Raw genomic sequence first — 144179 nt, 5'->3', positions numbered from 1 at the left:
CTGCATTGAAACTGATAGACATCATCCCCATTTTACAGATGAGCCTCAGAGAGGTTAAGTGACTTGTTCCGGTGGCACAGTTAAGTGTAGAGCAGGAGCTGTGATTCCTAACCCAGTGCTGCTCTCTGGGTTTGGAAATTTGAGCTGCCCCTTGCAACACACCACACGCAGCCCTTATAAGGCTCTGGGTGGTAGGTGTGATGATGACGGTGGTAATAGTGTGAACTTTGCCTTTATTTTGCCCTCTGGATCAGATTGGGGTGAGGCAGGAGCAGCCTCCTAAATATTAAAGATAAAACTGGATTGAAATGATCATGAATGCCCTCCCTGTCAGCTGGAGGAGAGCTTCAATACACAGCAAACTCTTGATGACTCACACAGTTGGGAGAGTCGTGTGTTGGCAAGACATGGTACCACTCTTCATTCCTTACTCGGCGAGTTCTTCCGGGGCACCTGCCATGTACCAGGGACTGGCATGAGCTCTGGGACGACAGTGAGTCACACAGATGGCCCCTGCCTGCACAGAACATACAGTTTCCTGGGAAGGCAGATATCAGTTAGATAGTCGCACACATAAATGTGACTACAAACTGTGTTAACTGCTGAGGAGAAAAAGGACAAAGTTTTATGAGCACTTCCAGCCCAGAGATCTGAGCAAAGGTTTCCCAGAGGAAGGGCCCTGGCAGGACGTAAGAGATAGCAGTACTGGCAGGTGTGGTGGACACGGAGATGTGCCCTCACTCATCAAGGGAGAACTTGCTTTCCACCAAGAGGGTGTGGTCAGCACACGGCCTCCTCCTGTCAGTGCCGCGGGGGTCTGCCTCACCTGCCCAGAGCTGCCTTGCTGCCACGCCCTGGGGGAGAAGCCCATCCCCAGTGACTGAGCCAGACTCGGGAGGCGCTGGGGCAGTGTTTGCTCCAGGGTTTCCCTAGGAGGTTGGCTGAGGCTTTGGCAGGCCTGCATCACAGTTTTTCTTTCTCTGCCTGATCTTCCCTCCTCCCACTTCTTCTTACAGGAGTGGATCCCTAATATCCGTCTTGCACCTCACTCTATCTCAGTGTCACTGGTGAGGGGGACAGCATGCCAGGCCAGGGACCACTGAAGGCCTACAGGTCTGAGGAACTCGAAGAAGGCTAGAGAGACTATAGGCACCTAGTGAAGGAGGGACAAGGCTCGAAGACAGGGGTCAGAGGTGAGCAATGTTAGGACGCGCAGGGCAGGTCCTAAATGGAAGAATTTTGGTTTTCATCCTAAGAACAATGAGAAGCCTCTGGAAGTCTTAAGGTAGGGGAGTGACATGATCATATTTATGTTTAAACTTCTGCTCCATGGAGGATGGATTGGAGGAGGGCAATGGAAGGTACAGGAGGATGAACTGGAGCACCAACAAGGTCCACTGTTGGCCTGGACCAGGGTGTGGGTGACAAGAAACGGGCGGGCTCTTCTGCATCCCCAGGACCTAGATATTACCTGTGACAAATAAAAATGGCAAGCAATAGGATATATTGGAGTATATGAGGAAGCCATTTGGTATAAACCTAATTCAACCTGACTTTGTTTTTTCCAAAAGGGCCTGACTGTGGCTGTTGAGCACGCATTGCATATCTGCTTAGACATTTCCTATGGCCAGAACAAAGGCCCTTGAGACAAAGGTGCAACTTCACTCCCCCTCCCACATTGGCATTTCCTTAGGGATAAGCATCTTTCCTTAGGCTAGGAACTGATTGCTGCACTCACCTTTGACCACCCAGCTCACCTGTGACCACTCAGCTGGAGACAACAGACTGCCACCCTGCCGTGTTCACTGAGACAGGAGACCTACCTGCTGTTTCCATCAATCGCTGTGCTGACAGAGCAGTCTCGCGACTATGGTAAAAGGGACATTTCAATCCTATGTGAAACACCCTGTTTGGGGGTATATAACCACTCTGTGCACCCCACTTCTTTGGTGCCCTTTCTTCCTTCGGGAAGAAAGGCCCCGGGTTATCATCCTCAGATTTAAGCTCAGAGTAAACTCACCCAAATTTTCATTTATAGATTGGTTATGGATTATTTTCGTCGACACCTGGCACAGAGATTTTCAGTAAATTTTTGTTGAATGAATGAGTGAGGAAGTAGATTATATAAGGTCCATGATCTCGAAGTGCTTGCAGTCCAGCCACAGATTACATAAGGTCCATGATCTCGAGGTGTTTGTAGTCCGGCCACAGATAGGCAGTGTGTGGTTACGTGTGGTAAGGGCAACCCCGAAGAGTGCAGAGCAGCCAGCCCTCAGAGTCAGGGAGAGCCACCCAACTGAGCAGGGATGATGAGAAATATTCGTAAATAACCACAGAGCAGAACAGAAAGTGAGAGGGTCTTCCGAGAAGAGCACATGGGCGCTGTGGGGCTGCAGGAAGAGACAGATGACCTCCCAGAACATCAAATTGTGGGGACCTGGAATTGGCCACCCCAAGATATGTCTCTTTGGCATCAGGATTATTTGAGGCTGATTGCTTTTGATAAACTGGGACAGGGAAGGAGGCTCTGAGGAATGGAATTTGCCCTTTGTTGGGACACCTTTGCATTTGTAGGGTAAATCTCTATCTGTAGGGGGTGCCTCCCTCTCTGTACCAGGAAGAAGAAGGGAGATGGCCTTCTCTCTGGAAGCTCTTAATCAATACCAAAGGCAAGGACTTAAATCTGCATTTTATTGTGCTCCTCTGGTAACCTCCTGTAACTAACTTCCCTCCCCCTCCCAACTTTGGCATTTCTTTAAGGATTAAGCATCTTTCCTTAGGCTAGGAACTGATTGCTGCACTCACCTGTGACCGCCCAGCTCCAGACAATCCACTTGCCTCCTGCTACGCCCTCCGAGATAGCAGTCCACTACCTGCTGTGTCCATCAAGCTCTGTGCCCGACAGGGCAATCTTGTGACTATTGTGGGAGGGACATTTCAGTCACATGTGAAACACCCTGTTTGGGGGTACATAACCACTCTGTGCACCCCACTTCTTGGGTGCCCTTTCTTCCTTCGGGAAGAAAGGCCCCGGGCCATGGTTCCTCATAAAACTTTGTTTAATTTTCTCTTGCTATTCTGTCTCATGTGAATTTAATTCATTCTCTGGCCAGACGAACCCACATTTGGGAAGAGGAAATGTCTTCCTCCCCTACAAAATTATGCTCAGGCTAGGTGCTTGGGTGACTCAAAGGTAACTCTTAGTGCCTCGCTCCTAAGGACGCTTGGGAGCTGGGTAGAAGTTAGTGCTCTTGGTAATCAAATGCCTTGGCTAATGGTCCAGGGCAGTGATTCTAAAGTGTTGACCAAGGAGCCTCTGAGTATTTGCTCAAAATGCAGATTCCAGAGCCTTGCTCTAGACTTTCTGGTCCTGAAACTCCAGGCGTGGGTTTGCCCAGGGATTTTCCTTTAGGCAGGATTCTGATGTGCCCTGAAGTCTGAGAACCACAGGTGCAGGGCAAGGCTGGGCGGCATCATGGTGGGAAAAGCCCGGATCAGGGAGTTCTGAATTCTGGTTCCAAATTTGTCACTAATTTGACGTGTGATCTTGAGCCAACGCTCTCACCCCTGCTTGGGCCTTAGCCTCCTCAGCCACAGAACTACCTGTATTTCCACCTGATTTCTGAGAACTGGCTTTTCTGAGAGCTTGAAGACATCCCAGCCTCCCCTTCCAACCCAACTGCCATGCCTAGTGACAGCTGCAGCCTCTGCTCACTGAGCCTCAGTTTCCTTACTTTTCAGGGAAGTAAGGGCAGTATCTGTGTCAGAGGGTTGCTGAGAGGATTAAAATGATATTTTAAAATTTATTTTTCTTATGGATATTTGGGTAGATTAGAAAGTCTGAAGGGATAAACACTCTATTGTTAGTGGTGGTTATCTTTAAGTGGTGGGATTATTGATGACTAATTTTTCTTTTTGACTAATGTTTTAAAACATAGTAATAAAAAACTTTAAAAAGTTAAAAACATATAAACACGGAATTACCATTTGATCCAGTAATCACATCTGGGTGTATACGCGAAGGATTTGAAGGCAGGTATTTGTACATCGACGCTCACAGCAGCATCACAGCAGCTGAAAGGTAGAAACAGCGCAAATGTCCAGCAACAGGTGGCTGGGTAACAAGGTACGATGAAATAGTATTCAGCCTTTACAGGGAAGGAAATTCTGATACATGCTACAACGTACAGGAAACTTAAAGACGTGCTAAGTGAAAAGGGCAAAGGCAAATTATGCAAGCACAAAAGCACAAATATTGTATGATCTCACTTATAAGAGGTATGTAGAGTAGGCAAATTTATAGAGACAGAAATTACAATAGATTACCGAGGCTGGGGGAGGGGAACCAGGGGTCATGGTTTAATAGGGACAGACCTTCAGTCTGGGATGATGAGAAAGTTCTAGAGGCGGATGGTGGTGATGGTTACACAACAATGTAAATGCACTTAATGCCACTGAACATACACCTAAAAATGCTCAAAATGCTAAATTTTATGTTCTGTATATTTTACCATAATAAAAAAATGAACAAGAATTTCCTGTGTAATGCAAGAAAATTTAAAAAGGGAAACACTGTAACTCTTAGGATGGCTATGGCCTTGTTTTAGACACCGCTACTGAGCTGTTTCTGGGCATCAGGACACATTTGCTCCAGCTTCTCTCTCCCTCTGTCTCTGCCACGTACCACTCAGCTCCCATCCTTGCCCCTCATGTTTTCCTTTCTAAAAATGGGCCTCATTTCTTTTAAAGTCGGGCTTGGGTTTTTAGGGGAAAGTTATGGGGCTTCATTAAGATCCCACCTGCTCTGAGACTCTGAAGCAAATTATTGCCTCTCTAAGAAGCACGTGTCAGTTGAGGTGAGCTAACAGCCAGGACACAGTATCAGTAAGCTTTCAAAACGACGTGCAAAGTGGGTTAAAGACCGACGTGATACAAAACCAAGCTCGACACAGGCGACTGGCACGTTCACCGTAAGCGTAATTTATGAGGATTTAGACTGAAAACGGCATTTCACAAAGGCAGGATTACAGTTCCGTATTACATTGATGACATTTCAAAGCAGAAGCAGGCACATTGTGGTCTTAGCAGCCGACTTGACAAAATCTGGCAGCGCTGGAGAATGAGGAGAGGAAAACGTCGAGGAGCGGCGGCGCAGGGGCCGCGTGGAAGCTGCGGGAGTGAACACAGGGTCTTTGATTCGGCGTGTGTGTTGCTCCTTGCAGGCCTAGGAGGAATCTTGGCCCTTACCCCTGCCGTGCGGGACATTTGGGAAAGACTTCAGAAACGTCCCAAGGGGCTCTTGTGAAGAGATCCTAGGCAGCAAACTCAATGACTTTAGCTATTCAGGCCCTAAACCCGACCAAATATTAAGCAATGGCTCAAATCAATATTCCTAGCTGGTTTTCCAAGTTTTCCCAGATATTTTCTTCATGAAGCCACAGAATCTTTCACCAGAGAACCTTGCAAAATAGTTTTGGGACCTAGGAACTTAGAAAAAATATTTATGAAATACCGTAATCCCTTAGGCTTTGGAGTTCTTATTTATTCTTTTAATTTTTAAATTCTAGTTCTTATTCATTCTTCAGGCCCCTCTGTGTTTTAAGAAAGCACATCTGTTTCTTATTTTATGCCTGGGGTAATGGGCACAAATATTTACCTAGAATATTATTTATGATTTGAGTTTAGCACCAGGGTGGCCTGGCACAGAGCTTTCTTTATTAATAACAGTATTATTAAGATTATAGCTACTATTTATTAAGCATTTTTAAAGTGTTGGGTACTGGGCTAAGCACTTTACTGCAGCATCTCTTACAAGCCTCAGAATGACCCTATGACATACTTACTACTACAATCCCCATTACATAAATAGGAAAACCAACGCTCAGAGAGATTGGGCCACTTATCACAATCACAGAGCTAATAAGGGGCTGAGCTGAGACTCGAACTTAGAACCTCAAAGGTTAAAGGCTCAGTCCCATGGGGCCAGTCCTGAGGCATAGTAGTTGGGTTCAGCGGAGTCCACTTCGGCAGCCTGGGTTGGCAGGTTCAGGGTCAGGGCATGGACCTACACCACACATCAGCCATGTTGTGGCGGGGACCCACACATAAAAAGTGGAGGAAGATTGACACAGATGTTAATTCAGGGCTAATCTTCCTCACCAAAAAAAAAAAAAAAAGAAGAAGAAGAAGGTTAAAGACTCTGTCCTACAAGACTGTCCTGACTTCTGACATCAGTCACTAGTGAAGTTCCCAAGCTACCCATGCTTCTGCCCAGATAACTACAAACTCAATGATTCCTATGACACCCCCACCCCAACCCCCTGCTCAAGTTCAATAATTCTCTAGAGTGACTCACAGAACTCAGGAAAGTCCTATATTTATGATTAAAATTTGATTATAAAGGACACAACTCAGGAGAAGCCAAATGAAAGGGATGCATAAGGCAAGGTATGAGGGGGCAGGGGCACAGAGCTTCCATGCCCTTCTCTGGGAATGCCATCCTCCCAGCATGTTCAGATATTCACCAACCCATAAGCTCCCCAAACCTTTGTTCAAGAGTTTGTATCAAGGTTTCATTATGTAGGCATGATTGATTGCATCACTGCCATTGATGATTGAACTCAATCTCTGGACTCATTCACCTCCCTGGAGTTGGGAGATGGGGCTGAAAGTTCCAATCCTCTAATCAGGTACATGGTCAGCCCCTCCCTTGAAACTATCTAAGGGCTCACCTTGTTAGCATAAACTCAAATATAGTTAAAAGAGGCTCATTATGAATAACAAAAGACACTCCTATCACTCAGGAAATTCCAAGGTTTTAGGAACTCTGTGCCAGGAACTGGGGAAAAAAACAAATGTATTTTTATTATACCACAACAGCATATAGTTGAATCCTGTTTTTTAAAAGCTATTCTGCCAGTCTATGTCTTTTGATTGGGGAGTTTAACCCATTTATATTTAATTACTGATAGGAAAGGACTTACTATTGCCGTTTTGTTTTCTGTATGTCATGATTTTTCTGTCCCTCATTTCCTCCATTACTGCCCTCTAACGTGTTTAGTTGATTTTTTAGTGACATGATTTGGTTCCCTTCTCATTTACTTTTGTGTGTGTTCTATAAATATTTTCTTTATGGTTTCCATGGGGATTGCATATAACAACCTGATATTATAGCGATCTATTTTAAACTGATACAAACTTAACTTTAACCACATACAAAAACTATTCCTTTATAGCTCCACCTTCCCACACTTTCTGTTATTAATGTCACAAATTACATATAGATTTATAATTATTTTTTATGCTTTTGTCTTTTAAATCCTGTAGAAGAACAAAAAGTGTAGTTACAAACCAAAATTATAGAATGTTGGTTTTAATATTTGTCCACTTCTTTATCTTTACTGGAGAACTTTATATTTTTGTATGGCTTCAAGTTATTGTCTGGCATGCTTTCATTTCAACTTGAAGGACTCCCGTTAGCATTTCTTGTGGGGCAGGTCTAGTGGTAATGAGCTCCCTCAGCTTTTGCTTACCTGGATATGTCTTAATTTCTCCCTTGGTTTTGAAGGACAGTTTTGCTAGATAAAGAATTCTCAAGGGCCAGCCCCATGGCCGAGTGGTTAAGTTCACACACTCCGCTGCGGCAGCCCAGGGTTTCACCAGTTCGAATCCTGGGTGGGGACATGGCACTGCTCCTCAGGCCATGCTGAGGCAGTGTCCCACATGCCACAACTAGAAGGACCCACAACTAAGAATATACAACTGTGTACCAGGGGGCTTTGGGGAGAAAAAGGAAAAGAAAATTAAAAATTAAAAAAAAAAATTCTCAGCTGACAGGTTTTTTATTTCAGCACTTTAAATACATCATCCTACTGCCTTCTGGTCTGCAAGGTTTCTGCTGACGAGTCCTCTGATAGTCTTATCACGAATATCTTGTAGTTGATGAGTTGCTTCTTTCTTGCTGCTTTAAAAATTCTCTCTTCGACTTTGTCTTTCAATAGTTTGATTATAATGTGTCTCAGTGTGGATATGATATCTTTGGCTTTATCCTAGTTGAGAGTTCATCGAGCTTCTTGAATTTGTATATTCTTGTCTTTCCTCAAATTTGAGAAGTTTTCAGCCATTATTTCTTCACATGAGCTCTCTGCTCCTTTCTCTCTCTCTCTCTCTCTCTCTCTCTCTCGTCTCCTTCTGAGACTCCCATAATGCTAGTCCACTTGATGGTGTCCCATAAGTCCCTTAAGCTCTGTTCACATCATTCTTTTTTTCTTTTTGCTACCCAGAATTGATAATTTCAAATGATCTGTCTTCAAATTCACTCTTTCTTTCTTCTGCCTGTTCAAGTCTGCTGTGAATTCCTCTAGTGAAATTTTCAGTTCACTTATGGTATTTTTCAGCCTCAGAATTTCTGTTTGGTTCTTTTTGTAATTTCTGTCTCTTTGTTGGTATTCTTATTTTGTTCATATGTAATTTTCCTGATTTCCTTTATCTCTTTGAGCATATTTAGGGCATTTGTTTTAAAGTCCTTGTCTAGGGTCCGGCCTGATGGTGCAGCAGTTAAGTGTGCACGTTCTGCTTCAGTGGCCCGGGGTTCACTGGTTCGGATCCTGGGTGCAGACATGGAACCATGTGGTAAGCCATGCTGTGGTAGGCCTCCCACATAGAAAGTAGAGGAAGATGGGCATGAATGTTAGCTCAGGGCCAGTCTTCCTCAGCAAAAAGAGGAGGATTGGCAGCCTTTAGCTCAGGGCTAATCTTCCTCAGGAAAAAAATAATAAATAAATAAAGCCCTTGTCTAGTAAGTCCAAAGTCTATGTTTCTTCAGGAATTGTTTCTGGAGATCTATTTTGTTCCTTTGGGTAGGCCATGTTTTCATGTTTTCTTTGTATGCCTTGTGACCTTTGGTTCAAAACTTGGCATTTGAAAAAACAAGCACCTCTCCCAGTCTTTGCAGACTGGCTCTGTACAGTGAAAGACCTTCACTAGTCAGCCCGGTGTGAAGGCTTAAGGTCTCCTAGGGACTTTTCTGGGCATTGGCCTTTCCTGCACCTGTCTATGTGCTTTTCCCCCAATTCTCCCATACACACGGCAGGTTTTAAGTGTCTTAATTTTCCTAAGAGTCTCACTCCTGTTTTTAAAAGGGTCTTAGCTCTTCCACTGTCTTCCTCAATCAGTATCTCTCGCCCCATGCATGTCTGGGTTTGTAGTCTCCTTTTGGCTGTCACGAGCCATTCCCACTGCTTCCCACAGCTTCCCCTAGCCTGAGATCTGAGCTGTGCCATGTGTGGCTATCTGAGCTCCAAGTTAGGTGACACAGGGACCAATCAGACAGCTCCCACACAGATTAAAATGTTGAAAATTAGGTCCACTCTACTCTCTCTGGTTCATGGAAGAAAACTGGGGACTGGGCTGCTACTTTGCCTAAACCACTCTGTGCCACACTAAGGAAGGGGTGGGCAGTGGCAAGTAAAAACACCATGAAACTTCCTTCCATTTTGAATGTGACTTTTTCTTAATTGGACGTTTGCTTGGTTGTTGTAGAGCTTTGACTGATTTCCAGAGCTCTTATTAAGTTATTTTAGCTAGTGTCTAGTTGTTTATTTAATGTTTCCTTGGGGGAGTTGAGGGCCTAGATCTTCCTAGTCTGCCATCTTGCCAATGTCACTCTAAGCATCTTTTTAATAATGCCTGACCATAGTCAATTCTCTGTGGTCTCCACCAGGTAGGTAACAAGTGAAATGGGATAAGCCAGGGCCTGGTAAAGACACCAGGGATGTTGGTGTCTTTAATTCCTCCATGCTGAAAGAAGACCAAAATGTCAGAGCCAAAAGGGCTCTTGTCATTATCCAGCGGCTTCCCTTCTCCCTGTGAAGATAGGGACCAGTGGGGGTTTTTACTGCTGCCCAGACCATCGGCCAATTGGGATCTGAAATGAAGTGTTTCTCTCTCCCTTCCCAGGAATAAAGTTAGCTGCCCGCATTGAAAACAGCTTTAAAATTTTCTGTGTGCTTTCTCTTTGGTCCTCTCATTCAGTTTTCCAACCACCCTGAAAGGTGAGTGCGATTAACCTGTTGTGCAGATGAGGAAACTGGGACTGAGAGATCTTGAGATTTCTTCTAGGTCACGTGGGTTATCTAGTGGCAGAGTCAGAGTTTCCAATTTGAAAGCTATGTCTGTGCCATGTGATCAACTCTAATTCTGCCCATGGCTGAAGTCACATATCCAGTGTGGAGTCACATTCTCTGCCTCCATGGACAAAGGGCGTGCTTCCTCCTCATAAAGGTGACAGGGTGAGAGATTGGGGAGGCCAGATTCCAGAACGTGAAAGGAGTTCGGACCCTTTAGGACCATTGCTGATGGAAGATCCAGCAGGGATGCAAGTTCCAGTTGGAGGAGGATAGGGGCTGCTGCTCACAGGCTCCTTCCTTATAAGTGCAAAGAAAGGTGTCAGCTCTTAAGCTAAGATCACCATTCACAAGGAGAAACTTGAAGTATTTCTATACCTGGATAACCAGAACGGTGGCCTTCCAGCTTCAAGGCCCTGGTTCTATGCCTTCAGACTCTCTTTCTTCCTCGGATTCAGGTGCTGTGCTTGCTGGATTAGATATTGAGAGACAATTTGGTCCCCTTTTTCACTGCCTTAGGATGCAGAGAACAGAGGCTCTTGGCTTTTGAAAAGTTTGGGGAAACAGAGCAGAGAAAAATAATATATATGAGCAAAAGGCAAATGTTACAAAGAGCTGATGATCTTGTACTAGTCTGGAGCACTCAAGTCCCTGCTGTGGTCGGGGCCTCGCAGAAGTCAAGAAAGGCTCCAGCCACTCCATTGCTCAGGGGTCACTTTAATTAAGGGCGGAAAAAGGCCAAAGCAGGGTACCACAATTGTGATATCTTTTTATTTATTGATATATTTAATAAATTTTTTTATATAAAATTTTTCAAACTCACAGCAAAGTCGGACACCCATATACCCACAAACTAGATTCAACAATTGTTACCGTTTTTGCCATATTTGCTTCATCTATATACAATACACTTCATCAAATCAAAGATGCCATTGATTGTAAGACACTTCATTTTATATAACGATAAGAAAGAGAAAACACTACCATTTAATTGTTAAGACACCACCAATTTCTAAGATGCATTCCATTTTCAGGGTAAAGAAAAAAACGTGTGTCTAAAGAGTATGTGTTACATAACTCCATTATATGAACTTCTGGATCAGGCAAAGCTAGTCTACGGTGAAAGATCATTAGAACAGTGGTTCTCTCAGCCGGAGGCAGGAGAGAGGATTGACTGGGAAGAGGCAGGAGAAAATTTTCTGGGGAAAATATTCTGTATTTTGATAAAATAATGACATTTGTCAAAACTCATTTAACTATAATACTTAAGATCTGAATATAATGCATAATACTGTATGTATTATACTTCAATTAAAAAATTAAAATAACAAAATATGACTTGGAATCAATTTTTTTTGCTAGAGCATTTTAAAGTAGATTATAGTAAATTCTTCAGCATGTGTGTCCAAAAAATAAGAATATTCTACTCCACAACTACAATATCATTATCTCATGCATAAATACAATACCGTTATATCATACCTAAAAATTGAACAATAATTCTCTAATATCACCCTTAGTCCATATTCAAATTTCTCTGAGTGTAATTGTCTATTTTATTTTATTTTTATTGTTTTTAAAATTTCTATTATAAAATGAAACACATATACAGAAAGCCACACCAAACATACGTATAGCTTGGTGAATTATTGTAAGGTGAACACTCATAACCACCACTCAGGACCAGAGATAGAACTTTGCAGCCACCCCAGAAGCCATCTACATGCCTCCTCTCAATCACAATGACCCCTTTTTCAAAGGGGCCACAATTCTGAACAAGATTCCCTGAGTTTTTGGATGTTGATAACAGGTTGTTGGTTTCTGTGACTTCTATGCTCAGTTCAATTGGATATAAAATCTTTGGCTCACATTTTCTTTGCTTGATATCTTAATTATATGACTATTTTCTTCTAGCACAAACCATTGCTGTTGAAAGTCTAATGAAAATCTAATTTTCTTTCTGTTATAATTCACTTGGCCTTTTTGTCTAGATGCAAAAACAGCCAATTTCACTCTTTAAATGTCTTGGTGTTGGCCACTGTGGGTCAGTATTTTGGGTATAAGGTATGCCTTTTCAATATCTAATTTCAGATCTTTATTTCAAGAAATTTTTCTTGAATTAAAACTTTTAGTATTTGTCAAGTTGTTCCCTTGATTTGGTTTTCTTTTGTAGTTACTCCTATTGTAATGTTTTGTCACTTTCTCTCCAATCTTTTTTCTTTCTTCTTTCTTTATTTTTAATTTTAAAACTTTTGTCTTTTTTTCACCTTCTGTTTTTCATAAGGCAATATCTGCAGTATGTAGTTACTCTTGTTTTCTTTCTGGTTTAGTTTTGAAATAACTTATTTATTCCTAATTTCTCCTGAGTTTTATCACTTAATTGCCATATTTTTCTAGTTCTTTTTTTTTTTTTTTTTGAGGAAGATCAGCCCTGAGCTAACATCTGCTGCCAATCCTCTGCTTTTTGCTGACGAAGACTGGCCCTGAGCTCACATTCATGCCCATCTTCCTCTACTTTATATGTGGGACGCCTACCACAGCATGGCGTGCCGAGTGGTGCCATGTCCACACCCAGGATCCAAACTGGCGAACCCCAGGCCGCCGAAGCGGAACGTACGAACTTAACCGCTGTACCACTGGGCCGGCCCCTGTACTTTTCCGGTTCTGATTTATGTTATTCTTTGACATCTTGTACCTTTTCAAGTGTCTTTTAGTTGGTTGTGAAATATTAGTTTATACTGTTGATCAGTTTTGCGGCAGGGAACTCAGTCGACTGGCTTTAAGAGTCCATGTTGCCTACACTGCTCCAGCCCCCTCAGAGCTGATCAGAGACCCCATGGACTCGGTCGATATTGGCCAAACCCCTGTCATTTCAACTGCCTTCCCATGAACACTTCTTTTGCTGGCCCATCAGATGCCCTGTTTCTTCCCTCTGCTGTCCCCTGTGTAAATATGGATGTCACGCAGGTCTTATAGTGCTGCTGGTGGTGGTCCTCACTCTCTTATATTTAGGAGTTTTGGGGGGACACCTTATTATCTGGCCTTGCTGTAGATGTTGGCCATAGTTTTTGGTTTTACTATCTAGGTGCTCTGTGTTTTTTGTTTCTTTGTTTCTTTTTTGATGGGGAGAAGATTCAGGGAGAATAAGAAACTATGACACCGCTATGTCTTTTCAGAATTCTCAGGGAGGGAAAGGGAGCCAGGTCAGCTCAGGAAGCAAACTGTTTTATTTGCTCCCATGGCCGGGCCAGGACCGGACCGTGTGCCATGTTCCTGAACCACGGTTAGGTGTGAATAGAAGATGGTTCCCAGAAAGCAAGCTGTATTTTTTAATCCTATACCAAAGAAGCAGAAACACAACAGATGTTCACTACAGTGTTTCGTATAAGGTTTCATTTGAGGGGTTCCAAGCATTAAAAAAAACAGTATGATAACATGCATCCAAAATAATCCAATTACATGGCTTATCCTTTAACTATCTATTTTAAAGTTAACTTTTAACTATATGAATAATTTACAAACACATTTCTTTGTAAGAGAGGAACACACTGGAAAAGGCTAAAGTCCTCTTTGGCCACTCCTCACTGACCCGGGTCCTCCGGCTATTTTTTGATGCCTGGCTAACTTCACCCCATCTTCACAAGACTTCTCATCCATGACTCTGGCCTGCTGAGGGGGCATTTAAAGTCGCTTTAACATTAACCAGAGGGAATGCAATTTTGCAAGTGAATCCATTAACAGCTATTTTGGGGGATTATCTATGTTGTTTTTGTCTTCCATTTGTGCAAAAATGTAAAACTTGAGAAGGGTTGACAATTTTAGAAACTTGACTGTTTCTCTGTTCTTCAGCTTGGTGAGGGCCCTCAGTCATGGTTTCGTCTTTGATCAGCAAGCTTACCATCATAGCATTGATAACTAATGGGCTTTCGGGTTGAGCTTTCACAAGGTTTATTGAGATTATTTTCGTTAGGATGCATTGTGATTCAAGTTGCAGAAAACCAGGCTCACATTGACTTTTAAAGAGGGATATATTGGCACTTCAGGAGTCGCTGAATTCAGGGCTCTCAAATCGGGTCATGGCCATATGCCCTGCCCAACTGCAGGGGGCCCATTATACTGTATGGCACAAGCCCTGCACTGTGTGCACTCTTGGCCGTGCCCCTGGAATCCTGTGCTGTGGGTCCCTCTCTTCGTTCTGCTTTCCTTGTTCGTTGACTCCTCCTCAGCAGCCTCCCTTCACAGCAGTACAAGAACAGTAGCAGCTTTTCTCCCACCTGCTCCCATCACCAAAACCAGGAGAGAATGGAAGACTTCTTTCTCCCCAGGAGCCCCAGGAAAAGTGCCCCATGGCTCCCTGGCTCTGATTAGGTCACAGGCCCAGCCCTGAGCCAATTATTGAGGTCGGGGGAATGCTGATGTGCCGATTGGCTCATGCCTGGTCAAGGTAGCCGCTTCTTCAGAGCTTCTTGAATGAAGTGGAAGGAGGAGGGAATCAGTCATGGTTAAGAGAGTGGCGCTGTGACAAGGGACAGCTCAGCCTGGCTTAGATGGCACCCCCCTCTTACAAGACAGCATATCACGGTGGTTGAGGGTGTGGACTGTGGAGCCAAATGGCCTTGGTTCTGATATTGGCTTTACCATTTAAGGGTTGTATTACCCTGGGCAGTTCCCAAACATCTTGGGGCCTCAGCTTCCTCATCTGAAAAGTGGGGGATGATAGCATACCCCCCATAAGATTGTTGTGACATAAAATTGACTAAATATGCGCAAAACACTTAGAGCGGTGATTGGTATGGGATGAGATCTAGATAAGTCTTTGCCATTATTGATAGAGATTAAATGATCCTGGGGAGAGTGTAGGGGAAACGCTCTGTACAGCAAGCACTGAATAAAGGGTAGGATTCCTTTGGCCTAAGACTGTGAGATCCAGTGACTGGACTACTCCCTTTCATCAGCTCATCCTTCTTGGCATGCAGTAAGCATTTGCATGCTGCGCTGCGGTTCGCATTGAGGAGCTCTGGGGACGAGGGCACAATTGTTGGAATGCCATTAAGGACAACCTATGGTGAGATTTAATTCACAAAAATTGTCCTAGAACTTTAGACTCTGATTCATGATTCCACTGACAGCTTCAGTTTGTGACCCAACACGCTGATTTATAAACCATTTCTAGCTCTCCTCTTCACTTCGTGCAGCCATCCCGCAGATGACTTCAGCTGCAAGTAGAGGGGAAGCTGGGGACTGCGATTGAACTTTGCAATGAAGCGTTAACTGTCCTTCTGAACAGTGCTTTCTTCATAAATCCCAGGTCTCAAACATGGCAATTAAGAGAAGCCTGAGAAACAAAAGAGGCTTGTGTTCCAGCCTTCTTGTCCAACTGCTCACTGTTGAATCCTCTGTGCCTGTGTCTTGGCATCTGATTTCCGTCAACAGTCTCCTCCCACCCCTTTCTTAGTAACAAGCTCAGATCCTGGCAGCAAATGGCACGTGAAGCTGGGCACATTTTATTCCACATAGACAAGGTTATATAAATCTTCCTGTTTTAAAGTAATTTCTTTTGCCCTTTATTTCCTTTCTGTACCTTTAGGAGTCTGCTTGGATTCCTAATAGGCCACATCCCTGGCTGGCTTTGTTCTCTGTTTCAAGTGAAACATGTTGATTCCCGTGATCTTTGTCCAGACATTCACATGTTTATCGAGGGCCTACTACGTGGCAGTCACCCTCCCAGGTGCTGAGGTCATCAGACAGCTTGTCCATATTCTTTTAAGCCAGTTTTTTGTCCAAAAAATTCTACTTTTGACATTGCCCCCTTTAATTTTCTTTCTATTTTTAAAGAAAGGCATTGGCTTAGCTGAAAGACCTAGTCCAGGGTACTTACCCCCGTTCCAAAGGGGTAATGCCATGAGACTGAGGCTAAGTGCCCCCAATATGCCAGGCTGGTCACATTTCCTGCTCTCCCACGAGCTTCGGAGGCGTCCTCCTTCCCTCTTGCTTGTGCCGTCTCGCTCCCCAAAGCGAGGCCAGCGTCATGACTCTTCAGGGAAACTCCCCTGATCCCTCTGGTTTGTAGATGCTCCTCCCCCAGGCTCCCTGAGCCCACCGTTCTTGGAGAAAGCATTGCAGTTGCAATGTGAGCATTGATTTACTTGTCTGTCTCCCTCACTAGGGTAGAAGCCGGGCAGGGACCATGTCTGATTGGACTTACTATCCCCACTGTCTAATAGAAAAGTATGAAAAGAATGAATGAACGAATATGTACTGAGTACCTACTATGTACCAGTCTCTGTACTAGGGTCTAGTGACACCAAAATCTTGTCTCCTTGAAGATTACAATCTAATAGAAAGATACACACCAGGTAAATAATCACATGTCACTACATAATCTTGAACTGATCAGTGCGTTGAAGGAAAAGAACAGGATGGTAGCAGGTTGAGTGGTGGGAGGACCCAGAGGTTGGATGAGCAGGACTCTTACCTGGGTAGGAATGGAGAGGGAGAGCTGGAGGTGCTTTGAGGCAGGAGACCCCGAGGGGTGCTGAATGAGTCAATGGATAAGTGAGTGAGTGGAAGAGGAAAGGAAACCAGCTGCCTGGTCGTCATGGGCATCTGCTGCCTTGGCTTGTCCTGTGTCCCTTCTTCAGGTGACAGTACCCTGATTTCTTTTCTTGGGAATCCAAGCCTCCCTCATTCTCATCCTGACCGATGCCTCTTTTTAGCAATGGACACTTGACATTACCAAATTGGGTATGTCATCTCCCAGGCCTCCTCCCACACAATTAGTCTGGGGATGAATTTGGACCCAAGGCCAAGTCTGGGACAGTCTTGACAGAACTATAAAGAAAGACATGCATTTCTTTCAGCACTTGGGAGTTTGTGCTCAAGAGAGAAGGGAAGAGATAGATGGAGACAAATAAATTCCTGATGATTGTTTTTGCAGCACCTGGATCCAGCCATGCCTGAAACTCATGTGGATATATTTGTGTCTAAATTCACATAAGTAAGGCTCTTAAAGCTGTTGATGAAACAATTCTCCCATCTTTTTATTTGGCTTAAGCTCATTTTCACAGGGCTTCAGTTGCTGGCAACTAAAAGTGTCTTTATTAATACAATTATTTTAACTAATGTCACTCACTTGCTAAATCCAAATGGGAGTGGGGGAGACCAGCTAAAGCAATTGTGGAGGTCCTTTGGCCAGGGGGAAGGACAGCCCAAACACACCAATATTTCCTGCACCAGGAGGCATTCTCCCTAAACCTCTATGTTCCACAACTCTTCCCAAGGCACGCAGACCCTGGGGTCTGAATCGGTGTTTGAGTATCTAGCAACAAATGCACTGAGGGAGGGCCTGTAGAGAGAGATACAAACTGGAACCTTCCCAGGTCTTGGCAGGGCAGGGAGGCCCAGGTACCCTAGGTGCTGGAAAACCACGCACTGCGACTGTGTTGGAGGAATGTGCAACAAACCTCATTTATGAGTGGAGAGCTGGCAGGTGAACTGGCTTTTGCAGAAGTGTGAATCCTGAACCTGCAGGGCCAGGCAAGCTGGGACTATCAAAGGCTTCTGTGAGCAACAGCTCTGGTGGGTCACAGCTGCCATCTAGTGCCAGATGTCACCTTTTGCAAGTTGTTTACTGGCTGTTTCCAGCTGGAAGGCCTTTTGAGGGCCAATTAGAGGCAGGAGGTCGTTACCTCTGCCTTCATTTCAGGAAAAACCTCAAAATCAGACTTTCAGTGTTATCTCTAATTTACCTTCTTATATGTACAGTCTCAGAGCCAAATTGACTGGATGGGGGAAAAGGGCAATCATGTCACAGTGTTAAACTTGTGTTTCACTCCAAAACTCTAGGGTACTATGAATTTCATAGATAAACAGATTAGATATCCAGGTAGGAATGGACGAATGGGTGGATGGATGGATAGATAGAGAGAGAGAGAGATAATTTTAAACAATAACCCTGTGATGGTTATATTTACAATTCAGGGTTCTGGCAGGAAACAGGCAGTACACTCCAAAGGGCTGACTCGGGAGAGTTTAATGAGGGCTACTCACAAAGGATCGGGAAGGGACTAAGAAACAGTCAAGATGGGAGAGGCACGCTAGAGTTAGAGACAGTAGGAAGCCACTACCGCCAGCAGGCCTGATGGAGAAAAAGACAGAGAGGCCCCAGCAGGAGCTACTCCGGAGGAGAGGACCACTTGACAGGTGCTGAGGCCTCAGCTGCTGGTTCTTGGTTGGGTTCCTGAGAAGCACACCCTAAGAGGAGGGTTTAAGTCTCAGTGATTTATTAAGGAAGCACTCCCAGCGCAGACGGGAAGTAGAGTGGGACAAACAGGGCAGAGAAGGTGAGAAAGCCAGGCGAGGCATGATTTCAGGCAAAGTCCTGGGGATGGTAGCTTCAGCCTGATCCTGGAAGGGAACTTCGGAGGGTCGATCCTGTCTCAGAAGGTCTGCCTGGAGGCAGAGGCTTAGCAGTGAGGCTCTCGACTTGCCCGTGACCGGTCAGGTGGGAGGGGAGGAGAGGAAGCCGGGCATTCACTCCAGGCGCTGGGCGGTCTACACGTCCAGTGAGGATGAAGTGCTAACTGTGGGGCACTGAGAGCACCAGCTGTGCACAGCCGAAGGCGCTGGGAGCTGGAAGAGCGCACTGAAGATCAGTCCAAGGGCGTCCAAAGGGAGGTGGTGGAGCAGGGATCTCTGTCTCAAGGGGGATGGGAGCCTGTGAGATGTGACGTGTCTGTTGACTCCTGAAGGAGGAAGATGCTGAGATGGACTTTTATCTCTGTCTCCAAAGATGGACTTTTTGGAGTACAAGAGCTTTGTTTAGGAGAGAGGGCAATGCCTGTGAATGATGAACAGGGAGCCTCAGAGCACAATCAGATTTAATGTTCTCAGCCAATCCCAGCCAATGCCTCTGGACTCCCTGGAGCAAAGACTGTCCATTAGAGGACTCATGTATTGGGCAGAATTGACAAGGCCCTAGTACCCCTACCATATGCAGTCATTGGCTGGTATTTGGCCAGGAAAGGCATGGATTCTGAAGGTGGTACAGCTGCAGGCTGTCAGTCAATGGTGCTCCTTGCAGCTGAATGGCAAGTTATTTTAGAAGGGAGATCCAAATGGGGCACCTCCACAGCTGCCACGCTACATGAAATGTAGTGTATCTGGTTGTCTCAACCATCCCCCCAACACCACGAAGGAACAGCCTGCCTGCAGGGAGTACAAAAACAAGGGGCAGAGGGCAACATCTTTTTTCTCATTACCTAGACAGTTCTTTGTACTTATTTTTGTTATTGTTATTGTTTATAGACTATTCCTTTGTGGAAATTTGTAAAGTTTATAACAAAATAAAAGAATAAACATGAAATGAGGGGCGTTGGTGGCTCACATGAGCACATGGATCCAGCTGTGCCTGAAGCCCATCACGTGCTTTTTTTTTTTTTTTGCTGTTGTTTTTTTTCTGCTTTATCTCCCCAAATTCCCTCCTGTACATAGTTGTATATCTTAGTTGCAGGTCCATGTGCTTTGTTTTTTGGTTATGTGAGCCAATAAACACCCTTTTTGCTTAAGCCATTTTGAATTGAGTTTTTAATTTTGGCAAAAGAAAGATTCCTGACTGATGTACTCCCTGACCCTTACTTTACTTAACAGTAAAATGGGGCTCATGATACCACTTTGCAGGGTTTGGGGAGGAAGAGGGAAAATGAATATAAAGCACAGGCACAGAGTAGATGCCCAGTACATAGTATTTAATCCTGTGAGAGGAAAAAGCAAAGGAGTGTCGACGAAAATAATCCATAACCAATCTATAAATGAAAATTTGGGCGAGTTTATTCTGAGCTTAAATCTTAGGGTTATAACCTGGGAGAGTCTTTCCACAAAGGAACAGAGCACTCCAAAGAAGTGGGGGTACACAGTGTGGTTATATATCCTCAAAGAGGGTGTTTCACATATGATTGAAATGTCCCTTTTACAATAGTCACGAGGCTGCTCTGTTGGCACAGCGATTGATGGAAACAGCAGGTAGGTCACTGTCTCGGTGAACACAGCAGGGTGGCAGGTCTGCTGCCTCGAGCTGGGTGGTCACAGGTGAGTGCTGCAATCAGTTCCTAGCCTAAGGGAAGATGCTTAATCTTTAAGGAGATGCCAACCTTGGGAGGGGGAGGGAAGTTGCACCTTTATCTCAAGGGCCTTTGTTCTTGCCATAGGGAATCTCTAAAGCAGATATACATGCATGCTCAACAGCCTCCCTCAGGCCCTTTTGGAAAGACAAGGTCAGGCCGAATTAGGTTTACACCAAATGGCTTCCTCATATATTCCAATATATCCTATTACTTGCCATTTTTATTTGTCAGGAGGCACAGCAAGGCGTGGGACACCTCTGTGCCCAGCGCAGGCCAGTTGCGCTGAGTTCACTGCTCAGCGAAGGCTGGTACCTGGCTTGGACTGTCCAGAGGTACCCAGCTGTAAAGGAAGGCTGGCCTCTCGAGTTGCTTTGAGCCTGTGGCTTTCTGCAGTGAGTGCTCTCTGACCGAGTGCGTTATTGGCCACGCAGGAGGAAAAGGAAAACTCTCTCAGGACAAAGATGAGGCTTCTCACCCTGTTTCTCCTTAAATGGTCAGTTCTTTGTATTTATTTTTGTTATGATTGTTTATAGAATATTCTTTTGGGGAAATATGTAAAGTTTACAACAAAATTAAAAGAATAGACGTGAAATGACCACATGCAGCATTGTGATGATCCCAAAGCTTTTTAGAAAAAAACACAAGAGAGAACAAAGACCTCTAACTTATAACTCAGGAGATATTTTTTGTTTTCTGAGGGAAATGGAAAATTTTCTATTTTAAAGATCTGCTGAGCTTCCCACTGCTCTTGTCCTCTCTCCTACCAAAAATGTAAAAGCTTTAAAAGGCTCCTTGGTAGAGACTTTGTGATTTGAATGCAAAAACAATGACAGGAGTGGAGGTGGGGGCTGCTGCATCTCATTTCTCCCAATCACCCTAAGGAAGTTCACATCCTAATTACAAAAGAGAAGAAAGAGTAGCTTCTAATGGCCACTGCGTTTCATCAAGTACTTAATACCTGTTATTAAAGAAACGCCGCCTGATCTAATTGGTATTGTGAGACCTGCAGCCACTTTAGAAAGATCCTGAGCAAAGGTAGAATTAGCATCAAAGGCAGTGAAAAGTGGACATTCCTGGCACCTGTCCTAGTTCTTTCTTTCTGTCTTCAAGTTGTAGGGACCTGGAAATGGCCACCCCAAGATATGTCTCTTTGGCATCAGGATTATTTGAGGCTGGTTGCTTTTGATAAACTGGGACAGGGAAGGAGGCTCTGAGGAATGGAACTTGCCCTTCCTTAGGACACATTTACATTTGTAAGGTAAATCTCTATCTGTAAAGGTGCCTCCCTCTCTGTACCAGGAAGAAGAAAGGTGATGACCTTCTCTCTAGAAACTCTTAACCAATACCAAAGGCAAGGACTTAAATCTGCATTTTATTGTGCTCCTCTGGTAACCTCCTGTAACTGACTTCCCTCCCCCTCCCAACTTTGGCATTTCTTTAAGGATTAAGCATCTTTCCTTAGGCTAGGAACTGATTGCTGTGCTCACCTGTGACCGCCCAGCTCCAGACAATCCACTTGCCTCCTGCTACGCCCACCGAGATAGCAGTCCACTACCTGCTGTGTCCATCAAGCTCTGTGCCGACAGGGCAATCTTGTGACTATTGTGGGAGGGACATTTCAACCATATGTGAAACACCCTGTTTTGGGGTATACAACCACTCTGTGCACCCCACTTCTTTGGTGCCCTTTCTTCCTTCGGGAAGAAAGGCCCCGGGCCATGGTTCCTCATAAAGCTTTGTTTAATTTTCTCTTGCTATTCTGTCTCATGTGAATTTAATTCGTTCTCCAGCCAGACGAACCCACATTTAGGTAGAGGAAAAGTCTTCCTCCCTACAAAGTCAAGGATAGACTAGATAACTTCTCTGGTACTTGTCATTTTTATCTAAGTCTGTGGGACCCCAAAAGCCTACCTCTCATGTCACTTCATTTTTGGAGCCCTCTCCAGCATGCCCTGGAAGAAGCAGTTATTGCTTCTGTAGGGGAGGAGGACATTTCCTCTCCCCAAATGGGGGTTCGTCTGGCCGGAGAACGAATTAAATTCACATGAGACAGAATAGCAAGAGAAAATTAAACAAAGCTTTATGAGGAACCATGGCCCGGGGCCTTTCTTCCCGAAGGAAGAAAGGGCACCAAAGAAGTGGGGTGCACAGAGCGGTTGTATACCCCAAAACAGGGTGTTTCACATATGGTTGAAATGTCCCTCTCACAATAGTCACAAGATTGCCCTGTTGGGCACAGTGCTTGATGGACACAGTAGGTAGTGGGTCTGCTATCTCGGTGGGCCTAGCAGGAGGCAAGTCTATTGTCTGGAGCTGGGCGGTCACAGGTGAGTGCAGCAATCAGTTCCTAGCCTAAGGAAAGATGCTTAATCCTTAAAGAAATGCCAAAGTTGGGAGGGGGAGGGAAGTCAGTTACAGGAGGTTACCAGAGGAGCACAATAAAATGCAGATTTAAGTCCTTGCCTTTGGTATTGATTAAGAGCTTCCAGAGAGAAGGCCATCTCCCTTCTTCTTCCTGGTACAGAGAGGGAGGCACCCCCTACAGATGGAGATTTACCCTACAAATGCAAAGGTGTCCCAACAAAGGGCAAATTCCATTCCTCAGAGCCTCCTTCCCTGTCCCAGTTTATCAAAAGCAATCAGCCTCAAATAATCCTGATGCCAAAGAGACATATCTTGGGGTGGCCAATTTCAGGTCCCCACACTTCTTTTGGGTCCCAGCATCCAGGACGTCCCCCAATGATCCCTGCTTCCTGGGACACATGCCCTTATTTAGTACCCTCTCACACTGAATAAGGCTGACCTGTGTAACCAACAGGATATTACAGAAATGACAAAGTGTAATTTCTGAAGTTAAGCCATAAAACACATTGTGAATTCTTCTCGTTCTCTCTTGGATCACTTGCTCTGTGGAAGTGATATCGACCCTGATATCAGTTTCCCCACACTAAACCCAGCATATATGGGGTTAAAACCAAAACACTCATTCCCTGCTTAGTCTCTGGTTTCCTGGCTCCAGAATCCACTATGCTCCATGGAGACAGACACCGTCAAGGACAAGCACCTGGACTATCTCCTCCCCACAAAGAGATACAGACTGGTGGGAAAGCTGCTGACCAGCAAGGTCATGAGCTCCCTCCTCTCTGCAAGTGTCTCCAGGCCAAAGACAGGCTGGTGGGAAAGCTCCGACCAGCAAGGCCATATGCTCCCCCTCCCCTTCCTAAAACCCCAAATAAAAACCCTTCCTTTTAGCTTTTTCGAGGAGTTTGGGATTTGAGCGTTAGCTGCCCTCTCTCCTTGCTCAGCGCTGTGCAAAAATAAAATTCCTACTTTCTTCCACCACACCCGGTGTCAGAGATTGGCTTGCTGCGCAACAGGTGAGCGAACTCACTTCAGGTTCGGTAACAATTTGGCGACCCAGATGGGACCATGTCCCAGGTGGACGTCTCGCCTGTGGCACACCAGCCTCTGGCTAAAGGCCTCTCTTGGAAGCTGTCCTGCAGCTGCCTGAGCCCCTTGTCTCAGGGACAGCCCCAAGTGACTGGCTGCTAGCCAGACATTGTTGGCCCACGGCGCTTTTGCTTTGGTGGTGGAAGAAACTAGGTTTAGGACTTAGGAAGACGTCTCTTGTAAGTAGCTGGTAGTTTTTGTCTTTGTCCTTGTGTTAACCTTTTCCAACAGGACTGGCCGGAAATAATGGGTACCTTGGCAGCCCTCTGGGCTCCGTTTGATTTGAAGTCACCGCGACGCCCCGGCCAGGTGTTGGTGAGTCCCCCGGGTGTGCACAACCGAGGCCCCTTGTCCTTGCCCATCTGGGAAGATCTGCATGGCGGGTCTTCATTTGTTGGGAGCCCCCGAGTGTAGGACACGGACTAAGCTGGGACTGGAAGCTCTTTGGTTTTTGGTTTTGGTCTTTGTTTTGGCTTCCATTTGTGGCCGAGGGTTTTTGGGAATGCGTGCTTGTTTGGTATTTGTTGTCTGTCTGTTTGTCTGTCCTTTTAAAAGTGTTAACATGGGAGATGCTGCATCTATTCCACCTAAGAGCCCCTTGGGAAAAACTGGCTGATGGTCGACCTATAGCTATAAGCCAATGTCTAAAGAGGGATGATTTTCTTTTGTAACACTACTTGGCCACAATATTCTTTAGACTCCAGAGAGAGAAAAGATGAATCCTCAAGTTGGGAAACTTTTTAGAGAGCTCTTATGATCAACAACTGTTTTATTGGTACCTACGAAAAGACCAAATTAAGAGGAAACTATAATGACTAGTCTTAAGAACTTAATCAAACTTGGGATCTCAGCTTCTTGTAGTCTTACAGATGCTAATAAAAATGTTAAGTTAACAAAGAGAAATTAGGAAGGGAAGAGTCACAGGACTCATCTCAATGGGATAAATGGAACAGATATGAATGAAGTTAAAACAAAGCTTTTAATAAAACACTGCCTAAGGTTGGATGGGCTAAAGGGACCCGCCTATTGGCTCCCCAACATTAAAGGACATCAGACAAACCTGTTCTATTTACCCCAGTTTGAAAAATGTAAAAGGTCAGGACGCAAAAATCAGAGTGAGAAACCTGACCAACAATTGTTTGGGGCAACAGTTAGGCTACTAAGATTAATAAGACTATAAAAATTAAAATGTTTAAGCTAATATTATATGAAGAGGTTATTCAACTTTGCCTGGATGTTTTCTTTGGGAATAAATGTTATGTCTAACTGGGAATGCTTCCCCTGAACGATATTGTAATACCAAAACTTGTTAGTAGAATTCTAACGTAAGTTATAATTAAAAATATAAGGGTTAGTAAAAGTAAGATAAAGTTTTGTAAAAATTGATATACTTAAACAGGCCAATTTCAGTTCACGCAAACTGATGTATGCAATTGGAAAAGCCAGGTGCAACAACGGGGAGTCTGCTTTAATCTTTTGAGGCTTCTAAATAAAATTAGAAATACTTTACTGCCTCTTTAAGAGAAAATAATTAAATAATTAAACATGCCAGCAGCCAGAACCCAAATCTGCTGCTTTTGTCTACTCTCTTGCTGAGCTTCTCAGCAAGCTGAGCCTCGCTTCAACTCCCCCAAAATTCCTGATCTAAAATTGAGTGAGTAAAAATAAGTAAACTTTTGAGATAATTTGGATTGTAATGACCATTATGCAAACCCCTTTCAGAAAAGGATTCAAAATCTCTCATAATGGAATGTAGTCTTTAATGAATATGCAAAAACTTCTAAGAGACAAAGTCATTTAACATGATATAAAATGATCTTTGATGAAGGAAAGCCTGTTTAAGCTTGCTGGTTTCATTTAAAATGAACGTGTCCTCAAAGTTATGAGCATTGGCTACAATGCAGACATACAGCCTGGGTTTACTGGTCAAATGAGCTCATGTCATCTCTGTTACAAAATTTATCAGCAAAACTCATAACTCAGTATAATAGCTAATTTTGTTTAATGTCTCACGGAGTTTTTGTAGACGATCTAAATATAATTGTTAAGAACAGGTAAACTAAATAAATATATATATATAATTATACGTATAATAATTATATTGTGATATATGTACTTAAAACAACTGAGGATAATACTTCACTGCTGTAATGTCACATGAAGTTTTTAAGAGTAATTGTTAAAACTGGGTAAGAGTTTTAAGTACAATAATTATGTTTTATAGTCTGAATACTTAAAAAACAGCTTCCAAAATCTTTTTGGAAACTTAATTTTATAGTTTTACTAAGTTAAATTAAATAATAACAGTTTATTGGGTATCTAGGTCATTGCCACATAAGATAAAATATTAAAGGTTAACTACTGAGCATATATTTGTCTGCCTTTGGTTTCTTATATCAAAGAGACTAAAAAGTGCTTTGGTTTATTAATAAACATGTTTTATGTATGCTGAGAAATTTTCTATGAGAAAACGTATATTTCCAAAAGGTCTGTATTCAAGGAAAGTAAAATATATGTTTTCAGTAAAAAGATATAAAGAATGGAAATATTTTTGTTTCTTGAGTTGAGAAAGATAAATTTGTCCTAAAGTGCTGGGACAAATTCTGAATGTAAAAAAGTAACCAAAGGTTTGTAAAAGTAAAGCCCTAAAGGGATTTATGTATGATCAATTTGTCCAGGATTAAAGTAAATCCAATTAAGTAAATACACTTATATGTCAAAAGTAAAGTGGTACAAAATTAAAACTTGGTTTCCTCTTTCTTAAAAGGTTAATTTTCCTAAATTTTTAATCTGCTCTTGATAAAAAGATTATAAAAAGGCTTTTTTTTTTGACTATTTTAACTCTGTTTCCCCTTGACTGTTTCTGTTGTCACTTTGAATGCCTGAACATAGTTTTGCAGTGAACTTTGTTTCCTATCTAAACAAATGTTTTAAAGCTTTTAATATTTTTGACAAGCTTCCCCCTGACACTAATATTCAAGTATCGAACAAAAGCTTTCTTTTGACCTGGAAGAAGAGGGAGAGTTTCTCTGGGGATTTTCAGAGGGCTCCTGGGACTTCTCAGAGAAATTTGCTCTCTTCCTATTGAAAAAAAAAAAAGCTAAACTAATAAGGCTTATTTTGTATGTTAAATTACATGAGAATCATTGTCAAATAAGTAATGATAAACTTTCTTAAATGGTATTATGTAAATGAGTGTTATTGATATAAATATTTTAAAAATTATCTGATCTGTTCTGATTGTCAGCTATAATCCTAGTTATTATCTCAACATGTTATATATCACAGATATGGTCAAATGCCTTTGTCAATTACCATTTTTGAATGTTTTGTTATTTATGAACAGTGGCTATTTTACTTTGATGTTTTTGCAAATATGTTTCATCTTCAGAGAAATTCATGGAAAGGACTCTGACACTCTAGAATACAGATTTCCAGTAAACGTTCAGATTGTAAAACCAAACTGAGTAAAAATTACAGAACTCCAACAGAGAAACTGATGACCTCACAAACTGCTGACAGATTAAGATCAAGAACCAATTACAGAGGACAGAATAAACTGATAGGGATGATTATAATTTTTATGACTTTTTGATTGAGATATTGCTGATTTTTTGATGTTTTGCTTTTTTCAGAGTTAAGAAAACCTTTTTCTCTCTTCTCTTAAAGAACTATGACTTACAACAATTTATAAACAAAATTGAAGCATTTGTTTTTTCCTCCCTATCTGAGCCCCCCAAAACACAAAAACTTCTGATAAGTAAGTATTCTTATTCTTATGGCAATATGGTTGTTTGCATAAGTACAATAAGAATCTGTTCTTCTTTTAACAGGACACAATTGGAAACACTGGTTATATTACCAAGACTTCGACTGGAATAACATATTTAAAAAAAACATACAGGCTTGGATATAACACAACAGCTTTTGAGGAATGAAGGTTGACATTCTGGAATAAAGCCACTTGGAAATATTGGCCTAGTACTGTGCTTATGGGTTCTGTAACCTGGTAAGGTTGAGCAAAGAATGTCGCTCCCTCTGGCAGGTACAAGGAACCTCAGTATTTTGGGGAACCTCACGAAGAGAGGGATTCGCCCAAATCTGCAGGTACTGCAGGCAGAATCTGATAACAGGTCCTTTGCTTGGCTTTCCTTGAGAGACCTTTAAAGTTCAACCTGAGATTCCTTATAAGGTTCCAGCAAAGCAGATTTAAAAGAGCCTATATGATCAATTACTATTCTTGCTGTACTTATGTAAATAATTATGCCAAACTTATTAAAACTAAACATTGTGCAAACCAGTTAGTCTTAATTTGGCTATATCTAGTGAAATTGAGGGTGATTTTAGGGAGGAAGATTATGTTTCAACAGAAACTATAATACATGTTTATAAATATTGGATTTTAGTTTTTTCAATTGTCTTTGAAATTTTGTTTCACTTCTGTTAACTGGACTGGATTTTGAATTCTTCTAGTCTTCTGAAATATCTGGCTAAAAACCTCCAAATTGACATTTTCAGGGTTTTTTTGTTCCCATTATTTTCATTTGGAGTCACTGAAAACTAAATCTGCCCTTTTTCCTAAAGCCTTACAAACGGAAGGTGGAAGACCCAATATAAACTTAAGAGAGATTCATGTCTACTGCTGTGTAAGCCACTCAAAAAGCCACCTGAGTGCCCGATGACACCATGAGAGACATTTCAAACTGCAAAAGATTCTTCGACCCTGACTTCTAGAAATCTTGATTGGCTGCCCCCGGGCTCAGAAACTGGTTTATAATTTGCTCCAATCATTAACCTTGTTCTTCTCTTTTTGTTTCTCTAGAAAAACTTCTTATTAAATACCTGGTTACTTACTTACATGATACAGGCCCACCTTCAGGAGCCCACCAGCATCACTGCCTTATTAAAAGACTGGTTCAATGAGATGAAACAACCTACACTCCATTTCAGCAGGAAGTAGCTAGATTGGTCACCACCCCAAATCCCTCAAGATTGAGGGACGGACATAAAATAGGGGGGAGTTGATATCGACCCTGATATCAGTGTCCCCACACTAAACCCAGCATATATGGGGTTAAAACCAAAACACTCATTCCCTGCTTACTCTCTGGCTTCCTGGCTCCAGAATCCACTATGCTCCATGGAGACAGACACCATCAAGGACAAGCACCTAGACTATCTCCTCCCCACAAAGAGATACAGACTGGTGGGAAAGCTGCTGACCAGCAAGGTCATGAGCTCCCTCCTCTCTGCAAGTGTCTCCAGGCCAAAGACAGGCTGGTGGGAAAGCTCCGTCCAGCAAGGCCATATGCTCCCCCTCCCCTACCTAAAACCCCAAATAAAAACCCTTCCTTTTAGCTTTTTTGAGGAGTTTGGGATTTAAGCATTAGCTGCCCTCTCTCCTTGCTCAGCGCTGTGCAAAATAAAATTCCTACTTTCTTCCACCACACCCGGTGTCAGAGATTGGCTTGCTGTGCAACGGGTGAGTGAACTCACTTCAGGTTCGGTAACAGAAGGCCAGCTGCCACGTCATGAGGACATTCAAGTAGTCCTATGGAGAGGCCCACATGGTAGGAACTGAGGCCTCCCACTGTCAGCTAGTGTGGTAGTTGTAAAAGATGTCCACAAACTCCTTGATACATGTCCCTTCAAGAGGTGGAGCTTAATTGCCTCCCCACCCTTAATTCCTTGAGTGTGGGCTGGACTCGTGGACTTACTTCTCACGAGCAGAATATAGCAGACATGATGGTTTGTGACTTCTGAGACCTGGTCATGAAAGGAATTGCAACTTTACCCTTGTTCTCTTTCTTAGATCACTTGATTTGGAGGGAATCCACTGAAATGTCGAGGACATTCACACATCCCTGTGGATAGGGCCATGAGGTGAGGAGCCGGGGCCTCCTGCCAACAGGCATGTGAGTGAGCCATCTTGGAAGCATATCCTCCAGCTCTAGGCAGCCTTCAATCTGCAGATGGCTGCAGCCCTGGCTGACAGCTTGATTGCAACCTCTTCATGAGAGATCCTGTGCCAGAACCCACCCAGTTAAGCTACTCCCAAATTTATAATCATTTCAGATTTTAATTAACTTCAAAAATATATGGTTTAATATTATTAGCTAAATTAAGGAAGGAAAATTTACTTTATTTTCACCGTAATATGCAAAACAAACCTTACTGTCTTTGTTTTGTGTTTTGTTTTTGTTTTGTTAGTGAGACCCGCAAGCTGTTCTAGCAAGTTATTGCTAATGGGGATGGTAGGAACCCCCGATTTACAGCTGGTTGGTCAGAAGTAGAGGTGGTGACCTAGGACTTAGGACTGGCATCTGAAACAGGGGTGGTCTTGTAGGACTTAGCCCTTAACCTGTGGGATCTCCAGGTAGTTAGTGTCAGAAATGAATTGAATTGTAGGACATCAAGTTAGCATCGAGGGAGTTGGAAAATTGGTTGGCATGGGGAAAAAAACCCCCACATACTTGGTGTCAGAAGTGGGAAATGCTATAGACTATATGATTCCATTTATTTGAAATGACCAGAATAGGTAAATCCGTAGAGACAGAAAGCAGCTTAGTGGTTGCCAAGAGATGGAGGAAAGAAATGGGGAGTGACTGCTAATAGGTATGGGGTTTCACTTGGAGTAAGGACAATTTCCTGGAACTAGATAGTGGTGATCTTGCACAATTCCGTGAATATACTAAAACCCACTAAATTGTATACTTTAAATGGCTTATGAATTACATCTCAGTAAACCTGTTACTTTAAAAAAGCCAACAATAGCAGACATTCAATATCTCCCATACAAATATTACTACCGTTCAGTCTTCTTATAAAGTAGTACATGAGGTTACTAAGACAAAAAAATCATAGGAGTACATGTCATTGGTGAAATACTGCATCAAAGATATTTGTCTGGAAATATTGGGTGAACCTCTTGCGAAGAGGAATAGAAAAATAAAGCCAGCAAAGTATTTTTCATTGCAACTTGATAAATACACAGAGATTGCTAAGATGTGCAATTTGAAAACAATGGTGATATAAAGGAAGAATTTTTTGCTGCTTCTCTGTTCACAAACAAAAAACTCTGAAGTGGGCACAACCATGAAAGATTATATTGTCAACAAATGCAGTTAGAGTTTAAGAATTCTGTAAAGTACGTTTTGATGGCACAGCTGCAACAGGAAAATACCCTGGAGTAGGGTACCAGATTAGCAAGGAAGGATCAGAGTATGAATTAAAACACTGATTCCTTCATTAAGAAAGTCAAGCTGTGGGGAGAAGATCCAAGATGGCGGTGTGAGTAGTCCTCTTTGTCTCTCCCCCTTCGAGTCTGCAACAAATTGGACATTCGTCGCTCAACAAGGGATATCCATACAGCATCTCGGGACACCTGAGAGACCCAGGCAGCTATACATCGGAAGGCAGCCGGACTTCCCTCCGGGAGGATGTGGAGATAGGGGGGAAATTGTCCGACCCGGACCGAGCAGCCTAGTACCTGCAAGCAGCTTTCTTTCAGCGGATGCCCCCAGAGCATCGGCACACACCTAGGGCAGGAGAGAGCGCACACCGGAGGAGCGACGGTGGAAACAGGTGACCAGAACCCCACCTAAGCCCCCCGCAATTCCACCTAAATGCAGAGGGAGGCTTCAGAGTTGCACACCTGAGTCCGCAGAGAGAGCTTCTGCCCGCCATTGGCGGGGAGGCCCCGCCAGGTGTCCACGGTGCCTGGAGGGTCCCGGAGAGAGTCCCAAGTGGCACGGCAGCCCACCGGCTGCCACTGCCCACCCCACTGTCTGCCGGACAGGGCACAGGATTGCCGGAGATCCCCTCGGAGAGGACTGGGGCTGGGTGGAGCTCCAGCGGCCAGCTCCACGGCCCTGGGGGGAAGCTCCAGAACTCAGGCCAGGCAGCGGACAAAAGCCTCTGCCTGCCATTAGCGGAGAGGTCCCGCCCAACATTCACAATGCCGGGAAGGCCCCGGAAAGAATCCCAAACAGCGCGGCGGACTGCCAGCTACCACTCCCTGCCCCACTGACTGCTGGGCAGGGCTCGGGACTGCCGGAGATATCCTGGGAGAGGACTGGGGCTGGGTGGTCCTCCAATGACCGGCTCCGTGGACTGGGGAGGAGACCTCAGAGTTCCACCCCGGCAGCAGGCAAAGCCCCTACATGCCATTAGCGGAGAGGCTCTTCCCAGCATCCACAACACTGGGAGGGTCCCAGAGAGAAAAATACCAGGCAGGGCAGCAGCTGGCCAGCTGCCACTGAAATCAAAGTCTCCAGCTGTCCCCGAGACAGGGCAAAGGGCTCCCCAAGATCCTGGGGGAGAGAACTGAGACTGGGTGGAGCTCCAGCAACCAGGCTCCGTAGCCTAGGGGGAAACCCTTCAGTCTCACAACAGCCTCAGCGAAAGCCTCTGCACACCACTAATAGAGAGCACCCATCCGGCAGCCACAAGGCTAGAAGACCTCGGGACAAAAGTAGCATAGCTAGGCGAGCTAACCACATACTGCAGAAGATGCCAATAGCTCTGCTGTGACCCATAATGGACAAGTGAGATTTTGTGGGTGCTGACAGTGACAGAGCTGCAAATATAAGTGATCCTACCCCTGGCTGCTGGAAAAGCCCATAACACCGTGGCAGACCCCAAGGAGGGAGCACGTCTAGGTGGTCTGCAACAGTAGGCACCAGCAGCCTGAAGCCTCCCCCCCCGCCGTGACAGCTCCCACAGCTGAAGAGGGAACCCACAGGACCACTGTGACTACGAGGAGGGGCCCAGGCCCAGTTAGCAACAGCTGATAGGCTTCCTGGATAGTGCAGTATAAACAGCTGCTCCCCCACCACACCAGTAGAAACAAGTGGAAGGAGTAACTAAACTCTATCTCTATGCAGAGGAACAAATCTACAACATCAAGCAATATGAAACAATATATTAAATCTCCAGAACAGAAGGAAAATAACAAATACACAGAAAACATTCCCAAAGAAAGTGAAATATGTAACCTAAATGATGACGACTTCAAAACAGCCATCATTAAAAAACTCAATGAGTTAAAAGAGAATTCAGATAGACAACTCAACGAGTTCAGGAGCTATGTCACAAAAGAGTTTGATACTATAAAGAAGAACCAAACAGAAATACTGGAAATGAAGAACACAATAGAGGAGATTAAGAAAAATCTAGACGCACTGAACAGTAGGGCCGATAATATGGAGGAAAGAATTACCGATTTGGAAGATAGGAATATAGATATGCTGCAGGCAGAGGAGGAGAGAGAAGTAAGACTAAAAAGAAATGAAGAAACTCTCCGAGAATTATCGGATGCATTTAGGAGATGCAACGTAAGGATTATAGGTATACCTGAGGGAGAAGTGAGGGAGGAGGGGGCAGAAAGCCTATTCAAAGGAATAATGGCTGAGAACTTCCCAAACCTAGTGAGAGAGACGGAACTTCATGTGTCAGAAGCCAATAGATCTCGAAACTTTATCAATGCAAGAAGACCAACCCCATGGCATATAGTAGTGAAGCTAGCAAAAGTCAGCAACAAGGAGAAAATACTAAGGGCAGCCAAGCAGAAGAAATTAACCTACAAAGGAACCCCCATCAGGCTGTCAGCAGATTTCTCAGCAGAAACTTTACAGGCTAGAAGAGAGTGGAATGATATATTCAAAAATTTGAAGGACAAAAACCTACAACCGAGAATTCTCTACCCCGCGAAAATATCCTTCAAATGCGATGGAGAAATAAAAACTTTCCCAGATAAACAAAAATTAAGGGAGTTCATTGCCACAAAACCTCCTCTTCAGGAAATGCTCAGGAAAACCCTCATTCCTGAAAAATCAAAAAAAGGGAAGGGCCTACAAAACCAAGAGCAAAGGAGATAAGTAGAAGGACAACAACAGAGAGTAGCAGCTCTCCATCAGAACAGATTAAACTATGGGACGAGAAACAAAGGAAATTGAAGTAAACTGGAAAACAAGACATAAAATGGCAGTGGTAGGCCCCCACATCTCAATAATCACTCTAAATGTAAATGGTCTGAACTCCCCAATCAAAAGACACAGAGTGGCAGGATGGATCAAAGAACAAGATCCAACAATATGCTGCCTCCAGGAAACACACCTCAGCCCCAAAGACAAACACAGACTCAGAGTGAAGGGATGGAGAACAATATTCCAAGCTAATAATGAACAAAAGAAAGCAAGTGTTGCTATACTAATATCAGACAAAGTAGACTTCAAAGCAAAACAGATAAAGAAAGACAAAGAGGGACAGTATATAATGATAAAAGGGACTCTCCACCAAGAAGACATAACACTTATAGATATATATGCACCCAACACAGGAGCACCAAAATATGTAAAGCAACTCTTAACAGAACTAAAAGAAGACCTTAACAAAAATACAATAATAGTAGGGGACCTCAACACACCATTAACACCAATGGACAGAACATCCAGACAGAAAATCAACAAGGAAATTATAGAATTAAATGAAAAATTAGACCAGATGGACTTAATAGATATATATAGAACACTTCATCCAAAAACAGCAGGTTACACATTCTTCTCAAGTGCGCATGGAACATTCTCAAGGATAAACCATATTTTGGGAAACAAAGCATGCATCAATAAATACAAGAGAGTTGAAATAATATCAAGCATCTTTTATGATCATAATGCTATGAAACTAGAAATCAACTACAAGAATAAAGCAGAGAAAGGTGCAAAAATGTGGAGACTAAACAACACGCTTCTGAACAAACAATGGATTATTGAAGAAATTAAAGAAGAAATCAAGGATTATCTGGAGACAAATGAAAATGAGAACACGACATACCAAATCATTTGGGATGCAGCAAAAGCAGTCCTAAGAGGGAAATTCATTGCAATACAGGCTCACCTCACTAGACAAGAAAAAGCTCACATAAGCAACCTCAAACGACACCTAACAGAATTAGAAAAAGAAGAACAAACAAAGCTCAGAGTCAGCAGAAGGAGGGAAATAATAAAAATAAGAGCAGAAATAAATGATATTGAAACAAAAAAGACAGTAGAAAGGATCAATGAAACAAAGAGTTGGTTCTTTGAAAAAATTAACAAAATCGACAAACCCTTAGCCAGACTCACCAAGAAAAGAAGAGAGAAATCTCAAATAAATAAAATTAGGAATGAGAGAGGTGAAATCACAACAGATACCAATGAAATACAAGGGATCATAAGAGAATACTATGAAAAACTATATGCCAACAAATTGAACAACCTAGAAGAAATGGACAAATTCCTAGACTCCTACAACCTCCCCAAACTGAATCAGGAAGAAATGGAGAATCTGAATAGGCCAATCACAAGCAAAGAAATAGAAACAGTAATCAAAAACCTCCCCAAAAACAAGAGTCCAGGACCAGATGGCTTCTCTGGAGAATTCTACCAAACATTCAAAGAAAATTTAATACCTGTCCTTCTCAAACTATTCCAGAAAATTGAGGAAGATGGAGTACTCCCTAACACATTCTATGAAGCCAACATCACTCTGATCCCCAAACCTGACAAGGACAACATAAAGAAGGAGAACTACAGACCGATATCACTGATGAACATAGATGCAAAAATCCTCAACAAAATTCTGGCAAACCGAATACAGCAATACACCAAAAAGATTATACACCATGATCAAGTGGGATTTATACCAGGGACACAGGGATGGTTCAACATCCGCAAGTCAATCAACGTGATACACTACATTAACAATATGAGAAACAAAAACCACATGATCATCTCAATAGATGCAGAGAAAGCATTCGACAAGATCCAACATCCGTTTATGATAAAAAACCCTCAATAAAATGGGTATAGAAGGAAAGTACCTCAACATAATAAAGGCCATATATGACAAACCCACAGCCAACATCATACTCAATGGACAAAAACTGAAAGCCATCCCTCTGAGGACAGGAACAAGACAAGGGTGCCCACTTTCACCACTCCTATTCAACATATACTGGAGGTGTTGGCCAGAGCAATTCGGCAGGAAAAAGAAATAAAAGGAATCCAAATAGGTAATGAAGAAGCAAAACTCTCGCTGTTTGCAGACGACATGATCTTATATACAGAAAACCCCAAAGAATCCACAGAAAAACTATTAGAAACAATCAACAACTACAGCAAAGTAGCAGGGTATAAAATCAACATACATAAATCAGTAGCATTTCTATACATTAACAATGAACTAACAGAAAAAGAACTCAAGAACTCAATCCCATTCACAATCGCAACGAAAAGAATAAAATACCTTGGGATAAATTTAACCAAGGAAGTGAAGGATCTATACAATGAAAACTACAAGACTTTCTTGAAAGAAATTGACGACGACATAAAGAGATGGAAAGACATTCCATGCACATGGATTGGAAGAATAAACATAGTTAAAATGTCCATACTACCTAAAGCAATCTACAGATTCAAAGCTATGCCAATCAGAATCCCAAGGGCATTCTTTTCAGAAATTGAACAAAGAATCCTAAAATTCATATGGGGTAAACAAAAGACCGCGAATTGCTAAAGCAATCCTGAGTAAGAAAAACAAGGCTGGAGGCATCACAATCCCTGATTTCAAAACATACTACAAAGCTACATTGATCAAAACAGCATGGTACTGGTACAAAATCAGGTCCACAGATCAATGGAACAGAATTGAAAGCCCAGAGATAAAACCACACATCTATGGACAGCTAATTTTCGACAAAGGAACGGAGGGCCTACATTGGAGAAAAGAAAATCTCTTCAACAAATGGTGCTGGGAAAACTGGACAGCCACATGCAAAAGATTGAAAATTGACCATTCTTTTTCACCATTCACCAAAATAAACTCAAAATGGATCAAAGACCTTAAGATTAGGCCTTAAACAATAAGTCTTCTAGAAGAAAATATAGGCAATACACTCTTTGACATCAGTTTCAAAAGAATCCTTTGGGACACTATAACTCCTCAGTTGAGGGAAACAATAGACGAAATAAACAAATGGGATTTCATTAGACTAAAGAGCTTCTTCAAGGCAAGGGAAAACAGGATTGAAACAAAAAAACAGCACACTAATTGGGAAAAAATATTTACAAGCCACTTATCTGACAAAGGCTTAATCTCCATAATATACAAAGAACTCACACAGCTTAACAACAAAAAAACAAACAACCTGATCAAAAAATGGGCAGAGGACATGAACAGACATTTCTCCAAAGAAGATATAAGTGTGGCCAATAGACACATGAAAAAATGTTCATCATCGCTAATCATAAGGGAAATGCAAATCAAAACTACACTAAGATATCACCTTACACCCGTTAGATTGGCAAAAACATCCAAAACCAAGAGTGACAAATGTTGGAGAGGTTGTGGAGGAAAAGGAACCCTCATACACTGTTGGTGGGAATGCAAACTGGTACAGCCACTATGGAAAACAGTATGGAGATATCTCAAAAAGTTAAAAATAGAAATACCTTATGACCCAGCCATCCCACTACTGGGTATCTATCCTAAGAACCTGAAATCAGAAATCCCAAGAGTCCTTTGCACCCCTATGTTCATCGCAGCATTATTTACAATAGCCAAGACGTGGAACCAACCTAAATGCCCAGAAACTGATGATTGGATAAAGAAGATATGGTATATATACACAATGGAATACTACTCAGCCATAAAAAAGGACAAAATTGGTCCATTCGCAGCAACATGGATGGACCTCGAGGGTATTATGCTAAGCGAAATAAGCCAGACAGAGAAAGATGAACTATATATGACCCCACTCATATGTGGAAGATAACATATAGACAAGGAGAACTGATCGGTGGTTACCAGGGAAAAGGGGGCGTGGGGGTAGGCCACAAAGGGGGAAGTGGTGTACCCACAACAAGACTAACAATAATGTACAACTGAAATCTCACAAGGCTGTAATCTATCATAATCTTAATTAAAAAAAAAAAAAGAAAGACAAAAAAAAAAAAGAAAATCAAGCTGTGAAAAAAATGTCAGCTGAAGTAAATAGTGCCTTTAGGGATGTAGAAAAAATTGTGAATTATGTAAAAATGAATACATTAAACTCAAGATTATTCCCTTTATTAGGTGATAATATGGAAGCTGATCACGAACAATTGATATTGTACATGATGATAGCTTGTAGCAAGTCTCCAGTGATGGTCCCGGAATGGACCAGGCCTCCTGGTATTTACAGTCAATCATCATTGTTTGTGGATTGCCTATTTACAAATTTGCCTACTCGCTAAAATTTATTTGTAACTGCAAAATCAATACTTGCAGTGCATTTGTGGTCATTCGCAGACATGCTCAGAGTGGCCAAAATTGGAGTTGGCTGGTGTGCACATTCCCACCTAAGGTGGAACAAGGTGACAGTTCCGTCTTCTTGTTTCAGCTCTCATAGTGTAAACAAGTGTCCCTTTTGTGGTCTGCTTAGTGATACATTGTTTGCATTTTGTGCTTTTTGTTGGTGATTTTGCTGTTTAGAAAAGTGCTGAAGAGCTGTCTACTGTTCCTAAGCCCAAGAAGGCTGTGATCACCTTATGGAGAAAACACATACATGTTAGATAAGCTTTGTTCAGGCATGAGTTATAGAGCTGTTGGCCATGAGTTCAGTGTTAATGAATCAACAATATATAGTAAATATATAGTAAATAAGGTGTCTTTAAACAAAAACACACATATAAAAAGGTTATGGATTAATCAGTTGACAAAAGTGTGACCAGAGACTTAAGGAACCTAACCCTGTATTTCTCCTGGGAGCAATGGTTCACTATTCACTAATTCAGAGTTCATGGTGACTTTTTAGAACCTAACTACTGCAAATAATGAGAATCAATTGTGTAGTTCTTTTTCACAGTGAATGTGGCCTGGCCCTGTGTTACCAAGAGAATCCAGTGGAAGTGATCCCACATGACGTTCCGAACCCATAAAAGCCTCACAGCCCCCACCTTGGACTCTGAGAATACTTATCCTGGGGCCCTGAGCCACCATGTAGGAGGTATGACTGTCTTACTGGAGAGACCGTGTGGGGAAGCCGTCAGTCTGTGAGGGGAGGGAGAGGAGCCCAGCTGAGTCCAACCTTCCAGCAGTCCCTACCAAAGCACTGGGCATTTGAATGAAGTAGCTTGGACATTCTAGCCCAGTCCAGCCTCCAGACAAATACTGCTGAGTGACCCTAGTTGACCTATCTCAGCCCTTCCTGGCCCACAAAATGGTAAGATATAACAAAATGCTGTTTAAAGCCACTACGTTTTGTTTGTACAGAGCAATAGGTAACTGGAACATAGGCTGAAGTAAGATGACCTATAGAGGGGAAATGTTCTGTCAAAATGTTTGAGGTATGGAATACACTCTTGGTATTCTGTGAGATAAAAAATCAATTTGGGGAGGCTGGCCCAGTGGTGTAGTGGTTAAGTTTGCACGCTCTGCTTTGGCAGCCTGGAGTTCATGGGTTCAGATCCTGGGCACGGACCTAAACACCACTTGTCAAGCCATGCTGTGGCAGCATCCCACATACAAAATAGAGGAAGATTGGCACAGATGTTAGCTCAGAGCCAATCTTCCTCACACACACAAAATCAATTTGAGGAATTCCACTTCTGAGATGGCAGCATGAAGAGCTTAATAGACTCAATACTCAGAGAAACAAGAATGACTGGTGGAAACCATAGAGAACAAAAAAGAAACTCAACTGTTTAAAGTCTCTGGAAATTGTCCTAAGGACATAAAGCAAACGAAGAAACATCTATTCAAGAAGATTTACTGGGGCTGGCCCCATGGCCGAGTGGTTAAGTTCGCACGTTCTGCTTTGGCAGCCCAGGGTTTCACTGGTTCGGATCCTGGGTGTGGACATGGCAGCACTTGTCAGGCCATGCTGGGGTGGCGTCCCACATAGTGCAACCAGAGGCACTCACAACTAGAATCTACAGCTATATACAGGGGGCTTTGGGGAGAAGAATAAAAAAAAAAAAACAGATTGGCAACAGTTGTTAGCTCAGGTGCCAATCTTCAAAAAAAAATTAAAAGAAAAAAGAAGATCTATTGGAACTCGTTAAGAACAAGAGCCTGTGGCACTTGAACCTCCCAGCTCAGCTTGATGTAAGCACTACTCTGGGAAAATGTGGCCAAGAAGACAGGGCTTCCTCTCCCCTCAGCTCCCAATCCAGGGATATGGTGTCTCCCTGAGAAGAATAGGGCACCAACATATTTCAGCCCCTTCAATTCCCAGTGGAAGTGGCCAAATACCTGGTGAGTAAGTTTGGCCGAGAGATCTGAGGCTCCCTTCCTCCACATAGCCTCCACTCATAGGAATTGAGAATCACATCTGAAAAACCGTTGCCGAATCCAAGGTCTTGAAGATTTATGCCTATGCTTTCTTCCAAGAGCTTTCAGCTCTTACATTTAGGCCTGTGATCCATTCTCTGTTAATTTTTATATTGTATATGAGGTCAAACTTGATTCTTTTGCACATGGATATGCAGCTGTCCCAGCACCGTTTGTTGAGGAGACCGTTCTCTCCCTGTTCGGTAGTCTTGGCACACTTGTCAAAAGTCCATGGACCATTAAGTGTGAGGGTTTGTTTCTGCACACTCAGTTCTGTTACATTGATCTATATATGTCTGTCCTTGTGCCAGTGCCACCCTGCCTTGATTACCGTAGCTTTGTAGTCGGTTTTAAATGTGGAAATGGGACTCCTCTGAATTTGTTCTTTCTCAAGATTGCTTTGCTTATTTGGCGTTCTTGGAATATCAGTATGAATTTTTGGATGGCTTTGTCAATTTCTGCAAAGAATCCAGGTGGGATTTTGATAGGGATTACACTAAATATGCGGATCGATTTGGGGAGTATCGTCATCTTAACAACATGCAGTCCTCTAACCCACAAACACGGAATGTCTTCCGTTTGTTTAGACCTTTAACTTCTGTTGACAATGTTTTGTGATTTTCAAGTATACATTGTGCACTTTTGTTAAATTTATTTCGAAGTATTTCATTCTTTTTGATGCTATTGTAAATGGAATTGTTTTCTTAATTTCATTTTCATATTGTTGATTGCAAGTATATAGAGATAGAATTGGGTTTTGTATACTGATCTTGTGTCCTGCAATCTTGCTGAACTCGTTTACTAGTTCTGATAGCTGTTGAGTGGGCTCCTTAGGACTTCCTACATGCAGAATCATGTCATCTGCAAAGACAGATAATTTTACTTCTTTTCTAGTCTGGATGGCTTTTATTTCCTTTTCTTGTCTAATTGTCCTGGCTAGAACTTCCAGTACAATTTTGAGGTTCCAGCTTTTTAAAGATAGGAATTGGTCAGTCAGACTTGCTTATTTTTCTGTTATGTTCAGTATTTTTAATGATCCTAACATTTTACTTCTTCCTTTCTAATTTGGATGCCTCTCATTTCTTTTTCTTGCCTAACTGTTCTGGCTAGAACTTCCAAACCTACATTTAATAGAAGTGGTGAAAGCTTATCTTGTTCCTGATCTTAGAGGGAAAGCTATAGACTGAAAAGTCTTTCACCATTGAGTATGGTGTTAGCTGTGGGTTTTTCATATATGGCCTTTATCCTGTTGAGTACATTTCCTTCTATCCCTAGCTTATTGAGTGTTTTTTCTTTTTTAAAAAGTATGATAAAATGTACATAAAATTTACCACTTTGGTCATTTCTTTTTTTAAAGATTTTATTTTTCCTTTTTCTCCCAAAGCCTCCTGGTGCATAGTTGTGTATTTTTAGCTGTGGGTCCTTCTAGTTGTGGCATGTGGGATGCTGCTTCAGCATGGCCTGACGAGTGGTGTTGTGTCCATGCCCAGGATTCAAACTGGCAAAACCTTGGGCTGCTGAGGCAGAGCGCGCGAACTTAACCACTCGGCCATGGGGCTGGCCCCTACTGTAGCCATTTTTAAATGTACAGTTCAGTGGCATTACATACACTTACATTGTACAACCATCACTACATTCTACACTGGCAAGACTACAAATTAGCTTCCCTGCCTGGGTGAAGCAGCAGAATAGGCTTCGAGGTGGGCATGGCTCATTGTTTGCGGTACTGAATGCAGAACTGCACACCAAGTTCCCTGGCCAGGCAGCTTGGCTCTGCAGATGGGCAAAGCCACTGGCTGGGATCTCTGTTCAGGCACTGCTGCAAGGAGGAACACAGGCTGCTGAGATCCCAGTGCTGGTTGCTATGAGCCCCGCCCCCATACTCCAGCTCAATATGATCTCCAGTGGTCAAGCCCTGCAATCCCTGTGAGGTGAGACTTAAGTAGGCCTCCTGGGAAACAACGCACAACACTAGAGGAGCTGGATGCCCACCTTGAGCTCTCTTTTTCCCACTGGAGAAACTGTAGGCTCCAGGGGGCCCTCTTAGTGAGGTGCTTTGCCAGCCTGCGGGAGGGGTGATGCAATCACAATGTAGCCGGTTCTTTCACCCTTCTAATGCAGTCCTTCTCAGTTTCTATGTTCCAGGGGGTGTTTCAACCCCACTTTCACGTTCTAGGATTTTCAAAATGGAGTCTGTTCATGGATGGTTGCTAGTTGGTCTTCTTGTAAGGGGACTGAAGTCCAGAATGTTCTATGCTGCCACAGAGAAAGCGAAAGGAAGAGAAAGTATATTTAAAGCAATAATGTCTGAAAATTTCTCCAACCTGGGGAGAGAAATGAACATCCAGATTCACAAAGCCCAAAAGATTCCAAAAGGTTGAACCCAAAGAGGACTACACTGAGACTCATTATAATTAAATTGTCAAAAGTCAAAGATACAGAGAATTTTGAAAGCAGCAAGGGAAAATGACAAGTCACATACAAGGGAACTCCATAAGACTGTTGGCAGATTTCTCAACAGGAACTTTTCAGGTGAGGAGAGAATGGGATAATATATTCAAAATTTTGAAAGAAAATAACTGTCAACTAAGAATACTATACCTGGCAGAATTGTCCTTGAGAAATGAAGGAGAGAGAAAACACTTTCCCAAAGAACAAAAGCTAAGGGAGCTCATCACCACCAGATCCGCCTTACAGGAATGCTAAAGGGAATTCTTCAAGCAAAAATAAAAAGATGCTAACTAGCATCATTAAAAATATATGAAGGTAGGTGTAAAACTCATGGGTAATGGTAAATATATAGTCAAAGTTAGATTTTCTAATATTGTAATGATGGTGTGTAATTCACTTACCACTCTAGTTTAAAAGTTAAAAAACAAACATATTAAAATAACCATAACTACAAGAATTTGTTATTGGATACACAATATAAAAAATATGTAAACTGTAACATCAATACCCTAAAATATGAAAGGGGGAAGTAAAAGTGTAAAGCTTAGGAATGCTATCAAAGTTAAGTTGTTATCAGCTTAAAATAAAGTTTTATAAATATAAGACATTTTATGTAATATCATGGTGACCATAAAGGAAAAAAACTGTAGTAGTTACACAAAAGATTATGACAAAGGAGTCAAAAAGACATCAAAAAGACATCAAATCACAAAAGAAGACAGCAAGATGAGAATCAAGGGACAACAGATCTACAAAACAGACGCTAGTAAGTCCTTACCTATCAATAATTACTGTAAACATAAACGGATTAAATTCTCCAATCAAAAACATAGAGTGGAGAAATGGATAAGGAAAACCTCAACAAGACCCAAAGACGTGTTGCCTACAAGACACCTACTTTAGCTTTAAAGGCACACATAGACTGAGAGTAAAAGGATGGAAAAAGAAAATTTAAGCAAATGGTAACCAAAAGAAAGCAGGGGTAGCCATACATATATCAGACAAAACAGACTTTAAGCTAAAAATGGTTAAAAGAAACAAAAAATGTCATTATATAATGTTAATGGGGTCAATCCATCAAGAAGATATAAAAATTGTAAATTTTTATGCACCAAATAATAGAGTACCTAAAATGTATAAAGCAAATACTAACAGAACTAAACGAAGAAATATGCAGCAATACAGTAATAGTTGGAGACTTTAATATCCTACTCTCAATAATATATAGATCAATAAGGCAGGGAATCAATATGGAAACAGCAGATTTGAACAACAGTATAGACCAAATGGACCTAACAGATATATATAGCCCAATCCATCCAACAACAGAATACACATTCTTCTCAAGCACACGTACAACATTTTCTAGAATACATCAAGGTAGGTCACAAACCAGGTCTTAGCTAATTTAAGAAGATTGAAATCATGACAAATATCTTCATTGACCACAATGGTATGAAACAAGAAACAGGAAGAAAAACAGGAAGAAAACTGGAAAACTCATAAGTGCATGGAAATTAAACATACTCCTAAACAACCAACGGATCAAAGAAGAAGTTAAAAGGGAAATTAAAAAGTATCTTGAGACAGAGGACAATGGAAACACAAGATACCAAAACTAATGGGATGCAGCAAAACCAGTTCTAAGAGGGCAGTTTATAGCTATAAACACATACATCAAGAAAATAGAAAGATTCTTCAAATAAACAACCTAACTTTACACCTAAAGAAACCAGAAAAAGAAGAACAAACTAAGCCCAAAGTTAGCAGAAGGAAGGAAGTAATAAAGATTAAAGCAGACATAAATGAAATACAGAAAAGAAAAACAATAGGAAAGATCAACAAACCTAAGAATTGGTTCTTCGAAAACATAAACAAAACTGACAAACTTTTAGCTAGACTAACCACGAAAAAAAGAGAGAGGATACAAATCAATGAAATCATAAATGAAACAGGAGACAGAACAACTGAAAGCACAGAAATACAAAGGGTCACAAAAGACTATTACGAACAACTATATGCCAAAAAACTGGACAACCTAGAAGAAATGGATAAATTCCTATAAACATAAAACCTACCAATACTGAATCAGGAAGAAATAGAAAATCTGAACAGATCAATAATGAGTAAGGAGATTGAATCAGTAATCAAAAACATCCCAACATAAAAAGCCCAGGACCAGATGGTTGCACTGGTGAATTATACCAAACATTTAAAGAAAAATTAATGCCAATCCTTCTCAAATTCTGGATACTCCTAAACTTATTTCACAAGGCCAGCATTACCCTGATACCAAAGCCAGATAAGGGCACCACAAGAAAAGAAAACCACAGGCCAATAGCCCTGATGAATATAGATGCAAGAATCCTTAACCAAATACTAGCAAACAATTTTTAGCAGCGTAATAAAGGATCACACATCATGATCAAGTGGGATTCATCCCTGGGATGAAAAGATGGTTCAACATCTGCAAATCAATCAATGTGATACATCACATTTATAGAATGAGAGATAAAAATCATATGATCATCTCAATATATGCATAAAAAGCATTTGACAAAATTCAACATCCATTCATGACTAAAATCTCAATGAATTAGGTATAGAAAGAATGTAACTCACCATAATAAAGGTCATATATGACAAGCCTACAGCTAACATCATATTCAGTGGTGAAAGGTTAAAAGCTTTAAGGTTAAAAGTTAAAAACCAAACTCAGAGAAACAGAAAACAGACTGGCAGTTGCCATTGGTGGGGAGTGGGGGAAGAAGGAAACAGGCGAAGGGGGTCAAAAGGTACAAACTTTCAGCTATAAGAGAAATAAGTTCTGGCGATGTGATGTATGGCACAGTGACTATAGTTAACAACACTGTATTGTGTATTTGAAAGTTACTAAGAGGTCTTAAAAGTTCTCATCACAAGAAAAAATTTTGTAAATATGTGGGGTGATGGATATTAAACTTATTGTGATAATCATTTTGCAATATATACATATATCAAATCATTATGTTGTACACCTTAAACTTATACAATGTTATATGTCAATTAGATTTCAATAAAACTGGAAACAAAATAAATCCATAAAAAAATTCCCCCATCCCTCTCCCCCTGGTCTGTAGTAACCACTGCTTTGCTTTCTGTGTCTATGAATTTGAGTACTCTAGGTACCTCATATAAATGGAATTATACAATATTTGTCTTTTTGTGTCAGGTTTATTTCATTAAACATACTGTTTTCTTTTTCTTTTTCTTTTTTTTTTGAGGAAGATTAGCCCTGAGTTAACTACTGCCAATCCTCCTTTTTTTGCTGAGGAAGACTGGCCCTGAGTTAACATCTATGCCCATCTTCCTCTACTTTATACGTAGGACGCCTACCACAGCATGGCTTTTCCAAGCGGTGCCATGTCCTCACCCGGGATCGGAACCGGCGAAACCCGGGCCACTGAGAACCGGAATGTGCGCACTTAACCGCTGCACCACCAGGCCAGCCCAAAATATAATGTTTTCAGGGTCTATCCATGTTTTACCATATATCAAAATTTCAAGTATACAATACGGTATTATTAACTATAGTCTATAAGTATAATATATAATTATTAATATAAAGCAATATAAGTATGATTATTAACTATGTATAGCTATACGTACATTAGATCCACAGAACTTATTCATCTTATAACTGAAGGCTTGTACCCTTTGACCAGCATCTCTACATTTCCCCCATCCCTCAGACCCTGGTAACCACCGTTCTACTCAGTTTTTGTGACTTAGACCTTTCTTTGGTTTTATTTTGTTTTTTAGATTTCACATATTAGTGATATCATACAATATTTATCTTTCTCTTTCTGACTTATTTCACTTAGCATTATGTCTTTTAGGTTCATCCCTGTTGTTGCAAATGGCAGGATTTCCTTCTTTCTCATGGCTGAATAACATTCTATTGTATATATAGTCCACATCTTCTGTATCCATTCGTCTGTCAACAGACAGACGCTTAGGTTGTCTCAGAATCTTGGCTACTGTGAATAATGCTGCAGTGAACATGGAAGTGCAGGTATCTCTGAGACACTGATTTCATTTCCTTCATGTATATGCTATGAAGTGGAATTGCTGGATGATATGGAAGTTACTATTTTAATTTTTTCAGGAACCTCCAAACTGTTTTCCATAATTGCTGTACATTGTGTACATTGTTACGTTCGCACCAACAGGGTACAAGGATTCCCTTTTCTCCACATCCTCACCAACACTTGTTATCGCTTGTCTTTTTGATGATAGCCATCCTAACAGGTGTGAGGTGATATCTCATTGTAGTTTTGATTTGCATTTCCCTGATGATTAGTGATGCTGAACACCTTTTTATGCATGTGTTGAACATTTGTATGTTTTCTTTGGAAAAATGTCTATTCAGGTCCTTTGCCCATTTTTAAATTGGGTTATTTGTTTTTTGTTTTTATTTTTGCTCTTGAGTTGTATTAGTTCCTTATATCTTTTGACTATTAAGCCCTTATCAGATACAGATCTTCTTTAACTTACAATGGGGTTATGTCTCGATAAACCCATTATAAGTTGAAAATATCATACGTTGAAAATGCATTTAATACATCTAACCTACTGAACATCATAGCTTAGCATAGCCTACCTTAAATGTGCTCAGAACACTTACATTAGCCTACAATTGGGCAAAATCGTCTAACACAAAGTCGATTTTATAATAAAGTGTTGAGCGATGTAATTTATTTAATACTGTGCTAAAAGTGAAAAGCAGAATGCTTATATGGGTGCAGAAGGGTGGTAAGTGTATCAGTTGTTTACCAGCATGATCGTGGGCTGACTGGGAGCTGCGGCTCACTGCCGCTGGCCAGCATCAGGAGAGAGGATCACACCACACCTCGCCAGCTCAGGAAAAGAACAAAACTCAAAATTTGAAGTATGGTTTTTTCTAAATACGTATCACTTTTGCACCATTGTAAAGTTGAACAATAAGTCAGACCATTGTAAGTTGGGGACTTTCTGTATATGGTTTGCAAATATTTTCTCCCATTCCTTACGTAGCCCTTCATTTTGTTGATGGTTTGCTTTGTTGTGTAGTAGGTTTTTTTTTTTTTTAAGATTTTATTTTTCCTTTTTCTCCCAAAGCCCCTGGTACATAGTTGTGTATTTTTAGTTGTGAGTCCTTCTAGTTGTGCTATGTGGGATGCCGCCTCATCATGGCCTGATGAGTGGTGCCATGTCCATGCCCAGGACTCAAACTGGTGAAACCCTGGGCCGCCAAAGCAGAGTGTGCGAACTTAACCACTTTACCACGGGGCTGACCCTGTGTAGTAGCGTTTTAATTTGATATAACCCGCTTGTTCATTTTTGATTTTGTTACTTGTGCTTTTGGTGTCATACCCCCAAAAAATCATTGCCAAGACCAATGTCAAGAGACTTTCTCTCTGTTTTCTTCCAGGAGTTTTACAGTTTTAGGTCTTACATTTAAGTGTTTAATCCATTTCAAGTTAATTTTTGTGGGTGGTGCAATTTAGGGGTCCAGTTTCATTTTTTTGTGTGTGTATCCAGTTTCCCAGCACCATTTACTGAAGAAACAATCCTTCCCCATTGTTTGTTCTTGGTGCCTGTGTCAAAGATTAGTTGTCTGTATATATATGGATTTATTTCTGGGCTCTCTATCCTGTTCTGTTGATTTATGTGTCTATTTTAGTGCTAATACCATACTGTTTTGATTACTATAGCTTTGTAATATAATTTGAAATTAGGATGTGTGATACTACCAGATTTGGTCTTCTCTCTCAGGTTTGCTTTGGCCATTCAGTATCTCTTATGATGCCACACAAATTTTAGGGTTATTTTTTCTGTTTCTGTAAAAAATGCCATAGGAATTTTGGTAGGGATTGCATGGAATTTGTAGATCTCTTTGAATGGGACAGACATTTTAACAATATTAATTCTCCCAATCCCCGGACAAGAAGTATCTTTCCATTTATTTGTGTCGTCTTCAACTTATCAATGCCTATAGTTTCAGTGTAGAGATATTTCACCTCCTTGATTGAATTTATTCCTAAGTATTTTATTGCTTTTGATGCTATTGTCAATGGGATTGTTTTCTTAACTCCTTTTTCTCTTGGCTCATTGTTTGTGTATAAAAATACAGCTGATTTTTGTATATTGACTTTTTCGTCCTGCAACTTTATTGAATTTATTTATTAGTTCTTTTTTGGGGGAGTCTTTAGAGTTCCCTCTATATAAGATCATGTCACCTGCAAGCAGAGACTATTTTATTTCTTCCTTTCCTATTTAGATTGCTCTTATTTCTCTTTTTTGCCTAATTGCTCTGGTTAGGACTTTCAATACTATGTTGAATAGAAGTGCTAAGAGTGGGCATCCTTGTCTTATCTTGATCTTAGAGGAAAGCTTTTAGCTTTTCACTGTTGAGTATGATGTCAGCTGTGGGCTTGTCATGTATGGCCTTTATTATGGTGAGTTACATTTTTTCTATACCTAATTTGTAGAAAGTTTTTTATCATGAAAGGATGTTGAATTTTGTCAAATGCTTTTTCTGCATGTATTGAGATGATCATATAAGATTTTTATCCTTTAATTGTTTAGTGGCATATCACAATTATTGATTTGCATATGTTGAATGAGCCCTGCATCCCAGGGTTAAACTCCATTTGATCATGGTGTGTAATCCTTTTAACGTGCTGTTGAATTCAGTTTGCTACTATTTGGTTGAGGATTTTTGTGTCTGTGTTCATCAGGGATATTGACCTGTAATGGCCTCTTATTTCCTTAGTCTAAACCGATTCAGTCCCTTTCCTCCTCCCTCCTAAGTTATTTTTCTCATAGCTTATTCCAATTTGTGTTTTGAGTTTGTGGTTAAAGTGACAAGATTGTCTTTGTTTTTGGTGTTTTCCTTCCCTTTAGCCTAATGCTATAGTTGAATATTTGCTATCGTAGTCTGATTCTGCCTATTTATCTCCTTACTCTGTGTTTTGTGATCTCTTTCTCCCTTTTCTTCTTTTTTCACATATGAGGGCCTTCTTGAGAAATTCTTGTACGGAGTGTCTTGTGGCTATGATGTCTCTTAGCTTTTGTTTGTCTGGGAAAGATTTAATTTTCCTCTCATATCTGAAGGATATTTTGCTGGATAGAGTATTCTTGGCTGAAGATTCTTGTCTTTTAAAGATTTGAATATGTCATTCCATTCTCTCCTATCTTGTAAGTTTTCTGCAGAGAAATCTGCTGAAAGTCTGATAGGAGTTCCTTTGTAGGTTATTTTCTTCTGCCTTGCTGCCCTGAGTATTCTTTCTTTGTCATTCATTTTTGCCAGTTTTACTACTATATGCCTTGCAGTTGGTCTTTTTACGTCGAGAAGTCTAGGAGATCTGGAAGATTCTTCCACACATATTTCCCTCCCTTTCCCTAGATATGGGAAGTTCTCTGCCAGTATTTCTTTGAACATGTTTTCTGCTCCATTCTCCTTCTCTTCTCCTTCTTGAATTCCTATAATTCTTATGTTACATTTCCTAATTGAGTCAGATATTTCTTGGAGACTTTCTTCATTTCTTTTTAGTCTTAGTTCTCTCTCTTCCTCTGCTGGAGCCTTTCAACATGTCTATCTTCAATTATGCTGATTCACTCCTCTATGATGTCCACATGAGCATTCAGGGAATCCATATTTTGTTTTATCTCTTCCATTGTGTCTTTCATCTCTAATATTTATGATTGATTCTTCTTTATAGTTTCAGTCTCTTTTATGAAGTAGCTCCAGAACTCGTTGACTTCGTTCTCTACATTCTCTTTTGCCTCGATGAGTTTTTTGATGACAGCTATTTTGAATCCATTGTCGTTTAGCTTACATATTTCTGTGTCCTCAGGACTGAGTTCTGGGTGCTTGTCATTTTCTCTCTGACTTGGAGATTTGATGTAGTGTCTGATGTTAGTGGAGGTGGGTCAGGTCTTTCTCATTCTGATATTATTCAGTTGCAGTTACTGCCTATTGCCACTGGGCAGGGTTTGAGAGCTGCATATTCTGAGCTCTCTGCCTTCAGCCAAGATCCCAGGCAGTGGAGGCGGTGCGGGCTGAGTGGGGGGAGGGGTGTTGTCTCCTGTGTGCACTCTGGGCTTTCTTGATCAGCTCTCACTATCTGGTCTCCTGGGGTGTCGCCTTGATGAGGTCACTCACACCACAGGAAAGCTTTCACTCTGTTAGAGGGCTTCCCTCTAGGCTGCAAGAACTCTAGGGGATCCTTGGTGATCCAGCAAACAAGTCACCCCTTCCCCGCTCCTTGCCTCTTGAAGCCTCCCATGGCAGTTACCGCAGTCTTTAGCGGAGGGAGCGAAGCTCTGTCTCACCCTGTTCCAGCTCCTCCAAGGTGGGCTCCAGCCTCTCCACCCTCTGTCATGTTGCTCCGTGTCTCTCTGAGGTTTTTGTGTTGTTAGGATGTCTTCTGTTGGAGTATGGATATCCCCTTTTGTTGTATGTTGGAGGGGAGTGAGTCCCGGGCAAGTTCACTCTGCCATGATGCTGACATCACTCCCCCATTTTATGTTTTTGATGTCACAATTTACATTTTTTTATTTTGTGTATCCATTAATAAGTTATTGTATTATAGTTATGTTAATACTTTTGTCCTTTAACCTTTATTCTAGAGTTAAGTGATTTACACACCACTATATTATAATATTAGAGTATTCTGAATTTCACTATATTCTTTACTAGTTTTTTTTGTTCATATGTTTTCATGTTAATAATTAGCATTCTTCATTTCAGCTTGAAGAACTCCTTTCAGCATTTCTTTAAGGCAGATCTCCTGGTGATTAACTCCCTCAGCCTTTATTAGTATGAGAAATTCTTCATCTCTCTGTCATTCCTGAATGACAGCTTTGCCAGGCAAAGCATACTTGGTGGACAGTTTCTTCCTTTCAGCACTTTGGATATATCATCCCACTCTCTCCTGGCCTACAATGCTTGTGCTGAGAAAGACACTGATAGCCCTATAGAAGTTCCCTTGTATGTGAGTAGTTTTCTTTTCTTGTTGCTTTTAATATTCTATCTTTGATTTTAGACAGTTTTTTTATAATATGTTTGCAGAAGATCTCTTTGGGTTGAATTTATTCAGCCCAAAATTTATTGGGGTTTTGAATTATTGAATTTATTGGGGACCCGTGAGCTTCATGAACTTGAATGTTCATATCTCTCTCCATATTTGGGAAGTTCTGAGTCATTATTTTTTAAGTCAGCTTTCTGTCTCTTTCTCCTCTTTTCCTTCTGGGACTCCCATAATGCTGAAATTGTTTTGTTTGATAGTACCCCATAATTCATGTAGGCTTTCTTCACTCTTTTTCTTTCTTTTTTCTTTGTTCTTCTCTGAATAGAAAATTTCAAATGACTTGTCTTCAAATTCGCAGTTTCTTTCTTTTGCTTTATCGAGTCAGTTGCTGGTGTTCTCTATTGCAATTTTCATTTCATTCATTGTTTTCTTCAGCTCCACAGTTTCTGTTTAGTTCTTTTTTATGATTTCTATCTCTCTCCTAATACTTTTATTTTGTTCATGTGTTGTTTTTCTGATTTCATTGAATTGTCTTTCTGTGTTTTCTTGTAGCTCACTGATCTCCCTTAAAGGAGCTATTTTGAATTCTTTATCTGTCAAATCATAGACCTCCATTTCTTTAGGTTGGTTACTGGAAAATTGTTGTGTTCCTTTGGTGGTTTCATATTTCCTTGATTTTTCGTGTTCCTTGAAGTGTTGCATTGCTGTGTTTGCATTTGAAGAAGCAGACACCTCCTCCAGTTTTTACTGACTGGCTTTGGGAGAGAAATAATTTCTGCTAGCCTGGCTAGGGATTCTGAGACTTTCTCAGAACTTTTATATGGATAGGCCTGCTCCACACTTCTGGTTCCCTTTTGGTGGTGGTGGTGGTATGATTCTTAGGACTGTATGACTTCTTTCAATCCTACAAAGCCATACCTAGAGCTGATAGCTTCCATTTTACTCTTCCTAAAATGGTGGTGAATGTTCAAGTTTCTTTGCTTTTTCCCAATCTTGCAGAGTTGGGCCAGCTTTCTATGTGTTTTTTTAAGCTCTCTGCCAATGCTTGTACTTGCCACTCTCAGGGGCACATACAGAGAGCAGACCACAAAGTAGTGGGGGGCTATGTGGGTGAGGTGGGGGGAATGTTGGGAGTTGGGGCCCACAACTGTGGGCCAGTTGTGGGGATCTGCAGGCAAGGCCTCTCCAGTAGTTTGTGGGTGGTCCTCTGAATGGAGTCTGTAAAGCAGTTAGTAGGAAGTGTGTCCCTTTGATGCATTCCAAACTCTGCCTTCTGTGCTCCCAGCCTCTCTCCAACCTCAGGTGTGCAGCTTACCTCAGTATTCTGGATGGGATGAGAAAAAAGTGGGTTTCTTTGGCAGTGTTCCCCACACCTGAGGAAGCTGGGCACTCTCTCACATGCTCTCACTTTCTGCTGTTGGAGAAATTGGGGGCCAAGAGGATCTCTCTTGGCACTGAGTTGTGCCGCCCTGTGGCAAGGGAGACACAGATAAACTGAAACTGTTCCTCTTACTCTCTTCAATGCATCCAATCTTGGCTTTTGTTTTTTTGCTCCAGGGATGAGCTAGAACTTCTCCACTGGACTCCCAGACTCCCAAAAAGGTACTCTTACCTGTGAGTGTTGTCAAAATCAATGTTCTTTGAGGGGAAGAAAGCTTTCTGCTTATTGGCAGAAAACAGGTATTCTCCCATCTTGCTGATATCACTCCTGTGGTTTATTTCATTGAATGGTTTTTGTATGTTGAACCATTGCTGGATTCCAGAAATAAATCTCAGTTGGTCATGACGTATAACCTTTTAATATGTTGCTTAATTTGGTTTGCTAATATTTTGTGGAGTATTCTGGATCTTAATATTTTAATGGAAGGAAGGAATGCAACATAGAGCAGTTAAGACTGAAGAACAAAAATTTAAGTTAGAAAGTTGGAAGAACAGTGATTTTACATATTGTTATTTATGTTTCATATTTTAACAACAATCATCAATAAAAGAGATAATGAACTTTACATTGCACATCTGTGAAAAATTATAATTAAATATTTTACAAATATGATAGAACAGTTTGAATTCTACTTTCCCTCAAAAGAAGATCCAAGCATAGAAAAATAATGTATCTGGAATCCATTTGTTTCACTGACAGGTATTTTTCCCCCCTGCTTTTTTCTCCCCAAATCCCCCCAGTACCTAGTTGTATATTCTTAGTTGTGGGTCCTTCTAGTTGTGCCATGACACTGAAAGGTATTTTACATTTTTTTTTTTTGAGCAAGATTAGCCCTGAGCTAACATCTGCCAATCCTCCTCTTTTTGCTGAGGAAGACTGGCCCTGAGCTCACATCAGTGCCCATCTTCCTCTACTTTCTATGTGGGACGCCTACCACAGCATGGCTTGCCAAGCAGTGCCATGTCCACACCTGGGATCTGAACCGGCGAACCCTGGGCCACCGAAGCAGAATGTGTGCACTTAACTGCTGCGCCACAGGGCCAGCCCCTTAACTTTTAACTACTACTCTATGGGATAAATTATTGTATCTAGCCACTTATGACAATTGGATATGAATTTTGAAAATACATCATCAGTTCGTTTTGGATGAAGGTTGAGAATGAACCATAAATTTACTGAAATGGCTTTAAAATCGATTCTTCCATTCCCATTACATACCTTCAAGAGATAGTTTCCTACCATGAGAACTTAGAAATAGTTTAGACATAATTTTTTCACTCCAAGTAGTGCTTTTATCAATTCAACCTAATTTAGATAGATGATTAAACAATTTCATTTGTCATACTGAAAGCTTTAAATATGTATACACATTGTATTTATTTGAAGTGTGCTTACAGGCATTTAATATGCAGAACAGAAATTTCACTCAGAACTTTGCTTTAGTTACAATTGTAGGACAAAAAGTTACCAGTGTAATAGCTATTCTCTACATTAAAAACTGGCAAATTTTCTCTGAGCAAAGTGTACAGTTTCTTAAATTATTTTCTCTCTATGTTCCAATTACTTATTGAAATGTAATTTTATATCTGTCAAATTTCATATTTAAAAAGTGAACTTGCATTTTCTATATTTTTTAACTCATTTTACGAGTAATTTATTTTTATCTTAATTTAGTAACTATCTATCAGTGACTGATAGATTACAGACAAAAAGGCAAAATGGTCCTTCATCGTGGACAGTAAAGTCGCACTCGTCTAAATAGCTGGGCTGCGCTCCCTGAGGGCAGACGATGCATTTTATTCAAATTTACATGACAGCAGGCCTTAGGCAATTCTTTATCAAAGAAATGAAGGGTCAATGTCCGACACTGGGTCTAGGGTGTTAATAAAACGTGTATTACAATTCCTCAGTGGTTAGACTTGCAAACAGTTACTGAGGTGTATTAAACGCCAGGGTTCACCTGCCACCTCCTCCTGCGCGGCTGTTTTCCGTCCTCCTGGGGAGGGGGCGTGGCCAGCACCACGGCCCGCCCTATCTGTGCACTCGTTGGTCCAGCCCGACGCCCGTTACTGCCGAGGCCCGCCCAAACCACGCCCCCGCGGAGCGCGCCGGGCCGAGAGAAGGCGTAGCCATTGTCTGGCCGGACAAGCCAGACCGTGTGCTCTCGTGAGAACCGGGACGCGCTCGGAGACTCGCACGGCCCGCGGTCGCGCGCAGCCCCGCCCCCCCGGCACGCAGGCCCCGCGCGAGCTCGCGCACGCGCGCACCCGCCAGGGCCTCGGTCTGGCCCGCGAGGACTGGCGGGCCGAGAGCGGGCCGCTGAGGTGCGGGGGAGGAGCCCGAGCCGCCGCCGGCGCCGAGGAGCATGTCTGCAAGTCGGGCCAAGAAAGTGAAGATGGCCACCAAATCGTGCCCCGAGTGCGACCAACAGGTGGGCGTCGGGGCCGGGCGCGCGGGCCGGGGGCGGCCGTTGGCCGTGGAGAGCCCTCGCCGGGGCGCCGGGCCGGCCGGGCGGGCGGGGTCTCGGTGGCCGCGGGCGGGCCGGGCGGGCGGGGGCTCTGTCGTGCGGCCGCCGGGCGGGCCGGGCCGGGCTGGGTGTGCGGGCCGTGGCGGGGCCGCCTGGCCGGCTCCGGGCGCGGCGGGCCGTGCGGCCGCTTTGTTCCCGCGGGCGGCGGGCGGGGCCGGCCTCTTAGATCTCGGTAAGGTGGTGATCTTTTTTTTTTTTTTTGAGGAAGATTACCGCTAACTGCTGCCAATCCTCCTCCTTTTGCTGAGGAAGGCTGGTCCTGAGCTAACATCCGTGCCCATCTTCCTCTCCTTTCTATGTGGGACGCCTGCCACAGCATGGCGTGCCGCGCGGTGCCAATGTCCGCACCCGGATCCGAACCGCGAACCCGGGGCGCCGGAGTGCAACGTGCGCACTTGTGGGCTGCGCCCGCCGGCCCTGAGGTGATCTGAGTCTGTTCTCACAGCGCTCCTAACCGCACCAGGCATCGGCCTGGTCTGGGTCTTTAGTGCTACACCGCTGACTGCTAAGTCCCGTTAAAGGCCGGTGTCCTAGGCGCTGCCCTCCCGAGCCGGCGCACGTCCTTCTAGCTTCTTCCGGGTGCACCTGCCGCTGCGCCCCTGCGCTCTGCTGAGTCCGTGGGCTCCGGGGCCCGTGCAGCCGGAGGGGCGGGGCCGTCGGGCGGGGGGCGGGGCTGGCGCTCGGCCGCCTCCCCGGAGCCCGGGCCCCTCGGGCGGGCGGGGCCCTCGCTGCGCGGGGAGCGCCCCTAACCCCGCGGACGTGTGTCGCCCAACGGAGCGCTGTTTCACTGTTTCCTTTATGTATAAAATTTGATATTCTTAACTAGAAAAAGTTTATTTGAAACTGCCTCAGTTAAAACCGTCTGTAAGACATCTTTTCTGCCAAAATGCAGCCCTTAAGGTGTCTTTCTTTCCAGAATGTACCTCTCTCCTCTCTTTCCGTCCCTCAGTGAGAGAGGGTCTCTGTCTCCTCTAGTTCCTCAGCGGAAAGCGGTGGTTTTCAGTGCGCAGCTTTGTGTGTATTTAGCTAACTAACGTTATCCCTACGAATTTAACTTTTTGGTTGCTATTGTAAGTGGAATTGTTCTAAAAACTTCATTTTATCCGTGTTCATTAATTGTATATAGAAATACGATTTTTTTTGTTGTAGTAAAAACCCTAACATTCACCACTTAAAGCGTGTTAAGTGTGTACTTCGGTGCCGCCGTCCCCACCGTCCAGTTCCAGGACGTCGTCCCCGCTGCAGAGCGAGGCCCTGCTGCGCCCCCCCCAGCCCTAGCCGGCGCTGCTGTGCTCGCTCTCTCTGCATCTGCCTGTTGTGGATGTTTCGTGTAAATGGGGTCACGCAGTACGTGTCCTTTGACGTCTGACTTCGCTGGTGTAGCAGTCAGCGCGTCCACGTTGTGGCACGTGTCACACTTCAGGGCCGTCTGTGGCCAAATAGCGTCGCTGCGTGGGCGTACCACAGTTTGTTGTCCGGTCTTCAGCTGACGGCCGTTTTGGTTGTTTCCGCCTTTTGGCTCATGTCAGTAGTGCTGCTGTGAACGTTCATGTACAGATTTTTGTTTTAACATCTACTTTCGTGTGTTATATTTGCAGGAGTGGAATTGCTTGGATGTATGGTAATTCTGTGTTTAACTTATTGAGAAATTGCCAAATTGTTTTCCATGGCAGTTGCTCCATTTAACATTCCCACCAACAATATATGAAGGTTCTAATTTTTCCACATCCTCACCAACACTTGGTATTTTTTGTTTAAAAAAAATCATTGTAGTCATCCTAGTATTGTGGGAACTGGGATGTCATTGTCATTTTGATTTGCATTTCCCTAATAACTAAGGACATTGAACATCTTTTCATGTGCTTCTTGGTCCTTTAGATATCTTCCTTGGAGAAATGTCTCTTCAAGTTCGTTTTTCTTTTCTTTTCTTTCTTTCTTTCTTTTTTTTTTTGATGAGGAAGATTGGTCCTGAGCTGACATCTGCTGCCAATCGTCCTTCTCTTTTTTTTTTTTGCTTGATGAAGATCGGCCCTGAGCTCACATCTGTGTCCATCTTTCCTCTATTTTGTGTGTTTCCACCACAGTGTGCACCAAACTTGACAACTACACCACTGGGCCAGCCCCATCAGTTTTTTGATTGGGTGATTTTTCTTTTGTTGTTCAGTTCTAAGAATTTTTGTATATTCTGGATACCAGACCCTTATCAGATATATGATTTACAAATACTTGCAAAGATCCATTCTGTGGGTTTTTTCACTCTCTTGATAGTGTCCTTTGATGCACAAAAGTTTTTTTTTTTAAGATTTTATTTTTTTCCTTTTTCTCCCCAAAGCCCCCCCGGTACATAGTTGTATATTCTTCGTTGTGGGTCCTTCTAGCTGTGTCATGTGGGACGCTGCCTCAGCCTGGTTTGATGAGCAGTGCCATGTCCGCACCCAGGATTCGAACCAACGGAGCGCGTGAACTTAACCACTCGGCCACGGGGCCAGCCCCGCACAAAAGTTTTTTATTTGGGTGTAGTCCAATATGTCTATTTTTTCTTTTGTTGTGTGTGCTTTTGGTGTCATAAGTAAGAAACCATTGCCAAACCCTTGGTTGTGAAGATTCACCCCTTTTTCCATCTAAGCGTTTTATAGTTTTAGTTCTTATGTTTATGCCCTTGATCGATTCTGAGTTAATTTTTGTAGATGGCGTGAGGTACGGGTTCACCTTTATCCTGTTGTATGTGGATATTCCAGTTGTTCCAGCTCCATTTGTTGAAGAGACTCTTCTTTTCTCCTTGAATGGTCTTGGCGTCACTGTTGAAAATCAATCGACCATAGATACGTGGGCTTATTTCTGGACTCTCAGTTTTGTTCCATTGATATGTCTGTTCTTATTACAGTGTTTTTTGTTTTTTGCTGATCCACAGTATTTTTTTGAAGACTTTTTTTAATTGAGGTGTACTTATAACATTGTATTAGTTTCAAGTGTACAACATAATGATTTGATATTTGTATATATTGCATAATGATCACCACAGTAAGACTTTGTTTATTTTTTTTACAGCAGTTTTAGGTTCACAGCAAAATTGAGAGGAAAGTACAGAGATTTCCCCTATATCCTCTGCCCCTACACATGCATAGTTTCCCCCATTATTAGCATCCCCCACCAGAGTGGTCCATTGTTAAAACTGGTAAGCCTAGGGGCTGGCCCCGTGGCTGAGTGGTTAAGTTCGCGCACTCCACTGCAGGCGACCCAGTGTTTCGTTGGTTTGAATCCTGGGCGCGGACATGGCACTGCTCATCAAACCACGCTGAGGCAGCGTCCCACATGCCACAACTAGAAGGATTCACAACGAAGAATATACAACTATGTACTGGGGGGCTTTGGGGAGAAAAAAGAAAAAAATAAAATCTTTAAAAAAAAACCAAGAAAAACTGGTAAGCCTACATTGTCACGTCATTATCACCCAAAGTCTGTAGTTTACATTGTGGTTCACTCTTGGTGGTGTACATTCAGTGGGTTTGGAGAAATACATAATGACATATATTCACCATTACAGTATCATATAATAGAATATTTTCACTGCCCTAAAAATCCTCTGTGCTTTGCCTCCTCATCTCTCCCTCCTGCCAAACCCTGGCAACCACTGATCTTTTTACTGTCTCCATGGTTTTACCTTTTCCAGAATGTCATATAATTGGGATCATGTGATATTTAGCTTTTTCAGATGGCTTCTTTCGCTTAGTAGTATGTAGTGAAGGTTTTGCCATGTCTTTTCATGGCCTGTTAGCTCATTTCTTTTTAGCACTGAGTAATACTCTATTGTCTGGGAGTACCACAGTTTATTTATCTATTCACCTGCTGAGGGACATCTTGGTTGCTTCCTGGTTTTGACAGTTATGAATTAAGCTGCTGTAAACATCGTGTTCAGACTTTTGTGTGGATATAAGTTTTCATCTCTTTTGGGTAGTTACCAAGGAGCATGATTGCTGGCTTCTATGATAAGAGTATGTTTAATTGTACAAGAAACTGCCAAACTGTCTTCCAAAGTGGCTGTAACATTTTGCATTCCCACCAGCAATGAATGAGCGTTCCTGTTGCTCCACATCCTTATCAGCATTTTGTGGTGTCAGTATTCTAGATGTTGACCATTCTAATAGATATGTTGTTAGACTTAGCGTTTCCCTGATGCGTAAGACATGGAGCATCTTTTTATATGCTTATGTGCCATCTGTACATCTGTTTCGTGAGGTGTCTTTTAAGGTCTTTGGCCCATTTTTTAATTGGGTTATTTCCTTGTTGCATTTCAAGTGTTGTTTGTATATTTTGGATAATATTCCTTTATCAGATAGGTCTTTTGCTTATATTTTGTCTCAATTTGTGGCTTGTCTTTTCATTTTCTTGACAGTGTCTTTCACAGAGCAGGAAATTTTAATTTTAATGAAGTCCAGCGTATCAATTCTTTCTTTCATAATTGTGCCTTTGGTATCGTATATGAAAAGTCATTACCAGACCCAAAGTCATCTAAATTTTCTCTTGTGTTATCTTCTAGGAGTTTTGTAGTTTTGTGTTTACATTTAGGTCTTTGATCCATTTTGAATTAATTTTTGTGAAGCATGTAAGATCTGTGCCTAGATTGTTTTTATTTTTGCATGTAGATGTCCAGTTGTTCTAGCACCATTTGTTGAAAAGTCTACCTTTGCTCCGTTGTGTTGCCTTTGCTCCTTTGTCAAAGATCAGTTGACTGATTTATGTGTGTCTATATCTGGGCTCTCTGTTTTGTTCCATTGGTCTATTCTTTCACCACTACCATACTGTCTTGATTACTGTAGCTGTATGGTAAATCTTGAAATTTGGCAGTGCCTGTCCTCCAAACTTGTTCTTCTCCTTAAATATTGGATTGGCTATTCTGCGTCTTTTGCTTCTCTATATAAAGTTTAGAATCAGTTTGTTGATACCCACAGAATAACTTCCTGGGATTTTGTTTGAGATTGCACTGAATCTTTAGATCAATTGAGAAGAACTGACGTTTTGACAAAATTGAGTCTTCTTATCCATGAACATGGGATATCCATATATTTAGTTCTTTTTTGATTTTGTTTTGATTTTTGATTTTGTTCCTTAGTTTTCCTCATATAGATTTTGTACATATTTTATTAGATTTATACCTAAGTATTCTGTTTTTGGTGTGCTAATGTGAATAGTATCATGGTTTTAATTTCAAATTCCACTTGTTCATTGCTGGTATATAGGAAAATGATTGACTTTTTTATATTAACCTCGTATCCTGCAACCCTATTTTGGTGGCTCATTTCAAGAGATTTTTTGGTTGATTCTTTTGGATTTGTACATAGACACTCATGTCATCTGCAAACAAAGTGTTATTTCTTCCTTCCCAGTCAGTATACCCTTTATATCCTTTTCTTGTCTTATTGCATTAGCTAGGTATGATGTTGAAAAGGAATGATGAGAAGGGACGTCCTTGCCTTGTTTTTGATGTTAGTGGGAATGCTTCTAGATTTTCACCGTTAAGTATGAAATTACCTGTAGGTTTTTTGTAGATATTCTTTATCAAGCTGAGGATGTTCCCATCTATTCTTAGTTTACAGAAAGTTATCATCACGTATGGGTGTTGAATTTTGTCAAATGCTTTTTCTACATCTATTGATATGATCATGTGAATTTTTTAGCCTGTTGATGTGATAGATTACATTAATTGATTTTTGAATGTTGAATCAGCCTTGCATACCTTGGATAAATCCCACTTGGTTGTGGTATGTGATGTTTCTTATACATTGGTAAATTCAATTTGCTAATTTGTTTCTTTTTTTTAAATTGAGGTAACATTGGTTTATAACATTATGTAAATGTCAGGTGTACATCATTATATTTTGATTTCTGTGAACACTGCATCATGTTCACCACCCAAAGTCTAATTGCCACCCATCAGTGTACGTATGTGCCCTTTTATCCCTTTTGTTCTCCCTCCACCCCCCTCCCCGTCTGATATCCACCAGTCTATTCTCTGTGTATTTGTTTTTGTTTGGTTTTTTGTCTTCCACATATGAGTGAAATCATATGGTATTTGGCCTTCTCTGTCTGACTTATTTTGTTTAGCTTAATGCCTTCAAGGTCCGTCTGTGTTGTTGCAAATGGCAAGATTTCATCTTTTTTTTTAGCTGCTGAAGTTTTTATTGTATATATATATACCGCATTTTCTTTATCCAGTAATCTGTTGATAGGCACTTAGGTTGTTTCCAAGTCTTGGCTTTGTGAATAAGGCTGCAATGAACATAGGGATGGATATGTCATTTTGAATTAGTGATTTCGTGTTCTTTGGATAAATACCCAGAAATGATATAGCTGAATCTTATAGTAGTTCTATTCTTAATTTTTTGTGGAATCTCCTTACTGTTTTCCATAGTGGCTGCACCAATTTACACTCCCACCAGCAGTGTATGAGGGTTCTCTTTTCTCCACATCCTAACACTTGTTATTTTTTGTCTTTTTAATTATAGCCATTCTGACAGGTCTAAGTTGGTATCTCATTGAGGTTTTGATTTGCATTTCCTTAGTTATTAGTGATGTTGAACATCTTTTCCTATGTCTGTTGGCCATCTGTCTGTCTTCTTTGGAAAAATGTCTGTTCAGATCCTCTACCCATTTGAATTGGTTTGCTCATTTTTTTGTTGTTGTGTTGTATGAGTTCTTTATATATTTTGGATATTAACCCCTTATCAGATATATGATTTGCAAATATTTTCTCCCATTGTTAGGTTGTCTTTTTGTCTTGTTGATGGTTTCCTTTGCTGTGCAGAAGCTTTTTAGTTTGATGTAGTCACATTTGTTTGTTTTTTCTTGTTTCCCTTCCTTGAGGAGATATGGTACTAAAAGAGATACTGCTAAGACCATGATATCAAAGAGCATACTGCCTTTGTTTTCTTCTTGGAGTTTCGTGGTTTCAGGTCTTACATTCAAGTCTTTAATCCATTTTGAGTTAATTTTTGTGTATGGTGTAAGATAATGGTCTACTTCCATTTTTTTTTTTTTTTGGCATATGGCTGTCCAATTTCCCCAACACTATTTATTGAAGAGACTATCCTTTCTCCATTGTATGTTCTTGGCCCATCTGTCAAAAATTAACTGTCCATAAATGTGTGGGTTTATTTCTGGGCTCTCAGTTCGGTTCCATTGATCTGTGTGTCTGTTTTTGTGCCAGTACCATGTTGTTTTGGTTACTATAGCTTTATAGTATATTTTGGAATCAGGGAGTGTGATACCTCCAGCTTTGTTCTTTTTTCTCAGGATTGCTTTGGCTATTTGGGGACTTTTGTTGTTCCATATAAATTTTAAGGTTCTTTGTTCTATTTCTGTGAAAAATGTTGTTAGGACTTTATAGGGATTGCATTGAATCTGTAGATTGCCTTAGGAAGTACAGACTTTTTTTTTAAATTGAAAGTTTTTTTTTGTTTTAAACTCCTGCTTTCCAGGAAGATTTGCTGATTTACCCTCCCAGCTATGGAGTTATGGGAGTGCTTATTTCCATCCATTTGTTTTAGTTTTTTTTTCCATTATGCTACAGTCTGATCAATTTAACTTGACCTGTTAACAAGGCAAGGATAATCATCATCTATAAAGCTTTAGAAATTTGCTTTAAAATTACCTAAGTTATTTTTGATGAAGATGTAGGTTTAAAAATACAGACATTTTAACTGTTAATTCTTCCAATCTATGAGCACAGACTCTCTTTCCGTTTCTTTGTGTCTTTGATTTCTTTCAACAGTGTCTTATAGTTTTCAGTGTACAGGTCTTTCTGTTTGCTAATATTTTGTTCAGAGTTTTTGCATCTGTGTTTGTGAGAGATATTGGTCTATAGTTTTCTTGTTGTGTCTTTATATGGTTTTGGTATTAGAGTGATGCTGGCCTCATAGAATGACTTAGGTTGTAATCCTTCTGCTTCTATCTTTTGAAAGTGATTATAGAGAATTCGTATTTATTCCTTAACTATTTGATAGAATTCACCAGGGAAATCATCTGGTCTGGCGCTTTCTGCTTTGGAAGGTTATTAATTATTGGTTCAGTTTCTTTAATAGATATAGACCTATTCAGGTTGTCTGTTTCTTTTGTGAGTTTTGGCAGATTGGATCTTTCAAGGAATTGATCCATTTCATCTAGGTTATCAAATCTGTGGTATAGAGTTGTTCATAGTATCCTTTTATTATCCTTTTAATGTCCCTGGGATCTGTAGTGATGTTCCCTCTTTCATTTCTGCTATTAATAATTTGTGCCTTCTATTTTTTCTTAGCTTGGCTAGAGACTTATTGATTTTATTGATATTTTCAAAGAACCAGCTTTTGGTTTTGTTGATTTTCCTGTTTTAATTTCATTGATTTCTTCCCTAATTTTTATTATTTTTTTTTCTGCTTGCTTTGATTTAATTTGTTCTTTTTTCCTCTTTTTCTAAGGGGAAGCTTAGATTATTGATTTCAGATTTTTTATTTTATAATATATACGTTCAATGCTGTAAGTTTTCCTCTAAGCACTGCTTTCACTGCATCCAACAAATTTTGATATTGTTTGTATTTTCATTTAGTTCAAAATATTTAAAAAGTTATCTTGAGATTTCTTTTTTCACCCATGTGTTATTTCAAAATGTGTTGTTTAATGTCTGTATATTTTGTGATTTTCCAGTTATTTTGTTATAATCAATTCAGTTGTGGTCTGAGAACAGACAATGTATGCTTTTTCTTTTAAATTTGTTAGATCTGTTTTATGGCTCAGAATGTGGTCTATCTTGGTGATTGTTCCATGTAGGCTTTAGAATAATGTGTATTCTGCTGTTGTTGGATGAGGTAGTGTATAGATGTTGCTATGGTCTGAATGTTGTGTTGTCCCACAATTCATATGTTGAAATCATAATTCCCAAAGATGGTGGTATTAGTAGGTGGGGCCTTTGGGAGATGATGAAGTTATGAGGGTGGAGCCTTGATAAATGGAATTAGTACTCTCATATAAAAAAGATTCCACAGAACTCCCCATACCGTCTGCTGTCTCAGGACACAGTGAGAAAGAGCCTGCTATGAACCAGGAAGAGGGCTCTCACAAAAATGTGACCATGCTGTCACCTTGATCTTAGACTTCCTCGCCTCCAGAAATGTGAGGAGTAAATTTCTGTTGTTTATAAGGTACCCAGTATGTGATATTTTGTTAGAGCAGCCTGAATGGACTAAGATGCCGGTAATATCCAGTTGATTGATGATTGTTGCATTCAGCTGTGTCTTTACTGGATTTCTGATAAAGGGACGTTAAAGGGATGATAAAGGGATGTTGCTATTATTACTTTGAACAGATTGTTATCTGTTAGATCAATTAAGAATAAGAAAAATAAGTTTTTGTTTTACCCTCACTTGTTCCTTCTCTGATGCTCGTTCTTTCTTTATATGCATCCAAGTTTGTGACCTGTGTTATTTTCTTTTTTTCTAAAGAACTTCTTTGAACATTTCTCACAAGACACATCTACTGGCAACATATTCCCTCAGTTTTTGTTTGCTTGAGAAAGTCTTTATTTCTCCTTCACGTTTGAAGGATAATTTCACAGGGTACAGAATTCCAGTTGGTGTTTTTTTCTCTCAGCAGTTTAAACACCACTCTCTTCTTGATTCCGTGGTTTACGAGGAGATGTAATTCTTATCTTTGTTCCTAATATTGATAAGGGTTTTTTTTTTCCTCTGATTTCTTTCAGAAATTTTTCTTTATTTTTGATTTTCTACAGTTTGAAAATGGTATGCCCAGGTACAGCTTTTCTGTAATTTATCCTGCTTGGTGTTCTCTGAACTTCCTGGATCTGTGGTTTGGTGTCTGACATTAATTTGGGGAAATTCTCAGTCATTATTGTTTCAAATATATCTTCTGTTCCTTTTTCTCTTTCTAGTGTTCCCATTATGCGTATGTTACACTTTTGCTGGTGTCCGACTTTTTCTGTATTTTTCAGTCTTTGTTCTCTTTGCTTTTCATTTTTGGAGATTTCTAATGATATAGCCTCAAGTTCAGAAATTCCTTTCTCAGCTCTGTCCAGGCTGCTAGTAAGCCCCTCAAATTTATTCATCATTTTTGTTAGTTTTTTTGATCTCTGTCATTGTTTTTGGTTCTTTTTTAGGATTTTCCTCTGCTTACATTGCCCATCTGTTGTTGTCTGCTGTCTCTCCGTTAGAGCCCTAGCATATTAATCGTAGTTGTTTAAGTTCCCAGTCTGATGATTCCAACATCCTTGCCATGTCTGGGTCTGACGCTTGCTCTGTCTCTTCAAACTGTATTTTTTGCCTTTTAGTATGCCTTGTAATTTTTTCTTGATGGCCAGACATGATGTACTAGATAAAAGAAACTGCTATAGATAGGCCTTCAGTAACGTGGTGGTAAGATGTAGGGTGAGGAAGCATTCTTTAGTCCTGTGATTAGGTCTTAGCCTTTTGGTGAGCCTCTGGACTGTGGACCTCACAAGTGCTCCTTATTCCTCCTATCCCTGCCCCCCCCCCCCCCACATGCCCTGTGTCTCCCCTTAGATGGCTAGAGTGTGCTGGAGTTGGGTATTTCTCTTCTCTCGAGTCAGGTACTAATAAAACCATAGCAAGTTAGGCTTTGGTTAAATATTTTCTCCTGAGGCCAGGGCTTGTTAAGAATAATAGAGTGCTCTGGCATATTTCAAAATGCTTCCTTTTCTCTTCCTTCTGCCAAAAGCACAGGGGGATTTTTCTCTGATACTGTAAGAACCTGGTTGAGCTCCTGGAGGTAAAACTAACAAAAGTGTGGGGGACCTCCTATGGCTGAGTCCCCCTGGAGTTTTTCTTTCAGACATGTCCACACTGAGCCTCCAGCAATTTGTCAATTATAATTGAGTTTTTCCTACCCTGGCACTGGTTCCTACAGAGGTTTTTTTGCTTTTGAATTTCTGTTTTGGTCAGTTTAGATTCTCTATATTCATCTCTGCTTCTCCAATTTTGGGGCAGTGGTTTGCCCCGGGACCTTACTTCTCTTACAGATCTAAGAAGAGTTGTTGGTTTTTCAGTTTGTTCAGCTTTCTACTTGTTAGGGCAGAGTGGTGACTTTCATGCTCCTTACATTTGGAACTGGAAACCACAAGTGCACAGTGTTTTGATTACTGTATCTTTGTAGCAAGTTTTGAAATCAGGAAATGCAAGTCCTTCAGTTTTGTTTTTCTGTCTTAAGATTGTTTTGGCTTTTCAGAATCCCTTGCAAATCATGTGAATTTTAGGATTAGCTTTTCCATTTCTGAAAAAAAGGCCATTGGAATTTTGATAGGAATTACATTGACTCTGTAGATCAATTTGGGAAATGCTATTTTAACAATATTAAAACAATATTAAGTCTTCCAATCCATGAACTTGATTGTCTTTCCATTTAATTTAGGTCTTTAATTTTTTAGCAATGGTATGTAGTTTTCAGTGTACAAGTCTTGCATATTCTTGGTTACATTTATTTCAAATTATTTTTTTTGATCTTATAAATGGAATTGTTTTCTTAATTCCACTTTTGGATAGTTCTTTGCTAGTGTATAAAAATAAAACTTATTTTTGTTTGTTGATCTTGTATCCTGTAACATTGCTGAATTCGTTCATTAGCTTTAATATTGTGTGTATGTGTGTATTGTTTAGGATTTCCTATTTATAAGATTATGTGACCTGTGAATAGAGAGAGATTTACTTCTCCTTTTCAATTTGGATGCCTTGTATTTCTTTTTCTTGTCTGATTTCTCTGGCTTTCCATTACAGTGTTGAATAAAAGCAGCAGCAGCAGACATGCTTATCTTGTTCTTGGTCTTTGAAGGAAAGCTTTCAGTCCCTCCTGTTGAGTAGGTTGTTAGCTCTGGGTTTTTCATAAATTCATTTTATCATGTTGAGGAAGTTCCTTTCTATTTCTCATTTGTTCAGCATTCTATCATGAACAGTGTTAGATTTTGTAACATGCTTTTTCTGCATCACTTGAAATGCTTATGTGTTTTTTTTGTTTCCATTCTATTAATGGGGAAGGGGTGTATTATATTGATTGATCTTCCTATTTTGAACTACCGTGGCTTTCCTAAATCCCACATAGTCATGGTAGATAATCATTTTAATATGTTGCTTGATTTGGTTTGGTAATATTTTTTTGGAGATTTTTGCATCCGTGTTCATGAGGGATATTGGTCTGCAGTGTTCTTTTCTTGTGCTGACTTCGTCTGGCTTTGGTATCAGAGTAATGATGGCCTCATAGAATGAGTTATGAATTGTTCCCTCTCTTTCGTTTTTTCAAAGACCTTGAGAAGGATTTAATTCCTTTTTTTTAGGGGAAGGAGTGAGGAAGATTCTCCTTGAGCTAACATCTGTGCCAATCTTCCTCTACTTTGTATGTGGGATGCCTCCAGAGCAAGGCTCGTGAGTGGAGTAGGTCTGCATCTGCAGGGGTCCGAACCTGCAAATCTGGGCCGCCGAAGCAGAGTGCTCAGAACTTGAACCACTTGGGCACAGGGCTGGTCCCGAGAAGGATTTAATTCGTTAAATGTTTGGTAGGCTTCGCAAGTGAAGCCATCTGGTGCTGAACTGTGCTTTGTTGGCTGTTGTTTTGATTATGATTCACTTTCTTGTTATAGATTTGTTTATATTTCTGTTTCTTCTTGAATCAGTTTTGAAAGTGTGTGTAGTTTTTAGGAGTATGTCCATTTCATCTGGATTAATTTGTTGATATAGTGTTTATAATATTACCTTATTATCTTTTTAATGTCTGTAGATTCTGTAGTGGTGTCCTCTTTCACACTTGATGTTTTGTTAAATTGCATCATTTCTTACATCCATCAATCTGCCTAGAAGTTTATCAATTTTGATAGTTTCACAGAACCAGCTTTTGATTTATTGATTTTTCTCTCTTGCCTGTTTTCTTTTTCATTGATTTTGTTTACTGTTTTCATCTTTCTGCTTTAGTTTTAGTTTGCTCTTATTTTTCCAGCTTTATGAAGAAAGATAATTAATTTTAGACATTTCTTTTCTAATATAATCATTTCAAGTTATAAATTTCTCTCTCAACACTGGCTAACTGCATCCCACAAATTTCGATATGTTGTTTTTTGATTATTATTTAGTTTATAATATTTTCTGAACTCCCTTTTGATTCTTCTTTGAACCTGTAGTTTTTAGAAGAGTGTTTAAATTCTGTACACTTGGGGCTTTCTAGATATCCTATTTTTATCGATTTTCAGTTTAATTCTGTTGTGGTCAGATGGCATTTCTCTAAGATTTTGGCGTTTTGGAATCTGAGAATTATTTTATGGCGCAGTATACGGTCTGCCTCGGTAACTGTCCTTGTGCACTTGAAACGAGTGGATATTCTTTCAGCTGTTGGGTGTTGTGTTCTACAAATTTTTCTTATCTTAAGGTTGTTGATATTTTCGTTCAAGTATCTTTACTCAGGTTTTTGTCTAGTTTTATAAATTACTGAGAGAAGTGTGTTAGAAACATCCACTTATGATTGTGGATTTGAATGTTTCTCTTTTTAGTGCTCTCAATGTTTGTTCATTTATTTTGAAACTCTATCGTTAAGCACATATACATTTATAATTTTCTATCTTCCTCATGTATTGACCTTTCTGTTATTAAATGTCTCTCCTTGTCTCCAGTAAATGCTGTTTATCTTGAAATCTGCTTTGTCTGATTTTATAGTAGCCAGTCTAACCTTCTTATACTTGCTGTTTGTGTGGTGGAATAGGAAAAACTCACTTCTCCCTCTCCTTTACTCTCATGTTACTACCACACTCCCGACACGTCTGATACCAGATTTGTGTGGTTTTTTCCTACACCAAGCAATTCTTTGTGACACCAGCTGGTTGTCCTAGAATTTAACTGAATTCTGATGACACTGTCTACTTGGAGATAGTGACATATACCGTAGATTAAGGCTCAGTCCCATGAGACTGCCGCCTACTTCAGATACCAATTGCAAGAATTTCCTACAGGTTTCCTACAGGTTCTCTCCTACTTGGCTACAAATCAGAGGTCCCCTGACCTCCTCTCCCTTGAATTCAGATTTTTGCTAGAACAGCTTACAAAACTCAGGGAAACATTTACTTATATTTACTAGATTATTGTATAGTAAAGGAATAATAAAGGATACAGATGAACAGCCAAATGAAGAGTTACTTACATAGGGCAAGGTCAGGGAGGTTCCCAAATGCTGGAGAATTGGGAGTTGGGCTGAAAATTCCAAGCTTCTGATCATGGCTTGGTCTTTCTGGTGGCCATCCCCCACCCAGGAGCCCACCAAGAGTCACCTCATTAGAACAAAAGATACTGCTGTCACCTGGGAAACCCCCAAAAGATTTAGGAGCTCTGTACCAGGAACCCACGACAGAGATTAATATATCTGTTTGTTCTATTATCTCACAGTGACATATGTTTTTTCTTTTTTTTTCTTTCAACCTGTTAGCATCTTTGTATTTAAAGTGTATTTCTTGTACATCAAACTAGAAAGCTCTTGTGCAGCGAAGGAAACCATCAACAAAATGAAAAGGCGTCCTACTGAATGGGAGAAGATATTTGCAAATCATAATCCATTAAGGGGTTAATATCCAAAATATGTAAAGGACTTATACAACTTAATATCAAAAAAACCCCACCCAACCTAATTAAAAAATGGGCAGAGGAGTTACAAGTAGATATTTTTCCAAAGAAGATGTACAGATGTCCAAAAGGTACATAAAAAGATGCTCAACATTATTAATCATCAGTGAAATACAAATTAAAACCACAATGAGGTACCACCTTACACCTCTCAGAATGCCTATTATCAAAAAGCCAAAAAAATAACATGTTGGTGAGGTTGTCGAGAAAAGGGAGCTCTTGTATACTGACGGTGGGAATGTAAATTGGTGCAGCCACTATGGGAAATAGTATGGAGGTTTCTCAAAAAGTTAAAAATAGAAATACTGTATGACCCAGCAATTGTGCTTTATCTGAGGTGTTTTATCTGAAGAAAGTGAAAATGTTAATTCAAAGAGAGATATGCACACCTCTCTTCCCTGCAGCAGTATTTACAGTAGCCAAGATATGGAAATAACCTAAGGTTTCATTGATAGATGAATGGATAAAGGAGATGTGGGGTAGATATATACAATGGAATGTCACTCAGCCATAAAAAAGAATGAAATCTTTCCACTGGCGACAACATAGATAAACCTGGAGGATATTATGCTAAGTGAAATAAGTCAGACAGAGAAAGACAAATACCATATGATTTCACTTATATGTGGAATTTAAAAGCAAAACAGTTGGAGCCAGCCCTGATGGTCTAGTGGTTCACGTTTGGTGTTCTCATCACTTTGGCAGCCCAGGTTCACTTCCTAGTCATGGAACCACACCACTGGTCTGTCAGTTGCCGTGCTGTGACAGTGGCTCACATAGAGAAACTGGAAGAACTTACAGCTAGGATGTAGAACCATGCACTGGCGCTTTGGGGAGAAGGGAAAAAAAGCCAAACAGATGAAGAAAACAAAACAAAACCAGGCTCATAGATACAGGAACCAAAATGGTGGTTACTAGAGGGAGGAGGGTTTGTGGGGGGGGGGTAGGGAGTGAAATAGGTGAAGAGGATTAAGAGTACAAACTTCCAGTTATAAAATAAATAAGTCATGAGGATGAATGTACAGCGTGGGGAATATAGTCAATAATATTGTAATAACTTTGTGTGATGACAGATAGTAACTGGACTTATCATGGTGATAATTTTGTGATGTATATAAATATTGAATCACTATGATGTATACCTGAAACTAATAGGCTGTTGTATGTCAATTATACTTGTATAAACATAAAGTGTGTTTCTTGTGAATAGCTTAGTGTGGTTTTGCCTTTTTGTCCATTTAACAATATCTGCCTTTTGATTGGAGAATTAATCCATTTGTGTTTAATGTAACTATTTATATGTTTGGATTTAATCTTTTTGCTATTTCTTTTTTGTCTCAGTGCTTTTTGTTCTGTTTCCCTTTTTCTTCCCTCTTTTGTCTTAATCACATGTTTTGGGTACTATGTTTTAATTTCTCTATGGGTTTTTTACCTTTTTTTTCTTTGCTTGAATTATATTACACAACCTAACATCACAGTCTATTTAGAGGCAATACTGGATTAGTTTAGGAAAAATATAAGAACTTTGTAACAGTCTAGTTCCCTTTAAAACTTCTCCCAATCTTTGTGCTATTATTAGAGTGATCAGTTTATATTCTGTTTACCTGCGAATTTCCTGGTTTTAGCACTGAAATTCTTCTGTATGGGCAACTCCCTCAATCCTGGGCAAATTGGAAAGGTTGGTCACCTTTGCTATAGTTATCATGTTTGTTACATCTATAAATGTTACAAACTCAACAATACAATGTTATACTTTTTGCTTTAAGTCAGAAGTGGGCAAAATATGGCTCCCATACCAAATCTGGCTCCTGGCTTGTTTCTCTAGGACCCACAAGCTAAGAATGGTTTTTGCCTTTTTAAAGAGTTACTAAGAAAAAGGAAAAAGAAAAATATGAGACACAGTTATGTGACCCACAAGCCTAAAATGTTCGCTCTGGGACCCTTTACAGAAAAACTTGCTGATATCTTCTTTAACCAATCATATGTCTTCAAAAGAAAAAATAGAAGGAAATAAAAATATATGTACACAGTTGTATTTACACATATATTTATCATTTTAAATTTGAGTAATTTTAAAAGACTGGAGAGCCTTTTTTTTTTTTTCTTTTTTAAAGGAGGTATTAGCACATTGTTTTGGGAGCAATCTTGTGGATCAACCAAATTGATAGTTTTTTTTTTTTTTAAAGGAGCTAATTTTCTTTTCTTTTCTTTCTTTTTTTTGGTGGGGGGGGGGAGTTGGCCCTGATCTAACATCTGTTGGCAGTCTTCCTCTTTTTTTTCTCTTCTCCCCAAAGCCTCAGTACATAGTTGTATATCCTAGTTGTATGTCCTTCTAGTTCTTCTATGTGGGATGCTGTCACAGCATGGCTTGATGAACAGTGTGTAGGTCCATGCCCAGGATCCGAACCCCAGGCTGCTGAAGCAGAGTGTGTGAACTTAACCACTTGGTTGGCCACGGGGCCAGCCCCTATATTATGTTTTATACAAATGTGTCTTAAGGACAGTGGTGGAAGTGTCAGAGAAGGATTATACAAGAGAAATATAATTTATGTTTTTCCAGTGCCATGAAGCACCACCAGGATGAAAAGGATTTGGTAATGTTTTCCAAGGTGAGAGATTATTCCTATTCTTAGTCTAAAATTAAATTAGTTATGTTCTGACATAATTTGACTTGAGTAATTATAAATCTCTTTGGAAGAAATAACTTCAGTATTTAAAACATTTTTAGGGGCTGGCCCCGTGGCCGAGTGGTTAAGTTGGCGCACTCCGCTGCGGGTGGCCCAGTGTTTCATTGGTTCGAATCCTGGGTGCGGACATGGCACTGCTCATCAAACCACGCTGAGGTAGCGTCCCACATGCCACAACTAGAAGGACCCACAACGAAGAATATACAACTGTGTACCGAGGGGCTTTGGGGAGAAAAAGGAAAAAAAAAATCTTTAAAACAACTTTAGTAAAATCTACATAAAATAAAGTTTACCATTTTCACCATTTTTAAGTATACAGTTCCATGGCATTAAGTATATTCACAGTGTTGTACAACCATCACCACCGTTCGTTTCCAGAACTTTTCTTGTTATCCCAAGCTGAAACTCTGCACCCCTTAAACAACAACTTCCCATTCCCCACTCCTCCCAACTCCTGGTAACCTCTCTCCTACTTTCTGTCTATGAATTTGCCTATTCTAGGTAACTCATGTAAGTGGAATCATACAACATTTGTTCTTCCTGGTATTTTTTTGTGTATTTGTTGTTTTAATTATTATCTTAGGTATTTTTTTTCTGTTTTTCTAATAGAGCTATTTTGTTTTCTATTTGATGAATGTTTTGACACCGAGCATGATTTTATGAATTTTATACCTTCTAACAGTGATTTTTGCTTCTCTGTGTAATAAAGGATTGGAATGAATTGTTTATAGCGTGGTTACTTTTTTAGCTCCTTTTACTCTAGGAAACAAAATAAGACAAGGACTTTTTTCTTAGGTTTGTTTACAGTATTGCTTGGAAAAATGTAAAAACAATTTATGTTCAAGGAGTCAATTGATGTAGTTGCCCCTACAAACAATATTATCAGTAAATAATATTTTGGATTTTTTTTCTTTTTAAAATCCTGGAAATGCAACATTAGAGCAATTCATTAATAGTCTTCAACACAGAGTACACGTTGTATTGTCCTTAACTCTTGGATTAATAGTATCCAACTTGTCCAACCCATTTTACAGTTGTTTTTACAGGGAGCTCTTTTTATAAATGGATTTGGTGGAGGTAGTAGTAGTTTGTTGTTATCATGGTGATAATTAGCTCAGTTGCAGGAATGTTACGTTAAACCTTTTCATTACATAATGGACATCAGCCTGTTAATTGAATGTGAGTGTGTACTGTTTCTCATTTAACAGTTTTTGATAGTTCTGAATGTGGGCATAGATGATTTTCTTGGGCATATGTTTAGTCTTAAATAAGTGAATTAATACTTTTGAACTTGATTTGAACAAAGATGTAAAATGAAAAAATGATAAACATGCCTATCTCTGGCATATATATCTTTTTAAAAAATTAATGTTTTTAGTTGTGATTTGAAGAACCAAATGATATACTTAATAAAATGTGGACTTGGACACACCTGAAGTGCAGGTGTGTTTTGGAAATCAGTTATTAAAGTTTTTCTCTTAAATACAAGCTAGAGTTCTGCTTTTTCAGTATTTTTACTGTTGACTTAAACAAATAAAACAAACTGGTTATTTTACCAGCAAAATGGGTTTATTTGGGAATAGCAGATGAATTGCAATTTGAGACAAGCAAGTTACAGCAAAAGCCATAGGCAAACAAAAGAGAGGAACATTACTTTATAGAGCAAAAGAGAAAGTTGGGTGGGGCTGTTTGGACAAAACTCCATTGGTGGAAAGCAAGTTCAGGGTGGGATGGTTTCTCATTGGCTTGTTTGCTGGGCAAGGAGGAAATCTTCCTTCCTTCTGCTGGGGACCCAAACCTGCGAACCCTGGGCTGCCAAAGCAGAGCTCGCAAACTTCACCACTATGCCACTGGGCTGGTTCCCACATTCTCCCTTTTGATCAAGACCTTTCTTTGAAAGCATTGCTGATCAAGAGTCAGGTTTTCCTGATTCAGTGGCTTTTGTTCCTTGGTGCCAAGAAGAGAGCCTTCCTGGATGTTGTGTCTCATGTCAGAGGGAAAGTTCACAGATTAGAAACCTATTGAGGTAATATTTGAGTAATAAGGAGGGGTAGGAGGGAGAACTCAGGCCCTTCCCGTCTAAAGTCTATGTTTTATCAAGGTCATAAGTGTTGGAGATCATTTTGCAGTGTCGAATCAGCATCACGTTATTGGATATATTGTTTTTATAAAAGGTTTGGGAGGCAACAAGTACAAAACTTAAAAATAATTATACAAAACAGAATCAAAAGTAACATGACAGGGACCGGCCTGGGGGGGTAGCAGTTAAGTTCGTGTGCTCCACTTCGGTGGCCTGGGGTTTGCAGGTTTGGATCCTGGGTGTGGACATACGTACTGCTTATTAAGCCATGCTGTGGCAGGCGTCCCACATAAAAGTAGAGGAAGATTGGCACAGATGTTAGTTCAGGGCCAGTCTTCCTCAACAAAAAGAGGAGGATTGGCAGTAGATGTTAGCTCAGGGCTAATTTTCCTAAAAAAACAAAGAAAAAGAAAATAAGTAGCATGACAATTCCAAATTGTACGATGGTTCTAAAGTAGGATCCTAGGCCTGAAAGTAGCCAACTGAACAAATCAAGGGACCATGGAGAGCCAGGTGAGACTTGTTGCAACCAGTATGCTTGCTCCATGATTGTATGCAATTGAGTTTCTATTTCCCCAGAGGAGTTTGTCCATGTGCTATAGGTGGTGGCCACTATTGCACACCTTCCTGCTCGGCAAGTAGGTAATTGAGAGCTAAGACTACATTAGCTAGTGAGTTAAGTAATCATTGGGCTGCTACTGTTTTTGGCTTTAGAATTGGCTAGCTCTCTCAATATTAGGGAGAAGTTTCTAATCATGTTGTCACTGGCACTTACTTCATCCCAGGGGAAAAAGCCTCTTCTTCTGGAGGCAAATCCGGAGTCTTGTATGCTTCCTGGACGTTCCTGCTTAAGGTAACCATGAGGATTTAGTAAAGTGGATCAATGGGAGGCTTCTGTTAGTTAGGAAGAGAAAATAGAACAGTGAACACAGGAAGAGAACAAACTTGTAGAATTAACTGAGAGCATTGGGAAGATACAGTGGGGGAATAAACATGAAGTAATAGCTCTTCACAACTCTTCACAAAAATAGCAAAACTCTGAAGATGTATTAAGACAGTATTGTTATCTCAAAAGAACTGTTTGGAACCAAATAGGTTGCCCACTAATACAGCTTATGAGGTCGCAAATTCAGAAACCATGAATTTGGGTAAGAACCCAGAGTCAGTTAATAGTCCAGAGGAAAGAGAGACTTCTGCGAATTCTGAACTTTCTAACTCTTTAGAAAAAGCAAGTGAAAAGATTAATTTGTCGTAGGATTATGATGAGGCTGTTTCCAAAAGGCCATAATTAAAAGAGGTTTTGGGGGCCAGCCAAGTGGTTAAGTTCGCGCACTCTGCTTCAGTGGCCTAGGGCTTCACTGGTTTGGATCCTCGGTGCGAACATGGCACCACTCATAAGGCCATGCTGAGGCGGTGACCCACATAGCACAACCAGATGGATCTATAACTGGAATATGCAGCTATGTACTGGGGGGCTTTGGGGCGAAGAAATGAAAAAAAAAAAAAGATTGGCGACAGTTGTTAGCTGAGGTGCCAATCTTTAAAAAAAAAAAAGGTTTCCCTTATGAGCCTTAAAAATAAAATAGCTAGTTATTTTATCAGCAAAATGAGTTTATTCGGGAAAAACCAAAGAATTCCAATTTGGAAACACATTCTATGGCAAAAGCCATAGGCAAGTCCAACAATCAAAGGAGAGGAACATTTTTTGATAGGGAAAAAGGAGGAAATTGGGAGGGGTTGTTTTAAATGAAAGTCCACTGGAGAAAAGCAAGAGCTCAAGGTGGTGATGGTTTCTCATTGGCTGAATTGCTAGGGTAGTCAATTTCTATTCGGGATGCAATGCACATTTTTTTCTGTTGGGGTCTGTAATTGACTGTCTTTCCTGTAATTGACCTTGAGTGGTACTGTGCGAAAACTCCCCTTTCTGGCCTCCCAACTCCATTTATTTTGTTTTTTATATTTTTAAAGATTGGCACCTGAGCTAATATCTGTTGCCAATCTTCTTTTTTTCTTCTTCTCCCCAAAGCCCCCCAGTACATAGTTGTATATTATAGTTGTAGGTCCTTCTGGTTCTGCTTTATGGGATGCCACCTCAGCATGGCCTGATATGCGGTGCCACGTCCACGCCCAGGATCCAAACCTGTGAAACCCTGGGCCACTGAAGTGGGGCATGTGGAACTTTAACCACTTGGTCACAGAGCTGGGCCCAGAGATGCTCTTTATTTCCTTATTTAGGTGAGGAAGATTGACCCTGAGCTAACATCTGTTTCCAGTCGTCCTCCTTTTGCTTGAGGGAGATTGTCCCTGAGTTAACATCTGTGCCAATCTTCCTCTATTTTGTCTGTGGGATGCTGCCTCAGCATGGTTTGATGAGCAGTGTGTAGGCCCACGCCCAGGATCCGAACCCGTGAACCCTGGGGCGTCTCAGCAGAGCACACAAATTTAACCACTACTCTGCTGGGCTGGCCAAGGAGGCTATTTTTTAAACACACATATCGTAATTATTGTACCTAAAAATTCTTATTCCATTTTCATCTATCTAAATAATTTGTTCCCAACAATTATGTTCGGATTATTCACAAAAACTTCATGAGACGTTAGACAAAGTTGGCTGTCATCTCAAGTGATTTTTTTTTTTGCTCACAAATTTTGCTGCAAAGATAACATGAACTTATTTGACTAATAAACTGAGGTAGAAGAAAAATATTATATTTAATGCTGACAACTCTAAAGACCTACCTGTTTCAATTAAACCAACAAACTTAAACTAGCTTTAATTCTGATATTTTCTCAGATCATGTGAACCTGAAAAGCACTTGGGTGAGGTTCTGTTATATTACTGAAATATATTTTTTTAGGAATGCTTTATATAAGCATGTGATTTTCCTTAAGGCAATTAAATAGAACTCTTTTACAAATTAATTTTGGCAATACCATTCAGAGGTAGAAAAATATCACATATCTGTTACATACATACACAGACATACATAGCATACAGATAGACACAGAAATTTTAAAATTTTAGCCATATCTCAAGTACAAAACTCATATAAACTTTCTGGCAGAGTTAGGTTACCTGTTCAGGTGACCAGTTTTTTTTAATTGAAGGTTTTTTATTTGTATGCTAGAAGGATCCTTTTAGAGCTGTTTTTGAAGTCATTTTGTCTTTTAGAAACTTTAGCATCTAAATTACTTTTGGTTAAGTCGGTCCACTTAGTTATAAATGCACATCAGAATGGACTGCAATCTTTAAACATAAAACTGGATGGGGTCCCTGAGGAGGAGGAGTGCCCTCAAAGCATTTAGATGCCTGGGATCCCATTTCTCTGAGGTTTTTCTCCAGGGCAAAAGAAAAATTTCTAAACAGCCTGATTCTGATGGAATCATGCCAAATGCTAGCACACTTCTAATAGGCCTAATTACACCAAACAAGTACTCCTAGAAAGGACAAAGGCTTTAAACAGAAAGGATGAAGCTTTTATACAGAAAGGATGAAGGCTTTATAAAACAGATCTTGAATAAAGCTAGATAGCTCAAAATGCAAAGAGAGAAGAGATTGAATCTAGGAGAAAACTTAACCTCATACTCCAGGGTCGGCAAGAAAGCAGTGACCTCAGTGGGCTCTGGGTACCAGCACCCGTTTGCCCACCAGCCTTGGAGTTGTTGGGGGTCTTCTCTGGATCTCACTGCTGACACCATGTAATGTTAACCTAAACAAACAAAACAACCAGTTATTTTCCCAGCAAAATAGGTTTATATGGGAATAGCAGAGGAGTTGCAATTCAGGACAAGCAAGTCCTGTCCTGAAAAGTCACAGGCAAGTCAGCAAACAGCGGAGAAAACGGAGGAAGTTGGGAGGGGTTGTTTTGAATGAAAACCCGTAGGTGGAAAGCAAGAGTTCGGAGTGGTGACAGTTTCTGATTGGCTGAGTTGCTGGGCAAGGAGGAAATCTTCTTCCTGCTGGGGTAGTGATTGATGATTCTTCCTGTTGGGGTCTGTAATTGATGTTGAGTAGTAATGTGTGAGAGCTCTCCCTTCTGGCCTCCTGACCTCATTTTAAATGAGGTTTTCTTTATTCTGTTTCACATTACTGAAGTAAAAGAACTGTACCAGAATTTTAGTTAGCTTAATTAGTTTAATTAATAAAGTGCTTATGTTCGAGAATATAAGGCATCTTGAAATTACATGAATATAAAGCACTATAACTAGGCTTTATTAAAGAAAAACAGTAAGAGAATGGGCTGTTTTACATATGGAATTACAGTTTTTTGTCTGTACTTATTCTTGCTGGTACTGTTTTGTTGAAAATCATTTCTGGTTTTTGGTGAATAATTTTTGATTTAAGGATCATCATTAGTGAAACTATTTGGTGGCAGTATCTCTTCAAAAGTTTTTCTTGCAAGGGATTTAACTGTTAAAGTATGATGAAATGTCTAAATAAGATCACAGTGGATTGTATCATATCAATGTCCTGGTCATGATATTATACTGTAATTTTGCAAAGTGTTACTATTGGAGGAAAGGCCAAAATGTGTAGGGATCTCTGTAGTATTTTTTTTTTCAGGAAGATTAGCCCTGAGCTAACATCTACTGCCAGTCCTTCTCTCTTGTTTTCTTTTTTGTTGAGGAAGATTGGCCCTGAGCTAACATCCGTGCCCATCTTCCTGTATTTTATATGTGGGACGCCTGCCAGATCAAGGCTTGACAAGTGGTACATAGGTCTGCACCCGGGATCCAAAGCAGCAAACCCTGGGCCACCAAAGCAAAACTTGTGAACCTAACCGCTGCACCACCAGGCTGGCCCCTCTCTGTAGTATTTCTTATAATTGCATGTGACTCTACAATTTCCTTAAATAAAAAGTAAACAAAACAAATAAAAGGCAAAAAAAAAAAAAAAAAGTAACAGACTTCTGTTTTTGGCCAAGGTGGAGTAATAGAGACCAGATTTATTCTCCCACCTGAAACAGCTATGAAAAAACAGATGAAACATTTGAAACAATGGTTTTGAAGACACTGGACATCAGGCAATGAAGGATAGTTACCCTGAGAATTGAGAAACAAATTAGATGAGCCCTATGGTTCTCCCAAGAGAATTCTTGGCTATGGCTTAGGGAAAGGACGCTCAGGAGTAGCATGGCAGGCTCTCTGAGTTGAGGAGATGGAGCCAAGGAAACAAAAAGCTGAAACAGGTCCACAATTTAACCCAAATAGAAACCCAAAATTTCCAGTTAGATTTTGTGCAACGAAAAGATAAAAGGGCTCTGATTGCCTTTTGTGCCTTGACAACATAGATTCTGAGTTAACTTTAACATCTGCTGAAGTGTACCAATTGACAAACCTGCATGGCCTTAATTGATACTGGGCCTCCAATTACAGTTGTATCTGGGAGCTCACTAAATTTAAACAAGGTACACCTATACTTTCAGAGAAATTACCAAATGTAAAATAGAGAACAGATAGGTGTGTCTCACCTTAACCATCAGAACTATTCCTTTGCCTAAATTCCCCATAGACATAGTGTCTCTTAGCCTAAAATATCCCATAGTGGGCATGGATGCCCTGACCCATTAAGTAATACATTAAAATTAAGTCTCTGGCACTTACCATCAGCTTTACCAAATGGGACCCCACAGACTTCCTGGTCCCCCCAGTTAAAATAGTTAACATGGCACAGTGTAAAGGGAAACAAGGCCTTCATGAATTGAAACCTCTGATACAAGAATTATTTAGAGAAGGAATTATCCTCACTGCTTCTCCATTTAATTAGCCCAATTTTACCTGATTTTTAAACTTGGAAAGAATGAATGGTGCCATGCATTCCATTACCACAACGTTAATGCTGTCCTACCCTTTAAGGCCTCTGTACCCAATATAATGGAAATTACTGACTCAGTCCAATCAATATCTCATAAATGCTTTGCATAGATTTAACTAACATGTTCTGGTTAGTGCCGTTTGAAGACTCTCTCAGCCATACCTTGCCATCATCTTCAAGGGAATATAATACACCTTTACCTAGCTACCCATGGGGTACCTCAACAGCCCTGCCGTCGCACCCAGTCTTTACAGTCAGGATCTTAAAGCACAAACCTCATATAATTGCCATAATGGCTTGTTTAAACAAGTTCACGTTCAGTTAAGTGAAACAGCACATTTCAGTCATCAGTTAACATTGGGAGAGTGAATTATAATAAAGTGCCTGACTCCCGTTTTTGATGTTTGATTGCTGACAGCTTTGAAGCCTCAGCATGTCTTTCCCCTCCTGTCCCACATCTGGGCAAGTTGATAAGAAAGGCCAGTACTCCCTCCTTTAGTGACAGCAGAAAGTTCAAATTGTGTAAGCCATAGCCACTCACATGCAGGAACCCTCAGCCCAGCCCCTCCTCCTAACCACAATAAAAACAGAGCCAATCTTCTTTACCTGCTCTCTCAAGCCATTTTGGACCTGCCTGGGAGCCTGCCTTGTACTCCCAAAAAGCCTCTTTATGAAAGGCTTTTCATACCCTCCTGGTGCATGGATGGTATCATCAGTGTCAACATCTGAACCAAATTTTAGATAGGAGGTCCATCTGTCTCTGCAGGGTGACCAGAGTAGTAGAGAAAGGGTATTTTTCTCAACAGGTGCTGCTAGAACAAGTGGATATGCCTATGCCAAAAAACCACAACTTTTTCTCTAATTTTTCTAACTGTGGTAGGATACACATGACAAAATTTATCATCTTAACCATTGTTTTTTTTAAAGATTGGCACCTGAGTTAACAACTCTTGCCAATCTCTTTTTTCTTTTTCTTCTTCTCCCCAAACACCCCTAGTACATAGTTGTATATTCTAGCTGTATGTCCTTCTAGCTCTGCTATGTGGGACCCCGCCTCAGCATGGCTTGATGAGCGGTGCCATGTCCACGCCCAGGATCCGAACCAGCAAAACTCTGGGCCGTTGAAGTAGAGCACACGAACTGAACCACTCAGCCATGGGGCTGGCCCCCATCTTAACCGTTTTTAAGTGTGCAGTTCAGTGGTATTAAGTACATTCGTATTGTGCAACCATCACCGCCATCCATCTCCAGAACTCTTCGTCTTGCAAAATTGAAACTGTATTCCTATTAAACAATAATGTCCATTCTCCTTCCCCCCAGCCTCTGGCAACTACCCGTCTATTTTGTGTCTCTATGAATTTGACTACTCTAGGTACCTCTTAGAAGTGGAATCATCTGGTATTTGTCTTTTGTAAGTGGCTTATTTCACTTTGCATAGTGTCCTCAAGGTTCATGTTGTGTAGCTTGTTTTGGAAAAATCTGAGGACTGGTGTTCTTTAAAGATTTAAAAAATTTTTTTATTTTTCCTTTTTTCTCCCAAAGCCCCTCGGGTACATAGTTGTGTATTTTTAGTTGTGGGTCCTTCTAGTTGTGGCATGTGGGATGCTGCCTCAGCATGGCTTGATGAGTGGTGCCATGTCCGCGCCCAGGATTCGAACTGGTGAAACCCTGGGCCGCCGAAGCAGAGTGTGCGAACTTAACCACTCGGCCGCGGGCCGGCCCCTAGGACTGGTGTTCTTTAAATGTTTAGTAGAACTCACTAGGAAGCCATCAGGTCCAGGGTTTTTCTTTGTTGGGAGATTTTTGATTCCTGATTCAGTTTCCTTACTAGTTGTAGTCTCTTATATTGTCTATTTGTTCATGATTCAGTCTTGGTAGGTTTTGTGCTTCTAGGAATTTGTCCATTTCATCTAGGTTATCCAATTTGTTGGTATACAGTTGTTCACAGTACTCTCTTATAATCCTTTTTTTCCCCCCTGCTTTATCTCCCCCAAATCCCCCCAGTATATAGTTGTATATTCTAGTTGGGACTGCCTCTAGTTGTGGCATGTGGGACGCTGCCTCAACGTGGCCTGACGAGCAGTGCCATGTCCATGCCCAGGATCCGAACCAGCGAAACCCTGGGCCGCCACAGCAGGGCGCGCAAACTTAACCACTTGGCCATGGGGCCGGCCCTCTCATAATCCTTTTTATGTCTGTAGAATTAGTAGTAATACCCCCCACTTTCATTTCTGACTTGGTAATTTAAGTCTCCTCTCTTTTTTTAGTCAATCTAGCTAAAGGTTTGCCAATTTTGTTCATCTTTTTGAAGAAACCAACTTTGATTTCATTGATTTTCTTTATTTTTCTGTTCTCTATTTTGTTTATCTCTGTTCTAATCATTATTATTTCCTTATTTTTCTTAGCTTTGGGTTTAGTTTATTCTTCTTTTTCTAGTTTCTTAAGTTGTAAAGTTATTGATTTGAGATGTTTCTTCTTTTTTTTAATGTGTTTACAGCTATAAATTTTCCCCTTAGCATTGCTTTCACTGTGTCTCATGAGTTTTGGTATGGTATATTTTCATTTTCATTCATCTCTAAGTATTTTCTAATTTTCCTTGTGATTTCTTTTTTGATCCATTGGTTATTTAAGAGTATGTTGTTTATTTTATACAAATTTATGAATTTTCTATCTGTTGTTGATTTTTAACTTTATCCTGTTATGGTTGGAGAAGATACTTTGAATGATAACTGTCTTTAAAAATGAACTTTGAATCTTGCCTTGTGCCATATACAAATAATATTTCAAGGTGGATCATAGACTAAATGAAAAACTTAAAACTATGAAACGTCTAGAAAATAGTAAAAAATCTTTGTGAACTTAAGTTAGGCAAATGTTTGTGAACTTAAGTTACTTAAGTTTCTGAACTTAAATGCTTGTCAAAGAATCTTTGTGAACTTAAGTTAGGCAAATTACAACACCAAAAGTATGACCCGTAAAAGAAAAAAATGATAAATTGGACTTCATCAAAATGAAAACTTCTACTCTGAAAGTCATCGTTAAGAGAATGGAAAGAAGATACAAACTGAGATTAAAATCTTTGCAAAGCATATATCTGATAAAGGACTGGTATCAAAAATTTTTAAAGGACTCTCAAAACTCAATAAGAAAACAACGCAATTTAAAAATGGGCAAAAATTTGAGTAGACATTTTACCAAAGTACACATATGGCAATTAAGCACATGAAAAGATGCTCAACATCATTAGTCATTAGGGATATGCATATTACCACAGTGAGATCCCACTGCCCTATTAGAATGGCTAAAATTAAAATGACACAACATACCAAGTGTTGGTGAGGATGTGGAGGAACTGGAATTCTCATACAGTGCTGGTGTGATTGTAAAATGGTACAGCCACTTTGGAAAATAGTTTGGTAGTTTTCTTAAAAAGTTAAACATACCTACCATTCCTACCATATCTACATTTTAGGAAATAATTTTTGTGCTTCACTTCTTCCCCTGGCCCTCATGTTAGCATTATTAACCATGTATTGTATGCATGGAACTGTAAAGGACTGGGAGAATGGGAAGGATATGATTCCTATCTCAAATAATTTTTATGAGGAGGTGGAGTTTAAATATATATGTGATTTCTGCCTTCAAGTAACTTATTGTGTGGGTTGACGAGATCACATAAACACTTGAAAAGTTTAATAAATAGTAAAATAGTAATATATGTTTTCCTTTTTGTCTTCTCTAGGTTCCTGTTGCATGTAAATCTTGTCCCTGTGGTTATGTATTTATTAATAGGAAACTTCTAAAAATAAAACACTCAGAGAAATCATCACCTTTTACAGGTAATTGTGAGAGTTTACCACCTTTCCATCTTTTATAGTTTGTATCATATAAATTTAAAATTAATGTTTATGAGTTAAGAAATTCTTTTGCTGGTGAAGTTATAATATTAAAATCTGTTGAAGTGCATCTTTGGCTTTTATTAGATACGATATGTCAGTTTTTGACATTGATTTGTTCTTTATCCAACTTAAATGTTAACTCCTTTACGATAACTTTGTAACAAATTTTAAGAAATTTTGATTTGAAAATGTTAACTGGAAGAAAGGGAACCTTGATTTAGTATTAATATAATCTTTTAAAGTACCAGTTACTTTGTTCAATTCACTGATTTAGACTATCTAAAACATTGCTGATTTTAATTTTGCTTGGGTTTGTAGTTTTCTCTTTAGTTGACAAATCTAGATTTATTCAGTAAGTGTATTCATAAAAGGTGGGGTTTTGTTACTACTATTTTTTCCTATGATAAGATCAGACATTCTAACAGTAGTGAACCAAAAATGGGAGCAGATTTATTACAAACATTTATTGAGTGCCTTCCAGGTATTGTACATCTAGGGTATACAGCAATAAATCTGCTACCAAGACAGCTTTAGTGCTGTCATAGTGCAGGAAGATACATACACAGGAATATATGTATGGAATATATAGGAAAAATATCAGCTAGTAATAAGTACTGAGCAGGAAATTAAAATAGGGTGCTGTCCTAGAGGTTGACTGGAAGGCTGCTTTTGATGGAGTGGTCGGGGAATGTATCTCTGAGGAGGTAATTTTAGCTAAGATCTGAATAGATAAAGGGGCTAGACATACGAAAACTAGGGAAATCGAATTCTAGGTAGAGGGGAAAGCAAAGATGAAAGTTGCAAGGCAGAACTTATTCTAGGAATGCAAGGTTGGTACAATATAAGGAAATCTGTTAATAATATATATCATGTTAATAAATATAAGGAAAAAATTATGAAGTTCTCTCTCTAGATGCTGAGAAACCCTTTGGCAAAATTCATTACCCATTCATGATAAAGGCAATCAAGAAAATAGGAATTGAGGAATACTTTTTAACTTGATAAAGTGTTCTAGTGTTAAAGCTTGTACCTTATTTAAACGGGGAGACACTACAGGTTTTTCCATTAAGATCAGGAACAAGGCAAGCATACCCACTGTTTCCACTACTGTTCAGCATTGTGGTAGAGGTAAATTAGCTAAGTCAATTAGATAAGAAAAATCAATAAGAGGCTTAAGAACGGGTAACAAAGAAGCAAAACGGTGTGTGTCTGCGGATCAGAGTATGCCTGGACCCCAGAGAATCAGTAACAAAACTAACTAAAACAGAAAGAGTTAAGTGAAGGAGGAGGATTTAGAATTAACCTACAAAATGTAAACAGAACATAGCGTTAGAGAAAAGCCCATTTATAATAGCAACATACAAGATTAAATACTTAAGAATAAATTTAATAAGAAAGGTGCAAAACCTATTCAAGGAAAATTTAAAACATTCCTGAAAGACCTTAAAGAAGATTTAAACAAATGGTAAAACATCGCTTGTTCTTGAATAGTTTGACTCAACATCGTAAAGATGTCAGTTGTCCCTAATTTATAAAATCAATGCAATCCTATAAAAATCCTTGCAAGTTGTTTTATCGTTACGCAAACTGATTTTAAAGTTCATATGGAAAAACAAACATGCAAAATAGCTAGGAAAATTGTCAATTGACTTTAAGTAAGGGTCCAAAGGAAATTAAATGGGAAAGTGTAATCTTTTCAAAAAATGGTGTTGGGACACATGCTGGCTGTCTGTGTGCAAAAAATGAAGTTGGGCCCCTATCTCACACCTTACACAAAAATTAATTCAAAAAGGATCATAAACCTAAATGTAAGAGCTATTAAAACTATAAAACTTGTAGAGGAAAACGTAGCAGTAAACCTTTGTGACCTCGGGTTAGGCAGTATTTTCTGAAATATGACACCAAAAGTACAAGTGAGGGGGCTGGCCTCGTGGCCGAGTGGTTAAGTTTGTGTGTTCTGCTTTGGCTTCGCCCGTTCGGATCCTGGGCGTGGATCTAATACCACTCATTAAGCCATGCTGAGGCAGCATCCCGTAAAGCAGAGCCAGAAGTGCCTACAACTAGAATATACAACTATGTAGTGGGGTACTTTGGGGAGAAGGAGAAAAAAAAGATTGGTAATGGATGTTAGCTCAGGTGCCAATCTTAAAAAAAAAAAGTACAGATGACAAAAGAAAAAATAAATTGGACTGTATTAAAATTTAAAACTTTTTTTGCTGCACATGATATCAAGAAAGTGTAAAGACAACTCACAGAATGGGGAAAACTATTTGCAAATCACATATCTGCTAAGGGACTTGTATCCAGAATATATAAAGCACTCTTACACCTCAATAATAAAAAGAAAAATAATTCAATTTTAAAAAATGGGCAAAGGATTTGAGTAGAATTTGTGCAAAGATATACAAATGCTCAATAAGTACATGAAAAGATGTTCAATATTATCAGTCATTAGAGAAATGCAAATCAAAATTACAAGATAGTACTTCATACCTACTAAGATGGCAATAATAAGAAAGACAGAAAATAAGTATTGGTGAAGAAGTGGAAAAATTGAAACCCTCATATGCTGCTGATAGGAATGTAAAATGCTGCAGCCACTTTGAAAGTAATCTGCCAGTTCCTCAAATGGTTAAATATAGAGTCACAATACGACCCAGCAATTCCACTCGTAGATATATACCCAAGAGAATTGAAAACATAAGTTGACACACAGACTTGTGCGTGAATGTTATTAGCAGCATTATTCATAATAGCTAAAAAAGTGGAAACAGTCCTGATGTCCATAAACTGATGACAAACAAAAGTGGTATATCCATATAAAGGAATATTGATAAAAAGAAAGGAAGTACTGATATATGCTACAACATGAATGACTCTTGAAAATGTGTTAGGTGAAAGAAGCCAGTCATAAAAGATCACACACTGTATGATTCCAGTTATAGGAAATGTCCAAATAGGCACTTTTATAGACAGAAAATAGATTGATGATTTAGAGCTGGGAAAGGGATAGGAGGAGAATGGGGAATAACTGTTAATGGGTAATTTCTTTGAGAGGGGCAAAAATGTTCTAAAATTAGATTCACAACCCTGTGGATATACTATAAAGCCTCTATAATTAAAACATTGTGGCATTGGCATAGACAAATAGACCAGTGGAAGAAAATAAAAAGTGCAAAATTAGACCCAAATTCATATGGAAAGTTTGTATATGACAAAGGTATATTTCAAATCACCGGGGTAAAGATGGACCTTTTTTCTTTTTTTTTTTTTATTGTTGTAGAGTATACTTAACATAATATTTATCATTTTAACCATTTGTAAGTGTACAATTCAGTGGCATGAAATACACTCACAATGCTGTGTCCCCATCGGTACTATTTTATACCTAAAACTTTTTCACCATCCCCACATAAACTCTGTACCCATTGAACAATCTTTCCCTTCCCCTCCCTCTGTCCCCCAGTCCTGTGCAATCTCTATTTTCCTTTCTGTCTGTATCCTTTTTATGGCTGATTAATTTCCATTTTATGTATGTACCACATTTTGCTTATCCATTCATCTGTTGATGGACACTTGGATTGTATTACCTGTGGTGATTAACTTTGGTGATTGTGAATAATGCTGCCGTGAACATTAGTGTACAAGTATCTGTTTGAATCCCTGGTTTCAGTGCTTTGGATATATAGTAGTCCCTCCTTATTTGAGGTTTTGCTTTCCGTGATTTCAGTTACCCGCAGTGAATTGCAGTCTGAAAATATTAAATGGAAAATTCCATAGATAAACAGTTCATAAGTTTTAAGTTGTGCACTGTTCTGAGTAGCATGATGAAATCTCACGCCATTCCACTCCATCCCACCTGGGAGATGAATCATCCCTTTGTCCAGCATATCCACACTGTATGTGCTACCCACCCATACTCAGTCACTTAGTAGCTGTCTTAGTTATCTGCAGTGCTTGTGTTCAAGTAACCCTTATTTAACTTAATAATGGCCCCTGGATCTATGAATATGACTAGTCTAGGTACCTTATATAAATGGAACCATACAGTATTTGCCTTTTTGTGATTGGTTTATTTCACTTAGCATAATGTCTTCAAGGTTCATCCATGTTGTAGCCTGTGTCAGAATTTCCTTTTTAAGGCTGCATAATATTCCATTTTAGGTATTTACCACATTTTGTTTATCCATTAATTGACTGATAGATACTCGAACTGCTTCTCCCTTTTGGCTGTTGTGAATGACGCTTCTGTGGACATGAGTGTACCAACATCTCTTCGAGACTCTGCTTTCAGTTCTTGTGGATATATTCTCAGAAGTGGAATTACCAGGTCATCTGGTAATTCTATTTTCAATATTTTGAGGAACTACCATACTGTTTTCCGTAGTGGCTGTGCTGTTTTACCTTCCCACCAACAGTGCCCAAGCGTTCTAATTTCTCTGTATCTTTGGCAACACTTGTTATTTCCTGTTGTCTTGTTGTTCTTAGTAGCCATCCTAAAGGGTGTGAGGCGATACCTCATTGTGGTTTTGATTTGCGTTTCCCTAATGATTAGTGATGTTGGGCACCTTTTCATATGCTTGTTGGCCACATGTATATTTTTGTTAGAGAAATGTTTATTCAAGTCCTTTGCCCATTTTTTAATCAGGTTATTTCTTGTTTTTGTTGTTGAGTTGTAGGGGTTCTTTATATATTCTGGATATTAACCCCTTATCAGATATATGATTTGCATATATTTTCTTTCATTCTCTAGGTTGCCTTTTCACTGTGTTGATTGTATCTTTTTTTTTCTTTTGAGGAAGACTAGCCTGAGCTAACATCTACTGCCAATCCTCCTCTTTTTGCTGAGGAAGACTGGCCCTGAGCTAACATCCATGCCCATCTTCTTCTACTTTATTGTGGGATGCCTGCCACAGCATGGCTTTTTGCCAAGCGGTGCCATGTCCGCACCCGGGATCCGAACCAGTGAACCCTGGGCCGCTGAAGCCGAATGCACAAACCTAACCTCTGCACCAGGGGGCCGGCCCCTGTTGATTGTATCTTTTGCACAGAAATTTTAAATTTTGATGTAGTCCAGTTTACCTATTTTTACTTTTGTGGTTCTGCACTTTTGGTGTCATACCCATTAAATTGTTGCCAAATCCAATATGAAGATTTTCCCCCATGTTTTTCTCTAAGAATTTTATACTTTTAGTTTTTTTTTTTTTAAGAGTTTATTTTTTTCCTTTTTCTCCCCAAAGCCCGCTGGTACATACTTGTATATTCTTAGTTGTGGATCCTTCTAGTTGTGGCATGTGGGAACCCCCCCTCAGCGTGACTTGAGCAGTGCCATGTCCGCTCCCAGGATTCGAACCGACGAAACACTGGGCCGCCTGCAGCGGAGCACGCGAACTTAACCACTCAGCCACGGGGCGGCCCCTATACTTTTAGTTTTTAACCTTTAGGTTTCTGATCCATTTTGAGTTAATTTTTGTCTATGGTGTGGGTTAGGTTTTAACTTCATTCTTTGGCATGTGGATATACAGTTTTCCCAGTACCATTGTTGAAAAACTATTTCCTATTGAATGATGTTGACACCCGTGTTGAAAATCAGTTGACCATATGTATGAGGGTTCATTTCTGGGCTTTCTGTTTCATTGGTCTTTATGTTTGTCCTTATGCCTGTACCATATTGTTTTAATTACTCCAGCTTTGTAGTTAATTTCAAAGTTGGGAAGTGTGAGTCCTCCAACTTTATTCTTCTTTTTCAAGATTATTTTGGTTATTCAGGGCCCCTTGCAATTCCATATGAAAATGAGCATCTGCTTTTCCATTTCTATGAAAACTCATGTTGGAATTTTGATAGGGATTGTGTTGAATCTATAGATACGTTGGGTAATATTGACATCTTAACAATGTTAAGTCTTCCTATGCATGAACACAGTTGTCTTTTCATTTATTTAAATCTTCAATTTCTTTCAGCAATATTTTCAGCATACAAGACTTTTACCTTCTTGGTTAGAGTTATTCCTAAGTATGTATTGTTTTTGATGCTATTATAACTAGAATGGCTTTCTTAATTTTCTGTTCAGATTATTCATTGCTGGTATGTAAAAACAAAACTGATTTTTGCTCTTGTCCCCTATAACTTCACTGAACTTGTTTATTAGCTCTAGTAGTTTTCTTGTAGATTCTTTGGGATTATTATTATTCATAGAATCATGTCATCTATGAATAGAAATAGTTTTCCCTCTTCCTTTACAATTTGGATGCCTTTTATTTATTTTTCTTGTCTAAAGCTCTGGCTAGAACTTCCAGTACAATGTTGAGTAGCAGTGGTGAAAGTGGGCATCTTTGTTCCTGATCTTCGGGGAAAAGTTTTCAGGTGTTCATCATTGAACATGATGTTAGCCGTGGGTAAAGATGGAACTTTTGATAATAGTGCAGGACAAATGGGTAGCCATTTGGAAAATGATCTATTTTTATCATGGAATGAATGATCTACTTTAGCATATTGATCTGAAACCTCTCTCCCCTATTTGTTTTCCGTTTAGGAACAACGGGGTAATTGCTTTCAGTATACTAGGGAGTAAAATAAAGCTACTCACTTTCCTAATATTTATCTTATAGTTACAATATAAAATTTTGATGACAGTATAATATGGTTTAGGTCGGATTTTTTTCTGCTTTTGTAATAGAAGATTAATTATTGACTTATTTGAAATAGCTTAATTTAGAATTTAAGTGAGGGAAAAAATAAATAGAAACCTTTTCCTTTTCCACTTTACCATCTTGGAAGCAGAGGGGAGGAAAAAGGCAGAAAAAGTTGCTGTGGAGTAGTATATACTAATAAGGGGCTGGAATTAAAGCTGCTGAAAAAGAAATCTTCCCTCTTTCTACTCTCCCCTGGGCTGCAAGGGCCCTAGGGCATCTTTGATGTGCGCATGAAGGAGCCTTCCCTCCCCTCTTGCTTCCCTCTTGGAAACCTCCCACAGTCCCGGATCTGTCTTTTGGGGAGGGAGGGACCTTTTATCTTTCCCCGTTCTACCTCCTCTGAGGGGGGCTCCACCTCTCTGCCCTCCGTCATATGGCTGAGTGGGTCTCTCAGACGTCTTTTGTGTTGTGTGGATGTCCTCTGTTGGAGTATGAATGTCTTTTTTTTTTTTTAGTTTTTCTTTTTTTTTGAGTTATTGATAGGTTACAATCTTGTGAAATTTCAATTGTACATTAATGTTTGTCAATCATGTTGTAGGTGCACCACTTCACCCTTTGTGCCCACCCCCCACCCCACCTTTCCCCTGGTATCCACTAAACTGTTCTTGGTCCATAGTTTTAAATTCCTCATATGAGTGGAGTCATACACAGATTGTCCTTCTCTTGCTGGCTTATTTCACTTAACATAATTCTCTCAAGGTCCATCCATGTTATTGCAAATGGAATGATTTTGTTCTGTTTTGCAGCTGAGTAGTATTCCATTGTATATATGTACCACATCTTCTTTATCCATTCGTCTGTTGATGGGCACTTAGGTTGCTTCCACGTCTTGGCTATTGTAAACAGTGCTACAGTAAACATTGGGGTGCACAGGACTTTTGGGATTGCTGACTTCAGGCTCTTTGGATAAACACCCAGTAGTGGGATGGCTGGATCGTATGGTAGTTCTATTTTTAGTTTTTTGAGGAATCTCCATACTGTTTTCCATAGTGGCTGCACCAGTTTGCATTCCCACCAGCAGTGTATGAGGGTTCCTTTTTCTCCGCAACCTCTCCAACATTTGTTGCTATTAGTTTTAGATATTTTTGTCATTCTAACAGGTGTAAGGTGATATCTTAGTGTAGTTTTGATTTGCATTTCCCTGATGATCAGCAATGATGAGCATCTTTTCATGTGCCTATTGGCCATCAGTATATCTTCTTTGGAGAAATGTCTGTTCATGTCTCCAGCCCATTTTTTGATTGGGTTGTTAAATTTTTTGTGGTTGAGTTGCGAGAGTTCTTTATATATTAAGGATATTAAGCCTTTGTCAGATATATGACTTGCAAATATTTTTCCCCAGTTAGTGGGTTGTTTTTTTGTTTCAATCCTGTTTTCATTTGCCTTGAAGAAGCTCTTAAATCTGATGAAGTCCCATTTGTTTATTCTTTCTATTGTTTCCCTTCTCTGAGAAGGCATGGTGTCCGAAAAGATCCTTTTAATACTGATGTCAAAGAGTGTACTGCTTACGTTTTCTTCCTGAAGCCTTATGGTTTCAGGTCTCACCTTTAGGTCTTTAATCCATTTTGAGTTTATTTTGGTGAAAAAAGAATGGTCAATTTTCATTCTTTTACATGTGGCTTTCCAGTTTTCCCAGCACCATTTGTTGAAAAGACTTTCTTTTCTCCATTGTATGCCCTCAGCTCCTTTGTCAAAGATAAGCTGTCCGTAGATGTGTGGTTTTATTTCTAGGCTTTCAATTTTGTTCCATTGATCTGTGCACCTGTTTTTGTACCAGTACCATGCTGTTTTGATTACTGTAGCTTTGTAGTATGTTTTGAAGTCAGGGATTGTGATGCCTCTAGCTTTGTTCTTTTTTCTCAGGATTGCTTTAGCAATTTTGGGTCTTTTGTTGCCCCATATGAATTTTAGGATTCTTTGTTCTAATTCTGTAAAGAATGTCATTGGGATTCTGATTGGGATGGCGTTGAATCTGTAGATTGCTTTAGGTAGAATGGACATTTTAACTATGTTTATTCTTCCAATCCATGTACATGGAATGTCTTTCCATCTCCTTAGGTCGTCATCCAATTCTCTCAGAAAGGCCTTGTAATTTTCATTATATAGGTCCTTCACTTCCTTAGTTAAATTTACCCCAAGGTATTTTATTCTTTTTGTTGCAATTGTGAATGGTATTGTATTCTTGAGTTCTTTTTCTGTTGCTTCATTACTGGAGTATAGAAATGCTACTGATTTATGCAAATTGATTTTATACCCTGCAACTTTGCTGTAGTTGTTGATTACTTCTAACAGTTTTCCAATGGATTCTTTGGGGTTTTCTATATATAAGATCATGTCATCTGCAAACAGCGACAGTTTCACTTCTTCCCTCCCTATTTGGATTCCTTTTATTCCTTTTTCTTGCCTGATTGCTCTGGCCAGGACCTCCAGTACTATGTTAACTAAGAGTGGTGATAGAGGGCATCCTTGTCTTGTTCCTGTTTTCAGGGGGATGGGGTTCAGTTTTTGCCCATTGAGTATGATGTTGGCTATGGGTTTGTCGTATATGGCCTTTATTATGTTGAGGTAGTTTCCTTCTATGCCCATTTTGTTCAGAGTTTTTATCATAAATGGCTGTTGGATCTTGTCAAATGCCTTCTCTGCATCTATGGAGATGATCATGTGGTTTTTATTCCTCAGTTTGTTCATGTGGTGGATCACGTTGATTGATTTGCAGATGTTGAACCATCCCTGTGTCCCTGGTATGAATCCCACCTGATCCTGATGTATGATTCTTTTGATGAATTGCTGAATTCTGGTTGCCAAAATTTTGTTGAGAATTTTTGCATCTATGTTCATCAGTGATGTTGTCCTGTAGTTCTCTTTTTTCGTGGTGTCCTTGTCAGGTTTTGGTATCAGCGTGATGTTGGCCTCATAGAATGTGTTAGGAAGTGTTCCATCTTCCTTAATTTTTTGGAATAGCTTGAAAAGGATAGGTATTAAATCCTCTCTGAAAGTTTGGTAGAATTCCCCAGGAAAGCCATCTGGTCCTGGAGTTTTATTCTTTGGGATGTTTTTGATTGCTGTTTCAATCTCTTTCCTTGTGATTGGTCTGTTCAAATTGTCTGCCTCTTCTTGAGTGAGCTTTGGGAGATTGTAGGAGTCCAGGAATTTATCCATTTCCTCTAGGTTATCCATTCTGTTGGCATATAGTTTTTTGTAGTATTCTCTTATAATCTGTTGTATTTCTGCAGAGTCTGTTGTTATTTCTCCTCGCTCATTTCTGATTTTGTTTATTTGAGCTTTCTCCCTTTTTTTCTTTGTAAGTCTGGCTAGTGGTTTGTCAATTTTATTTATCTTCTCAAAAAACCAGCTCTTTGTCTCATTGATCCTTTCTACTGCCTTTTTCGTTTCAATAGTATTTATTTCTGCTCTGATTTTTATTATTTCTCTCCTTCTGCTGACTTTGGGCTTCATTTGTTCTTTTTTCTCTAGTTCAGTTAGGTGTGCTTTAAGGTTGCTTATTTGGGATTTTTCTTGTTTGTTAAGATGTGCCTGTATTGCGATGAATTTTCCTCTTAATACAGCTTTTGCTGTATCCCATATGAGTTGGTATGGCATGTTATCATTTTCATTTGTTTCCAGGTATTTTTTTATTTCTTTAATTTCTTCAGTGATCCATTGCTTGTTCAGTAGTGTGTTGTTTAGTCTCCACATCGTTGTGCCTTTCTCAGCTTTTTTCTTGTAATTAATTTCTAGCCTTATAGCACTATGATCTGAGAAGATGCTTGTTATTATTTCAATTTTTTTAAATTTGTAGAGGCTTGTCTTGTTTCCCAACATATGGTCTATCCTAGAGAATGTTCCATGTACACTTGAGAAGAATGTGTATTCAGCTCCTTCAGGGTGGAGTGATCTATATATGTCTATTAAGTCCAATTGTTTTAGTTTTTCATTCAGCTCCACTATTTCCTTGTTGATTTTCTGTCTGGATGATCTGTCCATTGATGTGAGTGGGGTGTTGAGGTCCCCTACTATTATTGTGTTGTTTTTAACATCTTCCTTTAGGTCTGTTAATAGTTGCTTTATGAATCTTGGTGCTCCTGTGTTGGGTGCATAGATATTTATAAGCGTTATTTCTTCTTGATGAAGTGTCCCTTTGATCATTATATATTGTCCCTCTGTGTCTCTCTTTACCTGTCTTATTTTGAAATCCACTTGGTCTGATATGAGAATTGCAACACCTGCCTTTTTTTCCTTGCTATTTGCTTGAAATATTGTCCTCCACCCCTTCACCCTGAGTCTGTGTTTGTCCTTGGGGCTGAGGTGTGTTTCCTGGAGGCAACAAATTGTTGGATCTTGTTCTTTAATCCATTTTGCCACTTTGTGTCTTTTTATTGGAGAGTTCAATCCATTCACATTGAGAGTGATTATTGATGCATGTGGACTTAATGCTGTCAATCTGTCGCTCATTATCTTGTTTTCCTGTGTTTCTTTTCCTGTGTGCTTTAGACTACCCATTTAATACTGCAATTTCTTATGCTGGGTTTCTTAGATTTTTCCTTATCTATGATTTGTGACTCTGTTCTGTACTTTATTTTAGTGTCTACCTTGAAGTTTGTATTTAGAATCTCGTGTATAATATAGTCTATTCTCTGGTGGTCTCTTACTTACTCGACCAATACTGATTTAGACCCTTTGCTCTTCCCCTCCTAAATAATTATTTTCATTTTTTATTCCAACTCGTCTTATTAATTTGTAGTTAGAGTGCTAAGATCGTCCTTGTTTTGGTAGTTTCCTTATTTTTACCCTAATGTTATAGTTGAATATTTGCTATCCTGTTCTGGTTCTATCCATCGGTCTCCCTAGTCTGTGGATTGTGTCCCCTTTCTCCCTTTTTTCTTTTTTCAAGTATGAGAGCCTTCTTGAGGATTTCTTGTAGTGGATGGCTTTTAGTTACAAATTCCCTTAACTTTTGTTTGTCTGGAAAAGATTTAATTTCTCCCTCATATCTGAAGGAAATTCTTGCTGGATAGAGTATTCTTGGCTGAAGGTTTTTATCCTTTAAAGCTTTGAATATATCACTCCATTCTCTCCTAGCTTGTAGGGTTTCTGTAGAGAAATCCGCTGACAGTCTGATAGGGGCTCCTTTATAGGCTATTCTCTTTTTTTTTCTTACTGCCCTGAGTATTCTTTCCTTATCATTCCTATGTGCCAACTTTACTATTATGTGCCTTGCTGTGGGTCTTTTTACATTGACAAATCTAGGAGATCTAAAACCCTCCTCTACACACATTTCTCCGTTGATCCCTAGATTTGGGAAGTTCTCTTCAATAATTTCGTTAAGCACACTTTCTGCTCCATTTTCCTTTGCCATATTCTCGGGAATTCCTATGATCCTCATGTTCTTACTCCTCATTGAATCCATTATCTCTTGGAGATTTTCCTCAGTTTTTTTAATTCTTAGTTCTCTTTCTTCCTCTGTCTGGCGCCATTCAGCCTGTCTGTCCTCGATTATGCTGATTTGCTTCTCTGGGTTGTCTACACGGGCATTCAGGGAATCTGTATTCTGTTTTATCTGGTCCATTGTGTTTTTCATCTCAAGTAATTCTCTTTGATTCTTCTTTACGATTTCAATCTCTTTTGTGAAGTAACTCCAGAACTCGGCTTGTTTCTCTATCTTTCTCTCTACCTCATTGAGTTTTTTGATTATAGCTGCTCTGAATTCATTATCACTTAGTTTACCTAATTCCAAGTCCTCGGGACTTAATTCTGTGTTTTTATTGTTTTCCTTCTGGTCTGGGGCTTTTATAAATTGCTGGATGGTCGAGGAGCGGTTTTTTCTCATGGTGGTAGACTTCAGTTGCAGTTACAGCCTTTCGCTCCCAAGGCCCTTGATTTATAGGGTCCCCGCAGACAGAAGCTTTTCCCCCCGTCAGCGGGTCTCCACTGAATCAGCGGCAGGAGTCCTGGATGATCCCCCGGTCGTGCAGCCCCTCCCCCGCTGCTTCCCGACCCACGCCGCAGCGATCGCAGACTCTAGGGGAGGGAGCGATGTTCTCTCCTACCATTCCAGCGCCTCCGAGGGTGTAAGCAAGGTTTATGATCTCCGCCTCCTTGGTACTGTAGGTCTCTAATGAGCTGGCATTATGTTTATTCTCTGAAATTCAGTTCTTCCAATCTTTTGTTGTATTTTGGAGGGGAGAGAATCCCGGGTCAGCTCACCCCACCATTTTGCTCCGTCCACTAGTCATGAATGTCTTTTTCATTGTATGGTGGAGAGGAGAGAATGCTGGGCGAATTCCCTCTGCCACGATGCTGACGTCACTCTTAACGTATATTATTTTTATTCATCTACACCAAAATTTGTATGAAGGCAAGAGAAGTAAAATAGAGAGGCAAAAGAAGATAAATTCTTTAGTTAATAAGAATGTAGAAAACATAAAGAGGTCATGAAGTAGCAGTCACTTAGATCATATGAGACAGAGAAGAGAAAGATCTAAAAATACTTCTGTCAGAAAACATAAGAAACAGGTGTTTATCAACCCATTATGGGAGAATTTTTTTCCAACGTTAAATTTATCTGAGATCTTCATTTGATCATACTGAAAAAATTGGTAGGTATTGAGTTCCTGGATTTAAAAGCATAACTCGTATTTTAGTTCAAAAGTGTTTCTTCCTTGGTAGATGCTTATAAAATTACTGGAAATTTTATTCCTATTGGAAAGGCAAAAGACCTAAAAGTAACATCCACCTGACAGAAACTGATGGCAGCAGAGCACGGTGATAAAAACATGTACCCCCCACATGCAGTTACTGTTTGAACAGTTTTAACTTGACCAGGATTGCTAAAGTTGATGTCAGGTCTGTTTTCAGCTTTGTTGTTTAGTATTCTTAATGATATTATGCTCTTCAGTTTTATTTGATGATTGAGTTTTTATTATTTATTTTCTCCACAGAAGTGAACGATACCATATCTCTGAAAGATTTGCGAATACTTTTTTTATATGAATTTAAATTAGGACATAGTGCAGCCATGGCAAGTAGAAACATCAATTCTGTCTTTGGAGAAGGCTCTGTTAGTGAAAGGACTGTCCGGTGGTGGTTTGAAAAATTTCGTTCTGGTGATCTGAGTCTGAAAAATGAGCCTCGAGGGAGACCCAAATGTGTTTTAAATCAAGATCAGTTGAGAGCTATGGTGGAAGCTAACCCCAAAACAGCAATTCGAGGCCTTGCAGCTGACTTAGGAGTTTCTGCTACAACGATTTCTCGACACCTGGCTGCAATAGGAAAGGTGAAAAAATGGGACAGGTGGGTAGGTACCACACCAGTTGAGGGATGATCATCAACTGAGATGGTTAGAGATATGCTCATCCCTTAAGATTTGCCAGAGCAGAGATCAATTTTGGAGAGAATCATAAGCTTTGACAAAAAATGAAATTGAAAGTGATCTGGACAATGGTTGGATGTTGATGAAATTACCAAACATATTAAAACCATCATTGCAACAAAAAAAGGTTCTGGTAGCTGTATGATGGTCTGCAAAAAGGATATTTCATTACAGCTTTTTAACCCCGATAAAACAAACAGTAGCATCTTATTGTCAAGAAGATGAAATTATGTATCAAAAACTGATCTAAAAGCTTTCTGCATTGGTTAGCTGACATGGACCTATGCTTTTTTATGACAACATTTAATCACAGAAATAACAAACCACCATAGGGAAGTTAACTGAATTGGGCTAAGAAATTTTGCTACATCCATCATACTCACCTGACCTTTTTTCAGCAGATTACCACCTTTTCATCATTTGGAACTCTTTCTGAGAAACAGAATGTTCTCCCATTAAGAAGGAGTAATTGGAGGATTTGAATAAGTTTTTTTCTTTTTTCTTTTTTTGGTGAGGAAGATTCGCCCTGACCTAACATTGGTTGCCAATCCTCCTGTTTTTGCTGGAGGAAGCTTGTCCATGAGCTAACATCTGTGCCAGACTTACTCTGTTTTGTATGTGGGATGCCACCACAGCATGGCTCAATGAGCAGTGTGCAGGTCCACACTCAGGATCTGAACCTGCGAACCCCAGGCCACCGAAGCGGAGTGCATAAACTTAACTGCTATCCCACTGGGCTGGCCCCTTGAGTAAATTTTAACAACGCTGAATTTCACAAATATGGTATATGTCATTTAATATTTGGGGAAATTTATCATTTTGGGAAAGCATTTAATGCTCACAGTGCATATTTTGGTTGAATAAAGCTTTTCTTTTTCTCAAAAATAGAACATTTTCATTTTGACCTACAAAAAGCCAGTTTCATATGGTTCAACCTGATACTTTCCCAGACCCTATCAGAGCATGAAGACTGAAAAGGTACCTGAGGCACCTAAGGAAAACTGCAAGCTGCTCCTGCGTTTCGGGGTTTTTCATTGGGGGAATGTGGAGCAACCCAAAGTGTATGTGTGTGTGAGAGATGCTTAGGAGTCAGTCATGTGAAGATCTGGGTCAAGAGCATTCCAAGCAGATGAGCAGCCTCATCAAAGGTCTCAGACTCTCAGAAAATATGTTTTTCATTTTTTTTTCTGAGGAAGATTTGCCTCACGCTAATGTCTGTAGCCAGTCTTCCTCCTTTTGCTCGAGGAAGGTTCACCCTGAGCTAATATCTGTGCCCATCTTCCTCTTTATTGTATGTGGGTCGCCGCCACAGCTTGGTAACCAATGAGTGGCGTAGGTCTGTGCCCGGGAACCAAACACGGGTCGCTGAAGTGGAGTGCACTGAACTTAACTACTAGGCCATAGAGCTGGCCCCAGAAAGTATTTTTTGAATAAAGAAATGAAAGCACGTAACATCAAAAGCTAAGCATACAGTAGACGTGGGTCAGTGGTGCTTTTGGATGACAATACTTACCCCATCACATAGAGCCAGTCCCTTCTTTCGTATGTTTTCCAAACTGCTTCTATGTTTTTAAAAAGTACAGGTGACTGATCAGAAACCATAATTAATGGCCTTTTTATGATTTCGTAGCTAGATTGCAGTTACTCTTTGTGGCATCCAGGAATTCAGTTGGGGTAAAAATATTGGGATGGTCCTCTTCCTGCGTCTCTCCTTCTTGACAACCTGCTATGTCTATTCCATGAAGGAGAGGAGAGTAAAGGAATCCTAAGAGGTAAGAAGTGAAAGAAGAACATCCTGGAATGGATCTTACCTAGAGAGAGAGAGAGTAAAAGAGAGAGAGAAAGAAGAGAGAGACAGAAGGGAGGGAGGGAGAGATGGAATGAAAATCTCCTAAAGTAGCATTGACCATGAGCCCAAGGAGTAAAACTGTGGGATGCTTTACTGCAAATTAAAAAAAAAATTCCTTCTTTTGGGTATAAGCAGCCCAGCACTATGACACAAGGCTTGGTGAGCAGTTTATAGGATGCTTTCAGTCCTAATTTACTCCCTTGATTGTATGTCCTGGTCTGGAGTCTCCTCCTCATTTTACTGTTCCATTCTTGGGTTTGTCAAGGAATCTACTCAATGTTTCTGTGGACTCTTGCTTACTCCTAAGAGAGTGAAGCTTCTGATTTAGCTCAGACTGATAGGGTAACAGGGCTAAGACCAGGAGTGTAGGAAGGATTTTATTTCAAAGGCAGCACAAGGGTGAGGCTAAATGGTCACAGAAGGCGAGAGCAGTGGCTTGGCCAATATGCAAGAAAGTGATGTTGTATAGTTACTTTGTCTGGACGGTAGTTGTTTTATGGCCATCCAGCCATCCCTCAATTCTCAGACCTCTTGTCAGACTTCAAGAGCTGGATACTAGACTTTGGTCTAAAACAATCAGTGGATATCCTTGTCCAGCCAAGTAAGTGGTTTGGCGAAACCCAAACAGAAGCAGTGAAATGTGATGAGACAGGGAAAGGAGCAGATAGAGGATGTGGAATTATCCTAGCGATTTCCCTTATCACCTCCAAAAAGGAGTGTAGACCTGAGAGACAGAAATGGGCCCTATGGTTCTTGTGAGCACCTGGATCCAGCTGTGCTTGTAACTGGTACTACTGTTAGTGTCTTTTGGTTATGTGAGCCTGTGTTTATGTGAGCCCTTTTTGCTTAAGCCATTTTGAATTGAGTTTTTAATTTTGGCAGAAGAAAGATTCCTGACCGATAGGCTCCCTGACCCTTACTTTACTTAACAGTAAAATGGGGCTCATGATACCACTTTGCAGGGTTTGGGGAGGAAGAGGGACAATTAATGTAAAACACAGGCACAGAGTAGATGCCCAGTACATTAGTATTTAATCCTGTGAGAGGGAAAAGCAAAGGAGGCACAGAAAGGCGTGGGACACCTCTGTGCCCAGCGCAGGCCAGTTGCGCTGAGTTCACTGCTCAGCGAAGGCTGGTACCTGGCTTGGACTGTCCAGAGGTACCCAGCTGTAAAGGAAGGCTGGCCTCTCGAGTTGCTTTGAGCCTGTGGCTTTCTGCAGTGAGTGCTCTCTGACCGAGTGCGTTATTGGCCACGCAGGAGGAAAAGGACAAAGATGAGGCTTCTCACCCTCTGTGTCTTTACTTTGGCAGTTATTTGTATCTCTTTCTCTTTTGTTTAATCAGAGACTACTCCTTTTTGGAAATATGGAATGTAAATGTTATGAACAGAATCAACACACAATGACTACATTTTCATCATTGTGATGGTCATCTTCCCATTGCCTTGGAAATTAGGAACAACAGCTTTAAATTTATAACTCTTTAATTTAGGAGCTATATTGGATTTTCAAGAAAAATGAGACGTTTTATACACACAAAGACCTGCCAACCATCTCAGTGCCCTCATTTGCCTTCCCTAGAAAAGAAGGAAAAGCTTTAAAAGGCTCCTTGGTAGAAACTTTGGTTTGAGTGTCAAAATAGAGTGGAGGGGCCGGCCCCATGGCCGAGTGGTTAAGTTTGCATGCTCTGCTTTGGCAGCCCAGGGTTTTCGCCAGTTCGGATCCTGGCATGGACATGGCACCTCTCATCAAGCCATGCTGAGGCGGTGTCCCACATGCCAACTAGAAGGATCCACAACTAAAATATACAACTATGTTACTGGGGGCTTTGGGAGAAAAATGAAAAATAAAATCTTTAAAAGAAATTAAAAAAAACAGAGTGGAGATAGAGGCCCCCCACCACATCTCCCTGAAGTAGCTTGGGCCCTAATTATAAAAAAGGAGTAAAAAATGGCTTTGAATAGCCATTTTGGTTTATTAAGTACATAACACCTGTTGTTAAAGAAGCGCTGCCTGTGCTAATTACTTATTGTGCGACTAGAGCACCTGCAGCCACTGTAACAGTACGCGTGAAGGATCCTGAGCAAAGGTAGAAATAGCATCGAAAGCCAGTGGAAAGTGGATTCTTCTAGTACCAGTCCTCAGTGTGTTGGATTCTCTCTTGCTCTTTCTATTTGTGTTTCAGCCACAATAGCCTCTGTTCACTTCCTTTAACCTCAGCTAATTTGCCCATGCTGTTCTTTCTGTCTGAATATTTGCTACTCCTCTTCACCTCATTAACTCTACCCATCATGCATATTTCCTCCAGGAAGTCTTGCCTGATTGTCCCAGCCCACCACGGGTCAGGCCACCTTGCTAATGGTCTTAGAGCCCCAGTATGGTTCCTTCATAATTGTGATCACAGTGGTTATATATTTATTTGTGTGATAGAATGTGTTTCTCAGTCTTCTCTGTTAGATTATAAGATTCACAGCAGAGACTTTGTTTTGCTCATAAGATCGTACCCCTATCAAAAGCACAAGGTCCAGCACGAAGTAGGAATGAGTAAATGTTCATTAAATGAATGAGTAAGTGTTAGGGCCAGTTTCATCCACTTTGTGGAAAACCTTTGTTTTGGTATCCGTGTAAGTAAGGAATGTGTTTGACAACAAATAATTGAAAACTTAGTGAACAGTGGCTTAAATAAATAGGTTCTGTTTCCTAAAACTTAGGAAAATTTTCAAACATAAAAAATCCTTGAATTTTACAGGGAACACCTGTATGCCAACCACCTAGACTGTACCATTGACATATTACTATACTTGTTTTATCACTTCTCTACCCATGTAGCCATCTTTTTTTTTTTTTTGATGCATTTCAATGTAAGTTGCAGCCATTAGCACATTTCACCCTAGATAGCTGAGCATACATATTTTTACCTAGAGTTTGCTGTTTGCTTAAGGTTCTTGTTGAGATAAAATTTAAATTCAATAAAATGCCCAAATCTTGAGTATACTCTTCAGTATATTTTGGCAAATGCAAACACTTGTGTAACACAAACTCCTCTTAAGATACAGACTATCCAGGCGGGCCCCATGGCTGAGTGGTTAAGTTCGCATGCTCCGCTGCCGGCGGCCCAGTGTTTTGTTGGTTCGAATCCTGGGCGCGGACAGGGCACTGCTCATCAAACCATGCTGAGGCAGCGTCCCACATGCCACAACTAGAAAGACTCACAACGAAGAATATACAACTGTGTACTGGGGGGCTTTGGGGAGAAAAAGGAAAAAATAAAATCTTTTAAAAAAAAAAAGATACAGACTATTACCATCAGCCCAGAAAGTTCCCTCATACCCATTTTCATTTTATCCCTCATACCCATGCATTTAAATGGAATTGTACAGTATGTGCTCTTTTATGTAAGACTTCTTTTACTAAGCATAATGTTTTTCAAATTCATCCACTTTGTTGCATTTATCAATAATTTCTTCCTTTTAAAAGCTGATTAGTACTCCCTTAAATGAATATACCACAATGTGTTGTTTGTCTAATTACCTGTTTGAGAGACATCTGTAGGGGTTTTTTTTGCCCCCCAGTTTGGGCCTATTATGAATAAAGCTGTTATGAATATTCTTGCACATATCATTTTGTGGACATGTTTTTATTTCTCTTGGATACATACCTAAGATAGGAAATACTGGGCCATAGATTATTTTATACTTAGTTTTCCTAGACCTTTTTCTAAAGTTATTACACCATTTTATCCCCCTCTCACTAAGATTTGATGTTATTAGTCTTTTTAGTTTTATCTATTCTGGTGGGCTTTGAGCTGTATCTTACTTGGAGCAATTTTTTTTCCTTTCACATTATAAGGAATCTAAGGAGGCAGGCCAAAGCTGAGGCAGCTACTCAATAATGGTGTCAGGGACCCAGTCACTTTCTCACTTTCTGTTCATTATTCTTAGTGGCTGATCATAATTCTGTGCATGTCACCTGGGGAAGACAGCCTCTAAAATGGCTCCCAGTGATCCTCGCATCTGGCTTCTCTTGCCCTTGTGTAATCCCCTCTCATTGAGTGTGGGCTGGCCTTCGTGATGTGCTTCAAACAGAATGCAGCAGAGCTGATGGGATGCCATTGCTGCAATTAAGTTATAAAACAACATGGCTGCTTATATATGGTGATGGATACAAATTAGACTGTTGGTAGTGAGCATGATGCAGTCCATACAGAATACTGACAAATAATAATGTACACCTGAAATCTCACAGTTATAAACCATTATGACCTCAATAAAATCAAAAAAATGCCCAAACTTTCCAAACACACAGAAAATAGAACAATATCAGACATCCATTACCTAGATTTAACAATGTATATTTGAACCAAGTAACACAGTAGTTCTTCCAAAAGAAAAAAAGAATGGCTTCTGTCGTGCATGTTCTCTCTCATTCTTTTTCGGATCAGTCATTATCTAGGGGAAGTTGGTTGCCATGTTGCAAGGCAGCTCTGTGAGAGCCCAAGTGATGAGGGACTGGGGCCTGCCAACAATCAAATGAGTGAACTTAGAAGTGGATCTCTCCCTCGTGGAGTATGCAGATGAAATTGCAGAACCACACCAGGATTTCTGACCCACAGAAGCAGGGATAATAAGTGTTGTTTTAAGCCACTAAGTCTTAGGGTCATTTGTTATGTAACAATAGATAACTATTACAGCACCTCTTTGTCTCATTGTCATAAGATGGCTGCTGTACCTTCAGGGCCTCCTGTTCATGCTCCAGAGAGTAAGAAAAACTGTGGAAAGCAAAGGACAATGAGAGTTTTTTTAAACAAATCTGTTCATTTTTATCAGGAACTCAGAACTTTTCCAAAAATCTCACTCAACAGACTTTGGTTTATATCTTATTGGCCAGAGATAACGCCACATAACCATTCCTAGTTAGGAGGTGGCTAGAAAGGGGGGCGGGGCCTGGATGGAGATTGCATCAGCCAACTGTCAGCGTCTGCCACGTTAACCATCTCAAAAACCCCACAGAGGAGTGAGGTCAGCATCAGGGCGGGGTGGGCTTTCCCAGTAATCTCTCCCCTCCACCATACAATGAAAAAGACATTCATATTCCAACAGAGAACATCCACACAACACAAAAGGTGTCTGAGAGTCCCACAACACAAAAAACTACATAACTCAGCCATATGGCAGAGGGCAGAGAGGTGGAGCCCCCCTCAGAGGAGGTGGAACGGGTAAGAGAAAAGGTTGCTCCCTCCCCAAAAGACAGATCTGGGACTGTGGGAGGCTTCCAAGAGAGAAGGAAGGGGGGAGGGAAGGCTTGTTCATGGGCACATGGGAGATGCTCTAGGGCCCTTGTAGCCCAGGGGAGAGTCCCTACCGAGGTGGGGGTGAACTCCTCAAGCCAACAGCCCAGGAGAGCACATAGCGAGGGCAGAGTGAGAAAACCCTGAGGGCATGCAGGAGAAAGCGCCCTTCCCCACCCCTGGCCCAGCACCAAGTCCGGTGCCTGGGATCTCAGCACAACACAGAGGGCCTCAGAATAGGCAGCTCTTGACCCCCACCCAGTGGTAATAGGTGATAACTGCAACCAAATAGTACCAGGAAGCGCAAAAACAGAGCCACGCGCTCTAGCACTATCAAAAATTATATTAAATCTCCAGAACAGAGAGAATATGACAAGTACCCAGAAATCAGTCCTGAAGACACAGAAATATGTAATTTAAGTGACAGAGAATTCAAAATAGCTATCAAAAAAATCAACACGTTAAAAGAGAATGTAGAGAAACAATTCAACACGTTTAGGAGCTACTTCACAAAAGAGAATGAAACTATAAAGAATCAATCAGGAATATTGGAGACAAAAGACACAATGGAAGAGAAAACAAAATATGGATTCCCTGAACATGTGAGTGGACACCATAGAGGAACAAATCACCATAACTGAGGACAGACATGTTGAAATGCTCCAGACAGAGGAGGAGAGAGGACTAAGACTAGAAAGAAAGGAAGAAAGTCTCTGAGAAATAGCTGACTCCATTAGGAAAAGCAACATAAGAGTTATAGGTATTCAAGAGGGAGAAGAGAAGGAGAGTGGAGCAGAAAGCATGTTTAAAGAAATAATTCCAGAGACCTTCCCAAACCTAAGGAAGGAGATGGAAATCCATGTGGAAGGGCCTATCAGATCTCCTAAATGTGTCAATGTAAAAAGACCTACTGCAAGGCAGTACTAGTGAAACTGGCAAAAGTCAATGACAAAGAAAAAATACTAATGGCAGCAAGGCAGAAGAAAATAACCTACAAAGGAACCCCTATCAGGCTTTCAGCAGATTTCTCTGCAAGAGCCTTACAGGCTAGGAGAGACTGGAATGACATATTCAAATCTCTGAAGGACAAAAACTTTCAGCCAAGAATACTCTATCTAGCAAAAATATCCTTCAGCTACAATGGAGAAATAAAAACTTTACCAGATAAACAAAAGCTAAGGGAGTTTGTAGCCATGAGACCACCCCCCAACACACACACATACAAGAAATCCTCAAGAAGGCCCTCATACCTGAAAAAAGACAGAAGGGAGAAAGGGGTTACAAAGCATGGAGTAAGGAGATAGGTAGACAAAAATCAGAAAATTGTACCTATACATGAGAAGAGGTTAGCAAATAAAAATAGCATTAAAGATAAAGGGAAGGAGGGGCTGGCCCCATGGCCAAGTGGGTAATTTCGCACTCTCTGCTTCAGCAGCCCAGGGTTCCCCCGGATAAGATCCCAGGTGTGGACATGGCACTGCTCATCAGGCCATGCTGAGGCAGTCTCCCACATGCCACAACTAGAAGGACCCACAACTAAAAATACACAACTATGTACTGGGGGGCTTTGGGGAGAAGAAGGAAAAAAATTAAAGGGAAAAAAAGATAAAGGGAAGGAAAACACCCAAAACAAAGATAATCTTGTCATTTTAACCACAAACTCACAACACAAGATGGAATAAGATGTGAGAAAAACAACTTAGGAGGGGAAGGGGACAGGGACTGAATCGGTTTAGTCTAAGGAAAGAAGAGGCCACCAGAACGTGGACTACCTTATCTACAAGACTTTGAATACAAACCTCATGGTAACCAGTAAACAAAAAAGAACAGAGACATGAATAATATATAAGGACAAAAGAAAGAAACACAACATAACAAACTACATATCTCAATTGATAGACCAAAACACACAGGACAAGAAAGAAAGGAAGTGCAGGAGAACCGGAAAACGAGAGAGAAAATGGCAGCATTAAGCCCTCATGCATTGATAATCACCCTCAACGTAAATGGATTGAATTCTCCAATAAAAAGACACAGAGTGGCAAGATGGATTAAAGAACAAGACCCAACAATATGCTGCCTCCAGGAAATACAGGTCAGCTCCAACAACAAACAAAGGCTTAGAGTGAAAGGATGGAAGACAATACTCCAAGCTTATGGCAAACAAAAGAAAGCAGGTGTTGCGATACTTAGACAAAGTAGACTTCAAGATAAGACAGGTAAAGAGAGACAAAGAGGGGCAGTATATAATGATCAAAGGGACACTCCACCAAGAAGAAATAACTCACATCAAGGGACAGATCATCCAGATAGAAAATCAACAAGGAAACAGTAGAATTAAATGAAAAGCTAGACCAGTTGGATTTAATAGACATATACGGAACACTCCAACCAAAAACAGCAGAAGGCACATTCTTCTCCAGTGCACACGGAGCATTCTCAAGGGCAGACCATTGGGAAACAGGGCAGCCTAAATAAATTTGAGAAGATTGAAATAATAACAAGCATTGTTTCTGATCACAGTGCTGTGAAGCTAGAAATTAATTACAAGAAAAAAGCTGAGAAAGGGACAAAGATGTGGGGACTACAACATGCTATTAAACAACCAATGGATCACTGAAGAAATTAAGGGAGAAATGAAAAATTATCTGGAGACAAATGAAAAGGAAGACATACCATACCAACTCATATGGGATGCAGCAAAAGCATTACTAAGAGGGAAATTCACTGCAATACTGGCTCACCTTAACAACCAAGAAAAGTCCCAAATGAGCAATCTGAAGTTACACCTAACTGAATTAGAAAAAGAAGAACAAACAAAGCCCAAAGTCAGCAGAAGGAGAGAAATAATAAAAATCTGGGCAGAAATAAATGCAACTGAAACAAAAAAAGGCAGTAGAAAGGATCAATGAAACAAAGAGCTGGTTCTTTGAGAAGTAAACAAAATTGACAAACCCCTAGCCAGACTTACAAAGAAAAAAAGAGAGAAAGCTCAGATAAATGAAATTACAAATGAAAGAGGAGAAATAACACAACAGACTCCACAGAAATACACAGGACTATAAGAGAATACTATGAAAAGCTATATGCTAACAAAATGGACAATCTAGAGGAAAGAGATAAATTCTTAGACTCTTAACAACCTCTCAAAGCTGAATCAAGAAGAAATAGAGAATCTGAGTAGACCAATCACAGGTAAAGAGATTGAAACAGTAATCAAAAGCATCCCCCCCCCCCCCCCCCAGAACAAAAAGCCCAGGACCAGATGGCTTCCCTGAAGAATTCCACCAAACTTTTGGAGAGGATTTAATACCTACCCTTCTCAAGCTATTCCAAAACATTAGGGAAGATGGAACGCTTCCTAACACATTCTACGAGGCCAGCATCACTCTGATACCAAAGCCTGACAAGGACAGCACAAAAAAGGAGAACTACAGGCCAATATCACTGACTAACATAGATGCAAAAATCCTGAAGAAAATTTTGGCAACCCGACTACAGCAACTCATCAAAAAGATCATACATCGTGATCAAGTGGGATTCATACCAGGGACACAGGGATGGTTCAACATCCGCACATCAATCTACGTGATAGACCACATGAACAAAATGAGGAATAAAAACCACATGATCATCTCAGAAGACACAGAGAAAGCATTTGACCAGATCCAACAGCCATTTATGATAAAAACTCCTGACAAAATGGTGATAGAAGGAAATTACCTCAACATAATAAAGGCCATATATGACACACCCACAGCCAACATCATACTCAATGGGGAAAAACTGAACGCCAGCCCTCTGAGAACAGGAACAAGACAAGGATGCCCACTCTCACCCCCCTTTTATTTTTTCTGCTCTTTTCTCTCTCCAAATCCCCCCAGTATATAGTTGTATATTTTAGTTGTCGGTCCTTCTAGTTGTGGCATCTCACCACTCTTATTCAACATAGTACTGGAGGTTTTGGCCAGAACAATAGGTGAGAGAAAGGAATAAAAGGAATCCAAATAGGGAGTGAAGTGCTGAAACTCTCACTGTTTGCAGACAACATGATCTTATGTATAGAAACCCCTAAAGAATCCATCAGAAAACTATTAGAAATAATTAACAACTACAGTAAAGTTGCAGGGTACAAAATCAACTTACAAAAATCAGTTGCATTCTGTACTCTAATAACGAACTTACAGAAAGAGAACTCAAGAATACAATTCATTTACAATTGCAGCAAAAAGGATAAAGTCTCTAGGAGTAAACCTAACCAAGGAAGTGAAGAACTTATACAATGAAAACTGTGAGACGTTATTGAAAGAAATAGATGATGACATAAGAAGACAGCAAAAGATTCCATGCACATGGATTGGAAGAATAAACATAGTTAAAATGTCCATATTACCCAAAGCAATCTACAGATTCAATGCAATCCCAATCAGAATCCCAATGACATTCTTCAGGGAAACAGAACAAAGAATCCTAAAATTCATATGGGGCAACCAAAGACCCCGAATTGCTAAAGCAATCCTGAGAAAAAGAGAACGAAGCTGGAGGCATCACAATCCCTGACTTCCAAATGTACTACAAAGCCATAGTAATCAAAACAGCATGGTACTGGTACAAAAACAGGCACCCAGATCAGTGGAACAGAACTGAAAGTCCAGAAATAAAACCACACATCTACGGACAGTTAATCTTTAACAAAGGTGCCAAGAACATACAATGGAAAAGAGATAGTCTCTTCAATAAATAGTGTCGGGAAATCTGGACAGCCACATGGAAAAGAATGAAAGTAGACCATTATCTCACACCATACACAAAAATAAACTCAAGATGGATCAAAGACCTGAAATAAGTCCTGAAACCATAAAACTCCTGGAAGAAAACATAGGTAGTACACTCTTTGATATTGAACTTAAAAGATCTTTTTGAATCCCATGTCTTCTCACACAAGGGAAACTAAAAAAAAAATAAGCAAGTGGGACTTCATCAAAGAGCTTCTGCAAGGCAAAAGAAACTAGGATCAAAACAGAAAGACACCAACTGGGAGAAAATATTTGCAAATCATATATCCGACAAGGGGTTAAACTCCATAATATAAGGAACTCACATAACTGAACAACAAAAAAACAAACAGCCTGATCAAAACATGGATAGAGGATATGAACAGACATTTTTCCAAAGAAGACATACAGATGGCCAATAAACACATGAAAAGATGTTCAACATCACTAACCATCAGGGAAATGCAGATGAAAACTACACTAAGATACCACTATACCCCTGTTAAAATGAGTTTAATCACTAAGACTAAAAATAGCAAATGTTGGAGAGGGTATGGAGAAAAGGGAACCCTCATACACTGCTGGTGGGAGTGCAAACTGGTGCAGCCAGTACGGAAAACAGATGGGGGTTCCTCCAAAAACTAAAAAGAGAACTATCATATGACTCAGCCATCCCACTCCTGGGTATCTACCCAAACCACTTGAAATCAACAATCCAAAGTAACATATGCATCCCTATGTTCATCGCAGCACTATCACAATAGCCAAGACATGGAACAATCCAAGTGCCCATTGACCGATGATTGGATAAAGAAGGTGTGGTACATATATACAATGGAATACTGCTGAGCCATAAAAAAAAGACAAAATCATCCCATTTGCAACAACATGGCTGGACCTGGAGGCTACTATGCTAAGCGGAATAAGACAGACTGAGAAAGACAAACAGCATATGACTTCACTCCTATGTGGCCTATAAACAAGCACATGGACAAAGAACAGTTCCGTGGTTACCAGGGAAGGGGTGGGGGAGGGCACGGGGTGAAAGGGAGCACTGACGTGGTGACAGAGCAGAAATAACGTACAACTGACATTTCACAATGATGTAAACTATTATGAACTCAATAAAAAATAAAATCCACAGAGTTAAAGACCTCTTCCTTAACACCCGCTCCGGCGTTCTTGAGAGATTTCCAGAAAAAAGACCAATTCAAATGAAACTTTCAGAAAACTGCTCAGGGTCTGGATGGTAGGGCCTGGGGTTCCTGATTCATGCCTCACGCTGTTCTCTTGGGAAAACTGAGGTACAATCTTCTGTTACTTATATTCCTCCAGTCCTTTGCAATAGACACTTGAGAGTCATCCTGGAAATGTCCCTGACCACCCTCCCTCCCCCAGCAAAATAGCTCCTCAAGTTTTGCTAATATAATGGCCTTCATATTTTTATAATTATGTCCCTCTCTTTTACTGTCTTTCCTCTCCCCTTGGCTCAGGCCTAATACCTGAGGCAGTTTGCTGGGCCAGATATTCTCAACTTCAAATCTATCCTGTTACTCCCGAACTTATAATCCTTATTGCCCCCATTGTCCTCAGGATGAAGCCCAAACTCCTTCCCACGGTAGCAAAGATCCTCTATAGATGAATATGGCCCACCTCTCCAGCCTTGACTCTTTGCCCTGCACTTGGGTACCCAGAACAGCAAACTGTTGATCTCCCTGCCTTTGATTACACTGTCCCAGCTGCCTGGTAGGTCTTCACCTGTGATTGGGAGGGTCCACCTGACGTCCTCAGAGATTTAGCTTTGGACAAGTCTTCCAGAAAGCCTTCTAGGACCTCAACTCCCTCAGCACTGGGTCTAGTGGCCTCCTTAGCAGCTGTGTACTTATCGTTTTCCCTTTTAGGGGGGAAAAGGCCATATTAGGTTGACCTAGTAGAAAATTCAACTAATACAATTGGATTTGGAATGAAAAATACGTCTCCCTCCAATCCCTGCCCTCCAGTTTCTTTTCCAGTTTTTTCATGCACATGCAAGCGGAAATCTATTTTCATATTACGTTTGCAAAATTTTAAACAAGATGTTCTGTACCTTGTTTTTCCAATTAACACTGTATTTTTGAGATTATATTACTTCCACATAGATCTATCTCATTCTTCTGCAGAGCTGCTGTGATATTCTGTTGTATGCATACCTTAATTTGCTCAATTTGTTGATGGACGCTTCGGCTGTTTCTGATTTTTGCTATGAGAATCAATGCTGTAAAGTGAAACATCTTCACACAAATGGATTTGAGCGCAGGTGGGGAATATCTTTTCTTCAGATTCTTAGTGGTGGGATTGCTAGATCAAAGGCTAGGTGGATTTTAAATTTTGATATAACACTCTATAGTCATCTGATTTACTGTTTCCATCAGCAGCCCAACTCCGCTGTATTCAAATATTAGGCCGTTTACACCACTAGACTGCGTGTTTTTTCACCTTTATTATTAACATTTGTCTGGCAGAATTAGCCCTCAAATATTTGACTTAACGAATTCTATATCTGGTAGCGCCGAGTCCAGGCCTTGGCATAGAGCAATCTCATCATATGCCTATTACAATTCCTCAGTGGTTAGACTTGCAAACAGTTACTGAGGTGTATTAAATGCCAGGGTTCACCTGCCACCTCCTCCTGCGCGGCTGTTTTCCGTCCTCCTGGGGAGGGGGCGTGGCCAGCACCACGGCCCGCCCTATCTGTGCACTCGTTGGTCCAGCCCGACGCCCGTTACTGCCGAGGCCCGCCCAAACCACGCCCCCGCGGAGCGCCTCGGGCCGAGAGAAGGCGTAGCCATTGTCCCGCCGGTCGAGCCAGACCGTCTGCTCTCGTGAGAATCGGGGCGCGCTCGGAGACTCGCACGGCCCGCGGTCGCGCGCAGCCCCGCCCCCCCGGCACGCAGGCCCCGCGCGAGCTCGCGCACGCGCGCACCCGCCAGGGCCTCGGTCTGGCCCGCGAGGACTGGCGGGCCGAGAGCGGGCCGCTGAGGTGCGGGGGAGGAGCCCGAGCCGCCGCCGGCGCCGAGGAGCATGTCTGCAAGTCGGGCCAAGAAAGTGAAGATGGCCACCAAATCGTGCCCCGAGTGCGACCAACAGGTGGGCGTCGGGGCCGGGCGCGCGGGCCGGGGGCGGCCGTTGGCCGTGGAGAGCCCTCGCCGGGGCGCCGGGCCGGCCGGGCGGGCGGGGTCTCGGTGGCCGCGGGCGGGCCGGGCGGGCGGGGGCTCTGTCGTGCGGCCGCCGGGCGGGCCGGGCCGGGCTGGGTGTGCGGGCCGTGGCGGGGCCGCCTGGCCGGCTCCGGGCGCGGCGGGCCGTGCGGCCGCTTTGTTCCCGCGGGCGGCGGGCGGGGCGGCGGGGCTGAGTTTCAGCGAATCTGGAGATTTTCCCTCCTCACTGTATTTGTCACACTGTTGACGTAAGTCACCGCGCAGCGCGTCTTCACGTGGTGGTGAGCGAGACCTCGAGGGACGCTGCCCGCCGCCGCGCCTACAGAGCTGGCGTTTCTGCTTCTAGATCTTTTGGAAAGTGTCTGGTTCCATGGCTTTTCGAGGACTGCCTTCTGCGCAGATGTAGTGCCGCCGGTAGCCTGTCAGCTCGCGTCCTTGCTCCTCCGTCCAGCGCTCCCGGTCTTCCCGGGAGCGGCGCCGCTCCGAGGCCCCCGGCCCCGCCCCCGCCCCCGCGCCCTTCTCGCCCCCGCTTCCGCCCCGCCCCTGGCCCGCCTCCGTCCCGCCTCCAGCGCCCAGCCTGCGGGCGCGCTTCTCTGCAAGATGAGCGCGTCTCCTCTCCCTGGCCGCCGCCTTTTTGATCAGTAGTACCTTGAAATGCCTGGAGCCTTGTTTAATAAGCTGATTTTCGTGCATTCTTTAAGAGACAAGCTTGTAGGTTGACAAGTCTTGTAATAGAAGATGTTATATGTTTTAATCAAGATTTTTTTTATGAGCCGTGATAGAAATGCTGAGCAGAGGAAGATTGTGCAAGGAGAATTAGTTTATTGATCTCATGAATTTATTTAGTATAAAGTATAAAAACGATTTAGTCATAAATTCCAAAGTAAAGAGTTAATCTTCCATTGTTACCATTAAACAATTTTTAAAATTCTGAGAAAATTGCACTTTGCGATTTAAGTCTCTTTGCAGAAGATTATTTCAATATTTAAATCATTTCCGTTTGTTCCAATTAATTGTGCAGAAGTATAAGGTTTACATGGTATGCATTATACATTCCAGTTTCTATAGGGCACAAGTTAATGCAAATCCTGACCTTGTTTAACTTGGCATAAAGTAACCTTTTGGGAAAAATAACCTGTTTTTGATATCCTGGTTAAAGAAAGAGGAAAGGGTAATAAGCGTGTAGGAGTCCTTGTAACCGTTCAAGAGAATGTGATCACGTTTTATTTGGAAAGATCACATTAATTTTGTTATACATACACAACGCCTTCCTCCAGCATCCAAAACAAAACACCATAGATTGGGTGGCTCAAACCACAATAATTTATTTTCTCACAGTTCTGGAGGGTGAAAGTCCAAGATGCTGGCAGAGAGAGCTTTTTGCTGTCTCTTGATGAGGTACTAATCCCATCATGAGGGCCTCACCCTCATGACCTTACCTACGCCTAATTATCTCATCTCCAAATACCATCACCTTGTCGTTTAGGGCTTCAACGTAGGAATTTGGGGGCAGGGGACACACAATTCAGTCCATAGCAAGCTATTATGTAATTTAAAATGTTGGTTTGTTTTGTACTTTGTTCTATGTAGGTGGGGACTAATTAAAAGTTTTGGTGATTTTTAAAAGCGATTTATCTTTTGCTAAAAGTAAGTGAAGTGAATTGAGGAAAATAATAGGTTAATTTTAGCTTTCTAGTTATTTGAAGGTACAAGCTTCCTATATTTATAATCGAGGAAAAAATGTTAATCCAGAAAGCCATTTTTTAAACAACATTGAGATACTGCTGTTATTGTAAGTTGCGTGATGAATATTAAATTAGAATTTAGGTATTGTTTATAAACACTAATGTAAAATCTTTAAAGTTTGGGAAGATAGCCCTAGTTGAATAGATTTACATATGTTCTGTGTGTCTGTAAGTTTAAAGACAGGTAGAGATCAGCAAACCAGAAAGACCTAGATTTTCAGTTGCTTTATAACATCCCCTTTACATGCCTCTATTGAAAATATAGATCTGAAACATCTAAACCACAATACTTTTCATTTTCAAGGGGCTTCACATCCACTAACTCAAATTACTGAGCCATTTTGTGTGTAGTAGTATTCAAGATTCTTGTTAGTTTTCTGGTATCTTTTGTGTGTCTCTCTTTTTGTCTTCATTTTTTTTTAAATAGAGCAGCTTCTTTTTTCATTTATAGGAAATTTTATGTGACATATAGCAAATATGTCTAAACTGATTCTCTTAGCCGCAAAGGATATAAATGAGTTCTCCATAATGTGGTTATGTTTTTGAGCTTTTTTAAATCAGTGAAACAATATAGGACAGGATTTTGTTTCTTGCAGGTTTTTTTCCCCGTTTTACTGGTAAAACATACAAACAACCTAAATACACTTTTCAAGGAATAAATTGATGCACAATAAGCCACCAATAAAGAAAACTTTGGATGTTTTTTTCCATTTTAAAATCGTGAAAGTACAAGTAAATAGGGAGAATATCAGCTTGTGATAAATGCCTTGTAGCATGAGAAGTTTCATTCCTGTTATCTTTGGCATTACAACTGAAATTTGCAGGAAGTTTAAGGTGTGTGTTTAAAATTCAAGTTGTACTGTACAGAGATTAATATTACTGAATTTGTCCACCCTATGTAATAATTCTTTTTATAGGATCTGGGTTGTGGCGGTGGTTGGTTGTTTTTTTGAGGGGTTGTGGTGGGAGGAAGGAACTTTCCATTTTAAAAAAGACATTATGGTGAATTAGCTCAGGCATGTGAATATTTCTTAAGCGTGAAACACTTTCATTAAGGGATGAAGATCAACCTTCACCTAAGTGAATCAGCGTTTGTGCATTTTTCATCTTAAAGCCCAAAGGACATTTCTCATCTAACTGCAGCACTCTGTGAATTCTGGATATGGGTTAATGTAATTTTCTTGAGAATGAGACAGAGACCTAAATTTAAATTTATTGAGTTTCAGTAGCTGGAAGAAATACTTGCTGAGTAGCAAAGGATCTGTTGAATAAGATCGTCATGTTTCTGTGTTTTTTGGCTAGCATTAATTTAAAACAATTTTCAGTATTGTGGATGTCCTTAATGATGTGTTTAAGTGTAAAGGAAATGAGTCAGTACCTTTGAGCTTGGTTTCTATGACGATGTGAAATTTTAAAAATGACAGGCATACCTATTTTGGACAGGTTTTACACTATTAAAAAATGTAATTATTATTTTTCTTTAATACAAACTAGAGATGCTTTGTTTAGTGTTTTATACAAAGAAAAAGAATTCTGCCAAAATTTTGATTTAGCTTAATTAGATCAAGTATTTATATTCTAGAATATGAGGCATTCTGTGCATACGTGGATAAAAAGCTTTATAATTGTTTATATTTAGTATTATAACTAAACTTTTACACAAGCAAAACAATAGGCAAATGGAATTTATCTTACAAAGGGAATTGCCATTTTCCGACTGTAATTATTCTGTGAATGCTTTTTGTTGAGATTAATTTCTGGGTTTTGCTGAACATGTCTTGATACCAAGGATTATTAAGGTTAATATTAATGAAACAATAATGGAGGGAAATCTAAAAATTTTTTTCAATGATTTTCCATAACATTTGGCTTAAAAAAAAGTATAGACTTGAAATAGAGAAAGGAGCCACTTGTTAAGTATTTTACAGATTTAGAAACAGAAACCTTAAGAGCTTAAGTGTTTTATCTAATGTCTTTCCTGGAGCCAAGACCCTAAGATCCTAGATCCTATCTCAATCCTACTTTCTCCTCCATTCTCTTTTGTTTGTACTGTACTTTTGCCCCTCAAACTGGTTGTTGTAAACTATTCTTTGTCTTTTTTTTGTCATCTTACCCTCTCGTGTTAGAACATGAGTCATTTTCAGTTCTTTCCCCTTTTGAAATGTCTGACAGATCTACCTTTTCTCCATTTCCATTCTCACTATTCTGGCTGGGCCCTTACAATCTTATGCTGGGATTACTTTAATGACTTCTCAACCATGCTCCCTTTTCTAATTTGCTTATGTAAACTACTATTAAACTAATAGTTTAGGAAATGCTACCTTTTTTCCCATGTGTTTTTTTCTGGCTCTGACCTTATTATGGTTTCCTGTTGGTTACTCGCATCAGCACATGTATCATGCATTTACTATTTTCATGATATCATAAAGAATTAGGAGAATGTGAAGATGCGTAGGACACAATACCCACCTCAGATAATTTGTTGTAAGGAGGTGGGGTTTAAATAAATCTGTGGTTCCTACTTAAGTACTTTATCATTCAGTTCAGGAGACTACATAAACACTGAGAAGTTTAATAGAAAATAGAAATAGAAGTTTTATAGAAAAATAGTAATAATATATTTTGGGTTTTTTCCCTACAGGTTCCTGTTGCGTGTAAATCGTGTCCTTGTGGTTACATATTTATTAGCAGAAAACTTTTAAATGCAAAACACCCAGAGAAATCACCACCTTCTACAGGTAAATGTGAGAGTTTACCACATTTTTAGCTTTTTTATGTAGAAATTTAAAATTAATTTTCATGAATTTACTATTTACATTTTTGTTGAAGTTAAAAATTAAAATCTATTGAAGTATGCCTTTGCTTTTTATTATCTATTGGAAATTAGCTGGTGACATTAGTTTGCTGTTCATTCCATTTAAATGTTACCTCCCTTATAATGCTGATAAAGCTTGTAACAAATTTTCTGTTTTTTAGTTTGGAGGATGGAGAGCCATTGGAGAATTTTAAGCAAGGGAGTGACCTGGTCTGATTTTTTAAAAATTTTTAAATAGTTTAATTAAGGTATAATTGACTTTCAATAAGTTGCACATATTTAAAGTATACAGTTTGTTTTTGTCATATGTTTATACCAGTCAAACAATCACCACAATCAAGATAATGAACATGTTCATAATTTCGAAAAGTATTCTAGTTCCCCTTTGTAATCTCTCCTTCTTGCTACCCCCACACCTAGATAACCACTGATTGATCTGCATTCTGTCACTATTCCAGAACTTTATAAATGGAATCATACAGTATATACTCATTTTTTTGCCTGGCTTCTTTCACTGAGCATAATTTAAGATTCAGCCATCCTGTTGTGTATATCAATAAGAATTCATTCATTTTTATTGCTGAGTAGTATTCTTTGTATGGATATGCCACGATTTGTTTATCTGTTCACTGGTTGGTGGACATTTGGGTTTTTTCCTCTCATAGTGCTGGTAAAATTTGTAATAACTTTTAAGTTTTTTTAAAATTAGTGACTGGGAAAGTATAACTTGATTTTGGTGTGAATATAAGTTTTAGACATAGTGGTTATTTTTTATAATTCTCTGATTTAGAATATCTAAAAAGTAATTTTGTTTGAATTTTACTTTCCCATTAATGTACGCAAATAGGATTTATTCAATGGATATATTTATTAAAAGATGAAATTATGTTACTTTATTCTTTGATAAAATCAGAACTTCATGCACTAATGATCCCCAGATAGGAGTAGATTGATTACAGATATCCATTGAGCACCTTCTATGTGCTGGGCTCTGTTCTAAGCCGTAGGTGTAAAGTAATGAATGCATCTACTTTGTAGGCAGGTTCACGGCTGTTATGGAGCTTGCATTGTTATGGGCATTTGCTTGTGAACAAGTAAATAGGCGGAATATCAGCTTATGATAAATGCCTTGTAGGAAATTAAAATTGAGTGCTGGTCTAGTGTGTGACTAGAAGGCTACTTTTGATTGAGTGGTTGGAGAAGTCCTCTTTGAGAGGTGACATTTAACTTGAAACTGAATAGGAACAAGGGCTAGCCATGGTAACAGCAGGGAGAATCATAGCAGTCTTGATAGATGAAATAGCAAATGCAAAAATTCTGAGGCAGAAAAAGTGTGGTATGGTTTAGAAACAAAAAGGTCAGTGTGGTTGCAGTGTAGACAGTAAGAGCAGGAGAGTGTAGGAGATGAGGCCAGAGGGATAGGCAGGGGCCAGATTATGCAGGGCTTTGTAAACCAGAGTAAAAAATTTAGATTTTGTTCTTAAAATGTGAGGAGAAACTATTCCTAGGATGTGGAATGGGGCAAGGGGAAGGTGGCATGCTCTGATTTGCCTTTTAGAAAGCTCATTCTGGCTGCTGTCTAGATAATAGTTTGGGCGTACAAGATGGAAGTGGGCTGTTACAATATGTTAACTGAGTGAGGATGCCCAGGGTGGTTATAAACGCAGATAATGCAAGAATTATTTATATTTATGTCTGTGAGAGGTCTCTTTATCCTCGGTTATATAGAGGTGGCAGGAAAGTTGTTTAATTCTATTTTTCCCTCTGTCTGAGTTAGCTCCCTTTCATCATGAGAATGGACTTAATTTATTGGCTCTTAAAGGCTGTTGTCTGGATTGGTTATGTAAGAGTCATCCAGAAAGCTTGTTTAAAATGGATTCCTGGGTTGTTTCTTTTTAAGATTGGCACCTGAGCTAACAACTGTTGCCAATCTTTTTTTTTTTTTTTTCTGCTTTTTCTCCCCAAATCCCCCCAATACATAGTTGCATATTTTAGTTGTGGATCCTTCTAGTTGTGACGTGTGGGATGCTGCCTCAGCATGGCCTGATGAGCGCTGCCATGTCTGCGCCCAGGATTCGAACCAGTGAAATCCTGGGCGGCCAAAGCGGAGTGCGAGAACTTAACTACTCAGCCACAGGGCCAGCTCCCATGGATTCCTGGGTCTTATTCCCTAAGAGTTTGATTCAGGTATGGGAACCCTGGAATGATTCATTCATTAGATATGCTGGAGTGGCATATCAGCTCAGTTCTGAGTCTTCGAAATGAGTAAGATATGGTCCATGCCCCTAGTGGGACAAGTGTGTGTCTTTTTTTTTATTCAACAGATATTTTCGAGCCCCGTCTATATACCAATGATTCAGGTGAGAAATGAGGTAAGGAAGAAATCCAGCAAGGACAGAGAGAAGGGACAGATGCTACCAGTGTTAAGGAGTCAGAATCATTTCAACCAGAGGGAAGAATTTAGAATGATTCCCAGATTTCTGACTTGGATTACTCATTAGAAAGGGAATATAAAAGAGAAGATAAGTTTTGAGAGACAGATAAAGAATTTAGTTTTGGATGTAGTTGTGAAATATCATTCGTGTGTGGTTTTTTTCTTCCCAGTTGGACATATAGCCTGAAGCTCAGGGAATAGCCTCAGCTAAATAAATCCCTTTTGAGCCATCAGGGAATAGAGATGGTAGGTGACATCGTGGAAATGGATGGGTTTGTGCTACGGAGTCTGTAGGGTACGAAGAGGAAGAGTTCAGTGACTGAAGTCTGGCAAACTTCAATCTTAAAGGGGGGAAGTGGGTAGGGACGTTAGGTCAACTGAGAAGAAATGTCACCTGTATAACAGCCAACAGAGTGATGTTACATAAGTCATGGTGATGAGTGAGAAGCAATTCATTATTATTTTACATTTAGGTTCCTAAGATTCTGTTGTTTAGTAAGTGTCTTTGTGACCTTGAAGTGAAGACGAAACTTTGAAGCCTAGAAATCCCAGGGAGAATGAAGAGTAACCAGCAAAAAAATTCCAGAAAGAATAGTTAGAAAGGATGGAGCAACATCAGAGACAGACTGTGCCATAGAAACCAAAGGAGGAAGGGTTTTTAAGGAGAAGGCTTAAGAGTATTCAAAGCCTGGAAAACAGTTTGATATTTCAGATGTGGGGTCAGAAGACCTGGCTTCAGATTTGGATGCCAGTTTTGTCACTGGCTAACAAGTTAATTAACCTCCACAAGCAGCTGCTGTTTGTGTATAAGATAGATTTATAGTACCAATCTTAGAGGAGTGAAATATAAAGGAAGTACGTATGAAAATGTCTACTGTAAACAAAGCTTGGTATGTTATAGGTGTTCAGTAAATATTCATTTTTACAGTTAAATTTCCTGAAAGTAAGATTTACCTTGGATAGTCCATAGTAAGGGAATTGAGAAGAGTATAGTTTTTAAAATCTCTACAGTTTATGAAGTTCTTTATGAATGTTGTCAGTGGGATCTAGAACATTTCAGTTTAAATAAGCAGAGAATTTATAGAAGTAAAATGAAAATGGATTCTATGTATCTGGAAAGATAGTCAGCTTTGCTAATAATCAGGGAAATGTAGTTGAAATAAAGGACCATTCTTTTTGCTCACCTTCTGACAAAAATGTAAAGGATTTCTAAGTGCTTTTATGAGTATGGCAAAATGAATAGTCTTATACTAGTGGTGAGAGTATAAATTGGCACAGTCTTTTTGGAGAACAATCTGACAGCAGTTGTTAAAAGTTTTAAATGCACGTAACCTAGAATCTAGACCTCTTTATCAGTAGGTCTGTAGCCTAGAGATATAATTGTTTATGATACACAATAAAATATTTACTAGGATTTTCAGGCAACACTGTTTATAGTAGCAAAAAGTTAAGCCAAATGTCATAAGTAGGGGAATGGTTAGTTAAGTAGGGTACATTTTTTAGAGAACAACGGTATGTGCTGATTAGAAAGAATGATGCAGATTTTTAGGTACTGATTTGGAAGAAATCTTTAAAACTATTTTAGAAAAAAGTGCAAAACAATACTTGTATGAACTTGTTTTTTTTTTTTTAAGATTTTATTTTTTTGCTTTTTCTCCCCAAAGTCCCCTAGTACATAGTTGTGTATTCTTCGTTGTGGGTCCTTCTAGTTGTGGCATGTGGGATGCTGCCTCAGCGTGGTTTGATGAGCAGTGCCGTGTCTGCGCCCAGGATTCGAACCAACGAAACACTGGGCCGCCTGCAGCGGAGCGCGTGAACTTAACCACTCGGCCACGGGGCCAGCCCCTGAACTTGTTTTTTACAAAATTTTTTTTCTTGTGATAAGTGCTTTTAAGATTTACTCTTAGCAACTTTCAAATATGCAGTACAGTATTATTAACTATAGTCACCATGCTGTACATTACATCCCTGTGACTTATTTATTTTATAACTGGAAGTACCTTTTGGACCCCTCTTCACCATTTCACCCACCTCCCCAACCTGCATCTCTGGCAACTACCAGTCTATTCTCTGTAACTATGAGCTTGGTGTTTTGTTCTTTTTTTTAATTCCACATGTAAGTGAGATCATATGGTGTTTGTCTTTCTCTGGCTGACTTATTTCACTTAGTATAATGCCCTCAAGGTCCATCCATGTTGTTGCAAGTGGCAAGATTTCATTCATTTTTATGGCTGAAGAATATTCCATTGTATATACACACACCACATTTTGCTTGTCCATTCATCTGTTGATGGACACTTAGATTGTTTCCACATCTTGGCCATTGTAAATAATGCTGCAGTAAACAGGGGAGTGCATATATCTTTTTGACTTAGTGTTTTTGTTTTCTTCAGATAAATACCCAGAAGTGGAATTGCTGGATCATTTGGTAGTTCTATTTTTTGTTTGTTTCTAAAACCCTACAAAATGATTCCTACATGTAGTTATTAATCAGTAAATGTATAGATGGATAGATCACTGGATATCAAGGAAGATTTATTTGCATAGTTAAACATTTAAAACAAAAAAGAGAACCATCTTTAAAGCTCAAATTGCACTTATTTTAAAAGTGAAATCAAAGCTATAAAAGATAATTTTAAATTTCAGTTTGTGGAAAACTCTTAGTTATTATTGTAACTTTGTGACATGCAGGAGGAAAATAATCTAAGTAAAATAGATTTATCTAGGTTTGGATTGTTCAAAACTCACGTTTTTCAAGTATATTAATTATCTTTGTATCTTTATAACATACATAGAAATAGGGAAGTAGGACAGTAAAATTATATAGACCTTTGTCTAGCTGAAAACACATATAAATAAACAAAATCTATTATGGAAATGAAGAGATTTTTACAAGTTTAAAATTAATTTTGGTCAGAGGAGGAGATGAGTATTCCAAATAAAACTGTATTAAGAAATGTTCAGTGTTTTGTACGAGTGCATAGAACCTCAAGGCAAAATATTCTTTGACGCCTTTCCAAATGAGTTAGGTATGTGTTGTTTCTTTTGTCCTTCTTGGGGGGCCAATATTAAACGGAGATACATTTTTTGAAATTAGCTGTCTTGTTTATGTAGAATTTAATTTCTAAATTGAATGGTTGACTGAGATTTTAAAAAGTAGCCTTGAGATTAAGTCTTAAACTGTCAATTTGAAGATATTTCTTTAAAAAAGGGATGAAAGGAAATATTGTATTTCCTAAAATTGAGAGTACCTCAAAGGACCAAACCTTGAGCACTGTAGTAGTTATTCAAATATTTGATCAGTCTGTAACTACTGTAGTAGTTATCTATTTAAATATTTGGTCAGTCACCAAATACTGACAGAAGCAGTTTTTGGTGAGAACAAACCCAGTTTGTTCCAAATCTTTTAATTTGGTTTTCCAGATGGGTGTTCTGGCTGGTTAGTAATCTTAAGGATGCCATTTTGCATTTAATAACCATGGATATATCTTTTTCCTTTTAAAAATTTTAATTATAAAAACTATAAAGAAAAACTGAAATTCTAGATGAGATACTAGTTTATAAAAGACTTCTGAAGGTAAGAAAAAAGATTTAAAAGTAGGAAATTGGAATAGCTTATTAATATTTAACTGTGTATTTCTCAGTGGGTATAAGCTTTAGGTTAAGCTTAGTCAAATAACCTCCTTATTTTTCATTAGGGGAAGGAAAAAAGGGACAAAAAAAATTAAACCTAAACTTACTTTTCAAATTATTTTCTAAGATAAGTTAACAGGCACAGGCTGATAAATAAGCAAAAAAGTCTATAAATGACATATTCACTTTTCATTAAGGGGAAAAAAATGGAGAAATGATTATCACCAGTTCCTTTTATAAACCCAAAGTGATTGAGCATTAATTTAGAAGTAAGTGTTCCACAACTCAGAATTGCTTGACAATGAAGGTTTGGTTTTATTTCAGAAAACATTATTTCTTATGTGCTAATCACTTAAAATTGCTATACGTTTCATATGCACAACATGTTTTTTATGTAGTTTTTATTTTGCCTTTTGATGAAGAAATGCATAACTTCATCTCTGCATCTGTACTTTTAGGTTCTTAATCATATGGTTTATATAATGATATCTATATTTATATTTAAGACTTTTTTTAAATAGAATCCTCTGATTACTTCTAATTAAGACTGACTGATTTTAGGGCTGCTGCATAGCTGTCATACTAAGATTTCTTTCCATTGTACTCCAGGGATAATCTCACTTTTTCTTAGATACTATTATTTCTTTTAACCCGTGTGTGTTTATTTCTGAAACAAACTTTCCAGAAATTGTTTCACACCTGGAAAAAGTTTTCGTAAGAGAGAAGTGGTGGTACGTTTCCTCTCTCCCATTGTGAAGAATGCCTTTGCTTTGCACTCACACTTAAATGTCATTCTCATTCTTTGCTACTCAGTGAGTCCTTTCCATTTGAAGGCTCAAGTCTTCAGCTTAGGGCAATTTTTACCTGTTATTTCTTTTTCTCCATTCCTTTTTTTTTTCTTTCTGGCATGCTTATTGGATGATATTATCAGGATCACCATCCACAGAAAACCTGACTGACATGGGACTGGACGGATAGTTTACTTTTCCTGTTTGGTGAAGAAAGATGAAGTTGGCACTACAGGACCAGTGGGTCAGTGATGTCATCAAGGACCTAGGCTCTTCTCTTTCTTCCATCCTGAGGCTCTCATCCTCCTTGTTACAAGGTAGCTGTTGTACTTTGAGGCATCCCATGAGCCTTCCAAGCAGGAAGAAGAGGGACGGGCAGAGAGATAAAGGGGCATGCCAGCCATGCTTATGCCCTTAAAGAAAAATCTTTCTGAAAACCTTACCCAATTCCACTGACATGTCATTGGCCAGAACTAAATTTCATGGCCACTTCACTGCAGGAGTCTTGGAATGTGTATATCTTAGCTAGGCACCTTGCCTTCTTGAGCAGAACAAGATTCTCTTCTTGATGAAGAGGGGGAAGTGAATGTTGGGTGGATAATTAGCAGTTACATCATAGATAATTATTAGATTTGTTGGATTTTTCCTTCATTTCTCTTCATTGACTGTCACACATTCTCTCTCTTTGTCCTTTTGCCGTGTTCCAGGAAATTTCATTGGTTTCCCTTTCTAGATCTGTATGTCTGTCTTCAGACACGTCCGTTATTTAGCTTGACTTTTGCGCTTTAATTTTTAGCAGTTCATCTTGTTTTCTGGTTTCTTCTTTCATAAAATCTTATTTTTATCATATCTTTTATTGTAAAATATATGTAACATAAAATTTAGTATTTTAACCATTTTATGTATACAATTCAGTGGCATTAAGTACATCAATATTGTGTACTTAACTATCACCACTGTGCATCTCCAGAACGCTCTTCATCTTCCCAAACTGAGACTCCATATCCATTAAGCAATAGTTCCCCGTTCCCCTTCCCTACTGCCTCAGGTAGCCACTGTTGTTTCTGTGCCTGTGAATTCGACTACTGTAGTTACCTCCCATAAATGGGATCGTGCAACATTTGTCCCTTTGTGTCTGGCTTATTTCACTTTGCATAGGGTCTTTGCAGTTCGTGCATGTTGTAGCATGTGTCAGAATTTCCTTCCTGAATAATATCCCATTTTATGTATATATCACATTTTGTTTATCTATTCGTGCATTGCTGGACGCTTGAGTTGCTTCCACTTTTTGGCTATTGTGAATAATGCTGCTAATGAGCATGAGTGTACAAATACCTGTTCAGTTCCCTGCTTTCATTTCTTTTGGAGATATGCCCAGAAGTGGAATTGCTGGATCATATGATAATTCTCTGTGTAATTTTCTGAGGAGTTGCCACATCTTTTTCCATAGCTGCTGCACCATTTTACATTACCACCAGCCACGCACAAAGGTTTTGGTTTCTCCACATCCTCACCAACGCTTATTATTTTATGTGCTTTCGATAATATCCATCCTAATGGGTATGAAGTAATGTCTGTGATTTTGGTTTGCATTTCCCTAATTATTAGTGATATTGAACATCTTTTTATGTGTTTATTGGCCATTTGTCTCTCTTCTTTGAGAAATGTCTATTGAAGTTCTTTGCCCATTTTTTAATTGAGTTTTTTTTGTGATTGAGTTGTAGAACCTGTTTTTGTTCTGGATGTTAATCCCTTGTTTGATAGATGTTTGCAAACATTTTCTCCCATTCCATGAGTTGCCATTTTACTCTGTTGATAGTGTTCTTTCATGCACAAAAATTTCTAATTTTAATGAAGTCCTAGTTGTCTATTTTCTTTTCTTGCGTGTACTTTTGGTGTCATATCCAAGAAATCATTCCCAAGTCCAATGTCATGGAGCTTTTCCCCTGTTGTTTTTCCTAAGCATTTTTGTAGTTTTAGCTGTTATATTTAGGTCTTCAATCCATTTTGAGTTAGTTTTTGTATATGGTATAAGGGTTAATTTAATTTTTTGTGTGTGTGGATAGCCAGTTTTTCCAATACCACTTCTTGAAAATACTGTTCTTTCCTCCTTGAATTGTCTTGGCACCGTTACTGGAAATCATGGGAATATACGTTTCAGGATTTATTCCTGAGCTCTCTGTTTTATTCTGTTGGTCTGTATGTCATATGGCAGTCCACTTTTTTGATTACTATAGCTTTGTAGTAAGTTTTGAAATCAGGAAGTGTGAAACTTCCAACTTTGTTCCTTTTCAAAATTGTTTTCCCTATTTGGGGTCCTTTGAGATTCCATATGAATTCTAGGATGGAATTTTCTACTTCTGCAAAAGAGTCTTATTCTTAATGGTATAATCTCATCTCATATCTCTCTGAAGGTATGCATTAGAATGTTAGAAAATATTTTTCTTGTTTCCTGAACTACCTGTGTTCCTCCTGTTTTATCTTGTTCCTTCTCTCTCACACTTTGTTTTCCTCAAATAGCTGATAATCCTTAATTGTTGATATTTATAAATGAAGGACTTCATTTATCACTGTAGATAACTTGCATGAATATCCTACACTGTTTTAAAGGTCTTTTTTTTTTTTCTGCTTTTTCTCCCCAAATCCCCCCAGTACACATTTGCATATTTTAGTTGGGGGTCCTTTTAGTTGTGGCATGTGGGACACTGCCTCAGCGTGGCCTGATGAATGGTGCCATGTCCGCACCTGGGATCCAAACCAGCGAAACCCTGGGCCCCCAAAGCGGAGCATGCCAACTTAGCCACTCGGCCGTGGACCGGCCCCAGAAGGTCTTTTTTGACACCAGATCTCTTTACTGTATAATCGGGAGGAGCTTATTGGCAGGCTTTTAGATGTAAATTAGGTGAGCTGGGGGCAGCTGTTGAATTCCATGATTGCCAAAATAAGGAAAGCTTCGTTCTAGGGCAGAGTGTGGAATCCCTTAGAGTATTTCATTTTTATGAGGAGCTGCCTTTGTTTGTTTGTTTCTTCTTTTCTGTGTTGTGGAGGTTCAAAGTTCTCTTAAACGTTGCTTAGTTCACGAGAGAGCTTTACTTCCTTATGTCAGTTGCTCTGTATACACAGGCCCAACTGTTCAGCAGTAGTCCTAAACGTAGTTATTCTGATGATCACCTTGTGGCCTGTTCTCCCTTACTGTACTGTTTGTCCTGTCCTGGGAGTATCTTTGGGAAGAACAGCTCTCCCTTGTATAGGAGCCATCTCTTATTCCTATTTTGGATTACAGTTTGTTCTATTCTGGTTTCTTAATCAGAATCTGTCAGCCTGTCAGTTTGCTGAAATTCTGTAGTTTTGGATCATTAATAGTACCCTTTCCTTGTTTCCAACTCTGCAGATTTATTTTCCTTTTTCCCTTTACTTTTTGCCTGTTTTAGTTTCATTTCAATGGTATTGTGAGAAGGTGGTGAAATAAATGCATGTGCTCAGTCTGATTTTATTTATTCATCACCACTTACTATGAGTAGGTAACGTTCTACGTTCTGTGAATAAGATAGACAAAGGTGTCCCAGCTTTCACAGAGATTATATTTGGATGGGGGGACATATTGAGCATATAATTAAAAAAAGACAGCTTATAGTAGTAGATTATAGTAGTAGTAGTAGATTCTAGAAGGTAACATGGGCTGGGGGGGTTCTGGGGGTGACCTATAAATTGACAGCTGAAGGAAATAAAGCCTGTCTTGTGAAGAGCCTTGGGAGGAGAGCTTTAGGCAGAAGGATTAGCAAATGCAGAGACTCAAGGAGAGGAAGGAGCCTGTTTTATTAAAAGGAAAGCATGTCTGGGGTGCAGTGAACAAAGTGGCTAGTGGTGTCAGATGAGATTGGAGAGAGGTGTCAGTTCTTGTAGGGACTTGGAGTCTTTGGTAAGGAAATTTGACTTTATTTTAAATATGGTGAGAACCAAACGAAAGGTTTCAGAAGGGGAGCCATACAGTTTGTTTTTATTTTTGTTTCTAAGATAATTTTGGCAGCTCTGTAGGGAATGTATTTGATTTGGATGTTGCCTGTGGAGGTGGAGAAAAATGAAGAAATTGTGGATGTATTTTGCAAGGAGTATCTTTGGACCTTTGGCTGATGTAAGCTTCAGTAAACTGAGCCACAAATGACAAGTTATTTGGCTTGTCCAACTGGTTGGTGCTGTTTACTAATATAATGAAGGTTGGGGGAGGAACAGATTTGGATGAAGGAAAATCAAGAGTTATTTTATTTTATTTTTCCTGAGGAAGATTCTACCTGAGCTAATATCTGTTGCCAGTCGACCTCTTTTTGCTTGAGGAAGATTCTCTCTGAGCTAACATCTGTTCCAGTCTTCCTCTCTTTGTATGTGGGTCGCTGCCGACGAGTGGTGTAGGTGTGTGCCTGGGAACTGAACCTGGGCTGCTAAATCAGAGTGCACCCAGCTTAACCGCTAGGCCACGGGGCCGGGGCCAGCCCAAGAGTTATTTTTTGATACATTTGAAATGCTTGTGATAGAAGGTGAAGCTGTAGGTAGGCAGTCTAGAACTTTGGGACGAGGTCAGAACTGAAAGTATAAATTTAGAGCCATCATAACAATAGTGTTTATTGTTTTGGGTCTATAGATTATCTAGGCAGAGTGTCAGTAAGAGAACAGGGCTTAGGGCAGAGTCGTGAGGCTTTCATATTAGAAATGAAGAGGAGAAGACAGCAAAGGAGATGGCTGGTGAGATAGGAAACCTGGAGAGCCTGAAAATCAAGTGAAATAATTTCAAGGACAAGAGTAGTCATCTTTGTTGAATTTTTGAGAGATGATATTAAAATGAATAAAGAGCAATGTCTGTTGGATTTGATAACAGATTTTTGTCCTTCTTGATGATCATTTTCATTGTGTTGGAAACTATACTGGAGCAGATTGATGAGTGAATGGGAGGTGAGAAACTTAAGGCAGAAAGTACAGGTTCCTCTTTTTTGAGAACTTTGGCTGTGAAGAAGGTTGCAGAGATGAGTGGGTAGCTGGAGGAACAAACCTAAATTCAGTGTCAAACTTTAAAAGGCATACTATAAAAAGCTTTACCTATTACTATTTCTTTCAACTTTTTTTCTTTGAGAAATTCTAAGCATACACAAGAGTGGAAAATGGCCAACCCTGACCCATCCACACCCACATTTACTCCTTCCCTTGCATATTATTTTTAAGCAAATTTCATATAGTTTCAGTTATAAATATTTCATTCTGTTTTTAAAAGATAGACCTTTAAAAACATAAGCACAGTAAAAGATTAACAATAATTCCTTAATATCAGTGTCCAACTGGTGTTGAAATTTTCAGGTTTCTCATAAATGGTCTTAAGGCTTTTAGAAACAGATTCCAAATGAGATCCACACATTGCATATGGGTGCTATCTTTATTTATTTATTTATTTGAGGAAGATTAGCCCTGAGCTAACATCTGCCGCCAGTCCTCCTCTTTTTGCTGAGGAAGAGTGGCCCAGAGCTAACATCCGTGCCCATCTTCCTCTACTTTATATGTGGGATGCCTGCCACAGCATGGTGTGCCAAGCGGTACCATGTCCGCACCTGGGATCTGAACCAGTGAACCGCGGGCTGTCAAAGTGGAACGTGCAAACTTAAGCACTGTGCCGCTGGGCTGGCCCTGGGTGGTATCTTTTCTTAGCTCTCTTTTTATCTGTTTTCTGTTTTTTTCCTTGCAAATTATATGTTAAAAATCTCCATCACCTGTCCGTCTGGATGTGCTGTTTGTGTCTCCATGGACTTTTGTTTTTCCTGTGAATTGTAATTTGGATCTAAGGGCTTGATGAAATTTGATTTTTTTTTTTCACAAGAGTACTTAATTAGGGAAGTCTTCTATCAGGAGGCACATAAATTCTGCTTTATCCTTGTTTTTGTGATGTTAGCAGCTGTTGATGTTTATTTAGTACTTAGATCCTTTAGTTCATTTCAGGTTGAAAATGGTGATACTCTGATTTTGTCACTCCTTCTTCATTTTTTTAGCTGCCGTAATTCTAAAATGAGAAACTTCCCTTCATTTGCTCTTTGGTTACCCGTTGAATGGTACAGTTCTAATAGAAAAGGCAGGCTACATGCTTTATTGTTTTTCTTTATTTAAGTTTTCAAAATGGTGAGTTGGTTCTTTAGCGTCTTCCTATGGTGACCAAGTAATTTTTGCTTTTGTTTTTGTGTTTAATGTCATGTACTCCTGGTTTTAAGTATATTTGATATGTTTCAGTCTGTTATAGTTACTGTTTTTATTGATGCTCAAATTGTCGTCTACTGGTCAATGGGAGCCTCTTCAAGTTAGCCATTGAGTCCTTTAACTAGACCCTGTTTTCCTTGATAACTTTCTTGCAATCAGGAATAATTAAACACATCATCTGGTATATATCTGATCTGAGACCTGGAATTAACTAATTCTCCAAGGATATGGTATTTGAAAATAACTGTTACATATTTTACTTAAATTTTTTTTTAACTTTACAGTAGCCTATTGAACATACTTATTTGACAGTCTTTTAAATTGTTCCCTTTAGTTCTTGGGATATGAATGTTCTTATTTGTTTTGCCTCTTTACTGTTGTGATTTTAGGCATTTGGGAAATTCTCTTTCTTGCTTTTGCGTTCAGGTATGTATTAAAGCAAATTTTTGGTTTTTAGTTTGTTGTTTGTCTTATCCAACATTTTGATTTGTTTGGAGTGAAGGGGCTGGCTTCTTGCGTTACTTAATTAAATCACCATATTGACTAAAGTTCTCCTGTTGCTATTCCAGTTAGGGATTAACATGTTCCTAGAATGTCAGAAATGATGTCATCTGTGGCTAAAGTGAAAACTAACTGCTTACTTCCTTAGTGTTTTTATATTTGTTATGGATGCTTTCTGTTTGCTTTTTATTGGTAAGCTTAATATACTAGGGTTAAGGTCAGTTTTGCTTTTGCATATTTGACATACTTCAAATCTGTAATTTGGGTAGGGGACAAAAAGAAATGGAATTTTTTTCCCTTTTCTAATACTTGACTATTTTTAATTGGAAGCAGAGAGAAGGAAAAAGGCAGAAAGGTCACTGTGAAATTGTGTGAACTTGTAGGGGTTGAAATTAAATGTGCCAAATAAAGAAACTTGTCTTCTGTTACAAGATTCCTCCTAACTATGTGTTAATGTGGATCTAAATTCCGTTAAATTTCTGTTTTTCCTGTGCGGGTGTGAGGGACATAGAAGTTGTGGTTATCATTTTATAAAATATGCCAGCAGCAAACTCTAGTGCTATTTAGAAGGAAAAAGAAGGCATTGAGAACTTGGGCAGGTAGTGCTTGCTAAGCTCTAAAGTATATCACTTTTACTCGTCCGTACAGAAAACAAGCATGAGGCCAAGAGGAGGCGGACAGAGAGAGTTAGGCGAGAGAAGATAAATTCTACAGTAAATAAGGATTTAGAAAACAGAAAGAGATCTCGAAGTAACAGCCATTCAGATCATATCAGACGAGGAAGAGGAAGACCTAAGAGTGCGTCTGCCAAAAAGCACGAGGAGGAACGAGGTATGAACAAACCCAGGCGGGTTTTCCGAGGATGAAGTTTGTCTCAGATCTTCATTAGATGGCAGTGAAGAAAGTGTTTGGGAGGCACTGAACTCCTGGACTGAAATCACAATCATATTTTAGTTTGAAAGCATTTCCTCTGAGGTAGATGCTTGTTAAAAAACACAGAAATTTAATTCTTACTGGAAAGCTAAAGGCTTAAGTAAAACTCACCTTGCTATAAACTAATAGAGTTCAGAGATGATAATTTGTAAATGGCTTCTGGAGAAGCCTATTAAAATGACTGTACTTTGGAGTTTATTTTGTTTTTTTAAGGATAAATCTGAGTTCTGTTCAGACTTATTTCAAATTGTTATACTATGTGCTTTAAAAATTTACTATTGAAAGTGTTCCTCAGTATGAGTTTTTAGATTGGTTATTGTGTCCTTCCTACTTTGAAGCAGCTTTTACATAGTTAGGTAAATTCCCCTTGGTCCAAAATGCGTTTATATTTCTCCTTACGTATCTTCTCCTTTCTTCTGATAAGTAATTTGTCTACCAGTAACTTGTTTTTAACCATACTAAAGCTTTAGCTTCTCTTCTTTGATTTATACATCTTTTAAAAAGCTTTTTATTATGGAAAATTTCAAAGATTACACAAGAGAAGAGAGAATAGTATAATGAAACCCCCATGTGCCCATGATTATCTTTTTAAAATTGAGACTTTGAAGCCAGTTATTAATGAAAAAAAAGGATAGTTGCTCTTTATAATTCTTTAAAAACCTCTGCCAATATAATTTCTTCTTTAGTGAAATGTGTTTATAATTTCTTATATTATTTGTGAGTTATGCTTTGCTTTTTCAAGTAGTCAGTCTTAGGTATTCAGGTATTCAAGCATAAATGTAGATTTCTCGTATTTTAGATGCTGAGAATTTTTTACCCAGTCACCATTTCTGTCTGCTTTGTGTGCTTTTATTTACATAAAGTTACTGCTGCTGGGGAAAATAACTTCACTGGTATAGCTGTCCCTAAATTTTATCAAAGTTAAAGATTTTTTAATATTGTATGGCCAAAGGAATAGCGTTTATGTTGTATTTGACTGTATCCTATGAAGACCATACTTAGATACACCTTAATTTCTTGGGTAATTTTATTGCTTTTTCTCTTTCCTTCTATTATACTGCTCTTCCAGAGAGTTTGAGTTATTTTCTCAATTTGAATGTGCTTTTTTAACAATGGGATGATCAGAAAATCTATGCAAAAGACTGTTTCCGAAGGAAACGAAAAGTCAAAGAGGAAAGAGAAAAGAGGGAAATACTGGTTGGCCTAGAAAGCAGAACATTCTTTTCAATTGAGGTAAAGGGAATATAACCCAAAGAATGGAGAAGGAATGCTTCTGGTGGTGCTTGAGAGGAGATGAGAAAGCAGATGATGACAGTCTTTTAGTGGGGAAAAGAAGTTGATAGAGTTGTGCTAGGACTCTATATATGCAGATTTGAACTTTTATTTCATGTTAACTTGAAAAAAGAAGATTTATTTGGCTGTAAGTTTTTGTCAGGTATTTTCAGTTTATTCTAGAAAAGTTTTAAGAAAGCTAGTTCTAGAGTAAGATATGCTTTTATTTGCTTTTAGTACAAACAGGAAAGTGCTCAAGGCAGTTTTTGGAGAATAAACTGGAATCTCTTAAGGTAGGCCCAGGGGAGTGAGCAAACTTTTTCTGTAAAGAGCCAGGCAATAAATATTTTAGGCTTTGTGGGCCTTACAGTCTTTGTCGCAGCTGCACTGCTTTGTCGTGGTGGCTGGAAAGCAGCCATAGACAATATGTAAATGAATGTGCGTGGCTGTGTGCCAGTAAGACTTTATAGAAACAGGTGGTGGGCCAGATTTGGCCCCTGGGCTGTATTTTTGCCAACCCTTGAGGCAGACCATGTTTTCTAAGTATAATGCGGATAGAAAATATGAACTTTTGAAATATCTGTATATTTTAGAATAGACTTCTTTGATAGGTTTCTTAGTGTTAAGTAATTAGTTTAAATCAGTTTTGATTCCCTCTTCATAGGCAGTTGAAAAATTTGAAGCAAGCTTTACTTTTATTTTAATAAGGAAAACCTGACAATGTGTCTGAAAACATGTTTTTAATTGACTTTATTGTTTTCTGTATTTTGAAAAAGAGTAGGAAAAAGAATGGAAAAGGAACATTGTTAGACACCTAGATAATAACAAATAATAAAAACAAACCTTTAAACTTAATTTTTGGTCAGTTTAAGATGTTTTTATTTGTGGGGAGTATGATTATCCTGGATATTAGTAATGTAGGGGTGATATTTTAACTGATTAAAGTATGTTCTGCAATTCTGAGTGTTTTATTAGTGAACATATAGAATTAATGTAGACTTCAAGGTAAAGATGGTGGATTGAATAAAAACATCTAGCTCTGTACCCTACCAGATCCTAGTAAAATCACAGTAAAGGGATTTTTTTTTAAAGGGCAAAACTCCCAAGGACAAGGAATGGAAGAGGCAGCAAAATTCCAGGAGGTGAAAACTGTTTGAGGAGACCCATGAAACCTAATTGTAAGCTCCTTTGGGGAGAGCTAAGAAAGAAGCTGATTTTTATTACACAATTGCCTTAAGGCAGGAATTTGTGCATCAGTTATGTCTGGAAGTGTAGAGGTGAAGGTGGAGCTAAAAACAAGATTGTTTGGAAGTCTCTTTTTTAATAGCCCCCTAGGACTGTTTACCTCATCCTCCCTCCAAGTTTGGGAAAGATAAGATAAAACAGAGTTTCTGGTCTAGGGAACACCAGGCATCAGTGAGGGCAGGGGTACTATGTGAAGATCAGGAAGATTAGGTGAAAATTTGAGATGATAAATATTGAGTTCAGGCTTATTTTATATCTTTCAGGTAAGAGATTAGAAGTATCTTCTCTAGGATACCAGATACAGATACATTCATTTGGGATTTCACAAAGAAATGGCCCAGTCAGATCATCCTAAAGTGATGCCCACAGTCAAGCTCCACATATGTGCATGAGCTAATTAACTTTTTTTGGTCCCGCTCCTAAACATGAGCACATTACCAAGAATTACCCAGATATACAGAAGAAAGCATCTAGTATCAAAGGCTAAGACCAAATCAACAGGGGAAAAAATAATTTGGATACAACAAGTTTTTGCAGGGAGAAGAAAAAATTAAAACTATCATTAATACTCTTCGCAAGAGAAGATATTGTAGTCTTGAAACAAGAGTAAGATGATATTTAAAAGGAAATTGCAAATGTCAAGAAATTACCTGGAAAATGAACTTTAAAATGTGAATCTTGGGGCCAGCCCCGTGGCTGAGTGGTTAAGTTCGTATGCTCCGCTTCAGTGGCCTGGGGTTTCTCAGGTTCAGATCCCAGGCGCAGACATGACACTGCTCATCAAGCCATGCTGAGCCAGCATCCCACATAGCACAACCAGAAGGACCTACAGCTAAAATATATAACTATGTACCGGTGGGGCAACAGTTGTTAGCTCAGGTGCCAGTCTTTAAAAAAAAAAAAAGTGGATCCCCCCAAAAAAATGAACATATATATATATATATGTTCATATGATTTGCAGAAATGAAAACCTTTAACAGAAGGCTTATAGACAAAATTGAAGAAATGTACCAGAACATAGAGCAATAGGAAAAGAGATGAAAAAAATAAAATGGGAAAGATAAGAAATTTAGAGGACCAGTTTGAGATCAACATCTGTAAATAATTGATGCTGCAGAAAATGAACATAGAAGATGGAGGAGAAGGAAGTCATCAATGAAATAATTTAAGAAATTTTCCCAAACCTGAAGGACGTTCAGTTTCCATGTTGAAATGGCCCACCAGATTCCCAGCCCAATGGATGGTTAAAAGTAGAGATTATAGGGGCTGGCCCCGTGGCCGAGTGGTTAAGTTCGCGCAGTCCGCTGCAGGCGGCCCAGTGTTTCGTTGGTTCGAGTCCTGGGCGCGGACATTGCACTGCTCATCGGACCACGCTGAGGCAGTGTCCCACATGCCGCAGCTGGAGGGACCCACAACGAGGAATACACAGCTATGTACCAGGGGGCTTTGGGGAGAAAAAGGAAAAAATAAAATCTTTAAAAAAAAAAAAAAAAAAGTAGAGATTATACCAGAGCATTTCATCATAAATCAGATCTCTTTGGTTAAAGGGAAAATCCTTCAAGTGTTTGGAGAAAAAAGAATCAAATAATATTGGAATTAATACAGTGGGAAAAATACTACCCAGCCAGGAACAAACTATTTATATGTGAGCAACGTCAGTGAATTTAAAAAACATGTTGAACAAAGAAGCTAAACACAAAACAGTACATACTATATGATGCCATTTATATGAAGTTCAAGAACAGGCAAAATGAATCTATGGTGGTAGAATCGGAACAGTGGTTGCTGGGAGGGTGGGGAGGGATTGACCAGAAAGAAGCGTGAAGAATTCTGTATGTCTTGATTGTGGTGTGGGTTACATGGATGTGTATGTTTCTCAGAACTCATCCAATTGTACACCTAAGATCTGTGTATTTCACTGTATGTAAATTGAGCAATAATTTTAAAAATAAAAAAAGGTATTGGGTTTTCTTTTTTCAAGATTTTATTTTTCCTTTTTCTCCCCCAAACCCCCTGGTACATAGTTGTGTATTGTTTTTAGTTGTGGGTCCGTCTAGTTGTGGCATGTGGGATGCTGCCTCAGCATGGCCTGATGAGTGGTGCCATGTCTGCACCCAGGATCCAAACCGGTGAAACCCTGGGCTGCCGAAGCAGAGCATGAGAACTTAACCACTTGGCCATGGGGCCAGCCCCAGTATTGGGTTTTCTTAACAGTGGCACCAGTAGTAGTTCTAGGCAGACAATTTTTTGCCTTCATGATCCTAGGGGGATATCTACGAGTCCTTAGTCAACCACACTATGAGTTAGTGTAAAGGTTGACCAAAGACACTTTCTGACATTTAGGGTCTCAAAAAATTTGCTACCTGTACTCCCTTTTTCAGGAAGCTACTGCAGAATACATGTTATCAAAATGAAGACATAAACCAAGAAAGTATCTTGGGATCCGGGTCACAGGGTCCAACTCGAGAGAGATGAAGAGAATCTGCAGCATGGTGTTAAGAGATTCAAGATAACAGTTGTGTAATAGACCTGGAAAACAACCGTTTCAGATTGGAGCACATCAGATGACTTGGAGAGATTTCTTCAAGACGATAATATTGATATAATACATAATATGTCTAAAATTCTGAAAGACACACATAACTAGGAGAGAGTTTGGGTTGAATTAGTAATGAAAACCTAAGCAAATGAAAAAAGAGAATCCCTTCAGGGAAAACAATGTGCAGGAAAAGGAAAATAATTTACATAGAATAATGTAAACATTGAATATTGATCTCACCGAAATTGTGATATAATGGGGAGAGTGTGGTACAATACGTGGAAAACAACAAAATCCTAATTTTCCATGGGAGAAAGTCACTTAATAATGCCTAAAATCAAAAAACTAAAAAGTAACATCATATAAAAAATATTAGAGATAGAGACATAAAAACAAAAAGGAACAATTGAAGAAAAAAGTAGTTGCATTTGGAGAGTGGGAAATGTATATGGGGGGAGGACTTCTGTTTTTATAGCAAGTTTGGTAAAAATGATTTGACTCTAAATTATGTGCATGTTTACCTTTGATTAAAAGGTCAAAACAAAATTAAAAAACAGGAAAAAGTAGAATCATAATAGAGCCTGAGAAAATTTGGAAAAATGTACACAAAGCTGTTAATTGTGACTTTAGCTGGCTCATGATAAAATAGATGATTTTTATTTTCTTTTTTGTTTTTCTATATTTTTCAAATTTTCTACCATGAACTTGGATTACATTTGTAATCAGGAGGGGGGAAAATAGACATAAATGTTCATTATTCTTATTTTCTGTAGCAGGGCTAAGGTGAAGAAGTTAATATATTCATAAAGGCACCACTGATGTTCAGAAGGGACCATCTTTAGGGTGAGAAAATTCATTTTGACCAAGACAGTGAGCTCATACTAGTGAGGAGAAGGAAATGTTTGAGAGTCTTAGAAAAATGATGTAGCTATTAGACTATGTATAGAAACATACATCATTTCCATTTAGTCTTAGAATTTAGTTCATGGCATTTCTATAACTCTTTTGTGTAATTTTTAAAAATTTTCAGTTCAGTAGCATACTTTATAACACAGTGTACACTGTAGTATAACGTATAATATTTGTCATTTAAAGAAATACTTGAAAGCTTTAAGTTTTTTAAAAAAAATTACTGCATCTACTGCCTTTATATTAAGCTTCCCCTTTTTCTTTTAACAGAGAAACAGGAAAAGGAAATTGACATCTATGCTAACCTCTCTGATGAAAAGGCTTTCGTGTTTTCAGTCGCCTTGGCAGAAATAAATAGAAAAATTATCAATCAAAGACTTATTCTTTGATATTTGTCTGAAAAATGTGTCGAAACTTTCTTCAGGATTACATCAGCAAATTCTCGAACAGTCACGGACTCTCAGGAGCGTTCTGACTGCATCAATAAGGGCCATCGATTGTTTTTTTCCCCCCTGTCATTTAGCCTGTGCCACATTTGGGAGCAAAACTCTAGGCTTGGACTATTTTGGGATTTCCTTGTTTACCAAGGAGTGTTGTCAGTGTTTTGTGTTTGGGACATAAGTAAGTATATATTTACCACCCCTCCCCCCCCCAAAAAAACTGGATGGCTATTAAAGGATAAAGGGGTAGGGGTGGGAGTGGAAGTGTGAAAACTAGGGAGATAAAATGCTTAATAGTATTCGGGTTTGCCACCAGAGATGCAATATTTTAAATACTTTGAGAAAGAGTGACTTTTAAAAGTATATATTTCAGATTTTCAGCAGTAACAGATTGCATATATACAGTTCAATTACTTTTAATAAATTGGCAATTGATATATTATTGAATGGGGAATTAAGAATATAAACTGTAAATTTTGTCTTAAATTGATTTTTTTCTTGGCCTTTATTTTTATGACTTAAGGTATGAGTTGTATTTTGGGAGATACTTTCTAAACAGTTTGGAAGTTTGGGTGCTACATGAAGAAAAACGTTTAAGGATATATCATACTTTAGATATAAACACCTTGTTTTCTTGAATGTAATTTATTTATTGGTTAAAAAAAAAACTTTTCTGCTCTCAAGATGGTGCCTGTTAACCTAAACATAAAATATATTTATTACTTACAAAATATTTCTTAGATAGCCACTTTTAAGCAGTAATGTTTTATCTGAATGGGTGTTCATTTATACATCCTGATAATTATTTAAATTGTTACTTAACCCCACTCTGGAAGAAAAAAATAAATTTAATATTGAAATTAATAGATTAAATAGTGTGGTGTAAGCTTTTTGTTCTAGTGAAGTTTGTGAAATATATTTGACTCAATTTTTCTAGTGTTAAATGATATTTATAGTTGATTTATTTTGTACTAAATGTTTTTACATTTTTGCATATCAATTTAATGATTAACATATTCAGACTTGACAGTAACTCCCTTATTTTAAGTGCTCCCCACCCCCAAAATCTGTTTGGAAGTCCTACCTTATTAGGGAAGGTAGTCATCAGTTAGACTTAGCCCTTACTTAAAAGAATTTTCCTTTCAGTTTCAGCAGTAGGGTTGTCAGCTTCATCATGCGTCTCTCATCCATCACTTCCCAAAAGAAAAAAGGTTTACCTTTTTTTCTACTTTATTTAAATGGTAGCCAGCAGAGGGAGCTTAAGAGGTACTCTAGGTAGAATGTAGAATTTTCCTAAGAATTCCTTTTCTCTCAATCCCCATATTTACCTGCAGGTACTAGTACAATTATCTTGTATACATTTTAAAGCCCTAGTAATAAAGTTTATTCCCAAGAATACTAGTGTGATTTTATTTTTGAAACATAAGAAAATAAAATTAAAAATTACAAATAACTTAAAAATTCAGGCAGAGTAAATTCACATTTCTTGAAGTTTCGGAAATACTTTTAAAAATAATGATTAGGATGGCATGATATCTGTATTACTTCCTCAAAGTAGTATGTCATGAGTATTTTTCCTGAGATAAGCATTCAAATTGAAAAGTATTTGACTTTCTAAACTCTGGTAATTACACTTGATTCTGTAATTCTGGCTGTAACAATGTCTTAGCAGTATACTTAATTTTTACTCTCCTTTCAACCTGCATGTTTATCCTTTAAATGTGGAGAAAGTAAGCTCTTTATACACTTCGTACAAAAGTATTCATCAAATTTGTTTGATTCTGCATACAAAAATATGCTCTAGATACAAGTCATCACACTGCCAAATGGAATATATTCTTCCCTAAAATATTTGTCTATCATTCTTTGAAACTCCTTTAAAATTATTATTTCCATTTTACCTTCTGGTTTTGATTTGATACTTTGTTTTCTTGCTAATTTTCTTTAAATTTCACTGGTATTTTCTATCTTTTTAGCCTTTTATGTTTTTTATAAATGAATTGCTTATTTCACTTTGTACGTTTTTAATGTATAGCTGTTTTTTTTCCCTCTTTTACTACTGTTATTATAAGCCTTATTTTTAGTTTGGAGATATATATATTTATCTATATATACACACACTTTTTTTTTTTTTACCATTTCTAGTTATTCTTTTGTGCTGTTTCTACCCACTTATTTTAGTTTGTTAGTAGTGTTCATCACTCACATATTACGACTATAATAATGAGTATCCTAACATACAAAGTGAACTCTCCGGAATAACAAGTATGACACACATAATAGAGGCTGTAGGCTGAACCAGAATAATTCTTTTTACCACGGTCAAAAGTTTTCCTTCTTATTATTAAGGAATCTGTATTGTTCTCTTATTGTTGAGGGTCCCCCCCCCGCCCTTAATGTGTTATCAGTTTACAATCTGTATGCCTTTTAGTTCTTTTTCCTTGCCTCATTGCACTGGCAAGGACTTCAGTACAGTGTTGAAAAAGAATGGTGAGAGAGGAACTCTTTGCCTTGATTCCAGTCTTAGAGGGAAAAATATTCAGTCTTACACCATTAAGTATGATGTTAACTGTAGATGTTTATTGTAGAATAACCTTATCATATTAGGGAATACCCTTCTATTCCTGTTTGCTGAGAGTTTTTATCATGAACAGATGTTGCATTTTGTCAGACGGTTTTTCCATATAAATTGATATGATGTTGTTTTTCTTTAGATGTTAATATAATGGATTACGCTGATTGATTTTTGATGATTGAAGTCAGCCTTGCATTTTTGATATAAATCTTACTTGGTTGTGTTGTATTATTATTTTTATATATTGATGAATTCTTTGTTGAGAGTTTTTTACTCCTGTGTTCTTGAAGGATATTGAGCTATAGTGTTTTTCTATTGTCTTTGTCTGGCTTCGGAATCAGGTGATACTGGTTTCGTATAATGAGTTGGGAAGTATTTCATCCTTTTTTATTTTCTGGAAGAGATTGTGAGAATTAATATTATTCTTTAAATGTTTGGTAGAGTTTGCCATTGAAACCATCAGGGCCTAGAGATTTCTGTTGCAAAAGGATTTTACTAAGAATTCAGTTTCTTTAATAGTTGTTGAACAATTCCAGTTATCTGTTTGTATTTGGGAGAGTTTTGGTAGTTTGTGATTTTCAGGGAGTTGGTCCATTTCATCTAAGTTGTTGAATCTGTGTGTCTAGAATTGTTTGTAGGATTCCCTTATCTTTTTTCTGTTTCGGGGATCAGTGGTGTTCCCTCTTTCATTCCTAATGTTAGTAATGTGTGTCTTTTCTCTTTTTCTTTTTTTGTCGGTCTTACTAGAGGTTTTTTAATTGTATTGCTTCTTCAAAGAGCCTGCTTATGGTTTATTGATACTCTCTGTTGTTTTTCTAATTTCCATTAATTTCTGCTCTTTATTTCCTGCCTTCTGCTTGCTTTGGGTTTATTCTTCTTTTTCTCGTTTCTTATGGTGGAAGCTTAGATTGCAGATTTTAAACTTTTCTAACTGAAGCATTTAATGCTATAAATTTGCCTTTAAGCAAAAACTGTATTTGCTTTAGCCCACAAATTTTGTTGTGCTGGATTTTCATTTTTGTTCAGTTCAGAATATTTTCTGATTTTCTTTGACGTTTCTCCTTTAATTTCCAAGTGTTTGGAGGCTTTTCCACTTATCTTTCAGTTATTGATTTTTAGCTTAATTCCATTATCATCAGAGAACATATTTCGTGTGATTTCAGTTCTTTTAAAATTATTTGAGTTTGTTAGGACCTAAGGATACAGTCTGTCTTGCTAAGTGTCCATGTGCATTTGAAAAGAATGTGGAGTCTGCTGATACTGTTCACTTCTGTATCTTTGCTGATTTTCTATTAGTGTTATCTATCACTGAGAGGAGTGTTGAAATCTCCAACTATAATTATGGATCTGTCTGTTTCTCCTTGTAGTTCTGTCAATTTTTGCTTCATGTGTTTTGAAGCTCTGTCTTTGGGTACATAAATATCTAGGAAAGTTATATCTTCTTGGTGAGTTGACCTTATTATTAAAAATTGTCTTTCTTCCTGGTAATTGTCTTTGCTCTGTAGTACTTGGTCTGATATTAGTACCTTATAACCAGTCTACTTTTCTTTGGATTAATGTATACATGGTACATCTTTTCCATCCTTTTACTGTTAACCTACCTCTATCATTATATTTGAAGTGAATTTCTTGTAGAGAGCATATAGTGCTTTATGTTTTAATTTTTCTGATGATGTCTGTATTTTTATTGGTTTATTTAGACCATTTGTATTTAATTATATGTTTGAATTTAGAGCTGCCATTTTATTGTTTTCTACGTGATTTCTCTGTTTGATATTCTGTTTGCCTTTTCCTGCCTTTTTTTTGATTTCTTGAATATTTTTTAGTATTTTGTTTTAACTATTGCATTTTTTTACTATATCTCCTTGTATAGTTTTTCAGTGGTTGCTCTAGGTATTACCCTAAACTTTAACAGTTTACTTGAAATCCATATTTTACCAGTTCAAGTGGAACGTAGGTCCCTTTACCTTTTTCTGTTACAGTTGTCTTATAAATTAGAAAACCCATTGGATAGTGTTTTTATTTTGCTTAGAACTATTGTACATATTTTTAAGAACTCAACAGCCCGTTATATTTACCCAGATATTTGTCATTTCTGTTGCTCTTCCTTAATTCCTGATGTTCTGAGTTTCCAGTGGTATCATATCCTTTCCACCTGGAAAACATCTTTTAGCATTTCTTTTAAAGCTGATCTGCTGGCGATTAATTCTCATAGTTTACCTTCATCTGAGAACGTCTTTATTTTACCTTAATTCATGAAAGATATGTTTGCAGGATGTAAAATTCTAATTTGACAGGTTGTTTTTC

The 144179-nt window shown here is 39.5% G+C and overlaps 1 protein-coding gene and 2 long non-coding RNA genes across 9 annotated transcripts; 2 read left to right on the top strand and 1 right to left on the bottom strand.

The window, feature by feature from the left end:
- Nucleotides 1-25286: 25286 nt before the first annotated feature.
- Nucleotides 25287-27668, top strand: LOC138923551 (uncharacterized). The gene is made up of 2 exons (XR_011437282.1): nt 25287-25349; nt 27529-27668. It is a non-coding gene; the product is annotated as an uncharacterized lncRNA (long non-coding RNA).
- A 27617-nt stretch (nt 27669-55285) lies between these two features.
- C3H16orf87 (chromosome 3 C16orf87 homolog) lies at nt 55286-140170 on the top strand. 7 transcript variants are annotated; one of them, XM_070262889.1, is made up of 6 exons: nt 55286-55424; nt 84493-84589; nt 118202-118298; nt 131848-131884; nt 132608-132790; nt 139128-140170. In XM_070262889.1, exons 3-6 carry the CDS (start codon nt 118263-118265, stop codon nt 139244-139246), a joined length of 375 nt encoding a protein of 124 aa, XP_070118990.1. In that variant the 5' UTR covers nt 55286-55424; nt 84493-84589; nt 118202-118262; the 3' UTR covers nt 139247-140170. The 7 variants fall into 7 exon arrangements, with proteins under 7 accessions (XP_070118990.1, XP_023492667.1, XP_023492669.1 ...); XM_023636901.2 differs by lacking the exons at nt 55286-55424; nt 84493-84589; nt 131848-131884 and adding exons at nt 113417-113747; nt 135257-135342; XM_023636899.2 differs by lacking the exons at nt 55286-55424; nt 84493-84589; nt 131848-131884 and adding an exon at nt 113409-113747.
- Nucleotides 74406-78769, bottom strand: LOC106782945 (uncharacterized). Its single transcript, XR_001380360.3, has 3 exons — nt 78515-78769; nt 75711-75779; nt 74406-75325 (listed from the first exon to the last, which is right to left on the bottom strand). It is a non-coding gene; the product is annotated as an uncharacterized lncRNA (long non-coding RNA).
- Nucleotides 140171-144179: the final 4009 nt, after the last annotated feature.

This window comes from Equus caballus, chromosome 3 (assembly GCF_041296265.1).
Source record: "Equus caballus isolate H_3958 breed thoroughbred chromosome 3, TB-T2T, whole genome shotgun sequence".
NCBI lineage: Eukaryota > Metazoa > Chordata > Mammalia > Perissodactyla > Equidae > Equus > Equus caballus.
The sequence above is the reverse complement of the archived record's forward strand: the minus strand, read 5'-3'. Positions and strand labels throughout refer to the sequence as shown.

Bases quoted from the DNA above. Each gene is read 5' to 3' on its own strand.
- C3H16orf87 (XM_023636899.2), top strand. From the start codon at position 113,682: ATGTCTGCAAGTCGGGCCAAGAAAGTGAAGATGGCCACCAAATCGTGC. The intron at 113,748-118,201 runs GTGGGCGTCGGG...TTTTCCCTACAG, and splicing joins GCCCCGAGTGCGACCAACAG to GTTCCTGTTGCGTGTAAATC. The intron at 118,299-132,607 runs GTAAATGTGAGA...TCGTCCGTACAG, and splicing joins GAAATCACCACCTTCTACAG to AAAACAAGCATGAGGCCAAG.